The sequence below is a fragment of the Chiloscyllium plagiosum genome, unplaced genomic scaffold (genome assembly GCF_037043375.1).
Source record: "Chiloscyllium plagiosum isolate Xiang-an unplaced genomic scaffold, Cpla_swu_hap1 HiC_scaffold_17, whole genome shotgun sequence".
In the NCBI taxonomy this organism is placed as follows: Eukaryota; Metazoa; Chordata; class Chondrichthyes; order Orectolobiformes; family Hemiscylliidae; genus Chiloscyllium; species Chiloscyllium plagiosum.
The window spans coordinates 69,466,169-69,610,347 of NW_028270155.1; the positions used below are offsets into that span (position 1 = coordinate 69,466,169).

At 44.2% G+C, this 144,179-nt stretch overlaps 2 protein-coding genes across 4 annotated transcripts; one reads left to right on the forward strand and one right to left on the reverse strand.

Annotated features, from left to right (window-relative positions):
* The first annotated feature begins 4,501 nt into the window (after positions 1-4,501).
* LOC122558569 (endonuclease/exonuclease/phosphatase family domain-containing protein 1-like) lies at positions 4,502-68,922 on the forward strand. Of its 2 annotated transcripts, none has more exons than XM_043707314.2 (8): positions 4,502-4,658; positions 28,221-29,189; positions 39,368-39,419; positions 46,147-46,257; positions 52,120-52,254; positions 62,067-62,187; positions 63,968-64,162; positions 66,479-68,922. In XM_043707314.2, the coding sequence occupies exons 2-8, from the start codon at positions 28,348-28,350 to the stop codon at positions 66,622-66,624; spliced, it is 1,602 nt and encodes a 533-aa protein (XP_043563249.2). In that variant the 5' UTR covers positions 4,502-4,658; positions 28,221-28,347; the 3' UTR covers positions 66,625-68,922. The 2 variants fall into 2 exon arrangements, with proteins under 2 accessions (XP_043563249.2, XP_043563248.2); XM_043707313.2 differs by having other exon boundaries at positions 28,334-29,189.
* Positions 68,923-71,355: 2,433 nt separating this feature from the next.
* On the reverse strand, positions 71,356-110,767 carry LOC122558570 (microtubule-associated tyrosine carboxypeptidase 1-like). Of its 2 annotated transcripts, none has more exons than XM_043707318.2 (7): positions 110,480-110,767; positions 98,444-99,055; positions 93,544-93,687; positions 79,412-79,544; positions 77,969-78,274; positions 72,744-72,841; positions 71,356-72,180 (listed from the first exon to the last, which is right to left on the reverse strand). In XM_043707318.2, exons 2-7 carry the CDS (start codon positions 98,999-99,001, stop codon positions 72,016-72,018), a joined length of 1,404 nt encoding a protein of 467 aa, XP_043563253.1. In that variant the 5' UTR covers positions 99,002-99,055; positions 110,480-110,767; the 3' UTR covers positions 71,356-72,015. The 2 variants fall into 2 exon arrangements, with proteins under 2 accessions (XP_043563253.1, XP_043563252.1); XM_043707317.2 differs by lacking the exon at positions 110,480-110,767 and adding an exon at positions 110,046-110,380.
* Between the last annotated feature and the right edge of the window lie 33,412 nt (positions 110,768-144,179).

A 144,179-nucleotide genomic window follows, 5' to 3' on the forward strand; every position in this document is an offset into this window, starting at 1 on the left:
GCTAGGCCAGCATTTACTGCCCGTCCCTAATGGCCCAGAGGGCAGTTAAGAGTCAACTACATTGCTGTGGATCTTGAGTTACATGTAGGCCAAACCAGAGAAGGATGGCAGTTCCTTCCCTCAAGGACATTAGTGAACCAGATGGGTTTTGCCCAAAAATCAAATCATGCATCATTAGACCCTTAACCCCAGATTTTATTGAATTCAAATTCCACCACCTGCCAGAGCGAGATTCAAACCTGGGGCCCCAGAACTTTACCTGGGTCTTTGGATTAACAGTCCAGCAATAATATTACTCAGCTATCACCGCTTTCTTATCTGGCTTGGTGACTTCTTTCTTGAAATGAGTGGCAACATGATGCTGGGAAGTGGCAGAAAGTCAGGAAGTTGCTGGTCCAAGTTAAATGCAGGACTTAGAATTTGGGGCAGATAATTGTTCACAGCTGGGGTCAGGACTGCAGGATAGGACATAGGAAAGGCCCTTTCTTATGGGTACTGAAGGCTCACTCTTGATTGAACATAGCTGGAAAGGGCCTCTTCAGTCTTCTGACTTGGACGAGAGTCCATTGTGGGCAACAAGATCCTTCCCAGATGCAGAGGTGCATCCTAATTTACATCAGCATACACTGCCTCATACACTTAAGAGATGGAATCATAGAATCCCTACAGTGTGGAAACATGCCGTTTGACCCAAGTTCAAACCGATCTTCTGAAGAGTAACTCTCCCAGACCCATCCCCCTACCCTATTACTCAACATTTACCCCTGACTAATGCATCTAACCTAAACATCCCTGAACATTTTGGATGAATTAGCATGGTTAATTCACCGAACCTGCACATCTTTGGATTGTGGGAGGAAACCAGAGCACTGGAGGAAATACACACAGACACGGGGAGAATGTACAAACTCCACACAGACAGTCACCTGAGGGTGGAGTTCAAATTCCTCTCTTATTGCCTCAGCATCTATAGGAACAATAGGCAAGACAGCGAAGTGAAACAAGCAGAACCTGTAGGCCAACATGAATCAGTGTTTGCACAAAAGGCCTGGTATAATTGGAGGAGGTAATAACTGACACTTACTACAGAGCTTGTGAAATACTTTAACCTTGTTCCAGTATGGGTAGTGTTGATGTCAAAAATACAAGCCCATCATCACAATGGAATCCTTGATACCAGCATACCAATGGATGATAAACATGCTTTTCATTTTGTTGACATCCACCTTAAGTAAACAAGCATATTGAAATGTACCCAAAATGCACAATTCATTCTGTACTGTGCTGATTCAACACAACCACCCTTTCTCTAAATTTAAAAATCACACAACACCAGGTTATAATCCAACAGGTTTATTTGGAAGCACTAGCTTTCGGAGGGCTGCTCCTTCATCAGGTGATTGTCAACCACCTGATGAAGGAGAACCACTCCGATAGCTAGTGCTTCCAAATAAACTTGTTGGACTATAACCTGGTGTTGTGCGATTTTTTAACTTTGTACACCCCAGTCCAACACCGGTACCTCCAAATCATAACCCTTTCTATAACTTCCTCTGTTTGGTCAATTCTGGCTATCCTGTAAAATTACTCCGTCAATGCTAAAGCATGAGATTGAGTCATTCCACATAGAAACAGTGGTATTCAATTCAACCATTCCATGCTGACTATAATCCCAAAACCAGTCCCACCTGCCTGTGCCTGACCCATATCCCTCCAAACATTTCATTTAAACATTGTAACTGTACCTGCATCTTCCTCTGGAAGTTCATTTCACATGTGAACCACTGTGTGTAAAAGAGTTGCCCCTCACGTCCTTTTAAAATGTTTCCTCTCTCACCTTAAAAATGAACCCCCTGGTTTTGAAATCCCCCACCCTAGAGAAAAGACTCTTGCTATTCACCTTATGCATACCCCTCATGATTTTGAAGACCTCTATAAGGTCACCCCTAAATCTCAGCTGCTTCAGTGAAAAAGATTCCAGCCTATCCAGTCTCTCTCTATAACTTTAACTTTCCATTCCCAGCAAAGTACTGGTAAATCTCTTCTGAACCCTCTCCAGCTTAATATACCCTTCCCATAACAAGGAAAAGAGAAATGCACACAGTATTCCAGAACAGCCCTCACCAACATCCTTTACAACCTCAACATAACTTCCCAACTCCTGTACTGAAAGATCTGAGCAATGAAGGCAAATGTATTATACACCTTCTTAACCACATTGTCTATGTCTGACGCAAACTTCAAAAAATGATGGACCTGAACCTCAAGATCTCTCTGTTCTACAACACTCCAAGGCCCCACTTTTAATTGTATAAGTCCTGCCCTGGATGGTTTTGCCAAAATGTAATAAATTGCATTTATCCAAATTAAACTCCATCTGCCATGACCAGCAGTTGCCTTGAGAAACAACCTTTTTGAAAAGACTTTTTTGAAAAGATTAAACGTCTGCATGGGTGCTGCCACAGCCAAATCTGGCACATCCACAGAGTGGTCTGTGAGCTGTGAATTTGTTTGCTCATTTAGCAACCCCTCTTTTACTTTTCAAGTGTTCCAATTTGAAAATAACCACTGCACATCTTTTAGCTAAAAGGAGACAAAAGTTCATTTATTTCAAAACTACTTACATTGGTTGGTCATTCAATTAAAAGTGATAAAGTTGTTAGCAAACAAAATAAAGTTTAAAAGTAGGTACAAATACAACTAATTTATAAAAGACGAAATCAAGAAATGTTATCATGGCAGGCCGGGTATGATTGAATATTTCTCTTTTCGAGATGAAGGGATTGAAAATCTGAAGTCAGAATTCAGCGGCTGCAACAGCTTGTGTAGTCAATTTGAGGTTTTCCCCACAGTTGGGACAGAATAGAAAAGTTTCTGGGAAGGCCTGAAGGCTTGTTTATTTTTTTGTGCAGGTTCAGCACTGCAGCTCTTCATCTAGTTTTCCTTTACCTATCCCTCGGATGAGTTCTTTTTCTCTCTGTTGGGAGACTCAGAGTTCTACTCAAAATGGTGTCTTCAGTCTCATCACAATCAAAGCAAAATGGACACTGTGTCAACTGCAATGTAGCATTGCTCCTCAAAGCAAAGTGAATTATGCTGAAATTTCTTGCAGTATTCGTCCAGTTTCTGGTTCTCTTTGGATTCTTACATCTTGAGAAAGACAATTGAATTCTAAATTTCTGATTGATTCTGCGATAACACTCCAGCAAATTTGCAGATCAAAACAGCAGTCACATCTTGGAATCATGTGTGGAAATCGCCAGCTACATGGAGGCAGTCTTTCAATGACTCCCTAATGTCAAAATGGAGAGAGAGTGTCCCTTCCAGAGGCTCCATGTCCAAGGAGAGGCCCACTTGCCGTCAATGGCTGCGCCTGCAAACTTAGTGCCACCTAGTGTTCACCTTGTTATATGGGGGTGCCAGCAGTACAGCTCAAAAAGCTATATGCACTGCTGCTCTTAATGAATGTTGTTACCATCATCCTTTGTAAGTGGAAGAAACTGGAGGGCATGCTTGATGATAATTTGATGGTCTAACTAAAAGTTTCTTAGAGTAAACAAGTACATACGAGCAACTAGGTATGGCCTGCTTTCTAAAGTCAAGGGATTACAATCTTATGTGCTCCTGACTTAATACTTGAGGCCCCAGTGTCAATCTGTTGACATTGTAGCCTCTCTAATATTTCAGGAGGTGCTAAAGATGAATGTATTATTCTGGATAGGACTTTGGCCAACACAGCACTTGACATGATAGAAACATCAAGCAATGAATCACAGAATTATTACAAAGAGGCCATTCAGCCCATCATGCCTGCACCAGTCACTTACCCTCTGTATTCCCCATACCCTTCCACACCATTTTTACCCAAATAATCATCCAATGCCTTCTTGAATGCCTCAATTGAACCTCTCTCCATCACATTACAATGCATTTCATACCCCAAATATCAGCTGTGTGAAAATAGTTTACCTTTCTCAAGCCACCCATTTGGGGCAACACTGCTGCCTCACAGCTACAGGGATCCGGATTCGATTCCACCCTGGGCAACTATCTGTATGGAGTTTGCACATTCTCCCCGTACCTGCGTGGGTTTCCTCCGAGTGCTCCCCTTTCCTTCCACAGTCCAAAGATGTGCAGGTTAAGTGGATTGCCCATGCTAAATTGCCACATAGTATCCAGGGATGCGGGATATGTCTGGGTTGGATCTTCCTGGATGGTCGGTGAGCACTCAATGGGTCGAATGGCCTGTTTCCACACTGTAGGGATTCTATCCTCCTTTTGCACAACATTTTAACCCTACAATGATATGCCATTCAGCTCGAAACTATATTCTGACGCTGAATTCAAATTTCAATCCGACCATGAGGAGGACCGTGTGCCGTAAGGGGCGGTGTCCTCGAAAATTACATCAACTTGTTGTTTGCAAAACCACACCTTCTCCTGGTTCCCACCCCGGGAAGCTATGTGTGTGAGAGATTGAGAAACAAACAGGTAACCGGTCTGTACAGCTGCATTGTCAGCTTGGAGGCTAAATGTATTGCATTACAGATCCTTTCTGCAAGTAGCTGTAGCATTTCCAACATTCACTACAAGTAATTATCGCTCGATTAGTAGAGGGGAAATCTGGAAGCAGTCATTTTCCCACCAACACCGAACAGGTAACTCTTTCAGTTGATACACCGGACAACGTTTGGAGAGTTGGGGTAAAGTTACAAACACTGTGGCGGAGAAAGAGGTTTTGATTCTAACACAAGCTTGTGAAAGAGGCTATTTTAAATCTTCTTTATCGGAATTTAAGTGGATTTATTTTATTTCAAATTTTACGAACCCTCTGAGCTGAGAGTTGAGGTCTGGCAAGTTGCACCTTGGAGTTGTTCTTTAAACAATATGGGAATCTTCCTTTTCTTAAAAAACTTTTTTTTAATTTTAAAGAGACACGCAGAGTGCATCAGTTATAATGTTGAATACCATTCAAACGGACCGAGCCGCAGTTTCCTGGTGTTGCAGTGACTGGTTTATCTGAATGTCATGGGCGAGGGTGTGAATTAATCCTTACTTCATTCCGGGCTAATCTAGGCACATTCCTTGTTTTAAAAAAAAACAAAACTTCCATCAAGGTGCTCCGGGGACGTGGGACAACGACACTCACAGCGCACAGAGGCAAGTAGGAGCCAAATTCTCGCGAAATTCTAGTTTTGGGGACGGTTCCTCATGCCTGAAACGCTGAGTATTTCCCTAATGACGCTACCTGACTGACTGGGTGTTTACAGTCTTTATTATTCCGAGAATCTGACAGCCAGTTCCACGGAAGCGGCTGGGGGGATAGGTTTTGCCAGACATGCAATGCTCCGTCATTTTATCACTCCAAACAGGTGGGACGGGAATAATAGAGGTGGAAATGTGTCCTATAATTGTTGCCTCAGAGCATCAATTGCTTTATTATACCTCCCTTCCCCTCAGACTATATTTGGAGTATTGTGCGGAGTTTTGGGCCCTATCTCGGGAAGAATGCACTGGCCCTGGAGCAGGTTCAGAGGAGGTTCATGAGAATGGTCCCAGGAATGAAAAGCTTAACATATGAGATACGTTTGAGGACTCTGGGTCTTTATTCGATGGAGTTTAGAAGGATGAGGATGAATCTAATTGAACCTTACAGAATATTGAATGGCCTGGACAGAGTAGATGTTAGGAAGATGTTTCCATTGATAGGAGATACTAGGACCTGAGGGCACAGACTTAGAATAAAGGGAAGATGTTTTAGAATGGATATAAGGAGAGACTTCTTCAGCCAGAGAGTGGTGAATCTGTGGAATTCACTGCCACAGAAGGCTGTGGAAGCCAGGTCATTGAGTATATTTAAGACGGAGACAGATAGGTTCTTGATTGTCAAGGGGATCAAGGGTTACAAGGAGGAAGCAGGAGAATGGGGTTGAGAAACATATCAGCCATGAGTTGAATGGCAGAGCAGACTCGATGGGCTGAATGGCCTAATTTCTGCCCCTACGTCTTATGGCCTTATGTCGCCTGGATGCAAGTCTGTCAGATTAGGACAAGCCATGTTCTGGAGATCTACCTGTTTAAACACTGATCCCAGCTGATGGCAAGACTGGATAAGTCAAACTCCAGAATGAAACCTGGCTCCATAAACCGTAAGGCTTTTTTAAAATGCAATTTGATTACCATTTTGGTCAGTCACAGAACACATTCACTCTCCTGATTTGGAAATATATTTCTGTTCCTTCACTGTTACTGGGTTAAAATCCTGGAACTGCCTCCTTAATAACATCTCCAGCAATTTTTGCTTTACAACATCCACAATTCTTTCAGTTTTTATTCCCTAATAACACTGTTGGGTGTACCTATAGCAAATGGACTGCATCAGTTCAAAAAGGCAGCTCACCAGCACCTTCTCATGGCAACTAGGGATTGCCAATAAATACAGCTAGCCAATAAATCCCACACTCCATGAAGGAGTGAGAAAAGAGATTGCCAATGTACTTGAAACAAAATAATTTAAGTTTATTACACAAGACTAGGTAAATGCTACATAGACAAGTCAATTTGGAAACATGACAAACAACAAAAAGTAAGATTCAACCACTTTTCTTGTACAGAAACTCAACCACAGTGAAGAATCACTCCTGTCTTAACTCTTACTCAACTGAAGAAGTTGCAGGCATTTCCTTTCAGTGAATTTCTCCACTTTGACCAGAAGTGATTCTCACCACTACTGTCTCTCGTCAAGATTCACATAAATACATCGCTGGCCCTGTTACACTCAACCTTAAGACTATCTCAGGGCTTTTACAAGTCTTGTCAACTTGGACTGCTAAAGGAGATTAAAATTTCTTTCCAATTCTGATGGCCAGATCTGCCAAAAGATAACAGTTTTTAGATCAGAGTGGTGCTTGAAAAGCACAACAGGTCAGGTGGCATCCGAGGAGCAGGAAAATTGACGTTTCGGGCAAAAGCCCTTCATCAGGAATAGAGGCAGGAAGCCTCCAGGGTAGAGAGATTAGTGGGGTGGGGTGGGGATGGGGAGAAGATAGCAAAGAGTACAATAGATGAATGGGGGTGGGGATGGAGGTGATAGGTCCGAGGGGAGGGTGGAGCGGATAGATGGGAAGGGAGATTGGCAGGTAGGACAGGTCATGAGGACAGTGCTGAGCTGGAAGGTTGGAACTGGGATAAGGTGGGGGGGCAAGGGAAATGAGGAAACTGAAGTCCACATTGATGTCATGACTCAGCACTGTCCTCATGACCTGTCCTACCTGCCAATCTCCCTTCCCATCTATCCGCTCCACCCTCGCCTCTGACCTATCGCCTCCATCCCCACCCCATTCACCTATTGTACTCTTTGCTACCTTCTCCCCAGCACCCCCACCCCCATTTATCTTTCCACCCTGGAGGTTTCCTGCCTCTTTTCCTGATGAAACGCTTTTGCCCGAAACGTCGATTTTCTTGCTCTTCAGATGCTGCCTGACCTGCTGTGCTTTTCCAGCACCACACTGATCTAAACTCTGGTTTCCAGCATCTGCAGTCCTCACTTTTGCCCTGCCAAAAGATAACAGGCATTCTGCTGTTACAAACCACTTTTTCTGAACTCGACCTGCTTCTGGCCTCTAGCCTCTCCTTCTATACATTATAAAAGCTCAACTTGATAAATACTTCAGTCATTATATCACCATGTAGCTTATCTCGTAACTGAGCTTAAATTGTATAATTTCTTAGAAATGCTGTTTTGATCCACTGACGAAAAGAACATGGAGATTCTAATCCTTCAAAAGAACATTGGAACAGGAGTAGGTCTTTCAACACATTAAACCTGCTCCACTATTCAATACAATCATAAATTATTGAACATTCCAATGCCTTTTACCTACTCCATCCCATAACCCTTTTACGTCTCTGATATTCAGAAATGATTTGAAAGAAATTCTGGGATTTGCATATTAATCAATCGAAACTTGCTCTTTCATTTTAACTGATGAAAGATTTAAGAGCCACCTTAGGTGTGTTCAATTCGTTCACATGAGTTGTATCACTGTTTGATCTTTTCCATACAAATTCTGTGTCTAAGGTCTTCCTCTCTCACTACCACCTGATGAAGGAACAGCATTCCGAAACTATGTTTTCAAATAAACCCCTTGGACTATAACAGTGTGATTTTTGACCTTGTCCAATCCAGTCCAACACCAGCATCTCTACATCACATCTATCTTAAACATGTTTAAGGACTGAGCTTCCACATCTCTCAGTGGTAAAGAATTCCAAATGTTCACAACCCTTTGAGTAAAAATAATTCTTCTCATATCAGTCCTAAGTTTTAAATTGTGACTGTTTCTAGACTCCTTAACCAGGGTAAACATCTCACCTGCGTCTATCCTGTCTATCCATTTAGATAATTTGTCGGTTTCAATCACATTCTTCGAAACTCTAGAGAATACAACGATGGTTTGTCCAATTTCTCTTCATGAGACAGTCCCATCAATCCAGTAACAAGTGAACCTTCATGGCACTCCAAGTCCCAAACATCTCAGCCAAATTCTGCCTCCCATGTTCATAATTTCCCTTATCTGAATTTAACACCCCTGCTTCAGATTGAACTACCTCACTTTCAATCATAATGTAAAATTCTATCCCATTGTGATCACCCATCCTGAAGGTTTTTTTTTGGTGCATGTTTATTAATTAGCCCTTTATCATTACATAATAGGAGATCTAAAATAGTTTGTCCTCTAGTCAGCTGCTCGACATACTGCATTTGTAACAGAAACTCATCCAGCAGTTTGTCCTCTCGGCTTTAGTAGTCAGCTTGCTTACCCAGTCTGTAGGTAGATAAAATTCACCCATGATTATCACGTTTCCCATCTCCTGACTAATAGAATCCCCTACACTCCCACTCTTATTTGGTGCTCTATAAATGACTCTAATGTCTGTGCCCCTTGCTGTTTCTTAGTTTCACCCAGACTCCACACATTTTTGTTCTGATCTGAGCTGTTCCCTTACCAATCCCATCATTTATTATTAGTTCATTTCCACTGCCTTATCAATCAAATCTGTCCTTTCTAAATGTTAAATATTCAGTTCTGAGCCGCAGTCACCATGTTTATGCATTTGCAATTCCCTCATATGTATTTATCTTAATTTGTATCTTTAGAACATCTGCTTTGTTATGAATGGTGAACACATTCAAGTAGACAGCCCTTAACTTTCTCCTTTTGACATAATTCTACATTTGAAGCATACTTGATGTGAGGCATTGTTTGTCCTGTCATCCTGTTTATCAAGCAGCTTTTTGACTTTCTATTGCCAGCGTCACTTTCTTCCAATTCACATTACCCACGTGTTCCCAGTCCTCTGACTAGCTAGTTTAAACCCACCCCAACAGCACTAACGAATTGCGCTGTAAAGATATCTGTCCAAGTACTGTTAAGATGTAATCCTTCTAGTTTATACAGAGCTCATCTGTCCCAGAATTGGTCCAAATGATACATAAATCTGATTCCCTCCCTCCTACATCAGTTCTCCAACCAATCAATCCCGCGTGTTCTTATTTCTACCAATGTGTGGCACTGGGAGTATCATTTAAAAGAATCATTGAATCCCTACAGTGCAGAAAAAGGTCATTTTGCCCATTTAGTCTACACCAACCCTCTGAAGAGCATCGTATCCAGACCCAGTCCCCTATCCTATTCCTGTATTCACCTTGGCTAATCCACCTTGCCTGCACATCCCTGGACACTGTGGGCAATTTCCACTGGCCAATGCACCTATCCTGCACATCTTTGGACCATGGGAGGAAACCAGAGCACTGACAGAAACCCACGCAGATGCAGGGAGAATGTGCAAACTCCACACAGTCACTCAGGAGGAGAAAGTGAGGACTGCAGGTGCTGGAAAAGATTCCTGAAGAAGGGCTTATGCCTGAAACGTCGATTCTCCTGTTCCTTGGATACTATCTGACCTGCTGCGCTTTTCCAGCAACACATTTTCAGCACCACACAGTCACTCACCCAAGGTAAGGCAACAGTACAAGATGGAGGACAGGAAAATATTGTGGTTGTAAGAGCTGCTCCTTTTTTGAGGTATTTTAGATGTTGGAGGTGATTTCGTCAAATTTGAGGTACAGTAATTACTACTTTATAAACTGTTCAGTTGTTTTGGAAATTTGGGGAAATAAAATCTAAACAACGGCACTTTGAAAGAAAGTAAGAGAACAAAAGCAGCAACCACATGGTCAGTGTGAGAAAGAGAGAGAGAGAGAGAGACACAGAGAGAGAGAGAGAGAAAAATACCTAAACTGCTGTCTGACACAGGAGTGAATCTGCACAGTAGCTGCCTTTTCTGTTTGAGTTCAAGTATTTCTGGATATCAAGAGTGCATTTAAGAAAAATTAACAAAAAGTGAAATTCACAGCTGACTGGCTGTAAAGTAACCAGGGGTACATCAGGCTACAGACAATCAATTGTGATAGGGAACTCTTGAGTCAGAGGCACAGACAGACATTTCTGCAGCTGTCATTAAGAAATCAGAATGGTGTGTTGCTTCCCTGATGCCACGATCGGAGAGAGTGCAAAATATTCTTAAAGGGGAGTGGGACCAGCAGGATGCCGTTGTATACCTTGGAACTAACGACATGGGAAGGGGCAAGAATGAGATTCTGAAGGGACAATATAGGAAGTTAGGTAGGAATTTAAAAAGGAGGTCCTCGAGAGTAGTAATATCTGGATTACTCCCAGTGCTACAAAGGAGTGAGGATAGGAATAGGAGGATAGACCAGATTAATGTGTGGCTGAGGAGCTGGTGCAAGGAGAAGGGTTCACATTTTTGGAGCATTGGAATCTCTTCTGGGGTTGAAGTGACTTGTATAAGAAGGACGGACTGAACTTGAATTGGAAGCGAACTAATATAAAGGCAGGGAGATTTGCTAGAGTTGCTTGGGAGGATTTAACCTAGTAAGGGGGGGGGGGAGGGTGTGCCTCAGGGAGACAGTGAGTAAAGAGATCAGTCTGAGACTGGTACAGTTAGGGCAGGCAGGAACAAAGCAGAGAACGAAGTAGGACTGATAAATTAAACTGCATTTATTTCAATGCAAGAGGCCTCACAGGGAAAGAAGATGAACTCAAGGCATGGGTGGGAACATGGGACTGGGATATCATTGCAATTACAGAGACATTGAGTCATAGAGATGTACAGCACGGAAACAGACTCTTTGGTTTAACTCGTTCATGCCAACCAGACATCCCAACCCAATCTAGTCCCACCCGCCAGCACCCGCCCCATATCCATCCAAACCCTTCCTATTCAGGTACCCACCCAGATGCCTTTTAAACGTTGTAATAGTACTAGCATCTACCAATTCCTCTGGCAGCTCATTCCATACACGTACAATCCTCTGCATGGAAAAGTTGCCTTTTAGGTCTCTTTTATATCTTTCCCCTCTCACCCTAAACCTATGCCATCTAATTCTGGACTCCCCTACCACAGGGAAGAGACTTTGTCTATTTATCCTATCCATGCCTCTCATGATTTTATAAACCTCTATAAGGTCACCCCTCAGCCTCCAATGCTCCAGGGGAAACAGCCCTCGCCTATTCAGCCTCTCCTTATAACTCAAATCCTTCAACCCTAGCAACATTTTTGTAAATCTTTTCTGAACCCTTTCAAGTTTCACAACATCTTTCCAATAGGAAGGAGAACAGAATTGCACAGAATATTCCAAAAGTGGCCTAATCAATGTCCTGTATAGCTGCAACAAGACTTCCCAACTCCTGTACTCAATACTCTGACCAAAAAAGGAAAGCATTCCAAACACCTTCTTCACTATCCTACCTACCTGCGACTCCACTTTCAAGGAGCTATGAACCTGCACTCCAAGGTCTCTTTGTTCAGCAACATTCCCCAGGACCTTACCATTAAGTGTATAAGTCCTGCTAAGATTTGCTTTCCCAAAATGCAACACCTCGCATTCATCTAAATTAAACTCCATCTGCCACTTCTCAGCCCATTGGCTCATCTGATCAAGATCCCATTGTAATCTGAAATAACCTTCTTTGCAGTCCACTACATCTCCAATTTTAGTGTCATCTGCAAACTTACTAACTATACCTCTTATGCTTACATCCAAATCATTAATATAATTGACAAAAAATAGTGGACCATACTGGTCACAGGCCTCCAGACTGAAAAACAACCCTCCACCACCACCCTCTGTCTTCTACCCTCAAGACAGTTCTGTATCCAACTGGCTAGGTCTCCCTGTATTCCATGAGATCTAATCTTGCTAACCAGTTTCCCATAGGGAACCTTGTCGAACGCTTTACTGAAATTCATACAGATCACGTCCACTGCTCTGCCCTCATCAATACTCTTTATTATTTCTTCAAAAAACTCAATCAAGTTTGTTAGACATGATTTCCCATGCACAAACCCAATTTGACTATGCCCAATCAGTCCTTGCATTTCCAAATACATGGACATCCTGACCCCCAGGTTTCCCTCCAACTTTAGGCTCACCGGTCTATAGTTCCCTGGCTTGTCCTTGCCACCCTTCTTAAACAGTGGCATCACGTTAGCCAATCCAGTGTGAGTCTAGAGACAGTATAGTCCTCTTAGAATGAAAGGAAAGACTGGTAGGTGTAGGTGTAAATGACTAAAGAAATTGAGGGATAGTTAAAAAAAACAAGGGAAGCATAAGTCAGGTATATACAAGATAGATTGAATGAATCCTTAGAAGGGTATAAAGGCAGTAGGAATACACTTAAGAGAGAAATCAGGAGGGCATATAGGGGACATGAGATAGCTTTGGCAAATAGTGTTAAGGAGAATCCAAAGGGATTTTACAAATACATTAAGGACAAAAGGGTAACTAGGGAGAGAATAGGGCCCCTCAAAGATCAGTAAGGGGGCCTTTGTGTGAAGCCGCAGGAAATGGGGGAGATAATAAACGAGTATTTTGCATCAATGTTTACTGTGGAAAAGGAGATGGAAGACATAGAATGTAGAGAAATAAATGGTGACATCTTGAAAAATGTCCAAATTACAAAGGAGGAAGTGCTGGATGTCATGAAACACATAGAAGTGGATAAATCCCCAGGACCTGATCAGGTGTACCCCAGGACATTGTGGGACGCGATTGCTGGGCCCCTTGCCGAGATATTTGTATCATCGATCGTCACAGCGCAGAGATGGACAGGATTGGCGGTTTAATGTTCCAGGATACACACGCTGTAGGAAGGATAAAATGGGGGACAGCGGAGGGTGTGTGTGTGTGTGTTAACATTATGGCGTGCTTAGAAAGGATATTGATTGGAATATGTCCACTGAAGGTATTTGGGTGGAACTGAGAAATAAAGGGATGATCACCTTATTGGGATTATATTTTAGACCAAACCTCATAGTCAGTAGGAGATTGAGAAACAAATTTCTAAGGAGATCTCAGTTATTTGCAAGAATAATAGGTTGATAATGGTAAGGGTTTTAACTCGACAAACATCGACTGGGACTGCCATAGTGCTGAGGGTTTAGATGGCGAGGACATTGTTAAGTGTGTACAAGAAAATTTTCTGACTCAATATGTGGATGTATCTACAAGAGAAGCTGCAAAACTTTGCCTTCTCTTGGGAAATAAGGCAGGGCAAGTGACTGAGTGGGGGAGCACTTTGGGGCCAGTGACCATAATTCTATTAGTTTTAAAATAGTGATGGAAAACAATAGATAGGATCTAAAAGTTAAAGTTCTAACTGGGAGGAAGGCCAATTTTGACAGTATTAGGCAAGAACTTTCAAAAGTTGATTGGGTGTGGATGTTCTCAGGCAAAGGGATAGCTGGAACATGGGAAGCCTTCAAAAATGAGACAACGACAGTCCAACAGTATATTCCTGTTATGGTGAAAGGCAAGGCTGATCGATGTTGGGAGTGCTGGATCATGAGTGAAATTGAGGTTTTGGTCAAGCAAAAGTAGAAGTCAGAAGGTGGTGGTGGTGGGCTGCTTTTTAGACTGGAAGCCTGTGACCAGCGGATTGCCACAAGGTTCGATGCTGGGTGCAGTGCTTTTTGTTATTTATATAAATGATTTGGATGTGAACATAGGAGGTATAGTTAGTAAGTTTGCTGATGACACCAAAATTGGAGGTGTAGTGGACAGCAAAGAAGGTTACCTCAGATTACAATGGGATCATGATCAAATGGGCCAATGGGCTGAGAAATGGCAGATGGAGTTTTAGATAAATGTGTGGTCATAGAGATGTACAGCATGGAAACAGACCCTTCGGTCCAAAGTATCCATGCCGACCAGATGTCCCAACCCAATCTAGTCCCACCTGCCAAGGTGCTGCATTTTGGAAAAGCAAATCTTAGCAGAACTCATACATTTATTGGTAAGGACTTAGGGAGTATTGTTGAACAAACAGACATTGGAGTGCAGGTTCACAGCTCCTTGAAAGTGGAGTCGCAGGTAGATAGGATAGTGAAGAAGGTGTTTGGTATGCTTTCCTTTAATGGTCAGAGTATTCTGTATCAGAGTTGGGAGGTCTTGTTGCAGTTGTATAGGACATTGGTTAGGCCACTTTTGAATATTGCATGTAATTCTAGTCTCCTCCCTATCAGAAGGATGTTGTGAAACTTGAAAGGGTTCAGAAAAGATTTACAACCATGTTGCCAGGGCTGGAGGATTTGAGCTACAGGGAGTGGCTGAATAGGCTGGGGCTGTTTTCCCTGGAGCGTCGGATGCTGAGGGGTCACCTTATTGAGGTTTATAAACCACAAGAGGCATGGATAGCATAAATAGACAAAGTCTTTTCCCTGGAGTGGAGGAGTCCAGACTAGAGGGCATAGATTTAGGGTGAGAGGGGAAAGATATAAAAGGGACTAAAGGGGCAACTATTTTATGCAGAGGGTTGTGAGTGTACGGAATGAGCTGCCAGAGGAAGTAGTGGAGGCTGGTACAATTGCAGTATTTAAAAGGCATCTGGATGGGTTTTTGAAAGGTAGGGTTTAGAGAGTTTTGGGCCAAGTGCTGGTGGGTGGGACTAGATTAGATTAGGATATCTGGTCAGCTTGGACGAGTTGAACTGAAAGATCTGTTTCCATACTGTACATCTCTATGATTCTGTGACTCTATGAAGCACATGTCAGGTATGGACAGCAGAGATCAAGTGAACTTTTAGAAACATATAAAGGCAATAGGATTATACTTAAGAGGGAAATCAGGCGGGCATATAGAGGACATGAGATAGCTTTGGCAAATAAGGTGAAGGAGAAACTAAAGGGATTGTATGAACACATTAAGGACAATAGGGTAACTAGGGAAAGAATAGGACTCCTCAAAGATCAACAAGGCAGCCTTTGTGTGGAACCATAGGAAATGGAGGAGATACTAAACGAGTACTTTGCGTCATTGTTTATTGTGGAGATGGACATGGAAGATACAGAATGTGGGGAAATAGATGGTGACATCTTGAGAAATAGCCATATTACAGAGGATGTCTAACAGTGCTAGATGTCTTAAAATGCAGAAAGGTGAAGAAATGCCTAGGACATGATCAGGTGTACCCTAGAACTCTGTGGGAAGCTAAGGAAGTTGTTGCTTTGCCCTTTGCTGGGAAATTTGTATCATCAGTAGTCACAGGTGAGGTGCCAGAAGACGGGAGATTCACTAATGTGATGCCACTATTTAAGAAAGCTGGTAAGAAAAGCCAGCGAACCATACACTGGTGACCCTGACATCGGTGATGGGCAAGTTGTTGGAGGGACTCCTGAGGGACAGGATGTACATTTATTTGGAAAGACAAGGACTTATTAGGGATAGTCAACATGGCTTTGTGCGTGGAAATCATGTCTCACAAACTTGATTGAGTTTTTTTAAAGTAGTAGCGAAGAGGATTGTTGAGGGCAGAGCAGTAGATGTGATCTATATGGACTTCAGTAAGACATTCGACAAGGCTAATAGTAGACTGGTTTGCAAAATTAGATCACATGGAACAAAGGAGAGCTAGCCATTTGGATACAGAATTGGCTGTAAAGTAGAAAACAGAGGGTGGTGGTGGAGGAGAGTTGCTTTTCAGACTGGAGGCCTGTGACCAGTGGAGTGTCACAAGGATTGGTGCTGGGTGCACTGCATTTCGTCATTTTAAATAAATGATTTGGATGTGAACAGAGGAGGTATAGTTAGTAAGATTGCAGATGACACCAAAATTGGAAGTGTAGTGGACAGCGAAGAAGGTTACCTCAAAATATAACAGGAGCTTGATCAGATGGGCCAATGGGCCGAGGACTGACTGATGGCGTTTAATATGAGGTGCTGCATTTTGGTAAGGTGAATCAGGACAGGATCAACACATTTAATGATAAGGTCCTGGGGAGTGTTGCTGAACAAAGAGACCTTGGGGTGCAGATTCATAATTCCGTGAAAGTGGAGTTGCAGGTAGATAGGATAATGAAGCAGGCATTTGGTATATTTGGTATGTTTGTCTTTATGGGTCACTGACTTGAGTATAAGAGGTGGGAGGTTATGTGCGGCTGTACAGGACATTGGTTAGGCCACTTTTGAAATATTGTGTGCAAATATTTCCTCCTATAAGAAAGATGTTGTGAAACTTGAAAGGGTTCAGAAAAGATTTACAAAGACGTTGCCAGGATTGGAAGGTTTGAGCTCTTTAGAGAGGCTGAATAGGCTGGGGCTGTTTTCCCTGGAGTGTCAGAGGCTGAGGGGTGACCTTATAAAGGTTTATAAAATCGTGAGGTACATGGATCAGATAAATAGACAAGGTCTTTTCCCTAGGTTGGGCGAGTCCAGAACTAGAGGGCATAGGTTTAAGGTGAGGGGAACAATTTAAGAGAGACCTAAGGGGCTGCTTTTTCACACAGAGGGTAGTGTGTGTATGGGGAATGAGCTGTCAGAGGAAGTGGTTGAGGCTGGTACATTACAACATTTAAAAGACATCTGGATGTGTATATGAATAGGAAAGGTTTAGAGAGCTATGGGTCAAGTGTTGGCCAATGGGACTAGATCTGGTTGGTATGGACGAGTTTGACTGAAGAGTCTGTTTCCGTGCTGTACATCTCTATGACTCTATGACACTGAGCCCACCATGCTGTCCGATGTAATCCTGAGGTTACTGTTCTTAAAATCCTGCTTCTTAGATTTGAAGTAATTGAGAAATAAATTGGTTTAAGGACATCGTCCCTTTTTCCTGCCTATTTTGTTGGTACGAGTGTGAACTACACTTCTGGCTAATTCCGCTCTCTTCCCCCCCCCACGGAGGCAACTCACAATCCTGCATTACTTTTGATGATAGAGAAACGTCTGACTATCCCCTGACTCTAGAAATTCCTGTTATTCTTCTTCCTCTCCCATCCAGTTGAGACGTTCATGGTACCACAGACTTGGCTCTTGATGCACACTCCCAAGGAACCATCCATCTTAGCAGTTTCCAAAACAGAATAACAATTAGTAAGTACAATAGGCTCTGGGGACACCTGTTCTGCTGCCTGTTATACTTTCACAGAATTGAAGGAACTTAAGGCAAAATCTATCCCATTAAAAAGCAAGAACACACCTAGTCAGTGAGAACACACCAGGATAGAAATAAGATGAAACTAAAGTAAAATGTATGAACTGAGTACAAAAAGAGGAAAATTAAAAGGGAATATGATTAGGTTCGGAAAGCAAAACATAATTAGCAGAGCGAAAAAGGAATTACAAAATCAAGTTATCGTGGAATTTTAAATAGTGAAGTACTCCTATTAATACAAAAATTACAAAACAGAAAATAGGATAGGTTAGGACTTCTAAGAACTATGTACGATAAACTCCCGGAACTGCTGGCAGGAGTTTCCTCCGATGGTGATGGCTAGCACGAGGGGAGCTTTAAATTGAGGGGTGATAGATATAGGACAGATGTCAGAAGTAATTTCTTTACCCAGAGAGTAGTAGGAGCATGGAACGCACCTCCTGCAACAGTTGTAGACTCACCAACTTTAAGGGCATTTAAGTGATCATTAGATTAACATATGGATGAAAATGGAATAGTGTAGGATAGATGGGCTTCAGGTTGGTTCCACACGTTGACACAACATCAAGGGCTGAAGGGCCTGTAATGGGCTATAATGTTCTATGCTCTATGAGTACTAAATAATTACTTTGCCCAGAGACTTATCAGGGAAACTACCATGGTTGACTGAACATTAGAAAAAGAGATCTAAAAGGATATAAAAACACAGATAGGAAGTGTGGAAAGAATTGATAAATTAATTAGAGAAGATAAAACCCTACTGTAGACAGATTGTCTCCATGTATATTAGAGAAAATTAGGGAGGAGATGGCAGAGGCACTAGAGTCATAGAATCTTACTGTACAGAAGGAAGTAATTTGGCCCATTATGTCTGTAGCCGCTCCTGACAGAGTTAGTCTATCTCTGTAAACTTCCTATCCAGCCCTAATTCTATAAACTTCTAAATTCATCACTTTCAAATATATATTCAGTGCTCTTTTGAAAATATAATACCTTTGTAAAACTTAAACAGTAATTAGAAAAGGAAGAGTGTCTGAGGACTGGTGGACAGGAGATGTCATCCCTATATATATAAAACAAGATATGGTCATGATGTCAGATAAAGAGCGAAGAGAGGAACACCAACCTAAACCTGTTGTGCTGATGGGCCTGTTTCTGTTCAGTAACTAGATTGTAATCCCAAGAAAGGGTTGCAGCTTGTGGGTAAACTCACCACAAATCATGTTTAATTCGGCTACTTATTAAGAAATCTCACAGACAATCAAGTGCTGAAACAATGACTTGAAGTTTATTGCATGTAGCAACCAAAATAAGACCCCTCAAGTAAGCCTCAGAACTTGGCTCTTACCCAAATTAACGATGGAATCTGGCCATGATTTCACCCATGGGAAGTGAAATGGAAGTGTTAAGGGTTCAATATTTGTACAGTGTTGTTGTTCAAAGTTCTGTTACTAACTTGTTCTAGTGTTTGATTTTTATGCAATTTTCTCTCTTTCACATTTATGGTGTGACATTATTGATATTAAAGTAGATTCTTTCCTCCCCAGCATAGGTTATTCTTTCGCAGACCTCAAGTGTGTAACTTGCCTTCAGTATCAGAAGTAGCTCTCCTGTTCTTTGATTCAATCAGGATTAGCTATTTGTTTAAATTACAGCTTTGCCTACAATTAGCTCCTTAAATTCTTCTGCAGGCAATCCTTGTGCTTTGTGGCAAAAAAGTATCCAATTTATAAGGCAGGTGTTGAAGCAGTTGTTATCTCCTTTCTGCCAGGAAGCAGATTGTTGGTTCATCTTGCTTCTTACAGGGGATGGTTAATTCACATGTTGCTTTCAGTCTCTGTGTAACAGCTTGTCTTTCTCCCTTGCATCTCAAGAAACAGTTTATTCCAGATAGAATTATTGTTGATTCTTTCAAGTATCACAGTTTATCTTTGATCGATCCATGAACTTACTAAAGTTTACAAGCTGATGGAGGTTGCCAGTTGTGCTCCTACTGCTGCATTTTTGCTTTTGTATCATGTGTGTTGCTGCTTCTTGTAGCAAGAGCTTAACATAGATGATCACACTCCCCAAAGGGTATCATCCTCCCCAAAGGGTAAAGGGTATCATCCTCACAGTTCTCTGTAACTGCTCTTGAAACCGAAAATAAACCTTTCAAAATGCATCACTTAAAGTTGTCCGAATTAAATTTCTATCTGCTATTTCTCCACTCACGTCTCCTGCCTATCCATATTCTGCTGTATCCCCCGGCAATTCTCCTCACTCTCTGCAGCTCCCCCAATCTTTGTGTCATCCACAAATGTACTAATCAGACCACCTATATTTTCCTCCAAATCATTTATATTACAAACAACAGCATTCCCAACATTAATTCCTGTGGCACATCACTGTTCACAGATCCTCATACAGAAAAAACACCCTTCTATTGGTACTCTGCGTCTTCTATGACCAAGTCAGTTTTGTAACCATTTTAGCAACTGACTACACATCACATGTGACTTCACCTTCTGTATCAGTCTGCCATGAGGCTGTTGTCCGAGTTTTACTGCACTATATCTATATTCCAATGCCTTTAATATGTGGTTATAGTAGCTGAGTTAATAAAGCAGCACTCAAACACATGCAGATTTGTGTGATAATGCAATGTTCACAGACTCTCACATTTTAGACAAAACAAATAATGTATGATAAAATCCTGGGTTGTAATTGCAATGTGCATACTCTTATCATGAGGACATCTAGTACTCCATTCCCCAAGTGAACATATAATGCATTTTAAACATTCTCAGTTGGTGAGCTCCTGCTCCATTACTGAGACTCAAGCAAAATCTATGCAGGACTGAGGGATGGTTGTATTGTTGAAAGTGATGTATTTTTAAACCAAATGGATTAATGTAAAAGATCCCACATTACAACATGAAGAAGTGGACAGTTCGCCCCAGTGCCCTGGCCAGGATTTATCCCTCAATCAGCAACTTAAATAATGAGCTTGTTCATTTATTTAATTAGGCGAAGGTGAGGACTGCAGATGCTGGAGATTAGAGTTGAGTGTGTGGTGCTGGAAAAGCACAGCAGGTCAGGCAGCATCCGAGGAGCAGGAGAATCTATGTTTCAGGCAAAAGCCCTTCATCAGTCATTCCTGATGATGAACTTTTGCTGGAAACTTCAATTCTCCTGCTCCTCAGATGCTGCCTGACCTGCTGCACTTTTCCAGCACCACACTCATGACTCATTTAATTCATTGTCATCTGTGAGTATTTGATAAGTACAAATTCATTAAAGTGACTCCCCACATCATGGCACTTAGAGTCATAAAGTCATAAAGATGTACAGCACAGAAATCCTTCAGCATAACTCGTCCATGCCAACCAGATATCCTAAATTAATCTTGTCCCATTTGCCAGCATTTGGCCCATGTCCCTCTATCCAGATGTGTTGTAAATGCTGTAATTGTACCATCCTTCACCAGTTCTCCTAGAAGCTCATTCTGTACAGGCACCATACTCTGTGGAAAAAGTTACCCTTTAGGTCACTTTTAAATCCTTTGCTCTTGCCTTAAACCTTTGCCCTCTAGTTTGAACTGCCCCACCCCAGGGAAAAGACCTTGTCTATTTACCATATTCATGCCCCTCTTGATTTTATAAACCTCTATAAGGTCACCCCTCAGCCTCCGATGCTCCAGGGAAAACAACCCCAGCCTGCTTAGCCTCCAACCCTGGCAACATCATTGTAAATCTTTTCTGAACCCTTTCAACTCTAATAGCATCTTCCTATAAGAGGAAAACTAGAACAACATGCAAGAGCCCTAACCAATGTCCTGCACAGCTGCAACATGCCCTTCCATCCTCATATTTAATGCACTGACCAATAAAGACAAACATATCAAACACCTTATTCATTGTCCTATCTACCTGAAACTCCACTTCCAAGGAATTATGAATCTGCACCCTAAGGTCTCTTTGTTCAGCAACACTCCCCAGGACCTTACCATTAAGTGTATTGGTCTTGCCCTGATTTGCCTTTCCAAAATGCAGCACCTCACATTTGTCTAAATTAAACACTCCTCAGCCCATTGGCCCATCTGATCAAGATTCTGTTGTAATCTAAGGTAACTACCTTTGCTGTCCATTACGCCTCCAATTTTGGTGTCATCTGCAAACTTATCTATCCCTCCTATATTCCCATCTAAATCATGTATATAAATGACAAAAAGCTGTGGACCGAGTACCGATCCTTGTGGTACACCACTGGTCGCAAGTCTCCAGTCTGAAAAGCAACCCTCCTCATTTATTTCATTGTCATCCGTGAGTGTTTGATATGTAAAAATTCTCTGAAATGACTCCCTACATTAGAGCACTTGTAAACCATTTCATCAGGTATCCAACAGACATGGTCAGCATTGTCTAAAGGTGTCTCCTATCTCATCATTCAAAGGAACCAATTCACTATGTGTGAGAGTTCAGCAACTGAGTGAATACATTGCCCATAGAACCCATTGGCTTTACGAGCCTTCCATAGGACTGTCTATCCAAACCCAAAACATGACCAAAGCCAGCGACAGCAACTGGCTTGGATTTATATTGGGCCTTTTGGTTATAGCCATTAAAATGGTAGTTCTAGTTTCTGGATATTCTGGCAAGATCCCATTGATGGTGTTCCCCTATTTGTCCTGGCAAGATATTGGTGCTGGCATAATTCTCTCTAGTTTATTTTGAAGTGCATTGACAATTTACTTAAGTGTGTGGTCCCTTTAAATCTTTTAGTGCAGCAACACAAGATATCTTAAAGGGATGGCCTGTGTTGACAGCTTCAGGTTGCTGTGCCATTTACATGATGGGATTTTACTGATGGGCTTTCAGCTTGAGCTGCTACTGTCCTCGTGGTGATAGTGCTTCCACAACAGAGACAGGGAAAGAATTCCAGCCTGTTCTCCCCGCTATCTGGTTAACATTTGAGTTACAGCCATCTAATGTAGGGCCACAAGTTGGAGCCAAAACAATAACTGGGAAGATCTAATTATACTTTAACAGCAGCACAGCAGAACTCTACCGGAACTGTTGTGATGTCGTGAAACTCCCAAGCTCAAGTCCCATATCCCAAGACTTAGTCCCCATGGAAGGGGTGTTCATGACCTGGTTAATTGGGTTGATTATAAGGATAATCCTTCACTACCTCCCCAACTACTCCCCAAAACAGAAAAGAAGATGTTACATGTGCCTAACTAAAAATCTGCAGAGGAGCCCTCTAACCTTCTGCTCTCTGAATGATCAATGCTCAGTAATGAATTCAGTTTTCCCTTTACTGTCCCCAACCTCAATGCATTTCACGCACAAGATGATGTTAAACTCTCTTTCCATCCTCTTTGCCTCTGTGCCCATTTCTTTCAACAGGAGCCCTCTCCAATAGGTTCCCACTTCCCTGGACCTTTATGCTTGATCTCTGTCAAGGGGAATTGTCAACGTGACATATTTTCTTGCTCCCCTTACACACTCTAACCTGCCTTTGTCTGATCATGGTTCAATTCTCTCAGTTCTAACCTTGATGTTGTGATTAAACCTACTGATAGGAATAGTGCTATTGTCATCTGGCACACTGCCCCCGCCCCCCCCCCCCCCCCCCCCTCCCCCCCTCACCTTGCAAATGCTGAGAGCCAACACGCAGCCATTTCCTCTTATGTCCCCCTGTGGATCATGACCCCGCTACTGAATGTCAAGGTGTTGTTTCCAGGGCTGTCATGGACTTATCTTCTCCCCACCTTCCAGAAACCCACTTCTACCTCCTTCCCAAAATCCATAAACAGCACTGCCCTGGTAGACACATTGGTTCTTGAAAACATAGAAACATAGAAGATAGGAGCAAAAGGAGACCATTCAGCCCTTTGGGTATGCTCCACCATTCACCATGGTCATATCGGATCATCCAATTCAATAGCCTAATCCTACTTTCTCCCCATAACCTTTGATCCCATTCGTCCCAAGTGCTATATCTAGCTGCCTTTTGAATATATTCAATGTTTTGACATCAAATACTTCCTGTGGTAATGAATTCCACAGGCTCATCGCTCTTTGGGTGAAGAAATGTCTCCTCATCTCCATCCTAAACGGTCCACCCCAAATCCTCAGACCGTGACACCTGGTTCTGGGCACACCCATCAGCAGGAACATCCTCCCTGCATCTACCCTTTTTATATGTCTCTGAGATTCCCTCCTCATTCATCTGGACTCCAGCAAAAACAATCCTAACCTAGTCAATTTCTCCTCATACATCAGTCCCGCCATCCCCGGAATCAGCCTCGTAAACCTTTGCTGCACTCCCTCGAGAGCAAAAGCATCCTTCCTCAGAAAAGGAAACCAAAATTGCACACAATATTCTAGGTGTGGCTTCACCAAGGCCCTGTATATAACTGCTCCTGTGCTCAATCTCTTGCAATGAAGGCCAACATACCATTTGCCTTCTTTATCGCCTGCTGCACCTGCATACTTACCTTCAGCAACTGATGCACAAGGACACCCAGGCCCTGCTGCACTCTTCCAATTTACAGCTATTTAAGTAGTAATCTGCCTTCTTGTTTTAGTCTGCCCCACTGAACTTCACCATCCATCTGGATGGTTTGAAGGCTCTCTGCCTTCCTTGATAGAAGGTTTACACAGTCTCCATCCATTATCTCCTTTAATGCCTGAGCCTGTTCTCAGTTTGAACAGTTTCTTCTTTAACTCATCTCACTCCCTCACAGACAAATGTGTAGCTACAGCTACCCGTGTGTCCCAGTTTTACCTGTCTCTTTGTGGAGCTAATGGAAAGTTCGTCGTTCCAATCCTACTCGTGCCCGCACCTACAACTCTATCTTGAGTATGCCTATGACATTATCGGTGCTGCACCCTTGTCTGGAAATTGAATAAATTGAGAGTTTTGCTTCAAATTCCCACCCTGTCACCTTCACCTGGTCCATCTCTGATTCTTTTGTTCCGTTTCCACTTCTGGGGATAGGATGGCCAATGATATCCGTTACAAAGTCACCGATTCCCATACTTACTCTAGTTGTACATCTGCACCTACTGCTTCCAACAAGGACTCCATTCTATTCTCCTAGTATCTCCACTTCAGTCACATCTGTTCCAAAAGATTCCACTTCCAACAGATGCACCACCATGTCCTCCGTCATCTTCAACTGAAGACAAAGGGCTGCATAACTCTTGAGCCATTTATAATACTTTGGCACTGGCACCTTCCCAGAACAATGATAGGGATCAATTTGTCCTCACTTTCTCCCTCATGTTCTCCATTTTCAAAAGATGGTTCTCCACCATTTCCGCCAAAACCAACAGCTTGCCACCCCCAAGTACATCTTCCCTTCCCCTCCCTTAACAGCATTTCACAGGGACCATTCCCTCTATGACACCCAGGTGTACCCCTCGATCACTCCTAGTCCTGCCCCTCCCCAGCTCTATGGCACCTTCCCATGCAATTGCAGAAGGTGTAACACTTGCCTTTTACCTCTTCTCTCTTTAGTGTCCAAGACCCCGAACATATCTTCCAAGTGAAATAGCAATTTATTTATACTTATTTCAATCTAATCTGTGACATTTATTGCTCATACTGCGGTCTCCTTTACCTTCATGAGACCAAATGCAGACTGGATGACTGTTTTGCCAAACACCTGTGCTCTGTTTGTAAAAATGACCCCAACTTTCCATTTCAATGGAACGTGTTGCTCTTGTGCTATGATTTCTGCCTCAGTGTTTCAGTGTAGCCCAATACAAGCCAGAGGAATGATACCTTCTTTTCTGTTTAGGCACTTTGGAAATCAACAACTTGTGACCATGAACACTGTCCTCCATTTAGATTACATCTACCCCTCCCCACCATTTCGTTTGCACGGTTTGTTCTCAGCAAAGCCAACCTATTTTTGACTATTGATAGCTATTATTAACACCTATTTTGCATTGACATCACTCCTTTCCTATCATTGGCACTCACATCTTTCTTTTGCTCTGGATACCTTCACCCATTGTTCCATATACCACTCCTCCCCTTTGCCAACAACAACATTAAAAAAATCATTTAGCCCCATTCAATTCTGAAGAAGTTGTTGAATTCAAACCATTCACTCTGTTTCTCTCTCCAAAGATGCTGCCGGACTTACTGAGTTTCTCCAGTACTTTCCGTTTTTATTTCAGACCTCCAGCATCCTCAACATTTTGCTTTTATTTGGTGGGGAGTGTTTGGTATATAAAAAACAATTTTAAATTAAGTGGAAAAAAAAATCAAGAGGTAGGCCTTTACCAAACTAAAGATTTGACTCGAAATGGAGTAAACCTTCATTTAATTTGATCTATCTTTTTTCGGTTCCTGTGATTGGTTGCCTGGATTGGATTGATGTGGAAACGTTAACTAATGCATGGGCTTATGAATAAATCACTTGTAACTGTTGCAACAAAATATTATTGTTAATGTGGGATGTAAGCTTACTACTTTGCAGTTTCTTACTGTGAATTTATATTTGAATGCATCAGAGGAGTGGCAGGTGATTGAGAAAGTATGGAAGGCTCCCAATTCTTCTCTGTAATAGGGCGCCAAGATTATTAATTCAATTGTGAGTGCATCCAACTGGAGGGAAACCATACCCCTGAGACCAAATACAGTTTTAATTGCAAACTGCCTATCATAAAGGGCTTGTCTTCTCGAGGTTTAACCTGCAAACTGTTCAGCTGGGAGTGGTAGGGCAGGGGAGGTAACAGGAGAGCTCCAATTACAGAGTTGATTTGTTTAGATTCTCATCTCTAATTGTAGCTAAAGGCCTTTTCGGCTCTACAGTTGCTTTTTGTTTTAATTTGCTCCCTGTTCAGCTCTAATCTTTGTAGACCTGCATTGTTGGACACTCCGCCCTATGCCCTTGCTCAATCCTAGTGTTTACTGCAGTACCAAATGTGAAAAATCAATGCAATCAGTGGTTTCTGTCATTGCTAGCCAAAATTTCAAGTTGTACTAGTTTTCTATTCAAGTGGCATGTTGGACATAAACACCAGAGGGGGCAACGATGTGACTGTATCAATGTTACTGTTCTGGCAATCTATAGCCTGAATTATTACTTCACAGTGAGTTCAAATCTCACTATGACTGATGGGGAAATTAAAAATTCAATTAATTAAATATGTCTGGACTAAAATACTAGTCTGCTTAATAATCATGACACTAATTGATTTATTAACTCTTCAGACTCATTGAGTTCATAGTGTCATAAAGTTATACCTCGGAAACAATTCTTCCATGCAGACCAGGTATCCTAAACCAATCTAGTCCCATTTGCCAGACTTTAGATTAGATTAGATTACATTAGATTACATTACAGTGTGGAAACAGGCCCTTCGGCCCAACAAGTCCACACCGACCCGCCGAAGCACAACCCACCCATACCCCTACATTTACCCCTTACCTAACACTACGGGCAATTTAGCATGGCCAATTCACCTGACCTGCACATCTTTGGACTGTGGGAGGAAACCGGAGCACCCGGAGGAAACCCACGCAGACACGGGGAGAACGTGCAAACTCCACACAGTCAGTCGCCTGAGGCGGGAATTGAACCCGGGTCTCTGGCGCTGTGAGGCAGCAGTGCTAACCACTGGGCCACCGTGCCGCCCATATCCCTTTAGTCCATATCCCTCTAACTCTTCCTATTCATGTACCCATACAGATCTCTTTTAAATGTTGTAATTGTATCCACCTCCATCACCGCCTGTGGCAGCTCATTCCATACACACCACCCCCTCTGTGGAAAAGTTGCCCCTCAGGTCCCTTTTAAATCTTTCCTCTGTCACCTTAAATCTATTCCCTCTAGTTTTGGATTCCCCTACCCCTGAAAAACATCTTGGCTATTCACCCTCTCCATGCCCCTCATGATTTTATAAACCTCTATAAGATCACCCCTTAGCCTCTGACACTCCAGGAAAAATAACCCATCCATTCACCATCTTCCTGTTGCTCAAACTCTCCACTTCTGGCAGTATCCTTGTTAATCTTTTCTGCACCCTTTCAAATTAAACAATATCTTTCCTGTAGCAGGGAGACCAGAACTGAGGCCAGTATTCCAAAAGTGCAACATGATATCCCATCTCCAATACCCAGTACACGTACGACCAATGAAGGTATATGTACCAAATGCCTTCTTTAAGCATCCTGTCTATTTGTGAGTCCACTTTCAAGGAACTATAAACTTGCACCCCGAGGTCTTTTGGTTCAGCAACATTAACTGTAATAAATGCTAGCCTAGATAGCATCCCATGCATGAATAATTTTTAAAAAGGAGGCACTATCAAATCTTTCTGGGCAGTTAAGAGTCAACGACATTGCTGCGGGTGTGGACTCCAGACCAGATAAGGATGGCAGTTTCCTTCCCTAAAGGACATTAGGGAATCAGGTTGTTTTTTGTTGACAAAATCAGTCAACGAATTCACGGTCACCATTAGGCTCTTACTTCCAGATTTTCCTCACTTTCAAATTCCACTATCTGCCACGGCGGAATTCGAACCTGTGTCCCCAGAACATGTCCCCAGAACATTACCCGGGTCTCTGGACTGACAATGTGGAGATGGATTAGTCACTTTTCACTGCTCTGGAGAACTCGTGCCTTGTATCAGTGCTTTTAACTGGAAGGGGCGTGTGGGTAATTTGTGCACTGGTTTATTGCCAATTCTTTGTTTCCAGGTCCAGCAATTGCTTAGGATATAACCAAAGTTGCTTTTAGAATTGGCCAATTGAGTGGGTTCTGTGCCTGCTGTTGGTGAGTGTAAAGGAATGACGGTGCCTTTCTCCTACAGGAAGACCAAGTGAAATGGGCTACCACTTGAGCCGTCACCAGCCGCTACATTACGAGCCGAGACCTTCGCACCTGAAGGGCCGAAAGCGGAACCAAGGGCCTTACCTCAGCGGGACGTGGAGCTTTGCGGACGCTTCCTACAACCGGGTTAACATCAACACGGCCACCGAGGAGGAGCTGATGACCCTGCAGGGCATCAACCGGACCCTGGCGCACAACGTCGTAGTTTACCGCCACAAGATCGGCGGCTTCCGCAAAGTCGAGGACATGGCTTTGGCGCCGGGGGTAGGGGCTGCGAGGCTCCAACAGATCCGGCCGGAGATCTGCGTGAGCAGCCGCGGCTCCTCGCAGCCGGCGGGCAGCCTGTCGAGCTTCGACCTGCTGTCTTCCACCCGAGTGGACGTCAACGTCGCCTCGGAGCAGCAGCTCGTGGCGTCGCTGGGCATCGCACAGGATCTCGCGCAGCGGATCGTCCGTTACCGCGCCCTGCACGGGCCTTTCAAGCACGTGGACGGCCTGCTTCAGGTGGACGGCCTGGACGGGCCTTTGCTGAGCGCGATCAGACCCAAACTCAGCGTCTCCTTTCCCAGGCTGGCTCCCTCCCATTCGTGTGCCCGGCTGGGCGACAGGCCCAAACCAATGTCCTCTTACTACAGCCTGCAGGACCTCAGCCTGAGCCACGGCACTTGCGATCGGTTCACTCCGGTTTGGAACCCGGCTGAGGAGGCCTTCACAGGGATTTTTGACGGGAGGAAGGTAGTCCGTATTGGCACTTGGAACCTGCACAGCCTCACGTTGGACAAGATCAATAATCCGGGAGTGAGGGAAGTCATCTGCTTGACACTGCTGGAAAATGGGTTCGTCACAACTTCACTCACTTGCAGAATTACATTAGTTCTGACTATTTGGTCCAGTTGCCACTTAGAGTCATACAGAACGAAAACAGAGCCTTCGGTCCAACTCGTCCATGCTGACCAGGTTTCCTAAACTGAACTAGTATTATTTGCCAGCATTTGGCCTTTATCTCTCTAAATCTTTTTCCTATCCATGTACCCACCCATCCACATGCCTTTTAAATTTTACAATTATACCAGCCACCACCGCATCCTCTTTCAGCTCATTCCATACACACAGCACCCTCTGGGGAAAAAAAAAGTTGCCTTCAGGTGCCTTTTAAATCTTTCCCCTCTCACCTTAAAAGTATGCCCTCTAGTTTTGGACTCCCCTACCATGGGGAAAAGACCTTGACTTATCTAGACCCTCATGATTTTGTAAACCACTATAAGATCATCCCTCTGCCTCTGGCGCTCCAGGGAAAAATATTCCAGCCTATCCAGCCCCTCCTTATAACTCAAACCATCCAGACTTGAACCTCCTGCACCCCCCTTCCCACTCTTCTCACCCCATCAGCCTAACCTTCCAAATAATTCTTCTCCATGAGGAGTATGTCTATATTCCCCTTGAATGCATCAATTCCCTCAGAACAGGAACCTGGAATTTCCAGAAGGTTTCTCCTGAATGGACTTAGAGTACTGCCCGTAGTTGCTTAACTTGGAGAACCAGAATGGGCAGTGTGGAATTGAGTTCAGTCTGAGGGAGAATCTGGAAGAATAACTCTGGCTCAGGAAATGGGATTGTGTAGCTGGCAGGAGGTCGTGATTCCCTAAATTGTTCACAGGATTCCTTTCACAAAACAGGCCTGCTGGTCAAATCTGGTCTGGTCTCACCTCCTCCACATTTTATATGGCTGGCTCTGAGCTGCTTTCTGAGGTGACCCAGTATGTCTTTTGAGGAGAAATTGAGTAGATTGAGACTAAACTGATTGGAATTTAGAAGAATGAGGGGTGAATCTTATATAAACAAGTAAAATTATGAAGGCAATAGATAAGAAAGAAGCAGGGGTGTTATTTCCACTGGCAGGTGAAACTAGAACTAGGGGGCATTGCTTCAAAATAAAATGGAGCACATTTAGGACTGAGTTGAGAAGGAACGTCTTCACCCCAAAGGGTTGTGAATCTGTGGAATTCCCTGTCCACTGAAGCAGTTGAGGCTATCTCGTTGAATGTTTTTAAGGCAAAGATGGATGGATCTTTGAACAGTAAAGGAATTAAGGGTTTTGGTGAGCAGATGGATAACTGGAGCTGAGTCCACGGAAAGATCAGCTATGATCTTGCTGGATGGCGGAGCAGGCTCAAGGGGCCAGATGGTATACTCCTGCTCCTATTTCTTTCTTAAATTCCTAAGTCATTTGGATGAGATTGGCAGTAAATCCCAGGTTGATGCCCACATCCCAAATAAAAAAAATCTTCCACACAATTTTAGTAGAAACCCTGTTGAAGTAAGGTGATAAGCACCTTTATCATCAACAGATAATAAGAAATGAATAGAAAGATCACCCAAGCTGCTCTCTATTACAGCAGCTGATCTACTCTCACCCTCTCCGCGCTGCCACAGAAGTTAAATATCATCCACACCATCCCCATTAGTTTCATCATAGCCTTAACATCAGTTATGAACAGATTTTTTCGATTTTTGTTTTCAGCTAATTTCCCAGAATGACTTTCCACCCAGTCAGTGAAAGACACCTTGGGAATTATATTATTGTTTCAAAACTGAATACAGATAGAAGTTGGTGATTGAGTTTGGAAAGAACCAATCAAGGTGAAAAACAGAAGGACATAATTTTAAAATGCCCCAAATGTGAATGATTTTTCTAAATAAAAGCTCTCTGGAAAGAAAAGGGTAAATAAATATTTGGTTACCTAACACCTTATCATGCGATCAAAATGTCTAAATCAAACTAATTTCCTATAATTGTTGAGGTGTAAACCAATGTAACAGTCATACCACACGAACCAACATCTGTCGAGAATGTGGTGCTGGAAAAGCACAGCAGGCCAGGTAGCATCCAAGGAGTAGGCGAACCAACGTTTTAGACATAAGCCCTTCATCTGGAATGAGGCTTGTGGGACGTGGTGCTGAGAGATAAATGGGAGGGGGGTGGGGTAGCTGAGAATGAGATAGGTAGATCAAGGTGGGGGAGAAGGTGATCATTTGGAGAGGAAGGTGGAGCAGATAGATGGGAAAGGTGATGGACAGGTCAAGAGGGCGGTGCCGAGTTGGAGGCTTGGGACTGGGATAATGTGGAGGGAGGGGAAATGAGGAAACTGGTGAAATCCACATTCATCCCGAGTGGTTGCAGGGTCCCAAGATGGAAGATGAGGCGTTCTTCCTCCAGACATCAGGTTGTAAGGGTTTGGCGACGGAGGACGCCCAGGACCTGCATGTCCTTGGTAGAGTGAGAGGGGGAGTTGAAGTATTCAGTGGGGTGGGGTTGGTTGGTGCAGGTGTCTGATAGATGGTGTCTGAGAGATGTTCTCTGAAACTGGCATCCTATCTCCCTGATGTCGAAGAGACCACATTGGGTGCAACGGATACAGTAGATGACATTGGTGTAGTACCGGTAAATTTCTGTCGAATGTGGAAGGACCTGAATCTCCACCAATATCATCTACCGTACTCATTGCACCCAATGTGGTCTCCTCTACATCAGGCAGACAGGGCGCCAACTTGCGGATCGTTTCAGAGAATATCTCTGGGACACCCGCACGAATGAACCCCACCGCCACGTGGCTGAACATTTCAACTCTGGTCCCACTCAGCCAAGAACATGCAGATCCTGGGCCGCCTCCATCGCCAAACTCTTAACCATCCGATGCCTGGAGGAAGAACACCTTGTATTCCCCCACACGGGATCAATGTGGATTTCACCAGTTTCGTCATTTCTCTTCCCCCCCCCCCACATTACCCAAGTCCCAAGCCACCAACGCGACACCACCCTCTTGACCTGTCCCATCTATCTGCTCCACCCTCCTCTCTGACCTATCATCTTCTCTTCTGTAGGGAGAACTAGCCATTTGGATACAGAACTAGCTCAAAGGTAGAAGACAGAGGGTTGTTTTTCAGATTGGAGGCCTGTGACCAGTGGAGTGCCACAAGGATCGGTGCTGGGTCCACTACTTTTCGTCATTTATATTAATGATTTGGATGTGAGCTTAAAAGGTATAGTTAGTAATTTTGCAGATGACAGCAAAATTGGAGGTGTAGTGGACAGTGAAGAACGTTACCTTGGATTACAAAAGGATCTTGATCAGATGAGCCAAGGGCTGAGGAGTGGCAGATGGAGTTTAATTTAGATAAATGCGAGGCGCTGCATTTTGGGAAAGCAAACTTTAGCAGGACTTATACACATAATGGTAAGATCCTGGGGAGTGTTGCTGAACAAAGAGACCTTGGAGTGCAGGTTCATAGCATCTTGAAAGGAGATTTACAGGTAGATAAGATAGTGAAGAAATACTTTCCTTTATTGGTCAGAGTATTGAGTACAGGAGTTGAGAGGTCATGTTGCGGTTGTACAGAACATGGGTTAAGCCATTTTTGGAATATTGCGTGCAGTTCTGGTCTCCTTTCTATCGGAAGGATGTTGTGAAACTTGAAAGAGTTCAGAAAAGATTTACAAGGAAGTTGCCAAGGTTGGAGGATTTGTGCTATAGGGAGAGGCTGAATAGGCTAGGGCTGTTTTCCTTGGAACATCGGAGGCTGAGGGGTGACCTTATAGAGGTTTATAAAATCATAAGGGGCACGGATAGGATAAATAGACAGTCTTTTCCCTGGGGTAGGGGAGTCCAGAACTAGAGAACATAGGTTTAGGGTGAGAGGGGAAAGATATAAAAGAGACCTAAGGGGCAACATTTTCACGCAGAGGGTGATGCGTGTTTGGAACGGGCTGCCAGAGGAAGAGATGGAGGCTAGTACAATTACACCATTTAAAAGGCATCTGAATGGGTATATGAGTAGGAAGCGTTTGGAAGGATACAGGCCAGGTGCTGGCAGGTGGGACTGGATTGGCTTGGGATATCTGGTCGGCATGGCTGAGTTGGACCGGAGGATCTGTCTCTTTGCTGTACATCTCTATGATTTTGTTCTCCCTATCACATTCTCAGCTATCCCCAACCCCACCTCCCTCCTATTTATCTCTCAGCATCCACCCCCCACCCCACCCAACCGGCCCACAAGTCTCATTGCTGAGGAAGGGCTTTTGCCTGAAACATTGCAACTCCTGCTCCTTGGATTCTGCCTGACCGGCCGTGCTTTTCCAGCAGCACACTCTCAAGTCTGATATCCCGCACCAGCAGTCCTCACCTTCTCCTAACCAACATATGTAACAGCATTAAGACATATAACCAGTTCATCTATGTCAAGGTGTTTCCAGTACAAAGCAATCAGTCCACACTGATGTGTTGTAACCGTGCAACGAATTGCAATTACATATTGCTAGCCATGCTCGTGGCTGTTTCGATCAATACAACATAAAGCAATCACAATTGACCCATTACAGAAAGGTGAATTAACATTATTGAGTCAACACAACACATTGAATTTCCTCTTAAAATCTGCATAAGTAAAAGCAATTCTGCTTTTACGACGATGCTGTACTGAATAACTGAAGGCTCTATCCAGCATTTGAGAGACCAGTTTGAGTTCAGTATTTGCCCTAGGGTGGATATCCTAATAAACAGGTCAAAATTCTTTATTCCACCCATCCACCAAACTTGGTCAGATCTTGGGACTACCTTCACCATATTCAAGAAAGCAAATCTGGTGAAGTGGAAGGAAATCAAATTAAAAGTTCTGTCATTTTCTGAAGAAGAGTCATTTTGTGCTCAAGCATTAACTCTGTGTCCTTCTCCACTGATGCTACCAGACCTACTGCATTTCTTCAGCAGTTTATTATTTCTCAAAATATTTATCAGCAATGCTCTTTTATCCTCCCACCCGTCCCTGTGGTCAGTCAGCTGACCAATTTTCCAACATTAGGGCTATCAGCATAGTGTAGCCAGTCTCCTGGCAACTATATGATTGCTCTTTGATTTGAGGATCAAAGAGCAGCAATGTTTTAACTTCTAAAGCTCCTCAAAACTGTTGTCTTTCAAAGTTTGTGAACCTAACTTTCCTCAAGGTTCACAACATAATCTAACTGAAATTCAACATCCCTGCTGATTCCACAGGCTAAAAACTAGTTGGATCAGGTTCCATTGACACTGGAGGTCCCCATAAACGTTATGAGTGGCAGAATCGTCACACTCCTCTTACATGGTCATGATCCCAAGAAGGGAGAGCTGAGTCAGGTACTTCCTACTTCAGGAATTCCACTCTTCCCATGGCTCATTCATGACTTTGTGTCCTACTGAAGAGCTTTAGTCTCGGATACAATAGAGGTTAGTCCTTATTAAATAACCAGACTTCGTTGCTACTGTAATAAACCCTATGGTCTAATTGGTCACAGCATTGTCCTGAGAAATGAACCAGTGGTTAGCTGTCACTTGAGTTGAAACAAGTACATTGAATGTACATGTTCTTTCTGTTAGCAAAGATCAGGGCAAATACATGTGTGAATATACATCATTTCCAGTGCATGCAAATGTACAAGAGTGCAATCTGAAATTGGTTGTCATTTCACACACTCAGGATTATCCAGCAAATGTTGTCAATTGCAGAATCACATCTAATGATGGATGCTATAGTGGTTTTTGCAAACACGGGCTTGTTGTGTATGGTCAGTACCTTGCTTGGTGCAAACAGTCGAAGGAACGTGCTTTCGCAATATGATCAGCCAGTCTTTGGGCTGTACAGTCTACATACTAGGTCACACTAGCACTACAATTCTTATGCCATATTACTATTTGTGTGATTGGCAGTGTGTCTTTTTGGTTTGACAGCATCCAGTTAGGGTGAACACAATTCATGTCGCAAGAGCATGAAACAGTGAGCTTCACCTGTTGTTCCGATACCTCCCCTTTCCTTATTGGTGATCTTGTGATTAGTCCTTTTGAGTGCAAATGAAACGTTTCAATAAGAAGGGCTTGTTTTCAGCAATACTCCAGTTCTGTATTACCCAATGACGATTTGATCAGCCATTCTTTGTGTTTCTTCTCCCTTAATTATTGACTTCTGTCTGTACATACTTGCCTGAATAAAATTTAGTTTTGCTCCCCAAATTATCTCTGGATATGGTTAAAGTAAGAGGAGATCAAATTAATGTTGATGCATTTAAGCAGAAGCTGAATGAGTAAATGAGAGCGAAAGGAACAGACATTTTTGTTGATCAGATTAACCATATGAATGTAGGGCAGAAGTAGATGTTTTTGCCTCTTGAGCCTGCTCCACTATTCAGTAAAGTTATGGCTGATCTGATTAGTCCACGTTCCCACCTTCTCCAATATCCTTTGTCCCACTTGCTAATCCAAAATCTATCCACCTCTGCTTAAAGATGTACAAAGATTCTGCTTGCTTTGCCTTTCAGGGAAGATCGTTCCAATTGCATTTGAGGAAAAAAAATTGTTCTTGATTGCTGTCTTAAATGGGTGAACATTTACTTTGTTAAGTGAGGATATACTCCCACATGAGGGAACATCCTTCCCAGTCAAGACCCCCAAGGATCTTTTCTTTCAACAAAGTCACCTTTTTCTCTTCTAAATTCCAACAGATACAAACTTAGCCTATCTAACTTTTGTCCATAAAACAACTTGCCCATTCCATGTTAGCATAGTAAATCTTCTCTGAACTATATCCAATATGTTTGCATCCTTCTTTAAATAAGGAAATGCATTCTGTAAACACAATACTCCAGATATGGCCCTGTCATTGTCATGTATAATTGAAACATTACCTCCCTCCTCATGCATTCAATTTCTCTCTCAATAAACAATAACATTCTATTAGCTCTCCTAATTTATTGCTATACAAACATGCTAATCTTCTGCAAGTTATGCAATAGGATACCAGACCCTTGTCCAACTTGGAGCTCCGTAACCTTTCCATGCTTTTGATTCTGCTTGCCACAATGGTCAATTTCATGTTTTCCTACAATATATTCTATTTGGCTGGTCTTTGCTCACTTACTAACTGTAGCCTTATGTATTCATTCATGGCTGCCTTATGTTCGCTTCACATTAGAGAGGCATGGTGGTTCAGTGGTTAGCACTGGTGCCTCACAGCACCAGGGACCCAGGATCGATTCCACCCTTAAATGATTGTCTGTGTGGCGTTTGCACATTCACCCCACATCTCCCGCGGGTTTCCTCCGGGTGCTCTAGTTTCCTCCCACAGTCCAAAGCTTAAACAGATATGGGACTAAATTAGGCTAGAACCTTGGTCGGCATGGACGAGTTGGACCGAAGGGTCTGTTTCCATGCTGTACACCTCTGACTCGCTGTGCAGGTTAGGTAGATTAGCATGGGAAATGCAGGGTTACAGGGATGGGATGAGTCTGGGTGGGATGCAGAGGGTTACTGTGGACTCAAATGGCTGAATGGCCTGCTTCCACATTGTAGGGATTCTATGATGTATTTTAGGAATGCCTTCAGGTCCAAGTTATTAATGTTAAATAAACTTGAATGAGAGGAGACTCATATATAGCATGACAACTGGCATTCACCAAATGAGATGGAAATGTGTTGCTGGAAAAGCGCAGCAGGTCAGGCAGCATCTAGGGAACAGGAGAATCGACGTTTCGGGCATTAGCCCTTCTTCAGGAATGAGGAAAGTTGGTCCAGCAGGCTAAGATAAAAGATAGGGAGGAGGGACTTGGGGGAGGGGCGTCGGAAATGTGATAGGTGGAAAGAGGTCAAGGTGAGGGTGATAGGTCAGACTGGGGTGGGGGCGGAGAGGTCGGGAAGAAGATTGCAGGTTAGGAAGGCGGTGCTGAATTTGATGGATTTGACTGAGACAGGCTGGGGGGAGGGGAAATGAGGAAACTGGTGAAATCCGAGTTCATCCCTTGTGGTTGGAGGGTTCCTAGCCGGAAGATGAGGCGTTCTTCCTCCAACCGTCGTTTCGCTGTGGTATGACGATGGAGGAGTCCAAAGACCTCTTCGTAGGACGCATGGGCCCCAGCTATGCCTGCCTCTTCGTAGGACGCATGGGCCCCTGCTATGCCTGCCTCTTCGTAGGACGCATGGGCCCCAGCTATGCCTACCTCTTCGTAGGACGCATGGGCCCCAGCTATGCCTGCCTCTTCGTAGGATCTCTTTCCAATCCTCCCACTTCCTCCAAACGAAAGGAATAGCCATGGGCACCCGCATGGGCCCCAGCTATGCCTGCCTCTTCGTAGGATATGTGGAACAATCCATCTTCCGCAACTACACTGGCCCCACCCCCCACCTTTTCCTCCACTACATCGATGACTGTATCGGCGCCGCCTCGTGCTCCCACGAGGAGGTTGAACAGTTCATCCACTTCACCAACACCTTCCACCCCGACCTCAAATTCACCTGGACAGTCTCAGATTCCTCCCTCCCCTTCCTCGACCTTTCTATTTCTATCTCAGGCGACCGAATCAACACGGACATCTACTACAAACCAACCGACTCCCACAGCTACCTGGACTACACCTCCTCCCATCCTGCCCCCTGTAAAAACGCCATCCCATTCTCCCAATTCCTTCGACTCCGCCGCATCTGCTCCCAGGAGGACCAGTTCCAAAAACGCACATCCCAGATGGCCTCCTTCTTCAAGGACCGCAATTTCCCCCCCCGACGTGGTCGACGATGCCCTCCACCGCATCTCTTCCACTTCCCGATCCTCCGCCCTTGAACCCCGCCCCTCCAACCGCCACCAGGACAGAACCCCACTGGTCCTCACCTACCACCCCACTAACCTCCATGTACAGCGCATCATCCGCCGCCATTTCCGCCACCTCCAAACGGACCCCACCACCAAGGATATATTTCCCTCCCCTCCCCTATCAGCATTCCGTAAAGACCACTCCCTCCGTGACTCCCTCGTTAGATCCACACCCCCCACCAACCCAACCTCCACTCCCGGCACCTTCCCCTGCAACCGCAGGAGATGCAAGACTTGCGCCCACACCTCCCCCCTCACCTCCCTCCAAGGCCCCAAAGGAAACTTCCATATCTGCCACAGATTCACCTGTACCTCCACACATATCATCTATTGCATCCTTTGCACCCGATGTGGCCTCCTCTATATTGGGGAGACAGGCCGCCTACTTGCGGAGCGTTTCAGAGAACACCTCTGGGACACCCGGACCAACCAACCCAACCACCCTGTAGCTCAACATTTCAATTCCCCCTCCCACTCCACCAAGGATATGCAGGTCTTTGGACTCCTCCATCGTCAGACCACAGCGAAACGACGGTTGGAGGAAGAACGCCTCATCTTCCGGCTAGGAACCCTCCAACCACAAGGGATGAACTCGGATTTCACCAGTTTCCTCATTTCCCCTCCCCCCAGCCTGTCTCAGTCAAATCCATCAAATTCAGCACCGCCTTCCTAACCTGCAATCTTCTTCCCGACCTCTCCGCCCCCACCCCAGTCTGACCTATCACCCTCACCTTGACCTCTTTCCACCTATCACATTTCCGACGCCCCTCCCCCAAGTCCGTCCTACCTATCTTTTATCTTAGCCTGCTGGACCAACTTTCCTCATTCCTGAAGAAGGGCTAATGCCCGAAACGTCGATTCTCCTGTTCCCTAGATGCTGCCTGACCTGCTGCGCTTTTCCAGCAACACATTTCCATCTCTGATCTCCAGCATCTGCAGACCTCACTTTCTCCTCAAAGATTCACCAAATGAGCCAAGTTGCCCTTTCTGTATGTAATCCCATTGATGTTTCCTTGTCAAGTGATTTAGTTGGGGCTGGGTTTTCCAAATCGGGTCCAGGATCATGAGAGTGGCTTTAGTTCCCATGTTGGGAACACCAGAAAATGGCCGAGTGGGGTATACCAAATTAGCTAGGCATCCTTGGTGGGTAACTGGTGCCAGTCAGACTCTGTCTTCGGCGAAATCTTGGACACAGGCACCTTGCAGAGTTGAGGTTCTCTGTCCCACAACTCTGCATTCTCCAACAAAGTAAGATTCTGTAGTTCTGATCTCAGTCCTGCCTCCCTGGGAATGAGCAACATTCACTTGGCCTCTCGGTAAAATGACTGATGTCAGGTTGTGTCTTTGGCAGGATTAAATTATTGGCGGTACAGGAAATACTGGATGAAGATGCTTTGGAAAAGGTAAGTCCCTGCTGGTTTTTATATTTAACTGTGTTTTATTTATGAAAAACATAAATATATAATGTATAGTATATAATTGCAAGCTGAAAGAGGCCATTCTTTTTAAGATAATCCAGTCCCTTCCCTTGACAGAACCTGTATCTGGAACATGATGTAAATATTTAGTCATCTCCGTGCATTCCAGTGCTTAACCACTGCTTTGAGGAAAAGCTTTTTCTCATGTTTCCAATTTTGCTTTTGCCAATTACCTTGAAACAAATGTCCTTTTTTTTGCAGCAGTAGAACCACCAATGGAAGCAGTTTTTCCCTGTCCAATCTGTCTATCACATCTCCCATTAACCTTCTCTTCCTCAGGAAAAAAAACTGTCCCATCCTCTCCAATCTATCTACATGCCTGAAGTTCCTCATCCCTGGAATCTCATGTGTGTAAATACTCCCAACATCTTACTCACTTTAAAGGGGAATTTTCCACAGTGTAATGTTTGCCTTGACTGGGCTGTTACCTCCTGTGGTTTCTGCCATTTCCACAAGATAACATCGCGTAGTGGGACATTTTCCATTCAAGGCATTTCCGTATCAGTGGCAGGGTGTGACTGAGGCTCCAGCACATGACAGTCCAGTCAAGTATTCCTGTTATTTTGAGGTTAGCAAGTCACAGTCATGAGTTGCACTATGAACTTTGACCTCCTGAATATTTCCAGCATTTTCCATTTGTGGTCGACAATCAACCTCTGGAGAAACTGTGGCAGAGATAACACGTGACAACTCCCAGTTGGGACTTGGGAGACAGGCAGTTCACTCACCCCATGCACACTGAGAATTTTGCGCACAGAGTGTGTTTAGTCGAGTTTCAGAGCTATCAAAATTATTACTCCTATAAATCAAACAAAAAAATAACAGGGAATTCAAGAGATCCAAGATGTTGGTCAATATCAGCTCAGGAGGCCCAAACCTTAGATTTTAGGCTTTGTTTGAATTGGAGTGCTGACTGCAGTACGACTGTTGTGGGAGGTTCTGGATCAATGGTGCTGGAAGAGCACAGCAATTCAGGCAGCATAGAGGAATTGTGGGAGGTTGACTGTCGGAAAACTTTTGTCCAATAGAGACCACACAAACTAGATCGGGTAATATTGACATGCTGTTTATTACAAGCGATATCGCTGGAAGAGAAGCTGACTCGGCTGACACAGAACTGACAGTCTGTACAGGTAGGTCAGAATTTCTCTTCCCAGAGCTGAGGATGAGACCAGTTTTTATAATAATGCTGTATAATAAGGCTAATTAGAAATGGTGAAAATACAATGCATCTGAAAATGGAGTAATCTAGTTACAATGATGCTAATTGGAAAATAGTTATCGGAGGAATGTCATGACTCTCTACATAAAGCAACATTCTGACAGTATCGCTGGTTCTGGAGGTAGGTGTTAATGTCTCCTCTGAAGTGGTGAGGTGCTTCCATTGTCTTGGCCTGGGAGCAATGCTCTTGCTGGTACCTTTCTGTCTGACCAGTTCTTTGTGTGGCTTTGGTATTGCCTAGAAACGCAGATCAGGAACCTTCCACCTACCATCTTCCCTGGCAGTCTCATGGTTAGGATTTGGCGCTATCCTGCCACAATCGGGTTTCAATTCCTGTTTAGTGAACGAGACTTTATGTATTCTGCTAATTGATTGGGTGGATTGGTGGCGCAGTGGTTAGTACTGCTGCCTCACAGTGTCATGGACTCCGGTTTGATTCCAGCCTTGGGCGACTGACTGTGTGGTATGTGTTTCCTCTGGGTGCTCCAGTTTTCTCCCACAGTGCAAAGATGTGCAAGTTAGATGGTTTGGCCGTGCTAAATTGCCTATAGTATTCGGGGTTGTGCAGGCTAGATGAATTAGTCATGGGAAGTGGGGGATTGCAGGGGTGGGTCAGGTTGAATGCTCTTTGGAGGATTAAGGTGAACTCAATGGGCCAAATGGCCTGCTTCCATACTGTAGGGATTCACTGAGGAAGTTCTGTAATCTTGGTCTGTAATTTTTTAAATCTCCAACAACAATGCAAAACCATCCTGATCTGTGCTCCAAATATGCCTCTGAAGCAGTAAAGCAACCTTCATTGTGTATCTCCGTTGATTGCACTTTCAACTGCTTAGAAGGGAAATACTGTTCCCCGGGCAAGCCAACGGACAGCGGACTGTACCCAAGTGGACTGCTTGTTTTAACACCGAACCATCCGTTGCCATTGTGGGGAGTTACATCCGTGGTATTCTGTGTCTACATATACTCAGCAGGATTTTGGCAAGTGACTAGGAGCTCTCCCGAGCTCGGGAAAATCCCAGTCAGTCTCAGCGAGCTATAGCCAAGGTGCCTGGAATCCACAAACTCCACACAAACCACAAATCAAAGCCAGAGGCACCCTGGTCTAAATGATTCACACAACATGGGGACTTCTGCTTCCAAACTGAGGCACAAAGGATGCCAGAGAGTGTAACCAATAAACACTGGAGCTTGCCGGTGGTTAAAGACCAAAGACAATGAGTAATGCACAGAAACCTGGAGAGGTCCTTCCTGTGCAGTCATCGGGAGCCATTACTGTCAAGTACTTCCCTGATCTAATGCCAGATCTTCTTGCAGTTCCTTTTTCAGCATCTCCTAAATTAATGAGGTGCTCCACACAACTCCAGCCCAGCAAGCTGCCTGGGATTGAGTGGCATGCTGAGGGAGGTAGATGAGGGAAATCCCTTCTGTCAGCTTATTCCAAAGACAGGCATCAGTTCACCGGACATTTTGAGGGCCTGCTGTGACTACGTCTGGGTTTCTTTGGAAGTCCTTTATTTCTAAACAACTTTAGACATTTAAATATTTACAACAACTGTACACAAAGAGGATACTGACCGAGGTGTCTGTTGTGTAGAATTGAAGGCTTGTGAAAGTACTCACAAGTAAAATAAATTACAACAGGAAAAACAAGTTTAAGGGAGTGATTTTAAAATGGGTGTAGAAGAGGAGAGAACAGAGTCCACCAAATCAATGAATCCCTTAAAGCACCATGACACGAATCATTTGGACACATGGAGAGAAACAGTTCTCAGTGGTGGGAGAATTGAAAAGCAGAAGGCAATGATTTAAGCTTGTCGGCAAAAGAGCCAGAGGCAACAGGAGGATAAACAGTGTTGCGCAGTGAGTGGTGAGTATCTGGAATGCAGTACCTGACAATGTGCTGGAGGCAGAGTCAGCCATTTGCCTTCTGACAGATGTTGGATAGTTATCTAAACAGCAGGACTACAGGGAAAAGACAGGCTTGGCAGCTTTTACAGAGAGCCAGGTCTGACCTGACAAGATGAATGGCCTGCTTGTATGCAGATTTCATTCCATGATTCTCTGACATGATGCTGCAATATAGTGGTGCCTGAACCTCGGAGTGACATTTTTATTTTACCATATGGTGGGTGGAAACCTGGCTACCACTCATGAAACCCAGGTATGTCCACCATGAAGCAGTAGGAATGATCAGGCTTAAACCATTTGTTGAGCATTTCCAGTGAGTTGACCCTTAACCATTGTGACTGGTTACAACACATGAATGGTTAGAGTTTGTTTCAAGCCACATTTCTGTGAGTTGGAGGAAGGGGATGAAGAGAAAATAATCTCACCCACTGCAACAACAACAATTATCAGGAGTAAGAAAGAACTACACGCAGTTCTTCTATAACACAACGATTGCGTTCTTGTGCAACCCCGCATTATAGAAAAATTGCATTTTAGAAGCGGCGCTTGACGTGTTGGTGATGTAATCACATTACAGCCAACATGTTTTAAAAGTTTGCATTTTAGAAACAGGTCCCCAATTCATCTATCACATTTCAGAATTAACAGAATGCACATTATAGCAGAATGACCTGGATGTGGATCTGTCCCACTCCTGGATGAAAAGTCAAAGCAAGAATTCACATGACCTGATTTGAGCCTAAATTCTCCGGGAATCAGCCAACACTCCTCAAATCAGAAAAGTCAGAGTTGTCCATTCCACTCCTTTGGGAACTTGCAATGTGGAAAGTGATAGTTATGTTTGACTATTAAGACAGTGACTGAACCTGAAATGGATCTGAAATAATTCCACAGAGGCTGGTATCCCGTCATCAAGTTACACTTTATTGTATTTACATGTACACTGAGCCAGCTCCCTCAGAGCTACCTCTGAGTGAACGGAACTTCTGACACTCCTTTATTTTATTAAACAGTACAAAATGCAGTTAACAATAAAGAGAAAGAAGCAGTTCACAAAAAAATCACTATATATAGGGGAAAAGGCTGCAAAGCCAAACACCAAACCCCACTGTTCAACCAGTTTTCAGGGAGATGAGGACAATCCTCAAATCCCACTTCCAGTCAAGGGTAATGGTAACAAGCACAGACAAGACCGTGCAATCAAATAAGAAACAGTCCTTAGAACACAGACCCACTATAGCTATAAAAAAAGGCACCTGACACTAGTCCACACCTCATACTGATCAGACAGTTCTTGGCTAGCCTTCCTGCAGGACAGTCATCGGCCTTCCAGTCTCTGGCCGCCCTGCATACGAACTGACCCTCCCTAGGCTCGCTTTTCTCCAGACTGGCCATCAACCACTCATCTCCCAGTCGCCCTGCGTTCCGACTAGACTACCCTGGACGGCATTCCAAGAGCTCGCTGTTGGCCTTTCGGTCTCAGGTCACCCTGCGTACTGACTGACCCTCCCCGGCCTACTTTCCTCTTGCACAATTGTTGGCCAACAGCTCCCGGTCACCCTGTATACTAACCAGCCACCTCCGACCTGCTTTCCTACAGTCGGGCTGTCAGCCTTCCAGCACACAGTCACCCCACGTCCTGACTGACCCTTTCCCATGGCCAGCGTTCCCTCGGACCGGCCATCGGCTGTTCAATTCCCAGCCTCCCTGCATACTGACCAGTCCTCCCCCGGTCGGCCTTCCTACCACCTGGATCAGCCTTCCCACATAGTAACTGGCCTGCCTTATACCAGACTTCATGCAAGGACACGATCAGTTGCCTGGCCCTGCCTGCCCCATGTACTGACAGGCCCCTCCTGCTTTTCTCCGGGCCGGTCTCAACCCTCTGGCTCCTAGTCAGCTCGCGTACCGGCTGCTCCTCCCCTATCCAGCTTTCCCATGGCCACGTTTTCAGCTGCCTATTCCCCAGCCACTCTGCATTCTAACAGACACCCCCAGGCCGATCATCGACCCTCCAACTCCCATCCGCCCCATGTACTGACTAGCTGACTCTGGCCCACACTCAAATGCAATTAATTACATAACCCACATACATTAACAGAATTCACAAAATCCTCACAATACAGTTTCCAGTACCAAGGCAGAGTCCATACCCCAAGGCAGAAAATGCACATCCCGCAGCACACATATAGGTGTTCAGTCTCTTTAGAGGCCTGGCCCGTATATCGAGAACCAGGCCCACTCACAGGAACACAGTACATTGTGAAGCTGCAGTTAACTCATGGGGGTTTGGTCCACTCCCGAAAAAGAGTCCACAGCACACATGCAGGTGTTCAGGCTCCACAGAGGCCTGGTCCATCCAAAGGATGGATAGGTATACAAATTGGAGGGATATGGGCCGGGTGCTGGCAGGTGCGACTAGTTTGGGTTGGGATATATGGTCGGCATGGACAGGTTGTACAGAAGGGTCTATTTCCATGCTGTACATCTCTATGACTCTATAATCCTTTTCTCAAAGTACAACAGAAAAGAGTAACACACAGGCTATAACCAGCCAGTCAAACAACAGTTCCCTAATGAGCACTAAAACACATTGACTGTGAAGTTTAAGCAGTTTGGAAAAAAGGAATACCTCACACAGCATTGCCCTATGATGAGAAGGGCACTGCTTGTCACTGGACACTCAGATGTTTCCTTTCTTCCTGGTGGTGGAAAAAGAATAAAGATTTATACACCCGTTGTCTTTCAGTGTGTTGCGCACAAACACACACATATCGTGGGTACTAGGGAAAATATAAGCACTACAAATGTTAAGCGGTAGTAGGAGGGTGGGAGGGAGATATAACCAGGAGATTTAGAATCTCCTCAGTTTAGAGGACTGACTGTGCTGGCTCGGCTACAGTCAGTGTGTTCCTGCTGCCCATCTGTGTTTTGGAGGAGGAGAGTTTCTTTTCCTTCCCCGCTCCCTCCCTCCCTTCCCCCCCCCCCCCCCCCCCCCCCCCCAACCCTTCGCCAGAGAAGATATTTGTTCTTTTTTGATTTTCTTTATTTTTTTTTGTGTGTTTGTTTTTCCTGAAGGAAAACAAAAACAAGGGATACCAGTTAACAAAACCGGCTTTGCAAACCAGCCAGTTTCACAATCAGATTCTCCAAAACAAAGCAGAAACCAACAGCAGCAGTGACACACTGACTGTGGTCCAGCCAGCACAGAGCTAGTCCCCTCCATGACACAAATTGGAGAGTCCTTGACACTGATTCAGCTCCCTCAGACCTAGATCTCAGAGTGAATGGAAGCTCTGACACTCCTGTTTATATCTGTCAGTGAGGGCTCCCTGATTGGACCGGGTTAACAGCCCCAATCAGGGATCTCCTATTCTCTGACCTAGTAGCGCCGCAAATATAGCTCTTCCATCTCCAATCACCAGGCAGACTGTTGTGCCTTCCAACATCTCCACTGATAGAGGGCACCAGCTCAGCACCTTCACATTATTAACCTTCTCCAATGTTTCATTTCCTCAGATATGCCTGGAGCTTGAAAAACCCACCGTTGCTACAGTACAAGAATGGAAAGGAGACCGTGGCAAGTGGAAATATGTTGCATTAGATACCTCACTAGGACAGGAAAAACAGGTATACTCATAAGCAAACATATTTAATAAATTATCCAATCTGTCTGTAATGGAGCTAAGCATTGCAAGGTGTCTCTCATGAGTATTAGCCAAAAGAGTTTCACACCAAGCCACTCAAAAAGATATGTAACAAAAAACCTATTTAAGAAGTAAGTTGTAAGGAGAACCTTAAGAAGAAAAGTTTACAGAGGGAATTTCAGTGCCTAAGGTTCTGGCAATTGAAGGTATATCACAGTGACTAGAGTCACTGCAGTGTCAGTCACTGTGGCACTACAGTGACACATTGCTGTGCATAAGAGGTGGAATTGATCTGTAGAGTTCGTTAGCGGATTGTGGACCAGAGGGGTTTGCAGAAGTAAGATGGGGCAAAGTAAGACGTCTGATTCAACAGCAGTAGTAGAAATGAAGACTTAGTTTGAAATACAAAGACAGAAGAGATGGTACTAAGCAGGTGCAAACGTTTAGTTTAGGTGAACTTGGAATAATAGGAGAAAAATTCTTCTGAGTTCTCTTGATCTCCTACTATATCTTCAGTGGCAGATCAGCAGAAATCCCTGAACATCAAGTGAAACAATTGCTCCCTAAAGGTCCAGTAATCTTCAGCCAAAGCTGGGAGAACCTCTCTGTAAAATACTTTTTAATGCAAGAAGTTGGGATAGAAAGAAAAACTGCAATTGTTATTTTTGGAAGGGAAGTTGATAAATTATTTGGAAAAATAAAAATTTCAAAGTGCATGGGTAAAGGGTATGACAGTGGACCCAAATTGATTTCACTTTTGAGAGTAAAATGGGAGAGTTGGGCTAAAGAGGCTCTTTGTGTACAGTGAGATTCCGTGAATATGTTAACAATTCAATACTTTTAGGGACTGTGTGGAAACATCTCACTCTGTATGTGTTTACTTGAGAAGTACAAATCAGGTATAAAGTTCCAAATATGAAAACAAAGGGATATACTATATTTTGTCCTCCAGCAAAGGAGGCTATGACGAGGAGTTATCGATTGTTATCTATGATGAGGAGAAACGTGTGCATTCCTTTTTGTGCATTGCCTTCCTCCTGCCCACCACACAACAACTTTGGAGTGGGACCATTCGGCGCAGCCATTTTGGCGCGAGCGATTTGGCGCGGCCTGTTTGGTGCAGCCCATTTTGCTGCAGACCCATTTAGGCACAGAACTATTTCGGCGCAGCTCATATTTATTCCTTTTCAGGCTGAGTTAAAAGCATTAATGAAAGCAATAAAAATTAAAGTAATGTTTATTCTCTTTAGTAAAAATGTTTTAAAAAAAAGAAATAAGTTAATTACCAAACATCTAAAATATGATGTTTATTCAAAATTATGGGCAATCCCTCGTAAATACTCAACATCATTTCTCTCACTAAATCTTCTTACGAATGTTTGTATTCCAGCGTCTGCTTCCCTGAATTTCTTTAATTTCAACGGAATATTGTGCCCTGCTATGAGACGCTCATAGTAAATGTCCCTTCCTCTCTGAACTTTTCGTAAACTGTCAATAAATTTCCAAATAACTGGATGTTCCACTCCAAGTTCGCATTGTAATCTCCTGTGGGCAGCTTCTGCATGATTGTTTGTTCTGTCCTCATTGTTTAAAGTTCTTTCATATAAATTCCACATTCCAACTGGAAAAAGCGGTGGATGCCTACCATTTCCTCTGCGTAATCTTCTACCTACATAGTTATCCTTGAACCAGTCCAGCAGAGGATGCAGTTCATCTGGAAGCGCATCAGCCAAATGTTAATAACTTCATCAATGTTTTCAGTCGGAATAAATGAAAGACCAATTATCATTTTAGCTCTCGAAGAAAACTCCAAGTCAATGTTATACTTACTCAAGTGTCCCAAACTGGCAAGATGTTTTCTCATATTTTGAGCCAGGTGAAAAAAAATCCCTGGATTTCTGCAGAAGGAAAACTTTTGAAATTTGCAAGTTCAAAGTCACAGTTGATAATGTCAGGGCGGCATGTAGGCTGTATTTCCAGAACCATTTCAAATAATTTCAAATCATATGTTGTTCGTAACTTATTTGGGAGTTAAGCATACAACAGTGGGAACACACCTTTTATGTATTTCCCCTAAAATAACATAAACATGTGAAAATAGAGGTGGGGAAATTTTGAATGTTCCATCAACATATAACTTTTTTGAATGTTTTAGAAACTCTGCATTCCTTTTTCTTCCAAATATAAGAATTCTGCAGATGGTGCAACCGCTGTCGGCTAGTAAAAATTGTTCATTATATTCATTAACAGAATATGTTTTAAAGCTATCTGGAATTGCAATTTGGAGATGCCGGTGTTGGACTGGGGTGTACAAAGTTAAAAATCACACAACACCAGGTTGTAGTCCAACAGGTTTAATTGGAAGCACGCTAGCTTTCGGAGCATCGCTCCTTCATCAGGTGATAGTGGAGGGCTCAATCCTAACACACAGAATTTATAGCAAAAAATTTACTGTGTGATGTAACTGAAATTATACATTGAAAAATTGATTGTCTGTTAAGCCTTTCATCTGTTTGAATACCATGATAGTTTCACTTCTTTCATGTGTAAATCACAAACCTTTTTTAAAAAGTTACATTCTCAGGTTAGCTGTTAACAATGGTGATAGCTAGACAATATGTTGAAGCTGTTAGCCCCCGTGTTGTCTGTCTATGCCATGATGTTTAGATTGATTCTAATCTAAAAAGTGAGATAACGGAGTTTTACATGAATTCATGCAGTTTTTTGAGCTCAGAGTTCGACATGAATGCATGCAGTTTTTAAGCAAAGTACAATGTAACCCTGCAAGTACAAATTCACCCCACAAAATATATGTGTGCATGTGGGTCTTTGTCTGTGTGTGTGTGTCTGACTGTCTGGGTTGGGGGTTGTGAGTGTGAGAAAGTGTGTATGTGTGTAGTGAGTGTAAAATGTCTTAAGTCTGTGAGGGGGTGCTTGTGTGAGTGTGGGAGTATGTGTCTGTAAGGGTGTGTGTAGGTGTCTGTGTGCGCGTCTGTGTATATGTGTCTCCGTGTATATAGGAGTGCCTGTGTGTGGGAGTGTGTGTGTGTATAGTGCAATGGTGGTCACCTGTAATGTGACGTAAACCCAAGGTCCTGGTTGAGGCCCTCCCTATAGGTACCGAACGTAGCTATCAGCCTCTGCTCGGCCACTTTTCGCTGCTGCCTGTCTCGAAGTCTGCCTTGGAGGATCCCACACACACAGACACTACTATACACACATATACACAGACACGCACACAGACACCCACACACACCCTTACAGACACACACACTCCCACACCCACACATGCACCCCCTCACAGACTGAAGACACTCTACACTCACTACGCGCACACATACACTTTCTCGCACTCACAACCCCCAACACAGACAGACAGACACACGCACACACACACACACACACACAAAGACCCACATGCGCGCACATATTTTGTGGGGTGAATTTGTACTTGCAGGGTTACATTGTACTTTGCTCAAAAACTGCATGCATTCATGTCGAACTCTGAGCTCAGAAACTGCATGAATTCATGTAAAACTCCGTTATCTCACTTGTTAGATTAGAATCAATCTAAACCTCATGGCATAGACAGAGAACACAGGGGGCTAACACCTTCAACATATTGTCTAGCTATCACCATTGTAAACAGCTAACCTGAGATGCAACTTTTTAAAAAAAGGTTTTCTGATTTACACATGAAAGAAGTGAAACTATCATGGTACTCAGACAGATGAAAGACTTAACAGACAATAAATTTTTCAATGTATAATTTCAGTTACATCACACTGTAAATTTTTGTTATAAATTCTGTGTGTTAGGATTGAGCCCTCCACTATCACCTGATGAAGGAGCGACGCTCCGAAAGCTAGTGTGCTTCCAATTAAACCTGTTGGACTATAACCTGGTGTAGTGTGATTTTTAACTTTGGAATTACAAGTTCTTCTAAATTTCTTGGATTTACTGGGTAGGCAGCAATTTCTTTCCTTGTCCTATGAACCATTTTCTTCAGTGCTCTGTTGTTAGGCAGCATTACTTGGCAAGCTTCCAACAAATTTTCTCGGCACTCATTAATCACTTGTAATCTTCCCTCTACAGTTTCAGCAGCTTGTACTTTTATCTTTGAAATGACAGTGTCTCTTTCCACCTTAGATGCCGAAACTGCATGCGAATGTTCATTAATTTGTTTGACTAGGTCACCATTTATAACATGAATTCGAGCTTTGCAAATGTCCTTCCTCTCACATCTCCAAAACTTTATTATCTTATCAGCAGCATATCTATCAAATACGTACATATAGCCATCGTATGAGCACTTTTCCTTTCCACGTTTTGACAAAATTGTTGATGGCATTTTAATGGGTTATATTTTCTTTGTTTTTAGAAATTTTGAGAAACCACGGTTGATGACTAGTTATTTTAATAATAACTACAAACTACTGGAAACTACCCATTTAATAATTCTACTATTATGTTGATTTTCATTGATGATCCAACAGTTCTGTGCCTAAATGGGTCTGCGGCAAAATGGGCTGCGCCAAACAGGCCGCGCCAAATCGCTCACACCAAAATGGCTGCGCCGAATGCTCCTAAACCCCAACAATTTAGCTCTGTTGGTTTGTGAGCTGATGTAGCCTGGAATGCTTTGAGGAATCATTGAGGCATAGACTAGTGTATCATTTCAGGAAAGATTATGCGCTCATGTGAAGCAGAGAAAGATATATTTCTACAGAGGGAGAATGGAGCAATAAGAATAGTTTTTGATTACCCTACAAATAATTGGCAGAGTTTGAATGACTGAATGAAAGGAAGAACATTTATTTAGCCTATTTCCATGGTTCTAATCACCATTTCCTCACAAAGGCTTGACCCCACCATGGCCCCATGATGCCTACTCCCGCTCTTGCTGCCTCAGGCTATCTGCTTACAAGGTCTCACCTTCCCATGTTGATTTAGTTTGAGGTAACTGATTTTGTTACCTGTACGCAGGCAATAGGCATTCACTTTGCAGCCCTATAAGTAGGAACTGCCTGAAAATGTAGTTGTCAGGTTAGGAGATCCATGTTTGCCATGTGATTCTCTTCAAGTAAATACTTATAAAGATCATATGCAGGTCTATCCTGCATTGCCTGACCATCCAACTTTTAAACTTACTGAATTGTACTCCAGACCTGACCACAAAGAAATTAGTGTGGAACTGAGGGAGTGTTGCTCTGTCAGAACTTCCATCTTTCAGATGAAGTCTCCCGTCAATGCCCTCTCATTTGGTCATGAAATGCTCGTGGCAGTACTTGGAAGAAGAACAGGGATTTTCTCCAGAGTCTGGTTAATATTTATCCCTCAAACAATATCACAAAAACAGTTTATCTGATTATCAGATTGTTGTTGCTTGTGGGAGCTTGCTGTGGGCAATTTGACTGCTAAGTTTCCTCCATGATAACAGTGCCTTAACTTCAGGAGTGCTCCATTAGCCAGAAAGTACTTTGGCATGTTCTGTCATTATTTAAGGTGCTACACAAATGCAAATTTTTTTTTCTTTTAATATTTTTGGATAAGGCCTTTCATTACTGGCATCTTTCTTTGCTGCCGACGCAGCTTCATCTTTTTCTCGTATGAAGGAAGCATGGATTTCATTCTGGAAAAGCTCAACGTAGAATGCACGTAAAAGCAAGTCCTCAAGTCCGTAAAATAATTCAGAGGTAGCATGCACTTCAGTAATTGAATGGCAATTACTACTTGCACCACTTCTCACTTTGTGCAGTGTCACCTGACCATGATTCATTTTGATATTTTTCTTTTCTAAGTGGAAACTCACAGGTTTCAACTTTTACTCCCACACCTACCACAGAATGTCGAACGGGTGGCCTTCCTTTGGGACACTACCTCAGGCCTTGAGTTGGACCGGGCCATCAGCCTGGAGAAGCTGCTGGAGCAGTACAATGGACACCAGCCATACAGCCAACTTTTGCTCGGCTTGTTTAAGGTAAAAATACAGTTGAAAAGGCTTTGCTGTGACTTGTGGCTATCTGCATTAAATCGTGCATCAAAGAACGGCAAAGGGCAAGATTCTACATAGAATCCCTACTGTGTAGAAGCAGGCCATTCAGCCCATCGCGTCTTCGCCACCCCCTCCAACGAGCAGCCCACACAGACCCACACTACCTACCCTAACCCCATAATCCTGCATTCTAACAGCTAATCCACCATCACGTCCGTGGGCACTATGAGCAATTTAGCATGGCCAATCCACCTAACTTGCACATCATTGGACTGTGGGAGGAAACTGGAGCACCAAGAAAACCCACGCAGACATGACAAGAACATGCAAACTCCACATAGACAGTCACCTGAGGGTGGAATCAAACCTGGGTCCTTGGTACTGTGAGGCAGCAGGGCTGTGCCACCCCATGGAATGTCACTGAGTAGTCACACTGCCTTGTCCACCCTGCATCATCAGAACACCACAGATGGGGGCTGGGGCAGAAAATCTAGGCTTACAATTTGAAATGTTATGTGGGTTCTGTTTGTCTCATTCATTCCTCGAAGCTTATCCCTTCCGAGTTTCCTTCCTCCAGACAGGCTTAGTATAACTGAGCTAATTTTACCCCTCCCCAGATCGCAGACTCAAGCCTGACACAAATTGCAATACCGATTGAGTGATGCACAAAGGTTGTGCTCCTTTGTTGGCGCCTGCACTCTCTGCAGTGCATCTTGTAGACAGTACACATTGCTGCAACTGAGTGTCAGGAGTGGAGGGAATGGATGCTTCTGGATGTGTTGCCAATCAAATGGGATGCTTTGTCTTGGATGGTGTCGAGTTTCTCAAGTGTTGCTGCTCATCCAAGCAAGAGAGGAGTATTCCATCAAACATGTGCTTTGTAGATAGTGAACGGGCTTTTGGGGGAGGGGGAGGGGGGGGCGCGGCGGTCGGTCAGGAAGTTATTCACCACGGCATTCTTTGCCTCTTCTCCATTATCTTGTCCATGATCAAGCTTTATCTTAACAACATATTTTTTGTATACTGATTTAAACCTAGTTGAAATTTAGTTGCATTGACTGAAGTTCAAAATGAAAATTTTTCTTTTCTCACCTCATATCTTCAAGTCCATTGCTACAACTTCATTAAAGTCTGTTACTAATGGGAGACTCCTTTGACATGTGATCATGTCCTCCTCTATGTTTTTTATATTATTGATACCTTCTGTAAATTTACTGAACTAGTTTTCCCTTACTCTTGCATCCTTTAATTGGGGTTTGAATCTATGAGGAGATAGATGGGCAAGCTGCTGATGTTATTTTGAAATAGTTAGCTTTTTTTTTACTTTTTAGCTCCTATTCCCTAATGCTACTAATACTTATTTAATAATTTGATTTGAGAAACGGGGTCTCCTTAAGAGGATACAATAATGTCTATGATTGTGTAAACTTTAAAATTGAATGACTTCCCCAAAACAATTACCTCATTTTCCATATGCAGTTTTATTTGAGCCTTTTGCATAGCTGACTCGCTCGGTACCAACCTCATACACAGTTGTGTTAATAATGTGCCTTATCCCGGTTATTTTACATGGAATGATCAGTCTTTTTATTCTTTCATTCACCAAGGTGCCTGTATCATCACTCCATTTGAGTATGATCCATCTTTCAAATTGATGCTTGTATTCCAATTTAGGACAACCCCAAAATGCCACTACCATTGAATCCTCCATTTCCAATGTTACTATTGAATGTCTCATTTGTGTCAAGAAAGCTGCAGGAAACTAATATTATCTTAGGGCCTTCTTTTGTTAAAGGTTTCTGACATTTGTTCCAAAGGTGTGTTTTATCTGAAAGTCTAACTCTTTTTTAATGTTTTCAATCCAACAAGGTAAAGACAAGCACTGAATTGGGATTCTCGAAGAAAAATGTTTGCAATCTTGCATATGTTGTTCTGTCGACTATCCAACCAGTTTTTAAAATTTATCAAAATCTGACAATGCCTCATATCTATTTAATGTCAAGTTTCTCATAAATTTGGTCCATAAATTTTGATAGAATTTCCAAATCTTCCTCATGTCCAATTATTAAGCCTCTCGCTCTGAAGATAATTTATCTGATTTTGCTTCTCATAGTAAATGATTGTGCCAAGTTCATACTTAACTTTTTCCTCCACAGGTGCACTTCATGTTACCATTAATTTTAAGAAGGTAATTCACAAGAAATCAGTGGAAAATCACACACTGATATTTCACACTTGGTTTCAGTCATTTTTCTCGAAAAAAAACTCCAGTAACAACCTTCTGCCTGAAAGACATCTTTCTTCCTGATAGTGTTATAGAGATGTACAGCAAGGAAAAAGATCCTTCTGTGCAACTCATCCATGCCGACCAGATATCCCAACCCAATCTAGTCCCACCTGCCAGCACCCGGCCCATATCCCTCCAACCCTGCCTATTCATATACCCATTCAGGTGCCTTTTAAATGTTGCAATTGTACCAGCCTCCACCACTTCCTCTGGCAGCTCATTCCACACACGTACCACCCTCTGCGTGAAAAGGTTGCTCCTTAGGTCTCTTTTATATCTTTCCCTTCTCACCCGAAACCTATGCCCTCTAGTTCTGGACTCCCCCCACCCCAAGGTGGTCTATTTATTCTATCCATGCCCCTTGTGATTTTATAAACGTCCATAAGGTCACTCCTCAGCCTCCGACGCTCCAGGGAAAACAGCCCAGCCTATTCAACTTCTCCCTATAGCTCAAATCCTCCAACCCTGACAACATCCTTGTAGATCTTTTCTGAACCCTTTCAAGTTTGACAACACCTTTCCCATAGGAAAGAGACCAGAAATGCATGCAATATTCCAACAGTGGCCTAACCAATATCCTGTATAGCTGCAACATGACCTCCCAACTCCTGTACTCAATACTCTGACCAATAAAGGAAAGCATACCAAACGCCTACTTCACTATCCTATCTACCTGCAACTCCACTTTCAAGGTGCTATAAACCTGCACTTCAAGGTCTCTTTGTTCAGTAACACTCCCTCGGACCTTACCATTAAGTGTATAAGTCCTGCTAAGATTTGCTTTCCCAAAATGCAGCACTTCACATTTATCTAAATTAAACTCTATCTGCCACTTCTCAGCCCATTGGCCCATCTGAGCAAGATCCTGTTGTAATCTGAGATAACCTTCTTCGCTGTCCACTACGCCTCCAATTTTGGTGCCGTCTGCAAACTTACTAACTGTACCTCTTATGCTCCCATATCATTTATATAAATCATTTATATAAATGACGAAAAGTAATGCACCCAGCACCGATCCTTGTAGCACTCCACTGGTCACAGGCCTCCAGTCTGAAAAACAACCCTCCACCACCATCCTCTGTCTTCTACCTTTGAGCCATTTCTGTATTCAAATGACGAGTTCTCCCTGTATTCCACGAGATTTAACCTTACTCACCAGTCTCCCATGGGGAACCTTGCCGAATGCCTTACTGGAGTCCATATAGATCATATCTACCGCTCTGCCCTCATCAATCCTCTTTGTTACTTCTTCAAAAAACTCAATCAAGTTTGTGAGACATGATTTCCCACGCATAAAGCCATGTTGACCATCCCTAATCAGTGCTTGCCTTTCCAAATACATGTACATCCTGTCCCTCAGGATTCTCTCCAACAACCTGCCCACCAGGCTCACTGGTCTATAGTTCCCTGGCTTGTCCTTACCACCCTTCTGAAACAGTCACACCACGTTAGCCAACCTCCAGTCTTCCGGCTCCTCACCTGTAACTATCGATGATACAAATATCTCAGCAAGAGGCCCAGCAATCACTTGCCTAGCTTCCCACAGAGTTCTAGGATGCACCTGATCAGCTCCTGGGGATTTATCCACTTTCATGTGTTTCAAGACATTTGGCACTTCCTCCTCTGTAATATGGACTTTTTTCAAGATGTCATCATCTATTTCCCTACAGTCTATATCGTCCATGTCCTTTTCCACAGTAAACACTGATGCAAAATACTTGTTTAGAATCTGCCCCATCTTCTGCGGGTCCACACAATGGCTGCCTTGCTGATCTTTGAGGGGCCCTATTATCTCCCTAGTTACCCTTTTGTCCTTAATGTATTTGTAAAAGCCCTTTGGATTCTCCTAAACTTCATTTGCCAAAGCTATCTCATATCCCCTTTTTGCCCTCCTGATTTCTCTCTTAAGTATACTTCTACTGCCTTTATACTCTTCTAAGGATTTTCTTGATCTATCCTGCCGCGTGGGTGGCACAGTGGTTATCACTGCTGCCTCACAGCGCCATAGACCCGGGTTCAACTCCCGCCTCAGGCGACTGACTGTGTGAAGTTTGCACGTTCTCCCCGTGTCTGCGTGGGTTTCCTCCCACAGTCCAAAGATGTGCAGGTCAGGTGAGTTGGCCATGCTAAATTGCCCGAAGTATTAGGTAAAGGGTAAATGTATGGGTGGGTTGTGCTTCGGCGGGTCGGTGTGGACTTGTTGGGCCGAAGGGCCTGTTTCCACACTGTAATCTAATCTAATGTAATCTAATCTACCGTACATATGCTTCCTTCTTTTTCTTAACCAAACCCTCAATTTCTTTAGTCATCCAGCATTCCCTTCACCTACCAGCCTTTCCTTTCACCCTAACAGGAATATACTTTCTCTGGACTCTCATTATCTCAGTTCTGAAGGCTTCCCATTTTCCAGCTATCCCTTTACCTGGGAACATCTGCACCCAATCAGCTTTTGAAAGTTCTTGCCTAGCACTGTCAAAATTGGCCTTCCTCCAATTCAGAACTTCAACTTTTAGATCTGGTCTATCCTTTTCTATCACTATTGTAAATCTAATAGAATTATGGTTGCTGGCCCCAAAGTGCTCCCCCACTGACACCTCAGTCACCTGCCCAGCCTTATTTCCCAAGAGTAGGTCAAGTTTTGATCTTCTGTAGTAGGTACATCCACATACTGAATCAGAAAATTTTCTTGTATACACTTAACAAATTCCTTTCCATCTAAACCCCGACCCCTATGGCAGTCCCAGTCTATGTTTGGAAAGTTAAAATCCCCTACCATAACCACCCTATTATTCTCACAGATAACTCAGATCTCCTTACAAATTTGTTTCTCAATTTCCCTCTGACTATAAGGGGGTCTATATTACCATCCCAATAGGGTGACCATCCTTTTCCTATTTCTCAGTTCCACCTAAATAACTTCCCTGGATGTATTTCCATGAATATCTTCCCTCAGTACAGCTGTAATGCTATCCCTTATCAAAAACGCCACTCCCCCTCCTCTCTTGCCTCCCTTTCTGTCCTTCCTATAACATTTGTATCCTGGAACATTAAGCTGCCAGTGTCGATCCCTGAGCCACATTTCTGTAATTGCTATGATATCCCAGTCCCATGCTTCTAACCATGCCCTGAGTTTACCTGCCTTTCCTGTTAGGCCTCTTGCTTTGAAATAAATGCAGTTTAATTTATCAGTCCCACCTTGTTCTTTGCTTTGTCCCTGCCTGCCCTGACTGTTTGACTCACTTATTTTTCAACTGTACCAGTCTCAAATTGATCTCATTCCTCACTATCTCCCTGGGTCCCACCCCTCCCCCCACCTTACCAGTTTAAATTCTTTTGAGCAGCTCTAGCAAATCTCCCTGCCAGTATATTAGTCCCCTTCCAATTCAGGTGCAATCCGTCCTTCTTATACAGGTCACATCCACCCCAAAACAGCTTCCAATGATCCAAAAATGTGAATCCTTCTCCCAGACACCAGTTCCTCAGCCATGCATTCATCTGCTTTGTCCTCCTATTCCTGCCCTCGCTAGCTCGTAGCACCGGGAGTCATCCAGATATTACTACTCTCGAGGACCTCCTTTTTAAGTTCCTGCCTAACTCTCTGTAATCTCCCTTCAGAATCTTGACCTTTTCCCTTCCTATGTCGTTGGTTCCATGACCTCGTATCATGACCTCGTGCTGATCTCTCTCCCCCTTGAGAATATTCTGCACCCTCTCTAAGACATCCTTGAACCTGGCACCAGGGAAGCAAGGCACCATTCTGATTTTTCGCTGCTGGCCACAGAAACGTCTGACTGTACCTCGGACTAGAGAGTCCCCTAACACAATCAATCGCTTGGAACCTGATGTACCTCTCATTACATTAGAGCCAGTCTCAGTACCAGAAACTTGGCTATTCGCGCTACATTCCCCTGAGAATCCATCACCCTGTACATTTTCCAAAACAGCATGCTTGTTTGAAATGGGGATAGCCACAGAAGACCCCTGCACTACCTGCCTACCCCTCTTACCTTACCTGGAGTTAGCCCCATCTATGTGACTGTATCTGAGACTTTCCCCCCCTTCCTATAACTGCCGTCCATCACATCCCCTTGCTCTTGTAAATTCCTCATTGCCTCTAACTGCCTCTCCAACCGATTCATTCAATCTGATAGGATTCACAACCAACAGCATTTATTGCAGATCTAGTCCTCAATAACATGTAAACTCTCCCTAAGCTCCCACATCTGACAAGTAGAGCATATCACTCAACTAAGGGTCAACTGCAGACCCAGAAAATAGCACTGTCTTATTTCTCTACAAAACACCTCTCCAGGTTAAATTAATACTTATGGCTTATATTTAAAGTTTAATCAAGACACATTGCTCAATAAAACATATAATCAAGAAAGAACCTGCTCTACTCAATACTGCAGACTTATTTGAAGGCCACGCTTAAAATCTACTTATCTACTTCTGTGCCATGACCGCGCCCAAACAGGTTCACCCAAGATCAGTTGTGAAGTTCACTGTTTTTAATTTTCCCAGACGCACTCCGATGTCCAGTGATACATGAATTCAACAGCAAAGGCAGTAACTGCTAACTGTCAGTTAGCAATGTGGGTTTCTTTCTCTCTTTTTCTCTCTCTCTATCTCTCTCTCTCTCTTGCACTGACGTCGCCATGTGCTTCCTTTGTCTGATCTTCTCCCTTTTAGAAGTGCTGAAGTTTTGACTTTTTATTCTCCAAAGTTCCAAAACAATGCAACAGCATATAAAACATTCATTGCTGCTCCTGGAATTCGAGGAAATCACCTCCAACACCTAAAATACCTCAAAAAAGGAGTAGCTGTTACAGCCAGAAATTTATCCCATCCTCCATCTTGGATAACTCAGAATCCTCTGCTCCACATTAAGCAATCTTCCCCTTCTGTCATAGAATCCCAACAGTGCAGAGAGGCTATTTGGGGTATTGAACCTGCACTGATCCTCCCACCCCTGTCCCCATCCGTGTAACCCCACAATTCCCATGGTTTATCTACCTAGCCCATGCATCCCTGGTCACTATGGGCACTTTATTGGGTCATAGAGTCATGGAACTGTACAGAATGAAAACAGACTCTTCGGTCTAATATGTCCAAGCCGGCCAGATATCCTAAATTAATCTAGTCCCTTTTGCCAGCATTAGCCCATATCCCTCTAAACCCTTCCTATTTATGTACCCATGAAGTTGCCTTTTAAAACTTGTTATTGTACTAGCCTCCACCACTTCCTCTGGCAGCTCATTCCATACACGTATCAATCTCTGGATGAAAAGGTTGTCCACATCCCTTTTAAATCTTTCCACTCTCACCTTAAACCTGTGCTCTGTTGTTTTGGACTTCCCTACCCTGGGGAAAATACCTTGGCTAGTTACCCCATCCATGCCCCTCATGATTTTATAACCTTTATAAGGTCACCCCTCAGTCTCTGATGCTTCAGGAAAAATAGCCCCAGTCTATTCAACCTTGCGTAGCTAATCCACCTAACCTGTGTAACTTTGGACTGTGGGAGGATACACATGGAGAATGTGCAAACTCCACACAGACAGTTGCCCGAAGTTCAAATTGAACTCAGGTCCCTGAACCACTGAGTTACTGTGCTATGCTGTGGTATCACAGTTAACAGATCTCAAGCCAGTAGGTGAGATTGAAATCAAGATACGTGTGGTTGCTTTTTGAGGGGAGAGTTTATTGACTTCCTCAGTCTTACCCCTCTCTTTCCATACTCTGTGTCACATCTGCTCCCTATGTCTATGTGCTTTCGACAACGAATAGACATTGCCTGTTTCTCTTTACCTTGAATAAAGACCTTGAAAGTGTGATAAACCAGATATTAACAGGCTGGCTGGTGATAAACTCATCTGAGCATTCAGGGAATATAATTAGCATAAACTTTGTTATCTTTAATATACACAGTTACTGCCTTGCAATCATACCCTGCCATCTATCTCCAGAAAAGTGTTCAATGTCATGTAGTGTCCATTCAATCAAATTGCAAGAAAGTGCATTTATCTCACTTCCAGCTGATCAAAGTGTACACTTGACCAAGATGAGGGGCAAACCGTGGTGGCCAGAAATGCATTGTGTTCTGCCAAATTCCCATCGTAACTTCGAGAGAAACTCTGTCAGAAAATTGGCTACACTGTTACTCTGTTTGCTCCTGACCATAACATGGTGGCTCAGTGGTTAGCACTATTAGCTCACAGCGCCAGGGAGCCAGGATCGATTCTAGCCTCGGGCGACTGTCTGTGTGAAGTTTTGCGCGTTCTCCCTGTGTCTGTGTGGGTTTCCTTCAGGTGCTCCAGTTTCCTCCCACAGTCCAAAGATGTGCAGTTTAGGTGGATCAGCCATGCTAAATTGCCCATAGTGTGCAGAATAGGTGGATTCGCCATGGGAAGTGCAGGGTTGCAGGGATAGGGTACTATACAGGGATGGGACTGGGTGGGATGTCCTTTGGATGGGCCATGTGGAGTTGATGGGCCAAATAGCCTGCTTTCACACTGTAGGGTTTGTATGATTTCCCACCTCCATTCGGGTTATTGGCCCTCCCATATATGAGACACACACACACACACACACACACACACACAAAAGGTTGGAGAGGCTGTTTTCCCTGGAGGGTCAGAGGCTGAGGGGTGACCTTATACAGGTTTATCAAATCATGAGGGGAATGGATAGGGTGAATAGCCAAGGTCTTTTCACCAGGATAGGGAAATCCAAAACTAGAGGGCATAGATTTAAGGTGCGAGGAGAAAGATTTAAAAGGGACCTGAGGGGCTACTTTTTCATGCAGAGGGTGGTGCATGTATGGAATAGGCTGCCAGAGGAAGTGTTGGAGGCTGGTGCAACTACAATATTTAAAGGGCATCTGGATGGCTATATGAATAGGAAGGGTTTAGAGGGATATGGATCACATGCTGGCAAATGGGATGAGATTAATTTAGGACATCTGGTCAGCATGGATGAGTTGGACCGAAGGGTCTGTTTTTGTGCTGTACATCTCTATGACTCTGGTATGCCAAGAAAGATGAAACAACTACCCACATGAGGCTCATGGGTGAGCATTGTGCCTCATAAGTGATCTGGATCTCAAAAGCGGGTGAGAATTTCTTCCTGGATCGGAACTTCTCTTGTAGGGCCAATCTGGCTTTGGAAAGGGTAGGTGAGTTCCTGGCCACATAATCGCTGCTCTACCGTGGGCAAGCTAGTGAGTGAATTTTTGTGGGCTTGGGGCAGGTCGTCTCCAAATAATCCTGCCAAAGTGGGCACTTGTGCCAACCTGTCAGCCCCCCTCCCCCATGATACGAAGGTGCCCTGCCACTGACCCTTATCTGCACAGTCTTCAATAGGCCAACCTGTCGGGACAATTGTGTGGGATTGATGGGTCCTTGCTGCTATCTTTAGGGTAAAGTTGCATCACGGGTTTGCCAAAGTTATGGATCTGAAAGTTTGACCAGCTTTTTTGCTGACTTTGTCCCACGTCTGACTCGCGCAGGTAGGAATGTTCCCGCTCAATATCATCAATGTTCATCTTCAGTCCAAATCAGACCCTGGAGTCGGGGCAGGCACGCCACAAAACACCCTGCCAGTGGACATGCTCCGAGCGCATCTTGCAGGTATTTCCATTATTTTCATTTGACTTAATTTGATTTATTATTGTCACAAGAAAAGGTTTGCTTCAAGTGCAGTACAGGCAGATCTGACCGTACCAAGTGCATGAGGGCAATAAGAACAGAGTAAGGAGTACAATGTTACTGCTGCAAAGAAAGCACACAAAGAGTGAGATAGAGTTTAAAATTTGAGAGGTCCATTCATGAGTCTAATTGCAGCGGTGAAGAAGCTGTTCTTGGATCTGTTGGTAGGTATGTTTAAGCTTGTATATCTGCTGTCGGTCAGAAGAGGTTGGCAGAGAGTATAACTGGGGTGCGAGGAGCCTTTGATTGCTTTCTCAAGGCAGTGGGAAGTATAGATGGAGTCAGTGGATGGGAGTTTGGCTTGGGGTTGCAAGAAAAGGCATGTTGAGATGATTTTAAAGAAAGAAACGTAGAAATGGGAGGAGTAGGCTGTTGAACCTGTTTTACATTTGGTATGGGAAAGCACAGCATCCGAGGAGCACGAGAATCGACATTTCAAGCATAAGCTCTTCATCAGGAATGAGGGGGTGGCTCAAGGGGGCTGAGAGATAAATGGGAGGAGGGTGGGGCTGGGTGGAAGGTAGTTGAGAATGCGATAGGTAGATGAAATTGGGAGGGAAGGTGATAGGTCAGAGAGGAGAGTGGAATAGATAGGTGGGAAGGAAGAAGGACAGGTAGGTCAGGTCAAGAGGGCGGTGCCGAGTTGGAAGGTTGGATTTGGAATAAGGTGGGGGGGGTGGGAGGGGAAATGAGGAAACTGGTGAAATTCACATTGACCCCATGTGGTTGGAGGGTTCCAAGTTGGAAGATGAGGCATTCGTCAGGTGGTAAGGTTTGGCGGTGGAGGAGGCTCAGGACCTGCATGTCCTTGGTGGAGTGGAAGGATGAGTTAGAGTGTTCAGCCATAGGACAGTGGGGTTATTTCGTGTGTGTCCTGGAGATGTCTGTTGGGGAATGGCTATCAATAGTCTGTCAATACTCTTAGGAGGTATAGATCATAGAATCTCTACAGCAGGCCATTCAACCCATCGAGTCCACACCGACCCTCTGAAGAGCGGTGCACCCAGACCCACTAATCCTGCATTTCTCCTGGCTAATCCACCTGGCATTCATATCCTTGTATGGCAATTTAGCATGGCCACTCCACCTGACTGGCACATCTTTGGACTGTGGGAAGAAACTGGAGCACCCAGAGGAAACCCACGCAGATATGGGGAGAATGTGCAAACTCCACACAAACAGTCACCCGAGGGGGGAATTGAACCCAGGTCCCTGGCGATGTGAGGCAATAGTGCTAAACGCTGAGGCACCATGCACCCAGTTGTGGATGCATTGGCTGCTTAGGGGAATTCAATGCATTTGCTGAATCTGGGAAACTAACCTTGATTTCCCTGCTCCAGGGGCGATCAGATGGCATACCTTTTTTATAAAGTTCACAAGTTAAGACAATTGATAACCAGTGAGGAGGAAATATCGGCAGAATTTCATTATTAACCAGTAAGTTCTGGAATAGGGGAAGCAGATCCACCAGCAACTCGTAAAAAGGAACCTTGAGAAATAATTGAAAGGGGAATGTGTTCAGACTGGGGTAGTGAGTGATGGCAACTATTGGACAGCTCTTTCAATGAGCATAGACAAATGGGCTGAATGGCCTCATTTGGCACTTCAGGAAGCTACCAGAGGTTTAAACAGAGGAAAAAAGAAATTAAGTTCTGACTGATTTAAGTTGCTGAGCTGAAGGAAATTCTTTTGCTCTTTCCAGAACAGAAGCAGCTCATCATTTTGGGGCATTTTGGTTTGCAACCCGATGCCATTGAGTTCAATATACTGAGAGAGAACCACTTCCAACACTGCGTTCCCTGTGACGTAAACACCAACATCAGCAGCAAGGACAAGGATAGTGACTTCACCCAGGGCAACATCTGGTGGAACCAAGAAGTTGCAAATGCTTACACAGGTAAGACAAATATTGCTACCCCACCCCTTCCTGTTAAGAAGCAAATCATTATCATTCACCAGATAGTCTCTTCTGAAAGCAATTGAATCACGTTCAACAGCAAATGAAGAACATGCATTGAGTCACTTCATTCTGCGAATAAATAATTTTGAGAGTAACTTGGTTCCAAAACTCCCAGTCATTTCCCTTGTCTCATCCCTGCTTGACATGCAAAAATAATTTGATGGACTGGCTGCTCCCTAGCATAATGTGACAGCTATCCCCTCTCTGAATGAGAAGGAGCAGGTTTTGAACCCTGCTTCGGATAGTCTAGGCAAGGGGAGACCAGAGGCCAGATGTTGAACCCAGGCTTGGGAATTGGAATGGGTGCTAGTAATGGCTCTCAATCATACACAATGGTGCTTTAGGAATGTGCACTGTAATGTTCAGTTCTCCAAACAAAAGACTGGAATTGAGCTTGTATTCTGACTGTAAAGATGCGAGCTGCTGCTGTGAACATGGAAGAGTATTGAGCGATCAGACGTAATTTTTGTTTTTACTTTTTAAAACAGCCACACCGTCATTGACTGTGGCACAAAGAGACAGTGGGAAGGTAATGTCCTAGTGGTATTATCAGTGGACTGTTAATGCAGAGACTCAGATAATGTTCTGAGGACCCAGGTTTGAATCCTGCCAAGTCAGATGGTGGAATTTCAATTCTGTTTTTTAAAATAATCTAGAATTGAGAATCTAATAATGACCATGAATCCATTGTCGATTGTCAGAAAAACCCATCTGGTTCACTAATGTCCTTTAGGGAAGGAAACTGCCGTCTTTACCTGGTCTGGCCTACATGTGACTCCAGGTGCATACCCCAATGCGGTTGACTCTTAACAATTAGGAATGGGTAAATAAATGCTGGCCTAGCCAGTGATGCCCTCATCCTATGATTAAGTTTGTTTTAAATGTGTTGGCAGCAATTATGGGTCCCTACTGGAGGGGAGGAGATCTCTTGTGCCTTCTCCCTCACTTTCTGCCCTGAGCACCTATGTGCAGGCTCACCAACACACTGTGCTTTCGCTGCCAACTGGAAATGCAAGGCAGTTCAGAAACAGGGCCTTTAACAGACCCCTGAAATTACAGTCCTAAACAGGCTGCCTCCTACTTCTTGTCTTGGAGACCAAGTGGCACACCCAATTGCTTTTGGCCCCTTTATAAAGCCAGCCCCAGCTCAGAGAGCATGCATTCAGTCGGAGGTTGACGTCTTACAGATGTGGATTCCCTTTGTCATCCTGTTGTCCATGCCAACACCATTCCATCAGAACTCCCCCTTCAGCCTGAGCACTGAAACCCCTGGCATTTTTAAAAATTTAATTCATGAGATGTGGGCATCACTAGCTGGCCTGGCATCTATTGCCCATTGCCTAATTGTCAACCATGTTGCCATGGGTCTGGAGTCACGTGTAAGCCAGATCGAGTGAAGACAACAGATTGCCTTCCCTGAAGGACATTAGTGAATTGGACGAAACTTTTATGACAATGGTTATATGGTCGCCATTAGGCTAGCTTTTTAATTCCTGTACTGATATAGACCCTTCGGTTCAAGCAGCCCATGATGACCATATCCCAAACTAAACTAGTTCCACATGCCTGCCGTTGACCCATATCCCTCCAAACATCACTTCTTCATGTACTGTACTTATCGAAATGATACTTGAACCTTGTAGTTGTCCCCACATTCACCACTTCACTGGAAGTTCGTTCCACACATGAACCGTTGTGTAAAAGATTTCGCCTTTTGTCTTCTTGAAGTCTTTCCCCTCTCACCTAATGCCCCTGAATCTTTGTTTTCAAATTGAATTCCAATTTCACCATTTGCCATTGTGGAATTCAGACCCATGTCCTCATAGTACTAGCCTGGAGTTCTGATTACTAACCTAGTGACATTAGTCCTATTGATGGTCATATATGGTAGTCATGCTATCAGCTGTTATAAAGATGGTTACAGGCTTGGAAAGAACATTCACATAACATATTGTCAGACTGTTAATCAATCTGCAAATCCTTCTGCTATTTCACATTATTCCCAAGCAAAGAGTACAACAACAGCTGTTACTCCATTTGGGTCCAGAAAGTTCAGCCGATGATTTTAATATCCTATGTGCTTCAGTGCACGAAGGCCGAGACCGTTGTTAAGCCAAGCTCTCTTCACGAGAGCTTGTTAAATGGAAAAAAACAGCTCTTGTTGCGAACTTGTCCGTGAAAGTCTGAGATTGTTCTTGAATGTTGTCTCAGCCTAGCAGAAACCCGTGTCTCATTTCTTTCTGTCTTTCCCAGGGAGATGGGGTGTGATTCGACAGGGCCTCAACAGCCCCTGGATTCCAGACGGTTGGAAATGGGGAGGAGCCGTTTCCCAGCATTGCCCAGTTTGGATGGAGATCTTCACTGGTGAGAAACAAACTGTGAAAATCAATTTACACTGAAACAGCTGTCAAGAGTGATGGAGAGAATGGGTTAGCAGGACGACTTCAAACAGTTAGTTGTTTGGTTTCCAATCCAACAAGATAATTCAGCCATGATGCAGGCTGTTTCACTGACCAGATAGAATTCAGATACCAGCAGACAATCTTGGTTTCCTGTAAATCTCTATCACTACGCAGACTACAGGGTGCCCACAGGAGACTCTTGACATGGAAAATATTGATTTTGACGACTGTATGGTCGTCTGGTTAAAATCTTTTTAGACGGTGTCTGAAACTTCTCAGAAGACCCTCAAGTTGGATCAGAGTTGGATTTTAATTATTGCCTTTGGACTTCTGGGTAGCAGAGTGATCCAACACTGTCTTAGAAAGCCTTCGATACCAATCGATTGAAAACGGAGAGGAATCTCAATACTGGCTCTTCTTATCTTGGAGATCATCATAACAACTGACCTTAATGGACGTCAGTAGATTTTCAGATTCTGGCCTGCATTCCACAGGATGCACCTTCCAGGTTAGTTTAATTCTATTGTCCATTCCTTTTTTGGGGGAAAATGCCAACAATTGCTCATCAAAACTGGAGCCAGCATTATAGCTCAGAGTATATCCAGTGATATGGCCACTCTCCGTGTTTCCCGCAAGTGATGTTGAACACCATCCTCCAGGAGTCATTTCTATGCCTGTTTTTCTGCAGCCTGACTTGCTGTACATTTCTCCATTTTCTGGTTTTTTTTTATATAGATTTCTAGCATTTACTTTTTGTGTTTGACACAATCTTCAGGTTTCTCTTCCTCTCTCTCCTCAATATAAAGCCCATCTTTAATTATTTGTATAAATGGAAGGGTTTTTTCCCCTAGACATTGGCAGCTCTCTCATTCCAGCATCAAATGGTCATTCTCTATCTGTGAGCCTGACTATGAAGAATGAATGGGATTTTGGAGCCATAAAGGTGTCAGTATACCTTCACAGTTTGTTTCTCAGCAGAGACTGCTAGAAAATGAAGAAAATCAGGAAACTTAATCTAGTAACACAACTTTTTCACAAATCTTTTAAAACTATGCAATGAGTATTCCACTTTCCCACAGACAATAGGACTAAACTCTTACTCTGTTAAACCACAAACTGACTTAATGTAACTTGTTTGCACCTGATGCACTTTTGTTCAGTCATTCAAAGCTATGCACTTTATGTTTACAATTATGTTTGTTGTTTGACAGTTTGCTTCACTTTTAGTGACTGTTGTCATTTCTTTTGCCTGTGTTAGAATTAATATTACCACAAGGTTTAATGGCAGGGGGCTTCCTAAATTATTGTGTTCTGATCATTCTTTATTTCCACTTTTATTTAGATGATTGTTTGTTATTCTTGTGTGTAATCAACTGAATCACTGAGCTCTTCCTTACTGATCTTCCTCTTCCCCCATTTCATGGGATCCCTACTGTGTGGAAGCAGGCCACTCATCCAACTGAGTCCACACCAACCCTCCGAAGACCCACCTCATTACCCTGTAGCCCTCCATATCCTGTGGCTAATTCACCTAGTTTGCACATCCCTGGACACCATGGATAATTTAGCATGGCCAATCCACCCAAACTTGCACATCTTCAAGCTGTGGAAGGAAGCCCACACAGCCACGGGGAGAATGTGCAGTCTCCACACAGACAGTCGCCTGAGGCTGGAATTGAACCCAAGTCCCTGGCACTATGAGGCAGCGGTATTAACCGCTGAGCCACCATGCCGCCCAAATTCTTCGACGGTCTTAGGAACAAGTTAAGTTGCACAAGTTGGGTAGAAGAGCACTGCTGAAAAATCACAGCAGTAACCAGGACTTTTACTCCTTGAAAATGGGAATTTAAAATTTTTTTAAATGCGTATTTTATTTTCTGTTCTGTCTTTTGCACTCATCTGGTGTCGATGTGAAACACAACCAGGAGTAACATAGAACATGAGTAAACCAAGCCCCGTCTCCCCCTCACACAGGTCTTAACTGTTACTGCTGAGTAATACCCGCTTAGTTCTGCAGTGTAGTATTTCTCACAGCTATCTTTGCAGCCCTCCTGAGAACGGACTAACAGTTTACAGACAATGCAGTACCATTTACTCATGCTTGGTAACGGAGTGGGTACTAACTGATTTTAATGGAAGGAAACCTTCAGCCTATTTACCTGGGCAGCATTCGGATCCACGTCATGGATGTGAAAGAGCAGTCCGCTATTTCACTGAAGTCGAGTGCCAGAAATTTCATACAATTTGTGCAATGTACAATTTGAAAATGTATAATAAATATCTTGTTATATTATAAAGTTATGTCACTGGGACTCTCGATCATTTCAAGTTTATTGTACACAACACGATACAGAACTCCAGACATGATGTATAAAAGATTCAGTCATTTGCACTGGTTTTCAATGTTGTAGGGAAAAGTTAACTTCAAAACTTGGAGAATATTCCTCCATTCTGACATTAAGTTTTGCTCTCCCATTGTATTCAGTATCTGTGCTGCCAGGAAATGAAGGAAGCATGACCTCTGAACCCAGGGTAACGAACTCCGGTTGAATGTACTGCTGGGTGTTCCATCACAAAGGTGATTTCCCAACTCCAGCCACCCTGCCTAGTTAAACAGCCTTACCCTAATTTTCCATTACCTCTATAATCACCTAGTACATGAAATTGATCAAAAGGAAATGAAAAGAAAATAACAATTCTTTTAATGACAGTGAGTTTCTCCTGGAGTATCCTCCATCTTTAATTCCTGGACGCTGTCAGACTTTAACCTCCCTATTAATGAGGTTTCCAAACGAGTCATAGAATATTGGCATGTTATCCAACATCCATTATAAGCAAGGGCAGTATTTGGACCAGAGAGAGAATGTACACTCTGGCACAACCAGCTGATTGGGTGCTGGTCAGTCTGGACAGGCTCAATCCTCTGATCTGGATCTGGTCTGTGTCAGGGAGCTCAGGGCTCATGTTTAGGAAAGAGCCCCAGTACATAACATCTGTAAAGGGGAGTTTGCGTCATTTCTTTACAGATGTTTTCGGCATCAGGGACTTGCCACGTTTCTAGTTCTGACCTCAACCCTCATATATCCAGAGATGTATAATCAAAGGTAGGCCACAAAAAATACATTTTTTTAAAAAAGAAACAGCTGTTTTTACCCCTAGATGCTTCTCCACTTTCTGATATGGTAGTCATCATTACAAGGCTACTAAAAATATTTTGGGGTTTCACTGTCTTCAACCAACCTTCAGAAGTCCAACTGTGATCCTAGCCTGACCCTGCCCCAGTTTTAGACTTTCCAAATAAATCACAAAACAATATGGCACAGAGACCATTCAACCCATTGTGCCCAATCTGGTGAGCTACTCAATAAATCTCACTCCCTTGCTCTTTCTCCATAGTTCCAGACACATTCCCTGAAAGAATTCATACAATTAGCATTTGAATGGTATTATTAAATCTACTCCCATCCTCAGTGATATCTAGATCGCAACAACTTTGACGGTCATCTTGCCTTCGGTCCTTTTGCAAAATGTTCTCTGATTCTCTCCTTACTTAGTCCCAACAAAACCCCTTCATTATTTTGAACACCTCTTATCAGACCTCCACTTAACCATCTTTGCTCAATGGAGACAACCCCACCAGCTTCACTAACTGAGTCAGATGAGGTACCATTCTTGTAAAGCCATTCTTCTTCATTTCTAAGTGATTAGTATCCTTCCGAAAGTGTGGTGCAGGGAATTGAAACTAGTATTCTGAGACCTAACCAGTATTTGATCAGGCACACACATATAAATCTGTGGGGTGAATTTGCATTTGCAGATTCGTATTTGCAGATACATTCTATTTTGTTTAAAAGCGCACAATCTGCAGACAGTCAATCAATATGGCATTTCATAAACTTCTACTTTGGAAATAAAACCAGTCTAACTCCAGGTTAAGACACAGACAGACTCCAAAAAGGACCTCTATGCCTAAAATACATTGACCAGAAGTGTCACCTCCTTTATATTGATAACACCTTAAGTAATCTCGGGGCAGTGACTTGAAAAGAATTTTGGGATCTGCATATTAATCAATCAAAACCTTCACTGATTAAAGATTTAAGAGCCATCTTAGCTGTGTTCAATTTATTTGCATGATTGTATAACCCTTTGATCTTTTCCTTATAAATTCTGTGTCTAAGGTCTTCCTCTCTCACTAACACCTGATAAAGGAGTCGTGCTCTGAAAGCTGGTGTTGTCAAATCTGTTGGACTATAACCTGGTGTCATGTGATTTTGACCTTGATCAGGGTCAGTATAACGTCCTTGCTTTTGCACTCTATTAATAAAGCCAAGGATCCCACAAGCTTTTTAACTGTCTTCCCAACTGTTACACATTGAACATTTGAATTAGGAGTGGGGACTGTCTGGCCTCTCTGGCCTGCTCCTCCATTCAATAAGATCATGACTGATCTGATTTGGCCTCAATTCTTCTTTCCTGCTCCCTCCTGATACTGTTTGACTCCCTTATTAACCAGCTTATCCTGTGACCTTCAGAAATTCATGTGCAGATATCCCTAAGTCTCTGTGACATCTAAAATGGCAATACTTGGATAATAATGCCTTTTGCCACTTTTTCCAGCTGAAGCTGTTACTTCACACTTCTCTGGGTTAAATTGCATCTTCCAATTGTTTGCCTGTTTCATCGCGGTATCTCTGTCCTGCTAATATTCACCACATCATTTGTGACATTTCCAGCATTTTTTTTCTGTCTTTATTTTTTAAATTTCATTTGAGCCTAAAGTTTTCATTAAGACACAGGTGCAGATACTGGCTCAAAGATACAACGGCTCTGACAGAAGGCTGGCTTGTTCCAGAGGGGCTGGAATGAATTTGATAGGACAAGTGACTTCTTTCTGTTTGTAATGACTCTGTAATTTAACCAACATCATGACTTTACTCAGCCTGAGCAAAGCCCTATCACAACCACAGATAGAATGCACATGGACAATATTGGAAGAAAAATCTGTATTTTTTTCACCCCCCGCGCCCCCCAGCCCCAAACCAACCTTTCTAGCTTAAAATATCTTTTTTTAAAAAAGCAGCACCTTTGCAAACAATAAATACAAGTTTAAATAGGAAATGCATGGCACACAAAGGTCAGAGGGTGAAGCTGCAGCTCCAGGCTTTAGCTTCCAATAGAAACAGTTCCACAATTTTTCATACAAACGTCCACCGATGCTCAAATGCATCGCCAAAAAAATTTAAGGCCACTGTGCCTTTGGGTTCATTGTGTGTGTGTGTGTGTGTGTGCACTACAATAAAGCAGCGCGTTGAAAAGCAGACTGGATGGAAAGCCCGTTGAGAGGCTCCATCCTCCATCCCCATACACTTCCGTCACCAGTGCCATCTACTTGGGAATAAGCCGCAGCAACTCTTCGTCTGTCAGTCCATTGACCGCGGTGATGTGGTGTAGCTGATCCAGGTAGCGGGCCTGATCCCTCATGAAGTGCGGGATGCGCGTGTTTTGGAGGATCGCGCATTTCTTCAGATGCTCCACGTCTTCGAAGGAGACCTGGTTAACATTATTGAGCACTATTATTAAACAGAGAGACTGACAAGTGGATAGTAAGATCACTGGCACTGATATCATGTGTCAATGTAATGTAATGCCCCCAGTGCTGCCCAGAGGAGTCATCAGAAAATAATCTGGCGCCACACACTGGTAGAGGAGAGAAGCAGAGAGGTTTCAGTAGGGAATTCAAGGGCTGTTTATCCCAGCCTTAGATATTTAACAATGGAGATTCCGCAACCCTACTTTTGTAGAAAATTTGAAAGATTCACAACCCTTTCAGTTAAAAATAAATCATCGTCTCAGATCTCAGATGATAGACCTCTTATCCTGAAACTGTGTTCTAGATTCCCCAGACAATGGAAACAACCTGTTAGTACGTACCCCGTCAAATGCCTGCAGCATCGAGGTACCTTTCAATTAAATCACCTCTCAGTCTTCCGGACTGCAGGGAATTAAAGACCCAATTTATTTGGCCTCTTACTATCGGCCAACCATTCATCCCATGAACGAAACTATGCTCTACGACTTCTCTCCTCAGAAAAGAAAGGTTAAGTGACAATTACCTTGCCCAGTGCTGCCAGCATCTTGAAATCAATGGTCTTTCTGTATCGAAGCAGGAGCAACACACCATCCAAGTACACCTGGTCTTTACTGAAACATCCTGCAAGGAAACAGCAGTCAGGCACAGCCAAGAGCACATGGAGAACAGTAATCACTGACTTTGTTCCCTCCCAGCCCCCAAATCACCTGAAGGAATTATTGACATGACTCCCTATTCAATGTGAAGGCTAATTTTGGGAGACGGCTAAGTTAGTTAGCGTTAATGCATTCAATTAACAATTAGGTAAGATTTATTTGGGCTGCAGTATATGAGTCACACAGCATGGAAACCTTTGGTCCAACTATGTTCCCAAACTAAACTAGTCTCACTTGCCTACTCCTGGCCTATAATTCATCCAAACCTTTCCTATTCGTGAATTTATCCAAATGTCATTTAAACATTGTCAGTGTACTTGCATCCACCAATCTCTCTGGCAGTTCATTCCACACATGAACCACTCTCCGCTAAAAAAAGTTGCCCCTCATGCCTTTCTCCATTCACTTTAAAAATATGCCCCCCTCGTCTTGAATTTCCCCACCTCAGGGGAAAAGACCCTTGTTATTCACCTTATCTTATCCATGCCATGTCATGAGTGCAGCAAAGCTAGGCAAGAGCAGATGACTTTGCACCGATGATTTTAAACTCTCTTCGTCACTGGGTTCCCCTTTGAACAGACAGCAGCGTGATACTAATGCCACGTTTCTTTATTAGTTATCCAGAGGCCGAGACCTAATGCTCAAATCTTGCCTTTACTGTTATATCTCAGCTAGTTGCAACAGCCCTCAGTAAAAGTGAGGTGTATTAACCGAATTTAAGGCATTTTATTTGATGCTATATTAGAAACTAATTCTTAGACTTGACACAAGAACCATGACAATGTTTGGAGTTTAAATTCAATTAATAAATTTGATTTCATGAAACTTCACATTAATCATTGCTTGTTGAAAAAATCCATGTTCACTAATGTCCAAATTTACCCTCTTTACTTGGTATGGTCTAAATCACTCCAGATCCACAGTAATGTGGTTGACTCTTAACTACTGTGGACTAGAAAGCATTAATTTGAGGGCAGTTAAGATGTCCAACATCTATAAGGCACAAGTCAGGAGTGTGATGGAATACTCTTCACTTGCCTAGATAGGTGCAGCCCCAACACCAGTCAAGAAGCTTGACACCATCCAGGACAAAGCAGCCTGCTTGATTGGCACAACATCCACAAGTATCCACTGCCCCCATCACCAATGCTCAGTAGCAGCAGTGTGTGCTACCTACAAGAGGCACTGCAGAAATTCACCAAAGATCCTCAGACAGCACCTTCCAAATGCACAACCACTTCCATCTAGAAGGACAAGGGCAGGAGATACATGGGAACACCACCCCCCAAAAGTTTCCCTTCCAGCTACTCACCATCCTGACTTGGATATGTATCGACATTCCTTTACTTTTGCTGGGTCAAAATCCTAGACTTCCCTCCCTAATTGCATTGTGGGTCAACCTACAGCATGTGTACTGCAGTGGCTCACCACTACCTTCTCATAGGCAACTAGGGACAGGCAATAAATGCTGGCCCAACCACCGACACCCATGTCCCACACAAACAAATAAAGAAAAAAACATTAGGGACAGGCAAGGAATATTGGCCTTGCCAGTGTCTCACATGTCCCATGAAATTCTTTTGAAACTAGACTGGTTCTCATTGACGGAGATTGATTGGCTGACTGCTCTCAGCAGACAGGATCTCCATCAGCATCCTTAGTCATGGGGGAATCTCCAATGGTGGCCACTTAGGTGCCTGAAAAGCGCTTGATTCTGTCAAATCCACTGGTGGGAGTATAGCTGGGGAACCGCTGCCTGGGCAAAGTGTCACTGAGTCACGGTGTTTTTTGAGGGGAGTCTGAGATCCAAAGGACTTAACAGAATCTAGTATTTTTCAGGCATTTAAGTGGCCATTTAAGTGGTCTATGTTCAGGGCCTTGTTTTCCACTGGACAGCTGTAGCTATAATGTTGTTCAAATCTTCAAGGGATTTAGTAGGGAGTTTCCAGAGTATACTTGTTCCTATTAGATCTTGGGAATTTTCCTTCCTTTTTTGCAAGTCCCTGAAGATTTATGGTGCAGTGTGAGGTGAGGGGTGGGTGGAACTAAATGTTTAATCACATGCATTTCATTGTGGGGTAAGCTCAAGGGCCCAGCTGGTCTTTTCCTTTCCTTTAACTTTATACATTGCTGTAAGTCATGGACCTGAGACATCTAAAGCTTTAAAAGTCTACAGTACAAAGAAAAACCCTTCAGTCCATCGAGTGTGCAGCTTAGAGTCACAGAGTCACACAGATCCTTCGGGCTAACCAGTCCATGCCAACCATAATCTAAGCTAAAGTAGTTCTACCTGCCTGTGTTTGGCCCATATCCCTTCAAACACTTCTTATTCATGTACTTATCCAATTGTCTTTTGAATGTTGTAACAGTATCCACCAATTCCTCAGAAAGTTCACTCTGCACACAAACCACTCTCTGTGTAAAAAAGTTGCCCCTCATGTCTTTTTTATATCTTTGTCCTCTCACCTTAAAAATATGCCCCCAGTCTTGAAATCTCCCACTGTAGGGAAAAGACACCTACCATTCACTTCATTTTATAAACCTCGATAAGGTCACCCTCAACCTCCTATACTCCAATGAAAAAAATGTCCCAGCCTATCCTTTTAATTCAAACCCTCCAGTCCTGGCAATGTCCTGTTAAATCTTTTCGAAACGCTCTCCAGCTTAATATCCTTCCTAAAGTGCATGTTTAAGTAATGTGTTAAAGGAGTGGCAAATGAAGCAGGTAAAAAATCACTCTTAATTCAGCAGCTGTTTAAGATGTGCCCACAGTCACAATATCTCTGGATGTTGAGCTGAGAAACAAATTGAAAACTGAAAGAAAGATCAATTGCATAAGTGACGTGATAAGAAGACATGATTTTGGAGAGTTCCAAAGAACTGGGATAGAGGATGAAAAATCATACATTCGTGAAGTAAAAAAGTGTTGAGAGCACATCAATCCCCAGAACAGGAGGCGTGAAGGATAACAGACAGCAAGGGCAACGTCAAGAATTTTCAAATCAATACTTCGGAGATCAAGGAAGTCGGCATAGCCTGGGGTGGTGCTGGAGAACGGGAACATACTTTGGATCACAGACATTTAGATAAGGAACAATGGGAGGTTACTCTGAATGGTAAGGAAATGGATTAGCTTTTTTTTTGCGGAAAGGTAAGATGGAAGGAACAATATTCCCAAAGTAAAAGAATATCAAGTTTACCATCTGGGCTAGAAAGGTCAGCTCAGGGGCAACCAAATCGTGAGAGGCTTGGGCAAATGGAGATTGAATTGTTTCCGACTTACTTGGGCCTTGATCTTGAAAGTGCACTAAAATAGATTTACTGTAGTACTGTATTCGGATTAATGGTGGGGACAACCAATAGAAGTGGCGATCATCAGTTTGCATGAGGAATACAGTCCACATTGTATATAAGGGATGACCATGAGGGGGACACTGCTGATTCAGTAGGGAGTGCTGCTGTGAGGGTGGGGCAGTGAAACAGTGAATGGGCTGCAGTAGAGGGAGCTTCACTCTGCACACTCGTTCTGCTAGAGCTCATCCGGGCACATCCTAAACATGGAAACAATCATCTGTGGTACTATCCAACCTTCACTTTACAAAGTGTGTAAATATTCATTACTTTCAAATTTTCATCCACTATCGCTGTCATAGAGTCATACAGCATGGAAACAGACCCTTCGGTCCAACCAGCCCACACCAACCATGCTCTCAAACTAAATTAGTCCCACTTGTCTGCATTTGGCCCATATCCCTTCAAACCTTTCCTATTCATGTACTTATCCAAATGTCTTTTAAATATTGTAACTGTACCTGCATTCACCACTTTCTTTGGCAGTTCATTCCACACACGAACCACTCTCTGTGGAAAAAAGCTAACCATCACCTGTTTAAATTTTTCTCCTCTCACCCTAAACCTAGTTTTGAACTCCCCCATCCTATTGTAAAGACCCTTGTCATTCACCTTATCTATGCCTCTCATGATTCTATAAACCTCTATAAGGTCAACTTCTCAACCTCCTACGCTCCAGTGAAACAAGTCTCAGCCTTACCAGTTTATTTTTATATCCCAAACCCTCCATTCCCCAGCAACATCTGGTAAATCTTTTCTGAATTCTCTCCAGTTTAATATTACACTTCTTTGGCAGGGCGGCCAGAACTGCACACAGTATTCCTGAAGACGCATCACCAACGTCCTGTACAACGTCAACATAACGTCCCAACTCCTATGCTCAAAAGGTCTCAGCAAATGAAGGCAAGCATGCTGAATGCCTTCTTAACCATACTGTCTATGTGTGACACAAACTTCAAAGAATTGTGTCATTTACCACCAATCCCTAACTGCCCTTGAGAAAGTGGTTATGAGCCACCCAAGCCACTTGCTTGGCCATTTCAGTGGGGAAGTAAAAGAAAATCAACCATATTGCTGAGGATCTGGAGTGGATCAGGGTGGATCAGGACAACCAATTTCCTTTTCTCATCATATTGAGCTTTCTTCCAGCAGTGATTACCTGGGCCCCATTACCAATTTTTTATCCCACATTTTATTTTAATTAACAGGAAGTAAACTTCCTAGCGATTGTAGAAAGATTTTACCTCCAGTTTCTGGATCAGGTTCGACTACAGCCTCGGGTGACTGTCTGTATGGGTTTTGCACATTCTCCCTTTGTCTGGGTGGGTTTCCTCCAGGTGCTCTGGTTTCCTCCCATAATCCAAAGATGTGCAGGTTTGGTGGATTGGCCATGCTAAATTGCCCCATGGTGTTCAGGGATGTATAGGTTAGATACATTAGTCAGGGGAAAATGTAGAGTTGGGGAATGGGTAGAATAGGGTAGGGGAATGGGTCTGGGTGGGTTACTCTTCGAAGGGTCAGTGTGGACTTGTTGGGCCAAATGGCCTGTTTCCCCACTGTAGAGATTCTATGATCTTTTTAAATGGCAAAGCAGGCTTGAGGGGCCAAATGGTCTTCTTCTGCTCCTAACTCATGTGTTCTTCTCAGTTTAGAATGCTGGATTATTAGGCCAGTATAAATAAAACAACAACGCATCACTCCAGCTTCGGCTTAAAAGATGTTAGTTGAAAATACGTCTGACCTGGTTGAGAAGTGTCCATTTGACCTCTCTTGGCTCTCACGCAATACTCCCATCGAGTGTTTGGATCCTCTACAAACTTGGCAATGTCTTCAAAGAGCTGACAGAAGGGCATGCGGCTAGCCTGGAAGACGGTATAGTAGAGCAGGGCAGCCCGCCACAGGAAAGGGTACTTGCGGTAGAGGACACTGTTCAGGCTGGCGAGGCCTTCCTCAGTCGGGTTGGCTGGCTTCAAACCATACAGCTTCCTGCCCGCTGCACTGTGCCAGGGCTGGTGGCTGTTGTTAACACCTCGAATGTAGTGTGTCCCTGATGCCAGACAATACTTTTTAAAAGCAGCAAGGGCAAAAAGAAAGTATCACCACATCACAGAGCGAGTTTCTGTCCCAGAATCAGTCACAGGATGCTATTTCAGTCAATAATTAGCAGGACATTGTACAGATCAGGGTGGTACCGGTTGTTTGAGAGCAGCCAGTTCCATCATGGGCAGGAATCAAGAGCAGACCTTGGACTGAGGGTAACTAAAAGGGAGGGGGAACCTCTCAGCTCACTATACAGCGACAGCAGGAAAAGCATTAGTGTTCACCTAGTGATGGTAGGGTTGGGCACGATTTACATCATAGTGTTTTACATGAAAAATATTTTGTCCCACACTTGATTATGAAGACAGGAGTTCTCTAAATGCTCTCCCTTAGGGCTTGCATAGTGATCAGACAGAGTGACTGATTTTGTAAACTGAAGTGAATATCAGTCAATGAATTGCAACCAGTAAACTGCAGTGAATTTCAGTCAGTGAACTACAATAAATTTCAGTGAATTACAGTAAATTTCAACCAGTGAACTACAATGAACTTCAGTCAGTGAACGACATAGTGAATTTCAGTCAATGAACTGCAGTGAATTTCAGCCAGTGAATTACAGTAAGTTTCAGTCAGTAAACTACAATAAATTTCAATCAGTGAACTACAGTGAATTTCAGTCAGTGGAATGACAATGAATTTCAACTGGCCAATGAGGGAATGCTCTACAGAATGGCTCAGTGCACTGGCTGAGCATGCAACAGAGCCAAACAGGGCAGGATGCACAAACGTGATCTGCAAGAGAGCCACTGCAATTGCCTGAACACCCTTAGACTCTGGCGAAGAATTGGTAGAACACATCTGGTGCTCCTGCTCCTTGCTTGGTTACATACAGTGACTCTGGCGCAGGTGCCTGTACAGAAGTTTCACCCGGGCCAGCCCAGACTCGGCTGTGATACTGCTCTCAGTGGAACAAACACCCAGTCTCACACGGAGAGTTCAAAAAGCAAAGGACAGATAGGAGCTGATAGGGCCCGGTATATCGTTAGGATTCTTCAAGAGAAAGGGCAGAAAGATAAACTGTGTGGGGGAGACAGTAAAATTCAAAATTCGCTTTCAATCCTACTGAGTCACTTGTAAAACTGACCTATCTCATGGCGTAACATTCCCTCCAGCCAGTACTGACGAGCCCCTGCAAGGTTAATCGTCAGTGTGGGCCGGCAGTTCTCCACCATCATCACCGCCTGAGACAGAAGGTCCTCACTGAGCCGCACCACAACCTGCAGAGAGAGAGAGAGTTCCAGTCAGGCAACTGTTTCATACAGAGGAGCTCATCAACATGCTCAGAAAGAGTGTCCCTTTTAACCATGCCTGCATGCTTTTCACTACATCCCTCAATCCCTTCTTCTGGGACCTGCCTTTGCCATCTGCTTCAATGAAAGAAAGAACTGCATTCCCCGTCACCACCTCAGGCAGGATGCACTAAGGTCACAGCCGGTGAAGTATTTGTGACTTCTTGTCACCCACAGGAATGTAGGAAGCTCTCACAAACAACAAGGAGACAGCTAACCCAATCATCTGCGTTAGATATTGGGTAACAGCAAACAAAAGTGCGACTTACATAATAAAGTAATAAAATTTCCTATATACAGAGGCATTACAAAACAAACACTAAGCTGCATAAAGCTGTTATATGGCTTGTTCAAACAGGTAGGTTTTAAAAGGCATTGTAAAGGAGGAAGGTATGGTAGGGTTGTGGAAAAAATTCATACGGGAATTACAACCCAGCCTTGTTTGAGTGCACTCACAGCCAGAGTGATTCCAGCAATGATTCCTTTTCCTGCCTTTGTAGTATTACATCTTAAATCCTTCAAGAATTTATCTTCGGTTCCCTCTTCATCCTTACCTACATGCTTTGCCTCAAAGGCGTCCTCCATAGATATGAGATCAGCGTCCATGCTCCCCTTTTCATAGTATTTGTTGGAGGATTGTTCATCCAACATCTGGTCCTTGCTGAAGAAACAGTTTCTCCACAGATCTCCATTGCTAAAACAGTGACCATTAATTCTGGTACGTCCAGCTCCCTCGCCAGTAATTCCATCCCTATCATTGGCCATTATCTCAGGCTGAATGAGACGCAATCTCCAACCGCTACTTGACACTGAGATGACTTTCAGGCCCCACGTCCTCTCCATTGCAAAGACCATCCACTGTTAATTCTATAATGATGCTCAGATCTGCTCTTGCAGATTTCAAAGGGACTAAGGGGTAACTTTTTCACACAGAGGGTGGTGCATGGACGGAATGAGCTGCCAGAGAAAATGGTAGAAGCTGGTACGATTACAACATTTAAAAGGCATCTGGGTGGATACATGAATAGGAAGGGTTTAAAGGGATCTGGGCCAAATGCTGGCAAGTGGGATTAGAATAGTTTAGATATCTGGTCAGCAGGGATGAGTTGGACCGAAGGGCCTGTTTCCATGCTGTACAACTCTATAACTCTATCTGCTGCTTTTTCCATGTCTTTCCATCGTCTGCAGCCATGACTATTCCAACTCTTTACAGGTCCCATATTACATTCTCTATAAATTTCAGTTCATCCAAAAGACTCATTCTGAGAAGTGCTCAGTTTCTGCTTATTCATCACCTCTTGTGATGAATAAGCTTGTTAAATTTCGACCAAGATCGCAAGAGAGCTCAATCCTTTGTAAATAGTACGATTGGATCTTTCACAAAGGGAAAAATATGAGGGAATATTTATTCAAATATGTGAGTAAATTAATCATATTTATTCAGAACAATTCTACCATCAACCTCCTTTTTCTGGTGCCCAGGAAGCGGTTAATTCTTTATAGCTGAGAACAGGCAGAGAGTGAGCACTCAGTACTCAGTTCCGCAAGAAAGATCTGCTTCAGATCGATTAAGATTTGGAAACAATTAATGGATCAGCACAGACTGGCCAAGGAGAACTGGCAGGGATAGGGCACAGAAATGCAGCCAAATGCTGAGGTACACTTTTCTATCGAGGCAGGCAGGGGTCTTCTAAAGGCACATGGATGGGGGCAGCGACATTCAAATGCAATTGAAGAAAAGGAGTGAAACTTCAGGATCGTCAGCGTCCCAAGATTCTGGAACTATTCCATCGCCAATAATTGATTCTGAAACAATGATTTTACTGGCTTGTCAGGTCAGCTGACTACTAACTTAAAACAGGAGAGTTTAATCACTCATGTCAATTATTGTACAGAATTACTGATCATCAGTAACATCTATTCTTAGAGCAACTCTCCAGGGATAAATTTAAAATATCTAATTCCGTAAGCTTTGCGATCCGCTGGCTATGTCCTTCTGGAAGGTTGGTTTGACCTTTGCTTAGAATGTGATCTTTGATTCTGAATTCTCAACTGGACAATACAAATGTCACAAAAATGGAGGAAGATCAGATGAAGGCTTTTGCTGTCACTGCCTTGACCCTTAAATTGCTTCTTCTGTATCCATTCTGCCTCTCATTTCCTGATCTCACCCATAACAATCTCTATGGTCGCCTCATTATAGGAAGGATGTTGATGCTTTAGAGAGGGTGTAGGGGAGATTTACCAGGATGCTGCCTGGAATGGAAGTGTAGGATTATGAAGAGAGGTTGAGTGAGTTAGGACTTTTCACACTGGAGGGAAGAAGAAAGAGAGGTGACTTGATAGAAATATACAAGACAACGAAAGACATAGAGTGGATAGCCAGACACTTTTCCCCAGAGCAGAAATGGCTATCATGAGGGGTCATAATTTTAAGGTTTATTGGAGGAAGATATAGGGGAGATGTCAAAGGTTGGTTCTTTACGCAGAGAGTGTGGGTGCGTGGAATGCACTGCCAGCTGTGGTGGTAGATTCAGAGACATTAGGGACATTTAAGTAACTGCTGGACAAGCACACGGATGGCAGAAAACTGGGGTGTGTAGGTAAGGTTGATCTTAGATTAAGATAAATGCTCGGCACAACATTGTGGTCCAAAGGGCCTGTACTGTGCTATATTGTCCTATGTTCTATCTCCTTCCCAGCCTACACCCAGTGAGATCCTTCTCTCTTCATCAGGAAGAGATAGTGAATGGTGTACACTCGGGATCTCTATCAGGAAGTCCTCATGAGTTGTCAGCATTTATGGGGTTCTCTGGGAGTGTGTCTGTATTTCTAATGTAACAAGGGGTGACGATGGGACCCTCCAAAGAGCATCCCACTCAGACCCATTTCCCCCACCCTATTACTTACATTTACCCTGACTAATGCACCTAACCTATACATCCCTGAACACTATGGGGCAATTTAGCATGGCCAATTCACCTAATCTGCACATCTGTGGATTGTGGGAGGAAACCTATGCACCCACAAGAAACCCACAGCCACAGGGAAACTGTGTAAACTCCACACAGTCACCTGAGGCTGGAATCGAACATGGGTCCCTGGCGCTGTGAGGCAGCAGGGCTAACCATTGAACCACCGTGTCACCCATCTTCCTTTTGTACACACTGAATTTCCAGAAGTTTTCACACCATCATACTGTCAACTAGTGAGCATTGATAGTAAATTTGAATTCATCTACATTTGATAGGGTATAGTGAGCTTGTGTTGGTTTGAGTAAGTCTCTGAAGATAGTTGCAGCATATACTGTTAATAGCCAGGTCTTACCAAAGGCAAAGGGTTTTCTTGTTTCTATGGTGTTGTACATCAGTACATTACCTTGATATTGATGTACATAAAAAAAAATTCTGCAGATGGATGGAAAACAATTAGAGGGAATATTGATCTCTGGAAGTGGGACAGTATTTACAAGAGGTCTTGAGGAATGTGCCACTTTTAACAGGGAGACCCCAGAAATGTATTAGCTTTTAAAGGGAATCCCTGCAAGGTGTGTCACCTCTTAACAGAGGATTTGAGGAGTAGGCCAGTATTGATAGGGGTCTCTGGATGTGTGTCAGGAGTTAAAAAGGGCTGATGTCTCATTATTTGTAGAGGTCCCCACAATTCCTGGGGCAAAATCCTGATGCAACTCTAAAGAGTGAAATTTTTCTAGGGATCTCCTGTAAATACTGACACACTTGCGGGAGAACCCCTTTCAATGCTGTCACACTCTTGAGGATCTCCTGCAAATGCTAGCACACTCCCGCTCCTCTGGCACTGCCGGAAACCCTCTGTAAATTCTCTCACACACCCAAATCCCCTGGAAATGCTGATGCACTCCCAGGAATGTCGCACATCAGTTTTTATGAGGATGTCAGTGTTTACAGAGGAGCCCTCCCTCAGGGCATTGAGGGTCTACTTACAGCACATGGACTCAGTAGTTCACGAAGGCAGCTTGCCAAGAGACTGGCAATAAATTCTGGCCCAGTCGGTGACAATCATGTCACACAATTGAATTAAAAAAGTGATCACTCCTTATATACCTGGCCCGAGACAAACAGCAGAACAACATTCCATCATCAGTAGTGTTACTGACTATGGATCCTGAAACTACTAACTTCCAGCTACTGTCTTCATGATATAACTAATCGCAGCAAACTTCTGTTCCTGTATTTAGGCCTGTCTTTGCCCTCAACAGCACCAAACCAAATCAGCTGGTCATTACCTCATTGCTATTTTGGGATCTTGCTACACAAAAATTGGCTGCCACCTTTCCTATAATTGCAACAATGACGGCACTTCCTCAGATTAAAGAAAGAGACACCAAGAAATCCAATACTGAAGCAACTTCTTCACACAAAGAGTGGAAGTGGATACTTTGGGAGTGACTGACGCAAATCATATTAAAGGGAAGCTGGATTAAAGTGAAGGGAAGGGAATATTTATAATATGTTAATATTATTTGGAAACGTGAATAAGACACCAGTCAGCTGGGACCTGACAAACATGCTTGGGACATCCCTTCCCTGGACAAGGAGCGTTAGGGGGTGGGTGGATGCTCTCTCGGTTGCTTTTTTTCTCTTCTTACCCCCACACTACCATCTAACTGCGGAAATGCTTATTGTTCCCCAGGACCCATGTCGTGTGTGTGTGCAGGTGTAGGACACAGTGAAGAACAACAGGTGTTTAAATCTTTATTTGTATGCCACCACCAGGAAGAAAGGAAAGACCCGGGTGACAACCCAATGACAAGCGATGCCCTTCTCATCAAAAAGCAATGCCGCATGATCAAAAAAGTGAAGGGGAAGGCAGGGGTTAAATCAAAATAGAGTTGGAGGGGGAAATAAGACACTCCACTTCCTGTGGTGCCCACCTCTCCCTGTACAGCTCGAGTGAGTTGGTAGACACCGCATGCTCCTTCTCCAGAGACACCCGGGCTCAGACATAGCCGCAGCAAGAGGGGCAGGCAATTGGCCATAACGACCCCCTCCACAGCCCGCTGCCTGGACCTGTTTATGGCCAGTCCCAGGAACTGACCCACGTGGAGATCCTCTGACCTCCCCTCCACCCTCTGCACTGGGTGCCCAAAGTTCAGGAGCGTGGGACTGAAGTGCAGCCAAAAGCAGAGGAGAAGGTTCTCTACAAAACTGAAAAGGGAGTGCAAACACCCAGACCCCGTACATACATGGTCCACGGACTCCACAGCACCACAGAACAAAAAGTTGGGCTGGGAGTCTGTGAACCACTGCAATCTGCAGTTGTAGGGGGCTGCTGCGTGCAGCACCCTCCACCCCAGATCCCCGAGAGAGAGGGGGAGGACTCCCTCGTAGACAGCCCTTCTCTGGGGATCCCCACTACCCGGTAGCAAAGGGCACGCCAAGGTGTGTCCGGCGGTGTATGAGGGAAAAGATGGTGTGCAGCAGCAGTCTGTACAGGGCTCACTGTGATACATCCCTGAAGGAACAAAACTAAAATTCTGGAGGCGGCTCAGGTTGTGGGGCACAGGCTCCCACAAGAAGTACGGGACCTTGGGGCCAATGTGAAATTCTGTCTGGACAGGGGTGAGCACATACGGGATTCCACCGCATCCTCCAACTGGTGCACTATGTCGGGTCCGAGCCCCGCCGTTTTAAGGCGTCCAATGGCAGTGGCCACGAATCGGACATCTACTGCTGCTCTGCTGTCTCTCGGTTTCATTGCACACCTCTTGTTAATGCAGTATAGTGAGCAGTCAGGAACTGGCTGTTCACTCTGCTAATGAATGTCGTGTGGGATGTGATGCATTGACCGATTCTGCCAAAGCCTAAATCTTTGGGTGCAAACTCTTCCATCCAACACTAAAATGTGCATCTCTGTGTTTTGTGGCTTATTCAGACACTCTCACTATTTTGTGTGCAGTAGCCCCTTGTATCTGATCTCAGTTCATTTCTGCAGGTTGAAGTTCGTTAACTTTCACTGTCCATCATCCAAAAATGTGCAGGTTAGGCGATTTGGCCATGCTAAACCGCCCATAGTGATTTGGGATCTGTCAGTTAAGTGCATGAGTCAGGGCCAAATGTAGAGTAATGGGGGAATGGGTCCGGGTGGGATACTCTTTGGAGGGTTTGTGTGGACTTGTTGAGCTGAAGGGTCAGTTTCCACACTGTAGGGATTCTACGATTCTACAAAAATGCATGAAAAACAGATTGTAATTCATTAGTTCTCAGAAAATCCTAATTTTCTTTAATGTTCAAATTGACTTTCTGACCTTGAGTTAAATACAGCATAGAAACTAGGAGCAGGAGTAGGCCATTCAACCCATTGAGCCTCCTGTGCCATTCAAAATGATCATGGCTGTCTCTCTCTATTTCAGTCCCATATTCACATTGTCTCTCCATATACCTCGACACCTTTAAGATCTACCTCTTTCTTAAAAATATTCAGTGGCCTGGCCCCTCCAGTCTTCCGTGGTGCAGAATTCCACAGGTTCGCTATCCTCAGGGTGAAGGAAGTTTTCCTCACCTCAGTCTGAAATGGTCTAACCCATATCCTGAGACTCTGTCCCTGGCTCTGAACTTCCCATCCGGGAGAAACCACCTCCCTGCATCTAGTCCGTCCAGCCGATTAGAATTTATACACTTCAATCAGATCCGCCTCATCCTTCACAGGCCTGTCAAGCCAAATCTCTTAGAAGAAGTTATGTGATTTCAGCTAAATGGTCAGTATGTTACATGTGAAGATAATTGCTATAAGATCATTGCTGACTTCAGTTTTACAATCACTACAGAGACACGGGGGGTGGGAGAGGAAGAATGTGTGTGTGTGTGAGCGCGAGAGAGTTAGAGGGAGAAAGGCCAAAAGCAGATCAATTTAGAAAGAAATTCATAACAACAGAAGTATTAATTATTAGCAATCTCCAAACAGCCCAGGCCAGGAAGAAGTCCCGAGTTGATCAGAAATCAGTGGACAAAAACAAACTACAGAAGCAGATGGCTGGAGACGTTTCAAGAAGGAGGACATTATAAAGATATGAGTTTAGGGAACCCATGTTAAGCAATATGTGAACTGAGTTAGCAGTTTGTTTTAAGGATCCTGGGGGAGACATTAATTGAAGAAAATAGCATTGTATGAATTCACAGAAGAAATCTGCCAAAAGGCAAGTGATTAATAGGTATGCCAACTGTGAAAGAAGCTTTAGAATGGAGATGGGGCGACTCTTCATGGAGGTTTAAGTGTCTGTGAGATTATTGTTGGGGTAACAGGATTGAACCTTTCTTTCTGACCTTTGCAAAAAGATTCCTCAAACAGGTCCTCAAACACGGGAAAAACCCGAAAGAGAGGGGAGAGGTAATGAAGGAATTTGCAAACAGTTATGAGAATTTTGAAATCTACTCATTGGTTGACTAGGTGAACATATGCTAGTGAGAGCAAGGGTGGTGAGTAAATGGGTAAAATTTAGGAAGAGACAGCACAATTTTAGAGGATAGTCAGTTTAGAGGATTGGAGATGTATTGGAAGAGACAAGTCTAGAGATTACAAAAAAGAAATGAATGAGAGTTTCCATTATTGTTGAGTTGAAGAGAGTGTGAAATCGTGCAATACTACGGAAGTAGGAATAGACAGCAATAAAAATGCCTCAATATGTGTTCAGAAGCTCATCTCTGGGGCAAGTGTGGCACAAAGGTTGTAAACAATCTGATTGAGCCTCAGGCATTTGCCAGGGAGAGGCTTGCAACATGCTGCTATGCAGAGGGACCTGGGTGATTTTGTGCATGAAGCACACAAGGTTGGTCTGCAGGTACAACAAGTATTTAGGAAGGCAAATGGAATTTTGTCCTTCATTGCTAAACAGATCGAGTTTAAAAGCAGGGACGTTATGTTGCGGCCGTATAGGGTGCTGCTGATACCACATCTGGAGTATTACATGCAGTTTTGGTCTCCTTACTTGAGAAAGGATGTACTGGCACTGGAGGGGGTGCAGAGGAGGTTCACTGGGCTGATTCCAGAGTTGAGGGGGTTGGCTTATGAGGAGAGACTGAGTAGCGTGAGATTATATTCATTGGAATTCAGACGAATGAAGAGGATTGTTATGGAAACATATATAATTATGATGGGAATAGATAGGATAAAAGTAGAGAGTATGTTTCCACAAGGAAACTAGAACAAGAGGGCATAGCCTCAAAATTAGACGGAGCAGACTGAACTGAGAAGGAATTTCTTCACCAAGAGGGTTGTAAATCTATGGAATTCCTTGTCCAGGGAAGTAGTTGATACTATTTCAGTAAATAAGAGAGAATTTTTTTAGAAACATAAAGGAATTCAGGATATGGTGAGAGTGCAGGTAAGTGGAGCTATTGTTAGTAAGTTTGCAGATGACACCAAACATTGGAGGTGGAGTGGACAATGAAGGAGGTTACCTCAGATTACAACATTACCTTGACCAGATGGGCCAATGGACTGAAGAGTGGCAGATGGAGTTTAATTCAGATAAATGTGAGGTGCTGCATTTTGGAAAAGCAAATCAGAGCAGGTCCTGATTTAAAGGTAAGGTCCTGGGGAGTGTTGCTGAACAAAGAGACCTTGGAGTGCAGGTTCATAGTTCCTGGAAAGTGGAGTCACAGGTGGATAGGATAGTGAAGAAGGCATTTGGTATGCTTTCCTTTATTGGTTAGACCAGTGAGTATAGGAGTTGGGATGTCATGTTGTGGCTGTACATGACATTGGTTAGGTCACTTTTGGAATATTGCGTGCAATTCTGGTCTCCTTCCTATCGGAAAGATGTTGTAAAACTTGAAAGGGTTCAGAGAATATTTACAAGGACATTGCCAGGGTTGGTGGGTTTGAGCTATAGGGAGAGGCTATATAGGCTGAGGCTGTTTTCCCTGGTGCATTAGAGGCTGAGGGGTGATCTTATACAGGTTTATAAAATTGTGAGGGGCATGTATAGGATAAATAGACAAGGTCTTTTCCCTGGGATGGCAGAGTCCAGAACTAAAGGAGAAAGTGAGGTCTGCAGATGCTGGAGATCAGAGCTGAAAATGTGTTGCTGGAAAAGCGCAGCAGGTCAGGCAGCATCCAGGGAACAGGAGAATCGACGTTTCGGGCATAAGCCCTTCTTTCGGGCTTATGCCCGAAATGTCGATTCTCCTGTTCCCTGGATGCTGCCTGACCTGCTGCGCTTTTCCAGCAACACATTTTCAGCTCCAGAACTAAAGGGCATAGGTTTCAGGTGAGGAGTGAAGATATAAAAGGGACCTAAGGGGCAACTTTTTCTCTCAGAGGGTGGTATGAGGATGGAATGAGCTGCCAGAGGACGTGGTGGAAGCTGGTACAATTACAGCATTTAAAAGCATCTGCATGGGTATATGAATAGGAAGCGTTAAGAGAGATAAGGGCCATGTGCTGGCAAATAGGACTAGATTAAGTTAGGATATCTGGTCGGCATGGACGCATTGGAACAAAGGGTCTGTTTCCATTCTGTACATCTCTATGACTCTATGACTGTAAGTAGAGCTGAGTCCACAAAAAGCTCAGCCATGATCTTATTGAATAGCGGAGGAGGCTTAGAGGGCCAGATGGCCTACGCTTGCTCCTTGTTCTTATGAGGTTCGTCACTAAGGATTGGAGTTGGTGGCAGAGTCCAGGAGCAATGGTATTGGTCTTCCCAATATTTAAGCGGAGAAGATTTCTGCTCATCCAAATCGACGATGGCAGGCTGAAAGCTGGCTGAAAATTTGTAGACAATGGAGGAGTAAGCAAGGGTAAAAGTGAGATGGAGCTGGGTGTTGTCAGTGTGCAGGGCCTGGTGCTAGGCTTCAAAATGGTGTCCGTCCCAGCACCTTCACCTACCAACGCAGGAATTGCAAAACCTGTGCCCATGCCCTCCCCCTCACCTTCGTCCATGGCCCCAAAGAGCCTTCCACATCCATCAAAGTTTCACCTGCACTTCCACACATCATTTACTGCATCCATTGCTCCCAATGTACTCTCCTCTACATTGGGGAGACAGGACGCCTACACACAGTGTACTTCAGAGAATATCGCTGGGACACCCGCATCAACCAACCAACCCCACTGTCCCGTGACCAAACACTTTAACTCCCCCTCCACTCCAACAAGGACATGCAGGTCCTGGACCTCCTCCATCACTACTCCCCTACCATCCGATGCCTGGAGGAAGAATGCCTCATCTTCTGCCTCAGAACTCTCCAACCCAAGGCATCAATGTAGATTTCACCAATTTCCTCATTTCCCCTCCTCCCACCTTATCCCAGTTACAACCTTCCAGCTCAGCAACGCCCTCTTAACCTGTCCCATCTGTCCATCTTCCTTCCCACCTATTTGCACTACCCTCCTCTCTGACCTATCACCATTACCCCCACCTCCATCCACCTATTGCGCTCTCAACTATCTTCCTCCAGCCCCATCCCTTCCCATTTATCTCTCCAACCCCAAGGCTCCCAGCCTCATTCCTGATGAAGGGCTTTTGCCCGAAACGTCGATTTTGCTGCACCTCTGATGTTGCCTGACCTGCTGTGCTTTTCCAGCACCACACTCTTGATTCAAAATGGTGTTACCTAAAGACAGTATGTAGATGAAAATGTGGATGGATGGCTTGGGGGAACTAATAGTAATGGTGTAGGAATGGGAAGAGACGTGTTTGCAATCGATGCTTTATAGAATCAGTCTTACAGTGCAGAAAGAGGCCATGTAGTCCATCATGTTTGTACCGAATACCAAAGAGCGTCTCACCCAGACCCAGACTCCTACCCAATCTCTGTAAGCCTGCATTTCTCATGGCTAATACTTCTAGCCTGCACATCTTTGGGCTCTACAGACAAGTTAGCATGGCCAATCCACCAAACTTGCACATCTTTGGACTGTGGGAGGAGACTGAAGAACCTTGAGGAAATCCACATTGATGCAGGGAGAGCGTGCAAACTCCAAACAGTCACCCAATGGTGAATCAACCCCAGGTGCCTGGTGGTGTGAGGCAGTAGTGCTAACCACTGAGCCACCATGCCCAATTGGATCAGACTGGAAGAGCAGTGCCATCCTGTTGCATGACAGTGGGAAGGTGTTGGAGGAGAGTAGTGTGATCAGCCATATCGAAGGCTGCAGACAGGTCAAGAAGGACTTGTGCCATAGTCACACATTGGCGTTTTGGCCAGATATTTCAGTGATGAACAGAAAGTTGACTGGAGGGTTTTCAACATGGAATTCCAGGAAATACAAGGGAAGTTAACAACATGAAGAGGACTGGAAGAGGAAATGGGACACTAGATTACAAAGAGAGTAGAACAAGCTGTTTGAAATGGGTGGTTGCAGCATATTTGAGAGGGCAGAGGGACAACGTTGTTCATGCCAGGTAACCTTTGTTGTTGGGACAGAAAACTGGTTGATCATTAAGTTAGTGAATATAGGGTCAAGAGAGGTGGTGTTGAGTCTCACTCATAGAATCTCTAACAGAGTATGTTATCTGATTGCAAACTGAACAGGTTACAATTCAAGGAAAGAAACTATGTTAGATCACAGTCAATGCAGAAACTGAATACACGAACCTTTGATTGAGGACCCAACAGTAGCGAAAAGATTGGCACTACAAAGATAAGTTATAGATACATGGAGTTTCCAGTATCCCTATCAGTCAATTAGACGCATTCAGTTCACTCCGCATTATGAACATAGCAAAAAGATTTTCTCTCCTGGCTAGAACAGGTTTACCAGGATTAGCGGTGAGAGGGAAACTCGCTATTTAATTTCATGGTTCAGATAGAGTTCAGTGAGACAACAGCAGTTCATTAAAACACAGAGCAGTTCCACACACAGACTGCCTTAGACTGAGCACAAGTTCAACTCAGTCAAAATAGCCTAAAAAATCAGACATGGGCAGAGATCCAGGTGGATGAAAGTTGAATATAGCTGTCTGCTTCTGTCTACTCTCTGGTGGATACTCCCTGGCACTCGGTCAAAGTTGCAGAGAAGCAGAGCTACCGACCACCTTGGCAAGAGACCAATGACAGAAAAGCTGTAGTGCACAATCTGTACATAATGGTTAATAAGTCTCAGCAACAATGATACAAAGAAAGGCAGGCACAGAGTGACTGAGTTCAGATGTGCACATTCTTTTGCAGGCAGTATGCTCCTGACTAACTGATCTTGAAAGGAGATTGAGCAGATTTTGTTGCCACCAGAATGATGGAAAACTGCAGCATTTAGGCTTGACGTCAGATTCCCAGTTTTATTGTCAGAACTGCAGCAACAAGACACATTGACATTTACTTGTGATGCTGGATGGGGCGGTCACATCTGTGACACCGCCCCCCCCCCCCCCCCCCCGCACTTCAGTAACTCAACAATAGCAGACAGTAACTTATACAGCAAAGAATCTGCATAGCGCTCAGGGAAGCTTTGTCTGGGGCTCCCGGATTCAACTTTAAATCGACAATGCCTTATTCAGCTGAGGCAGTAGAGAAATATTGCAATGCAGGAAGGCAAGAATGGAGCAAGGAGATGGAAAAGGAGGTAAGAACTGAGAGTTAAGGTAGAACAGGACGGAAGGAAAGGAAAAACTAAAAGGAATGGGGAAAGCTCAAATGAGTAAAAGCAACAAAGGGAATGAGTTGAAAAGGAAATTTGAGAGTATAAAAGGAGAAAGTAGGGAGAAAGGGAACAGGGAGATATAAAAAGAGATCAGAGTGCAATAGAAAACATTGTTAATAGAAAAAAAAATTTAGATAGCCCAAAAGCAGAACAGAGGAAAAGAAAATGTGAAAGAAACTCAGATTTTTTTTAAACTTATGTTTATATAACACTTTTCACAGCCTCGTGTCTTCATAAACCTGCTTTACAACCAATTAACTTTTGAAGTGTAGTCACTGCTGTGATATGAAAGGACGCAGACAATCTATACATGGAAAGGTTCACACCAAAGAGCAGGAAAGCGAGAGAAAGGGAACAGGGATATATAAAATTACGATCAGAGTACCAAAGAGTAATGTGATAGTGGTGATCACTTCATCTTTTCAACATATCATTTCAGTTGCATGACACTGTGACCTTTTTCTATAAATTCTATTTCTTATTATCCTACTCCACAGCTACCTGATGCAGCAGCAGCACTCTGAAAGCTAGTACTTCCAAATAAACCTGTTGAATTACAACCTAGTGTTGTGCGATTTTTTACTTTCTCACATCTTGACTGAGGGCTAAATGTTGATGGTGATTCTAAGGGAGACTCCCTCGATTTTCTTCAAAACAGAGACCTGTTGCATCCATTTGAGAAAGTCACCAAAGCGAAGCCCTACTGAATGAATGGTACACTTCTGGAGATACTGCCTTTTAAGTGAGATGATAGACAGAGGGTCCTTTGGATCTATCTTTCATAAAGATCCAATACCAATCCTTTAAAATAGTAAAGGGGTTCAGACCAATACTTATCCCTCAATTGAGATTATTTGAAAGATTAAATAAAAAATGATCAGATTATCAGGTCATTACCCTTAGTGGGGCCTTGCAACGTGCTGCATTTCTAATAGTACAACACTTCAAAACAACTTCATTCATTGTAAAGTGCTTTGGCAGATCTCAGGTTCCTTAATGGCACTATATAAACTCAGGAGTTTCTCAAGGGCCATGAAGGATGGGCAACCCAGTGATGAATACAAGCCAGGAAATGATTTTAAAATTCTTTAAATGATGAAATACCATAGCCAAGGATGAACGAATCACATTGAAGAGAAACACCAGCAACAAAGTATGAATCACACTAACTGGTGTTTGGAAAAGCAAACATGCATGCGCAGACACACAAACACACACACACACACACAAGAAACAGTCAGATATTTGTGCGCAGGCATGCACATTTCATGATGACTCAGACATATCGACATATCATCTCCCTCACCTCTCCAGAGCATCCCTCTTTCCTCATGTAACTTCTGATACAGGTCCATATTTTACTCTTTGACAGCATTGCGCCCCCGGTGGCCACCTCAAAGTTCTCATAGCTGCCATACATCTTCACCACGCTCTTCATGATCCGAACGGCCTGGAAGAAAGATGAGGGAATGGAGTTTTGGTTACTTCACAGCATCTTCTGCAGACTCTTCCACAGTTAGTAGCGTCCCGTCTAGTCTTACACAGGTTTCTAATGATCTGATGGAGCACTCCTTACTTCTTACTCGACTCTTCCAAGGATCGAGGTCTAACAAGGAGTCAGTAAACTGGTAAATAGTTTTCCTTGGTTACCTACAACTCAGTGAATATGCACAAGGGAAGCTGCAGTGCTGAGCACTGCCAACTAACAGATATCAGTGTCATGCAGAGGCAGGTGAAATCAATTTGAGTTGGAGGGCAGGGGAGAAACCTTAATGGCATCCTCAAGCTCAGAGGATAAGAAAATCAGCCAAGATTTCCACTGCTTGATTTCTGCCCGGCACCACTGTTGGACAGAATGAACATGTGCAATGGTGTCAAGATCAGTTCATCCAGAATCCCAGTCTAATATTCAGGGGATGTGGGTTCAAATCCCGCTCTGACGCATGAGATTTGAATGATAGCACTGAATTCAATAAATCTGGGAAAAGTTGGCTCAAAGTTGGCCCAAATTGCTGCCGATCATCATAAATCTAATGTCTTGTTGGATAGGAAATCTGTCAACCATGCCTGGTCTGGCCTACATGTGACTTCAGACTGACAGCAATGTGGTTGACTCCTAACTGCCCAGTTAGGGATAGGAACAAAGGGAGACAATAAATGCTGGGCCTAGCCAGTAATATACAATTCCTGTGAACAAATTAAGAATTTTTTAAAAATGCAATGGTGGGATGCCATACTGTTCAGGCTGACAGGACAGCTTTTGGACCATTCGTCAAGCCGAGGCCCATTCCCCCAGTTGGCGGCACGGTGGCACAGTGGTGTGGGCGGCACGGTGGCACAGTGGTTAGCACTGCTGCCTCACAGTGCCAGAGACCCGGGTTCAATTCCCGCCTCAGACGACTGACTGTGTGGAGTTTGCACGTTCTCCCAGTGCCTGCGTGGGTTTCCTCTGGGTGCTCCGGTTTCCTCCCACAGTCCAAAGATGTGCAGGTCAGGTGAATTGGCCATGCTAAATTGCCCGTAGTGTTAGGTAAGGGGTAAATGTAGGGGCATGGGTGGGTTGCGCTTTGGCGGGTCGGTGTGGACTTGTTGGGCCGAAGGGCCTGTTTCCACACTGTAATGTAATCTAATCTAATCTAATAATTCTCAAATACACAGGAAACAAAAGGGACAAACATTCTGGAGAAATTACAATATTTGCACGCCTTATACCAATAGTAGGCAAATGGCAAACTGGAAATCTGTAGCAGAAGAAAAGAAGATTGAGCATTTATAGATCAGCCATGATCTCACTGAATACATCAATTAATGCATGTAAAACCGAATTAAATGTAAGACCTGTGCCTTCACTTCAATGCAATAGTTTACCTTTGGTAATATTATTTTGTTAAAAAACAAACCTTTCTTAATCTATGCTCTTTGACTCTGCTGTTTATTTGTTGTTTTTAATGGACTATATGTGGTAAACCAAAGGGCAATGATATCACGTGTAACAAAGTCCTGGCTTGTATTCATCACTGGATTGCCCACCCTTAATAGTCCTTGAGTAACTCTTGAATTTATATAGTGCCATTTAGGAACCTGAGGTATGCCCAAGCACTTTCCAACAAATGAAGTTGTTTTGAAGTGTTATAATATTGGAAATGCAGTATATTGCAATGAGGTAATGTGCAAACCCGATGGGCTGAATGGCCTACGTCTCCTCCTACAGCTTATGGCTTTATGGTCTTTTAGTTAAACAGAGATTGTGACAGAGAAAGCGAAGTTGGATTGGGGTGAAGGGTGTTGTTGGGGAAGCGGGAGAGCAAGGAATAAACGAAAAAATTTGAGAGGGAAAAATGGAGATGGATAATGGTAGTAAAAGATACAAGCAGAAATAAAATACATAAAGGCATATGCATGTAAAATTGAATTAAATATAAGACCTGTATCATCACTTCAATGCAATAACTTACCTTGGTAATATTGTTTTGTTAAAAAAATATTTCTGAATCTGCCCTTTGACTCTACTATTTAATTGTTATTTTTAAATGGACTGTACGTGGCAAACCAAAGGACAATAATATCACTTGTAGTTGCGCCACCGATAACCCGGTCATGTGCTTTGAACAGGGCAAAGATCAAGGACTAAATTTGGCTTTATTCAGCAACAGGGTGAACCTCAATCTTTCCATGACTCAGCCTTCAGAGCAGCACAAAGAAAATTAAAGTTGATAAACTAAACCCATTAAACCCAACCTATGAACAGCGATAGGCAGCAAATCTAATTGTCCTGGCAGTACAAAATTTTCTACAGACTGCAGTTTGGAATTAATTGTCCAATAGAATCATATGCGAAACTGCAGACTGACAGGTCCAAATGAGCCACAAAATATCGGATAGATGGTGCTAATGTAAACCGAGGTAGAAACTGCAGACAACTGCAGCCCAATTGTAAACACCATCTCAGAACCTCATTCCCTCGACCCATCACCCAGCAGGGCGTATAGCCAAACAGTACAGAACCTGCTATCTTCTTGACCTGCGGAAACTAGTACCATACCAGACGATGCCATATGCCCAATTTGCCATCAGAATTTTTTACATTGACTTTGTTTTCCTGAGGCATTCACACAGTTCTTACACAGCTGATGGCAAGCACACTACTAAAACAGCAACATAAATTAATATAGTGCCTGTACTGTAATCTCTATCACAATGAAAGCTCATTTTGAATATGCTTGAGGTAGGAATTGATAGATTTCTGACTACCAGTGTACAGGGATGGGGTGGGCAAAAGGCATTGCTGTGCTCTGTCCGCCATGATTGTATTGAATGGCAGAATGGGCTTGAGTGGCCTAACTCTGTTTATATATAGTAAACATTTCCAAGGTCTTTCACCAGATCAGCAAATAAGATTACACACAAAAAAACATCTGGAAGGAAACAGAAATAGCTGGAGAAACTCAGCAGGTCTGGCAGGACTTGTGGAGAAAGAAAGCAGAGTGAACATTATAGGTCCAGTGACTCATCACCAGAATGATACATAAAAGTCTATGAGGACAGGTGATAAAACAAAATAGGTAAGTTGGAAGAAAAGTCTTAAAATGGGGAGAGGACAATGTAAAAAATTCAGCTCAGTCTGAAAGGTGGAGCATTGGTATTTAGAGGCACACAGAAGCCCAGAATCAGGGAAATTCAAAGATCAGTAAAAATTGTTGAACTGGAGGAGGGTAGAGAGAATTGGAGCATTGAAGTCACAGGCCAACATTGTAGTGAAGAAGGCATTTGGTACACTTCAATGCATTGAGTTGGGATGTCATGTTGCAGCTGTACAGGACATTGGTAAGACCACTTTTGGAATACTGTGTTCAATTCTGGTCGCCCTGCTACAGAAAATGATGTTGTTAAACTTGAAAGGGTTCAGAAAAGATTTACAAGGATGTTGCCAGGATTGGAAGGTTTGAGCTAAAGGGAGAGGCTGAATAGGCTGCGGCTACTTTCTTTGGAGCTTCAGAGGTCAAGAAATGACCTTATTGAAATTTATAAAATTATAAGGGGCATGGAAAGGATGAATAGCCAAGGTATTTTTCCCAAGGCAAGGGAGTCCAAAACTAGAAGGTGCAGTTTAAGGTGAGGGGGAAAGATTTAAAAGGGAACTAAGGGGTAACTTTTTCCACACAGAGGATGGTGCGTGTACGGAATGAGCTGCCAGAGGAAGTGGTGGAGGCTATAACAAATATAACATTTAAAAGTCACCTGCATGGGTATATAATTCGGAAGGGTTTATAGGGATATGGGCCAAATGCTAGTGATTGGGACTAGATTAATTTAGAATATGTGGTCGACATGGACGGGTTGGGCCAAAGGTGCTGTTTCCATGCCCTACATCTCTATGACTCAATGAACGTTGTGGAGGGATTGAGCGCAAGAAGGAGAATTTGAAAGTTATGGTGTTGACAGACCTGGAGCCAATGTGGGTCAGTGAGAGCAAGGTCGAAGGCTGAACGGGACATGGTGTAAGTTAGGAAGTGGGCAGCAAGATTCATCAATGAGCTGAAATGCATAGAAAGCATCAGAGGCTGAGGGGTAACCTTACAGAGGTTTATAAAATCATGAAGTGCTTGGACAGGATAAATCATTAAGGTCTTTTCCCCCAGGGTAGGGGAGTACAAAACTAGAGAGCATGGGTTGGGCCGAGAGAGTTTTTGGACAGTCAAGTCTAGAGCTGGCCAAAGTGTGGAAGTAATGGAGTTTAGCTATAGGGAGAGGCTGAACAGGCTGGGGCTTTTTTCCTTGGAGCGTCGGAGGTTGAGGGGTGACCTTATGGAGGTTTACAAAATTATGAGGGGCATGGATAGGATAAATAGGCAAAGTCTTTTCCCTGGGGTGGGGGAGTCCAGAACTAGAGGGCATAAGTTTAGGGTGAGAGGGGAAAGATATAAAAGAGACCTAAGGGGCAACTTTTTCACGCAGAGGGTTGTACGTGTATGGAATGAGCTGCCAGAGGATGTGGTGGAGGCTGGTACAATTGCAACATTTAAGAGGCATTTGGATGGGAATATGAATAGGAAGGGTTTGGAGGGATATGGGCCGGGTGCTGGCAGGTGGGACTAGATTGGGTTGGGATAGTTGATCGGCATGGACAGGTTGGACCGAAGGGTCTGTTTCCATGCTGTACATCTCTATGACTCAATGACTCTAGTGACTTGAGAAGAAGTTCATACCTGTTCAATGAAGCGATCAGAGGCCACGCTGTACTTGCTCATGATGCTGCTGCTGAGGGGCTCGCAGTACTCAAACTGAGGATTGTAGGTGTAGTTAGACTGGAAGAACAGCTCTTTCTCTTTGTCGACATTTATTGGTCGCAGCGCCACCAAGAGGCAGGGGCTTTTAACGGGTGGTGGCTCTCGGGCACTGTACCTAGCTATGTGCGGGAGAGACGTGGCGTTCCTGATCCTGGTCCTGGGGCAATCAGAGCCCATGCTGTTAACGCTGTACGAGCTCTCGCTTCGCCTCATCCAGCTGCAGTGTCCATTACCGACAAGGCTCGATCCTGCTCCGAGGGCCCGGTTGACCTTTAGGCTGCAAGTGAGCGACCCCGTAGTCTGTGACGCAGTCCTTAAAGGCCCCTCCGCCTGTGGAGCAGCAGGGCTGCTCTGCGAGCAGACCCCGTTCTTCTCGCTGCTCTTTCTCTCGGCTGCTTTCTTCAGCACTTTGGCCGGACCCGCCCTCTTGTTCTTCTGAGGCCCAGCCAAGGCCTGAGCCGTTGGGTCAAGCACCATCGCCGAGGCCAGGAGGCAGTATTTTGGGATGTGGAACTTTAACGATCTACCCCTCTGCACAAATGGAAGAAATGAAATGAAATCACGTCCTCTGTGAAACTGAGTCAACATCCACTTTAACTTGACACCTCACTTCCTGCCCAAGGAAGTGGAATTGGCCATCTTAAAATGAGCTGGAAACTATGACCTCGGTCCATGATTAAAGTTAAAAATACACCAAAGCTTCCTCCAATACCCCAGAAAGCCAGATATCCTTGTGCTGGATTACACATTGGTTTTATTAAAGTCTGTGGACATTATAACTAGGTTTTATGGCCTTCCAACACAAGCCTTCCTCCAGAAAGTCACTGAGCCACGCTGAATCAGAGGCTTTGCTCGTCAATATTTTGCAAGAAGGCTGTAGGAAGGCTACATGATTGGAATCTTTAGCACTGTTTTAGAGACTGAAATTGACCATCTGGCAAAGTGGCTCAGTGTCAGTTTCAGAAATCACTCCCGATCACTTAGCAATAATGAGACAACTGACTGTCTTTCACAAAAGCAAAATTTCGCAGGTACTGGTAACATGAAATAAAAACAGGAAGCGCTGGAAATACCCAGCAGGTATTTGCGGAGAGCGGAAAACAGTTAACGCTTCTCTGACCTTACTGTGGTAGTTGCAGGTTCCATTCTGTAACTGGACAGCAAAATGAGAACTCCAAAGCAAATAGACTTCAGAGTCTTAAAAGGGAAGCACACAGCAGACCCTGGAAATCCTCCGGGTGTGGCTAACTTCCTATGGCACTGAGACAAAGGGTTCAAATTGGGCCTCCATGCTGTCTCCCAGCAAGGGCTCACAAAAGTTACAGTGCATGAGAAGGAAGTCCCCATGTCGAATCATGGCCATCTCTGTCTCACCAGCAGGATAATGCATTGTGGATTGTGGTCTAATCCGCTTGACTTTATGCAACATCCTATTCTCAAATACTTGTAAAGTGTATTTCAAATACTGGCAGGTCAACATGTACATACGTAGATTATCGAAAGGTAATTCCTTTGCCTCGCTGGGTCTTGCTGTGTTGTATTTTACAACAACAATTAACACAGCACCTCTGATGCAGCAGAACAGCTCAAGGCCCTTCAAGGGAGCATTTTCATTTTCTTTATTCTTTCATGGGATGTGGGGCATCAACAGCAAGGTCAAGCCTTAATTGTCCTTGAATTGAGCAACTTGCAAGTCTATTTCAGAGGGCATTTAAATTTCAATCGCATTGGAAACTTGGACTCACATGGAGGCCTAACCAGGTTAGGATGGTAGATTTTCTTGTCTAAAGTGAATCAGTGAAGCAGATGGGTTTTTTTGGAACCACCAATGGTAGTATCATGGTCACCATCACTGAGAAATCATGAGGAGCATGGATAGGATAAATAGGCAAAGTCTTTTCCCTGGGGTCGGGGAGTCCAGAGCTAGAGGGCATAGGTTTAGGGTGAGAGGGGAAAGATATAAAAGAGACCTAAGGGGCAACTTTTTCACACAGAAGGTGGTACGTGTATGGAATGAGCTGCCAGAGGAAGTGGTGGAGGCTGGTACAATTGCAACATTTAAGAGGCATTTGGATGGGTATATGAATAGGAAGGGTTTGGAGGGATATGGACCGGGTGCTGGCAGGTGGGACTAGATTGGGTTGGGATATCTGGTCGGCATGGACGAGTTGGACCGAAGGGTCTGTTTCCACGCTGTACATCTCTATGACTCTATGACTCACTTTTAATTCCAGATTTATTCATTAATTGAACTTAAATCCCATGGTAGGGTTTGAACCTGTATTTCCAGAGCAGACGTCTAGGTATTAGTCAAGTGACATTGTCACCGCACCCCTGTCTCCACCAAAGAGAACACTTCAGTCCTGCAGAAACACTAGAATGGACTGGTTGGGTCAAATGGCTGGTTTCTGTGCATTATATCCGATATAAAAGTTCGACACTAAATTTGACATTATTACGTCAAAAGCGTGGGCCAAAAATGAATGTCTTGAAAGAGGAGATATCTACAGTGGCATAAACAGTATGCAGTTATTCAACCAGTTAAGAAAAACACATGTTTCAATAAGAGGTGTGCTGATTTACATTTGACTGCAGTCCAAGTGATCTAAATTTAAAATCTGCTTCTGTCCTGACAAGTCTACATTTGGAGGAGGCTGCTTGCTGCTGGCTTTAGCACTGCACCAGCTGTTAGGAGCTTTATTTCCGGTCACTTCCCAAATTCTCACTATTGAACTAACGCAGCTTTGATACTTCAACAATGAGGGGGACCCAGAGTCCCAGTCAAAACTGTGTGACTGTCTGAGGACCATGATTTGGCCTTCAGTCAATTCTGTTAGGAAGTAACAAAGCTGTATTTCCATTTGGAAGTCAAAGTAAGAACCAAATACCTGGTGCTGAATTGGCTGAAAATTAATTAAACAAAATTATGATGGGATCGTATCCACTTCCAGCACCATTAACAATAAACAAAAACATTGAGATGCAAAAAGTATTCAGATAATTCAACCCTAAGGTTTCCCACTATATGTGTTGTGCTGTTTTTATTCATTCATGGGATGTGGATTTCGCTGGCTCGGCCAGGTTTTATTGCCTATCACGAATTGCCCAGGGGGCAGTTAAAAGTCAACCACATTGCTGTGGGTTTGGAGGCCAGACCAGGTAAGGATGGCAGTTTCCCTCCCTAAAGGACATTAGAGAAGCAGCTGGGATTTTCCTAATGATTGGAAACGGTTGTCACGATCATTAGATTCTTCATTCCAGATTTATTATTAAATTCAAACGTCGCCATCTGCCACAATGGGATTTGAGCACATATTCCCAGAATGTTAGCTGGGTCTCTGGATTAATGGTCCAGCAATAATATCGCTTAGTCATCACCTCCCCTTTTATTGTTGGGATGTGAATGACCTCAATTTTTTTTATTTCATTGAATTTTGAAATGATGCAGAACAAACAGGATCTTGATCAGGTGGGCCAAGTGGCCAAGGAGTGGCAGATGGAGTTTAGTTTAAATAAATGTGAGGTGCTGCATTTTAGAAAGGCAAATCAAAACGGATTTATACACTTAATGGTAAGGAGTGGGGAGTGTTGCTGAACAAAGAGACCTTGAGTGCAGGTTCACAGTTCCTTGAAAGTGGAGTCACAGATCGAGAAGATAGTGAAGAAGAGGTTTGGTATCTTTTCCTTTATTGGTCAGACCAGCGAGTATAGAAGTTGGGAGGTCATGTTGTGGCTATACATGACATTGGTTAGGCCACTTTTGGAATATTTCGTGCAATTCTGGTCTCCCTCCTATAGGAATGATTTTGTGAAACTTGAAAGGGTTCAGAAAAGATTTACAAAGATGTTGCCAGGGTTGGAGGGTTTGAGCTAGAGGGAGAGGCTAAATAGGCTGGGGCTGTTTTCACTGAAGCATCAGAGGCTGAGGGGTGACCTAATAGAAATTTATAAAATTGTGAAGGGCATGGATAGGGTAAATAGACAAGGTCTTTTCCACGGGGTGGGGGAGTCCAGAGGGCATGGGTTTAAGGTGAAAGGGGAAAGATTTAAAAGGGACCTGAGGGGCAACTTTTTCACGCAGAGGGTGGTACATGTATGGAATGAGCTGCCAAAGGAAGTGGTGGAGGCTGGTACAATTACAACATTTAAAAGGCATCTGGATAGGAAAGGTTTAGAGGGACATGGGCCAAGTGCTGGCAAATGGGACTAGATTTATTTAGAATATTTGGTCTGCATGGACAAGTTGGATCGAAGAGTCTGTGTCTGTGCTGTACATCTCTATAACTCTAAAAGGCAACCAAATTGGCCTATCATGCCCATTCCCACACTGTGAATAAACTATCCAATTTTGTTTCCAAATCACAACAAAGAACTTCTTTATATTTATTGCTCTTTCCTGTCACATTGGGTTCATTAGTCAACCTGAATTCTGTATCCTCTGGATAGTACCACTAGAAATTGCTTCACCTTATTTACTCTATCTGCACACAACTGAAGATCCTCATCCCCTGATAGCATGTCAGTAATTGTTCTCCGTACCCACTTTAAAGCTTTGACATCTTTCCCAAAGTCCTGTTCCCACAACTTCATCCTCTTTAAAGACCTCCCATTGCTCATTTACTGTCGAACTTGATCATTTTCAATTCCAATCCAGATCCCTTTTCAACTCAGTAAAATTCACCCTGCTCCCATCTGAATACTTCCACATTTGAATTTCTTTGTACTTTCCTTGGCTACTCTATCTAGGAAGGATAACATCAAGCTGGAGAGATTTTTCAGGATGTTGCTGGGTACAGAGGGTTTGTGTCATAAAGAGAGGCTGGGTAGGCTGGGACTTTCTTCACTGGACTGTAGGAGGTTGAGAGCCTACCTGATACAAATTTATAAAATAGTGAGAGGTATAGCTGGAGTGAATGGTAATTTTCCTTTTCCTAAGATGGGGGGGGGGGGGGGGGGGGGTTCAAGGCTAGGGGGCACATTTTTTTAAGGTGAGATTCGCGTGTGGAATGAACATCCTGAGGAAGTGGTGGATGTGGGTACAATTGCAACTTTTAAGAAACATTTGGATAAGTACATGGAGGGATATGGGCCAGGAGCAAGTAGGTGGGAATAGTTTAGTTTGGGATTATGTTCAGTATGGACTGGTTGGACCGAAGGGTCTGTTTCTGTGCTGTAACAGTTTGACCACTGTGTCCAAAACACACTCCAAAGAAATATATGCCATTCGTCTCATGTAATTTCCCAAACCGGGTCTATCACTCATTCTTTCCTCATTGGGCTGAAAGTACACTGATGAAAACTATTATTGTGCACATTTAAGGAGTTCCTGCTCCTTTCGCTCATTATAGACAGGCAGGAGACTGGAAGAACACAGCAAGCCAGGCAGCATCAGGAGGTGAGAAGTCAACGTTTCAGGTGTAGCCCTTCTTCAGGCCTGCCTATTTTGGATTTCAGCATTTGCAGTTTTTTTTTGTCTCCAACCCTTTGCTTATTACACAGTTACTTCCCCAACCGATAAGTAAAGTTCTCGCTGCAATTCGCTCCTGATCTCTTTACTGCTCCTTGATGAGCTATAGTATAGACCATGGACGTGGACAGATATAGGTTTCTCACAGTACATTGTGCTATAGACTCTTTAATGAAGACAATGTACAGCAGAATGTATGCCTATCAGGCCTTCAAGTCAAACTGCTGTTAAGGAAATACTGGGTGAGATGAGAGTTTAAGTTAGTCTTTAAGCCACACACTGGACATTGGAGAATTTTATTTTCCAACTACAACATAAAAAATATGGGGAGAAATCTCTTATCAAAAGCTGTCAACTAATTACATCAAAAAAAAAATCCTGGACTAGGAGAGAGATAACAGATCTGAATCCATAGTTAGTAGAACACAAAGTTGCTGAGTTCATTTGTGAAATGTGACTGGCTCTCTGTGATTAACAGAGGCAGGAGAAAGGGCTCATAATTATTTTTGATGCAGATAGCTAATGATGACTGGTATTCAGTCCACAAATGCTCTGTTCCCTCAAACTATCAGACATTTGTTTGGCTACTAATAATATCTTGCTCTTCATTGTATATAATGGGCTGGAAATGGCTATGATGTATTAATGAAAATCAATGGCTCCACATGCTGCAATTATGTCGGTAACACGTTGCCAGCAGAGGTGATAGAAGCGGGCATGATAGCATCATTTAAGATGTATCGAGGCAGATACATGAATGGGCAGGGAGCAGAGAGATACAAACTCTTAGAAATTAGGTGACAGGTTTAGGTAGAGGATCTGGATCGGCGCAGGCTTGGAGGGCCAAAGGGCCTGTTCCTGTGCTGTAATTTTCTTTGTTCTTTGTTCTGCAAAAAGCTCTGATTCAGAAAGATCAAGTCTGATGTGCTTTTCAAAATTCCTTTTAAAGCTGATCTCTCTGATAATGGAAGCCTTCCTTGGGGCAGCTACCATGAATAACCTTCCACTTTTCTAGTGCCTTGTCATCATAGCAAACACAATACATCATTTTCAACCTTCATAAAGAAGGTTTTGTTATCACTTAGGCTCCATTACATTTGATCTTGTCCTCGTGGCTCTACTGAATTCCACACAGCCCTCGTACTTGGAGGCGATGGCCTAATGGTATTATCAATGGGCTATTAATCCAGAGACTCAACTAATGTTCTGGGGACCAGGGTTCAAATCCTGCCATGGCAGATGATTCCATGTGATGAATTCAACAATAAAATAAGTCTGGAGTTAAGCATCTACTGATGACTATGAAACCAATGCCAATTGTTGGAAAACGCCATCTTGTTCACTACTATCCTCACTTGGTTTGGCCTACATGTGACTCTAGACCCGCAGCAATGTGGTTGATTTTCAACTGCCCTCTGAAATGGCCTACCACGCCACCCAGTTCAAGGACAGCTATGGATGGACAATAAATGCTGGATAGCCAGCATGCCCCCCCCAAATGAATAAAAAGAAGAAGGGTCTCAATTTCTAATGTGCTTTAGGTATCTGTTGAGGGATGAATATAGACCAGGGCAACTGAGAACTCTCCTGGTCTTCTTTGAATAGCACCACAGTATCTTTTGCACCCAACACAGAGGTCAGGCAGAATTCTGATTTCACCTTTCATCCAAAAGTTAGCAACTCTGATGGTGCAGTGCCCTATGTTGAAAAAGTGTAGTGCTGGAAAAAGCACAGCAGGTCAGGCGGCATCTGAGAAGCAAGAGAGTGAACGTTTCGGGCATGACCCTTCTTCAGGACTGGGGAGGGGGAAGGGGGCTGAGAAATAAATGGGTTTAGGGGAAAGGTAGGTGGGATGGCAATAGGTGGTGAAGGTAGGAGGTAATGGTGATAGGTCGGTGGAAAGTGTGGAGGAGATAGGTGGATAGGAAGATGGACAGGTAGGACTCACGGAATGGTTCAGAAAACAACTCTGGTCTGTATGCACCAACCATCCCCACCTTCCAGTGGCCATCCATTTCAACTCCCCATCCCACTCCCCCTCATGACATTCTGGGCCTCCTTTACCACCTAAACAAGGCCACCTGAAAACTCGAGGAGGAACACCTCCTCTTCCACCTCAGGAGCCTACAATCACACGGCCTCAATATCGAATTTGCCAGTTTCCAAATCTCCCCTCCCCACACCCCATCCCAGATCTAACCCTCCGACTCGGCTCTGCCCTCTTGGTCTGACTTACCTGTCCATCTTCCATCCCACCTATCTGCTCCACACTTCTCACTGACCCATCACAATCACTTCCTACCTTTCCCTTAGCCCCACCCCCCCCCCTTTTATTTCTCAGCCACCGTTCCCCTCCCCAGTTCTGATTAAGTGTTATGCCTGGAAAATTGACTCTCTTGCTGCTCAGATGCTGCCTGACCTTCTGTGCTTTATACAGCACTACACTTTATCGACTCTGACTCTCCAGCATCTGCAGTCCTCACTATCTCCTAGTTGGTGCAGTGTTCTCTCAAGTGACACACAGGGTTAGGTACTCAAGTTGGAGAGTTGGATTTAACCCCAGAAACCTCTAGCTCATGAGCCAAGAACACTGCCACTGAACCATATTTGACACAGGGAATCTGAGAGTTTCACTTGCTTAACATTGTATCACATTTTATTATATTTTGGTACATGTTTGCTCTTAAAAGTGATAAACATTTAGAAACGTGAGGGAACTGCAGTATAAGTGACTTTGTTTTGTGGAAAAATACTACAAACGTTAACTTAGCAGCCATTTTGCTTTGGTTGTGATAAAGCTAAGCTATGTGAGACATCATTTCATCAGAACTCCAAGAAGAATTCTGAGGAACAAAATCAGAGAGAAAGAGTTTTGGACGGGAAGATGGAAAATCACAAACCAGCTAAGATCTGTCTTATTGAAATAGTCTATCAATCTGGATGCCTCAGAAGCAAAATAAAAGGAGCATTCTCTTCCACGCAGTACCTCTGACAATAAACCTCCAACTATTCAAATACAGAAGGCATTGTGGCGGCTGAATTCTGACCTCAAATTTGCAACCCTTTCACGTTGGAAAGAAAAACCTTCAATCAACCCAGGCTTGCAATGATAATAGGCTGATCTTATTTCCATCCTTATAAGTGTCACTTATCTAGACCTATTTTTAATCTTTGTACCTGTTTGGGGGTGAATAAATTGAACACTTTTTACTCAATACCATTCAACAATAGTTGTGCAATAAAATAACCTTTTATCATTTTTAAGACTAAAACTTTGCTGTTGGTTATTTTTAAATTTGAACTCTTGAAAAACCAGAAGGGGGCTAAATGAGCAACAAAACCTCATAGATTATGACCACATTTGGTACAGTGGACAATATTAATGACTTATCCAAAGAAACAGAGAGCAAGATATTGACTGATGCTACAAGTATGGTTCCCACCTATCCACTCTACCCTCCCCTCTGACCTACTACCTTTACCCCCACCTCCAACCACCTATTGCACTCTCAGCTACCTTCCCCCCCCAGCCCCACCCCTCTCCCATTTATCTCTCCACCCCCTTACTCTCCCAGCCTCATTCCTGATGAAGGACCTTTGCCTGAAACTTTGATTTTCCTGCTCCTCGGATGCTGCCTGACCTGCTGTGCTTTTCCAGCACCACACTCTCAACTCTAATCTCCAGCATCTGCAGTCCCCACTTTCACCTTGACAATTGCATGTATGTTAAGCATGTGGACAAGATGACAGATTGAGTATAATTATGTTAAGAGAGGAGGGTATTCATTTTGGTTTTACGAATAGAAAGGCAGGTTTTTTTTCCCCCAAAAGCATGAAAATTGTAACAGTTGACATCTAGATAGACCTGTGTGCACTTGTTCCTGCAGTGTAAAAAACATCAGAATGCAGGTACAACAAGCCATTTGGAAGACAAATCACATGTTGGTTTTTAATCACAGCCAGATTGGAAGAGAAGCTGTACAACATCTTTCTATCTGGACTATCTGGAAAGTGGTGTGCAGTTTTGGTCTCCATATTTAAGGGACGATAATACTTGGATTGCAGGCATCACCTAATATATTTCGAACTGAGATAAACAGATCATTGGACTTCCAAGGAATGGGCAGCATGGTGGCTCAGTGGTTGGAACTGCTGTCTTATGTTCGATTCTAGCTTTGGGTTACTGTCTGTATGGAGTTTGCACGTTCTCCATGTTTCTATGTGGGTTTCCTCCACACTCATAACGATGTGTGGCTTAGGTTGATTGGCCTGTAGTGTCCATGGAGGTGCAGCCTAGGTTGAAATGCAGAGTCACAGGGATGGCTTGGGTCTGATTGGGATGCCTTTCAGAGGGTGGGGGTGGGTTGAATGGCCTGTTTCCAGGTTCTAACTCAGTCAGGATAGAAAGAGCAGGCTGGAAAGTGGAGCCAAGTACAAAACAGACACTCGGGCCTTGATTGTAATCTCAAAACTCTATCTACTCAAAGACTCAAGTTGCTAGCACCTTTTCAGAAAGATAGTACCAGAGGCTCACCAGAGAGAATAGAAACTTTGCTCAGTCTCTGTTTTCAGGGAGTGGTTTGGATGCCAGACAGTGGGATGGGAGCAGTTTTGCACCGCAAGAACAAATCTTCTATCCCCATCAAACTCTACATACGGCCAACCTTCTTCCGTTATATCCTGCATTTACACAGCGCCAGCATTCAAATAGCACCAATCCCCATGCGAAACTCTTAGATCATTCTCCCACCCCAGCTTCTATTATAGCCCAGGCGCTTTCCCGTGCGAGTGACAGGAACTGCACTATCTGCTTGCCTACCGTGACTTTCTCCAATCTATAATATGGCAGAGCCTGCAGAGTGTGATCTCCTTTGCTTTGCACACAAATTCGGAGATTGTTGGGATGAGCACATCTTCTGCCCTCAAGCCCGGATCAAATCTCTCTCGCTCTTACCATTTCGACTGTTCTATCAATCTTGCACTGTTCTCATATTCTGTGCCTCCTCCAGCTGTTCAGTCCCTCATTCCTTCGCCCGTCCTTGTAACGTAACCCCCTCCGAACCGCTACTGAAGCATTTCTTGGGAAATTCCATTTTCCTCTTGTGTCCGCACTAGCGCTGTCTCCCACGCCCCCTCCCCATTTCCTTTGTTCTGCTCTTTGTTTTAATAAGCTGTTCTCTATCCTTCAGTTCAGCACTCCAGACGGACTGTGGGCTTTTGAAGATCCGAAATTCCAGAAATGTTGAGCATTATTCATGAAATTTTTAAATAAAAAAAATCAACCGTTTTGTACACATTCAGATTGCAACCTACTGACTCTTCTGAATTTTTAAATAAATTCTTTTTTTTTCCAAAAATTTGTATATTGTATGTTCTGAATTTTTAAATAAAATCTTGATTTTTTAAAAATGCACGTACTGCATGCTCTGTTTTTTTTTTTGAATTTTTAAAAAGGTTTTATACATATTCAGATTGCATATATTGTATGTTCTGGATTTTTAAATAAATTCTTGCACTTTAAAAAACATTTTGTACATATTCAGATTGCACATACCATACTTCTGGATGTAAATGCCCTGGTAGAGAGGATTGAATCCCGAGTACCAGTATTTGTGTATCTTTAATTGTAGACTCAACTACATAAATCTTTTGAAAATCTTTCTCTCTCTCTTTCAAAATCACGAACCCGAACTTGCCACTCTACGACCCGTAGTTTAGGCATTGCTGAGATCTGTCAGTCGACATCATATAGAATAGAATAGTACTTTTTTGCTGAAACAATGTGGAAATAGAGAGCTTTTTGAACCCTTTCAAAGCTGGGCAGACAATAACATTGGGCGTTGATTTTGCCCTGACTCCGGATTCCACAAACATACATTAGTCTGTCGGAGCCCTGGTCATCGCCTTTGCTTGCAACTTGACAACTGCTCCTCAATTCCGGCCACCGAGTCAATCTCAGACACTGGGTGGGTCAGGAACAAACAATAGAAGCAGGGATGGTGAAGGGATGGGGAGCAGGTAAACAAAGCACAGACAAGCAAAACATAAACTTACACTGCTCCGCTTGCCAGATCATTTCAGCATCTGCACCGCTCCTTGGTAAACAAAGGACGGCGGACAATCAGAATCAGAGTGAACTCTGTGGCAAAAGTGTGTGAAGGCGGGTCTGACAATGGGCCCGCCTGCTGACTGTCCAATTAACAGACTGTTAGACAATGCCGTTCATACAGTACAGAGCGGGAATCATTCCCCACAATAAACAGTCCCTTTCTCTCTCACACACTGAACGATCGATGCTGGCTCTCCCTCAGCCGATTTTAGCACTCTTTGTAATCCCACCTGCCGCAGAATTCTCCCCCACAAACTGCCCCAGACATATCTGAAAATATCACTTTTCTTAAGAAGAGCGACAGTGCCTGGACAAAAATGTCCGATCTGGGACTTTTTATTTGGAGGTGGGAAAGAGGATATAAAATCGTCCCACTTACATGTCAGCCGTTATAAAAGCGTGCTCCCTCCAAAAATACATATACAGATAAAGCCTCTCGCGGTGGAGGGAGTCTTGGCTTAAGAACCTTCCATTTGCAGGATTTATCTTCTGTGCAGAGGAAGCAGGAGGCGCTATTCTAAGACAGAGTAGGGGAAGGATGTGAAGGGAAGCAGCTGACAACGCTTGCTATTATTAACTCAAGACATGGAGCAGACGATCACAGGATATTCGACTTGCCCCGTTCCCACAGGAATGAGATTCAGAGGGATTCATAGTGCGGCCCACCTTCACCTTCCCCATATACACACACACACACACACAGCAGCCGCAGCTCTGAGCCGAGAGGGCGGGGATTACTGCGGCTGCCGCGGACGAATGAATTGAAAAAAAAACGCCAGAGTCTGAGATTCAGCCCTCCTCTGCCAGCTCGCCTCTTTTACCGATCCTGGCGGGTCACACTTGGCTTGTGGCACTGTCAGATGTTTGCAATGGTACGGAGTGCAGCAAGCCCACGGGTTAAACCGACCACCGTCGTCTCTCTTTAATGACAGATGGTCCTCTGGGACTGTGGCGACTTTATCTTTTACCAGCCGAATTTCCTTGCAAGTTTTGTAATATTGGAATGGATTTTTTTTTTGGTACAAATTTTATGAATAAAGTATTTTGGGGAGGGGGAGGGGAACAGATAGAAACTGTTTCCTCAACCATGATCGTGTTGAGATGAGGAGCAGGCCCAGAAGGCTAATTGGCCTACTCTGGTTTTGTTTTCTCTCTTTTCCTATATTCAGTGGTAACAAACAGTCCAACAAGTTGGAGTGTTACAGAGAGTGAGGTCCCCATTTTCCACCTCACTGTTTTGTTAGCCTTGCCGAAGCTGACATTTTGTCCACTAAGTAGCCAGATATCTGTTGTGACAGAGAGATCATAAATATCAGTAAAACAAAGGAACAGAAATGAATGAGTGAAATGCCTCATGGTAAGCATTGTGCATTGGTTATTTTCCCGCACATTTGAGTTAGAGTCAGTATTCAAAGGTTTTTTTTTAACTGTCATCACCCGCCTGAATTTGCACACACTTTCAGCGTTCAGGCCTAGTGCCTGTAAATAAAGTCAGAAGTCACACTGCGCCAGGTTATGGTCCAACAGGTTTATTTGAAATCACAAGTTTTCAGAGCACTGCTCCTTCATCAGTCACTTCACCTGACAAAGGAGCATTGCCCTGAAAGCTCGTGATTTCAAATAAACCTGTTGCATGAGAACCTGATGTGTGTGTTCTGACGTTGTCTGCCCAAGTCCAACACTGGTACCTTCACATCATGCCTCGAAAGAAGAGGAAGGCCCGACAATGGCTGGTGTATCAGATACTGCGAGGGCTCTGGGCTTATGGGTGAGTCTTTCCCACATTTACCAAGCTACACTCAATAACACAAGGACAGAGGTGAAACCTTTGACATTGAAACAGCCAGATCTTTATTCAAGATCAGGGAGTTGAGCTCTATCTTCACCCTTGACTGCAAACTATCAGCCCATTGACCTCGATCTCATAGTGACACCAGAGGCATTTGTTCAGGTGCTGTTGTAAATCAGTGTGTGAGGAAGGTGTGACCTGAACAATGGGCAAAATTACACTGACAAGGGGCTTCAAAGAATGTCCCAGACCCTGATCTTGGGCATGGTGGCTCAGTGGTTAGCACTGCTGCCTCACAGTACCAGGGATCAGGGTTCAATCCAGCCTTTGGGTGACTGTGTGGAGTTTGCACAGTCTCCCCATGTCTGTTGGGTTCCCCTGGGTGCGGTGGTTTATTCACACAATCCAAAGATGTATTGGCCATGCTAAATTGCCCCATAGAGTCCAGGGATGTGCAGGTTAGGTGAATTAGCCATGGGAGATGTGGGGTTGCAGGGATAGGATGGGGGGAGGGGTGGGGAACTGGGTCCAAATGGGATGCTGTTTGGAGAATTGGTGCAGACATGATGGGCCGAATTACCTCTTTCCACATTGTAGGGATCCTCAGTGGTAGAGATCTGGGCTTTATGCTTATACCTACCTGGATATTTATCCTGGGACTGTCCTGCTGTTAATCTGAGGTGAAGGACAGTGGTCAACAGCAGGAGCTGCTCATGAAGACCTAGCAACCCACCCACCCTCTAACTGACCTCCCACATTCTCAGCAATGCCCACCCCAAACAATATTCACACCTCGCATCTCTCCTGACATGGCTCACCTCCACAATACCTTCCATTATGCTTAGATCCCGATCTCCTCTTAACAATGCTCTTCCCCCTTATCCATGTCAATGCTCATCTTGCTCCATGCCCTAATTAACATTCACAATGTTGACCACCTCCTCATTTTCCCAATACACTGCTTCCTTCCCTCCAAATAATGCTTAACCCAGCAATACTATCCTCACACACCCATGAAACTGCATGCACTGACAACATTGGTCCCCCTCAATTGCGTCCTCCCCACAAAGCTCACTCCTCTTTCCCTGCAACTGCAACAGTGTTCATTGCTATCACTCCTCTTTCCAATACCACTTCTCCCTCACCTCACCACCATCAGTCAGTACCCCCACCACACTCATAATGACCAGAAACTTCAAACATCAAGGTTTAACAGTTACTTGTGTTAACTTTAATAGGTACAGAAAATGTTAAGAGCTTTTGCAAATATCATAAATCTATGGCATGCAGCCCTTAAAGGGAGTTACTTAAATTGGGGACAAGTAGAAGTAGTCCTTCCTTCCCATTCTCGGCCCTCTTTTGTTCCCTTGTGACAATTTCTTACTCTGAGAATGAAGTCCTGGCTACAAAAATAAAAGAAGGAAAGGGTGCACTTTTAACTGTGACTAGTGACAGCATTAGTTTGGCCACAAATTGTTGAAAAGTCGAACTGATAACAACCCCCCCAAGTAAGGTCAACCTGAACATTAAATCCAATGATCCATCTATAAAGTGAATTAAAATTAAGGATCGAGAAGGGAACAAAGCAGTAGTGGGGACTAGGATGAATTACAGTCAAATTAGATATAGAACAACAAATAAAGTAATGGAAAGAAAATGATTCAGAAAAAAAACGCTTATGAACATCTTACTGCCTGCTGAAGTGAGACTCGACAGTTTTAATTACTTGCCATTTCAGGACTGTAAGTTTGAGCTTCATTCTGAGGACTTAAATCATGGAATTGACAGGATCTTTGCAACATGAAGTATCAGTCTTCAATGTTTGCAGTGAGATACATTCATGTTTATGGCACAAAGCTAACTGTTTTCTGATGCTCATGGGGATGCAGGCAGTGAGCCCATGTTTGGCAAAGCGAACGGCAGAGCAATGTACATTACAGCACAATAATTTTGATTTTATTTCTTTGCGGGATGTGAATATCATTGACAAAGCAGCATTTGTTGTCCATCCCTAATTGTCCCTGTGCAAGTAGCTGAGCTGCTTTTGTGAATGCTGCGGTTGTGGCATTTGAAGGGAATTGATCCAGTTACAGTGAACAGTGAACTTGTTCCAAATCAGAATGGTATGATGGAAGGAACCTGTACAGGGTGATGCTCCCATGCGTCTGATGCCCTTGTCCTTCTCGGTGGTAAATGGCACGGGTTTGGAAGGTACAGTCTAAGAAACCTGGTTCTTAATGTATAGCACATGCTGACAAACTGTATCAGGCAGAATGTTAAGGTGATGGATGGGTTACCAATTGAGGGGCCTGCTTTGTCTTGGATGATATCAAAACTCCTGAGTTGATTTGGTTTATTATTATCACATGTACCGAAATATTGTGAAAAGTGTTGTTCTGCATGCTGTGCAGACAGATTGTACCACACAAGGTGCATCAGGGTGACAGAACAGAGTGTGGAATACAGTGTTACAGCCGCAGAGAAGGTACACAGCTGGAGAGATGAGTATTACCATGTGAGAAGTGCGTTCAAAGTCTGATAACAGTGGGGAAGAGGCTGTTCTTGAATCTATTCATATGTGTATTCAAACTTCTTTATCTTCTGCCCACTAGAAGAAGGTGGAAAAGTGTACTATAGTTGTGGGAGGGATCTTTGGTGATGTTGGTTGCTTTTCTGAGGCAGTGAAAAGATGGAGCCAATAGATGGAAGGCTGGGAGCTGTTCAGGGAGAGGAGGGCACAGCAGGGAGTGGAGAGTTTCATTTCCCCCTCCAACTCTATGTTGATTTAATCCCTGCCTTCCCCTTCACGTTTTTGATCATGCAGCTTTGCCCTTTGATGAAAAGGGCATTGCTTGTCACTGGCCACTCCAGTGTTTCCTTTCTTCCTGGTGATGGAACTTGACTAACGATTTGTATCACTGTTGTCTTTCACTGTGTTTCACAAAAAAAAGATGGAAGGCTGGTTGCGTAATGGACTGGGCTGTGACAAAAAGACACACTGGGTCGCTGCATAGGTCCTGAGTCTCCCTATTGAAGAGGGTGGTCAGTCGCTGGTGTGCGTTCATACCCTGGCGGGGACTTTCCACCTTCAGACTTTGCAGCGATACCTTTACGTAGCGCCTCCTCCTAGGTGGTGCACCCTGGCGACGTTTTTTTTTCTGTCAGGTGCGTAACCTCAACAACGACACGCAGCTCCTGTTCATCAGCCGTGACGGTTTGAAGGTCGCTCTCAGGATGTTGCCTGTCTTTTACCAGGACCTGATCACTATCTGGAACGTGGGTGAATCACAGGATTAGCGGCTGTCGTCAGGGAGCCGTTACTCAGGAATCCGTTCTCGCAGGTTCGTGGCTGTCAGAGGGGAGGGCTGGGGCAGTGAGGGTGAACAGGGTCGGAGATGTGCTGTGTGGCAGGGGTCTGGGCTCTATGCTGCCGCAGGATATAGCGAGCAGGGCAGCAGTAGACATACGGTTCGTGGCCACTGCCATTCGACGCCTTAAGATGGCGGGGCTCGGACCCGACATAGTGCACTAGTTTGGAGGATGCTCAGCTGCGCGGTGGAATCCCGTCTGCACTCACCCCAGCCCGGACGGAATTTCACATTGGCCCCAAGGTCCCGTACTTCTCGCGGGAGCCAGTGCCCCACACCTGAGCCACATCTGGAATTTTAATTTTTCCCCTTCAGGGACATAACACAGTGAGCCCTGTACAGACTGCTGCTGCACACCATCTTTTCCCTCATACAACGCCAGACACACCTTGGCATGCCCATTTGCCACCGGGCATTGGGGATTCCCAGTGAAGGGCTCTCTACGAGGGAGTCCTCCCCCTTTCTCTCGGGGATCTGGGGTAGAGGGTGCTGCATGCAGCAGTCCCCTACAACTGCAGATTGCGGTGGTTCACAGACTCCCAGCCCAACTGCTTGTTCTGTGGTGCTGTGGAGTCCGTGGACCATGTATGTACGGGGTCTGGGTGTTTGCACTCCCTTTTCAGTTTTGTAGAGAACCTTCTCCTCTGCTTTTGACTGCACTTCAGTCCCACGCTCCTGAACTTTGGGCACCCAGTGCGGAGGGTGGAGGGGAGGTCAGAGGATCTCCTCGTGGGTCTACTCCTGGGCCTGGCCAAACTGGCCATAAACAGGTCCAGGCAGCGGGCCGTGGAGCAAGTCATTAGGGCCGACTGCCTGCCCCTCTTCTCCGACCCCGGGTGTCTCTGGAGAAGGAGCATGTGGTGTATACCAACCCACTTGAGCTGTTCAGGGAGAGGTGGGCACCACAGGGAGTGTTTTATTTCCCCCTCCAACTCTATTTTGATTTAATCCCTGCCCTCCCCTTCACTTTTTTGACACACAGCATTGCCTTTGTTAAGAAGGGCATCGCTTGTCACTGGGTTGTCACTTGGGTGTTTCCTTTCTTCCTGGTGGAAATTGAATAAAGATTTGTACAGCTGTTGTCTTTCACTGTGTCTCACACCTGCACACACACATGGGTGCTGGGGAAAATATAAGCAATACTGCAGTTAGGCAGTAGTGGGCGTAAAATAAAAAAAAAATGTAATCAGGGATCCTCTGTTTAGGGAACTGACTCTGTGCTGTCTGGGTCACAGTGGGCAGCACGGTGGCACAGTGGTTAGCACTGCTGCCTCACAGTGCCAGAGACCCGGGTTCAATTCCCGCCTCAGGCGACTGACTGTGTAGAGTTTGCACGTTAGACAATAGACAGGCAAGATTACATTACAGCGTGGAAACAGGCCCTTCGGCCCAACAAGTCCACACCGATCCGCCGAAGCGCAACCCACCCATGCCCCTACATTTACCCCTTACCTAACACTACGGGCAATTTAGCATGGCCAATTCACCTGACCTGCACATCTTTGGACTGTGGGAGGAAACTGGAGTACCCGGAGGAAACCCACGCAGACACGGGGAGAACGTGCAAACTCCACACAGTCAGTCGCCTGAGGCGGGAATTGAACCCGGGTCTCAGGCGCTGTGAGGCAGCAGTGCTAACCACTGTGCCACCGTGCCATTCTCTCCGTGTCTGCGTGGGTTTCCTCCCACAGTCCAAAGATGTGCAGGTCAGGTGAATTGGCCATGCTAAATTGCCCGTAGTGTTAGGTATAGGGGTAAACGTAGGGGTATGGGTGGGTTGCGCTTTGGTGGGTCGGTGTGGACTTGTTGGGCCGAAGGGCCTGTTTCCACACTGTAATGTAATCTAATCTATGTTTTGGAGGAGGAGAGTTTTCTTTTTCTTTCCCCTTGAATAACAAAAAAAAATGGACCAGGCTGTGTTCACAAATCTCTGTAGTTTCTTGCGGTCTTGAGTAGAGCAGTTGCCAGTTCACGCTGTGATGCATCCAGATAGGATGCATCTCTAAAAATTGCTAAGAGTCCTTGTGGGCATGCTGAATTTCCTTAGCCTCCTGAGGAAATAAAGGCTTTGTTATGCTTTCTTGACCATTGTGCCCACATGGGTGGACCAGTGCAGTTTGTTAATGATCGTCACTCCCAGGAACTTGACATTGCAACCATCACCACCTCAGCACCATTGATGCAGACCGGGATGTGCCCTCTGTTTCACTTCCTGAAGTTAATGACCAGCTCCTTCATTTTGCTAATGTCGATGGAGAGATTGTTGTCTTTACACCATGGCGACAAGTACTCCATCTCCTTACTGTACTCCATCTCGCCACTGTTTGAGATCCGACCTACAATCATGGTGTTGTCAGCAAACTTGTAAATGGATTTGGCACGGACTGGCGTGCGTGTATAAGGAATATAGTAAAGGGGCTGAGTACGCAGCCTTGTGGGGCACCAGTGTTGAGGGCTATGGTGGAGGAGATGTTGTTGCCTATTCTTACTGATTGCAGTCTATGGGACAGGAAGTTGGGGATCCAGTTACAGAGGAGGGAGCTGAGACCTAAGTCTCAGAGCTTGGAGATGAGCTTGTTTGGAATTATGGCATTGAAGGTGGAATTTTAGTCAATAAGTAAGAACCTGATATAGGTATCCTTACTATCCAGATGCTCCCAGGGATGTGTGTAGGGCCAGGAGATGGCATTTGCCATGAACTTGTTGTACCGGTCGGTGAATTGCAGGGGATCAACACAATCTGGGAGACTGGAGTTGATGTGAGCTATGACTAACCTCTTGAAGCACTTCATAATTGTGGAGCTCAGAGCACTGGACAGTAGTCATTGAGGCATGTTGCATGATATTGCTTTGTCACCAGGATCATGGTGGTGTTCTTAGGTGGGGACTTCATATTGAATAAGTGGAGGTTAAAGATGTCTGCAAATACTCTGCCAGCTGGCCTGCACAGGATCTGAGTCCACACCAGAGGCCCCCATCTGGGTCAGTCGCTTTCCATGGATTCACTCTCAAGAAGGCCAGTCTGACGTCTGCGGTGGTGGCCAAGGGTGCAGATACAGCTGAGGCTGTTGGGATAGGTGATATCGTTATACTGACCTTCTGTTCAAAGCAAGAATAGAATGCATTCAGCTCATCAAGAGTCATTGGAACTGCACTCACCCGGGCATGTACAGAATGTTGTTGCAAATATATTATTCATGGTTCATGTATTTCAGTATATCATTTTTAGTTTTAGAAATTAAAGTTTAATCATAGAAAATGGATTGAATGCTCTTGAAGGTCTTTGAGGTCATGCTGCTTTAAGAGATTGATCTTTAGAGAGGTAACATATTTAAAATATTGGGTTTGGTGATTACCAGATCTCTTAAAATGGTTGGCAATTCAGAAGGATACCTATCTGAGTTTAATGGAATGAGAATTGAAGACAGGGAACTCAATTAACTCCACAGAAACTAGTCACCAAGTCACCCAAAATGTACACGTAGAGAATCCTTGACACTTATCCAGCTCCCTCAGAGCCAGCTCTCAGAGTGAACAGAACCTCTGATATTCTGGTTTATCTCTGTTAGCCAGGGCTCCCTGATTGGACCAGGTTAAGAACCCCAATCAGGGAACTCATATTGTATGAGGGTTCATCTTGCTGACCTTGTTACAATTGCTACATCTCTCACCATCCTGGAGTCTGAGGACATAGCTGTTTTTGTAGGCCTTCCTGAGGTGTTTTAGCACAGGGTCAGGTTCCTCCAACTTTGTCTCAGATACAGGCAGCGTGTAGCTTACCTCTTGTGCCCGGACTGTCTCAGAAGAAGTTCATTCTTCTGCTGAGGCGGCAGCATCCATCATGTCCATCTCAGAATCCAAGTTGATGGAGAGGGAGAACATATGGATTCTAAAACAGTTGGAAAGACAGTCGAGAGGCCAGGCACATTTTGCTTCCACACCGTTTGCGAGTTTTCAACTTTCATATGGTCCACGTGCTTGCTCAGGACCATTGCACCTACCTGAACTTTATAAGTCACTAGACCTGACCTTACGTTGGCCATGCCCTTATCCAAGCAGAGCCATTGCCGTGGTTCCTACACCAATCTTCGTGCCCTGAAGTAAATTGCCTCTCTCGCTTAGTGGAATCTTACATCTGCCATTGGCATTCTGATGCGTTTAATCCTCCCCCCAGGTCCAGGAAGATCAGAATTAACCTGGTGTAGCATCTTCTACCGATTAGCAACTCTGCTGGAGCTATCCCTAATGATGCCTGATGGGTGGTCCTTTACTCAAATAGGAATTGGGACAATTTGGTGCCTAGTGAAGCTGTAGGCTGTTTCTAACAACCTGCCTTCAACATTTGAACTGCTCACTGGACTGCTAAACTATTGGATGATTGATGGCAGAGAGCTGTCCTTACATGATGACTACCAAGCACCTTCAAGAAATACTCAAAATCCCAACTGGTAAATGATGGCCTGTTATCTCTGACCAACACTTCCAGAAGTCTGCGTGTTGCAAAAGATGCAGACAAGTTTTCCATCGTGTTTGACAAACGAACTCTATGCACGTCCAGCCACTTTGAGTGGGCGTCCACAATGACTAAGAACATTGAGCCCACGAAAGGACCTGGATAGTCAACGTGTAACTGAGTCCAGTATTTACCTGGCCATTCCAATGTATGTTGGGGACCTGACGGTAATTCTTGTTGTTGCTGGCACTCTGGGCACTGTCCCACCAATGCAGTTATGTCAGCATCCAATCCTGGCCACCAGACATAAGTTCTCACCAACATCTTCATCTTGGAAACGCCTGGATGATCCTGGTGAAGTGATTGCTTGGATAATCATTCTTGCTTCCCATAATAATATGCCAGCCTCCACTGTGATCTGGACTCTCTGGTCCAGAAAGGCTTCTATATCTGGTGCATCAGGGAAAGTTGGGTTCTCCCTAACCTGCACAATCTGGACACTTGAGCATGACCAATCCATCTCACCTGCACATCTTTGGACTGTAGGAGGAGACCCGTGTAGACATGGGGAGAACATGCAAACTCGACACAGACCACTGCCCAAGGCTGGAATCGAGCCTGGGCTCCTGGCACTGTGAGGCAGCAGTGCTGACCACTGAACCACTGTGTTGCCCCTCTATAAAATCTGTAGCTGACTTACTTAAGTGAAGACATGGCTTTACAAAGACTGCAGTAATGAAGGTTCAAAGAAATTGTTTTGGAGTTCGAGCTAAACGAGATTAAAAACCATTTCACGAACACTGAAGCCTGTAAAAGCACAGTCATTCAGAACGGATATATCATCCCAAGGATGGGTGGAGCCTAAAGACATTCTTTGGTTTCAATTTATCTGTGAGTTCGCTGGGATGAAACTGGGAGAGTGATTAAGCAAAAAACAGGAGCAGTCCTTGGCAGTCACTAATAGTTCAGTATAGCCGAGAATGTAGTGAAGAAAGCTCACAATCAGTATTTACTTATTGCATCTGAGAAAGATTATAGCTTCGCTAAATTCAGTCACATCTCTGTGAAACTAACTGCTTTCCAAAAGCTTAATTTCTGCTGGCAGATAGGTGCTCAAAGGAGGCCACATAGAATCTCTACAGTGTGGAAACAGGCCCTTTGGCCCAACAAGTCCATACAGACTCTCCGCAGAGTGACCCACCCAGACCCATTCCCCTACCACGCTACATTTCTCATGACTAATGAACCTAAGCTACACATCCCTGAACATTATGGGCAATTTAGCATGGCCAATTTGCCTAACCCGCACATCTTTGGATTGTGAGAGGAAACCAGAGTACCCAGAGGAAACACATACAGACACAGGGAGAATGTGCAAACTCCACACAGACACTCACCCAAGGCTGGAATCGACCCTGGATCTCTGGCACTGTGAGTCAGCAATGCTAACTACTGAGCCACCATGCCACCTGTGCAACTTAGCCTTGGAAGAAAAGATTGAAATATCAAGATATGGGCAGTTTGAAGCAGATAAGGTGGGAGGGGGTTCTGAAGCCAGATCTTGATGTGAAGAATTCAAATCCCTTGTAAAAGTGACAAAGTCTTAATGAAATTTGGTGACCCACAGGGTCTGTCTTGACTGCACTAGCCAGTAAAGTGCAGTCTGTGGCGTGTTTAACCACCATTTGTTTATTAACATATTGTTACCCCAAGTTAATGCTGGATGTTAATTGTTTTATTGTTCTAACATTGTGTGGTAAAATTAGTTTTGTTTGTTCAGACCAGTGGAATCTTGTGAGTTTTATCCTCTAAGCATGTCCAACTTAGTAACTTCATATGAAATTAAAGTTATTGGCCCAGAGACAAACTCTAACATAAATTGGGTGATCACCTCAGAGGTTCTAAGAATATTCCATTGCAGTCGTAACTTGTGCTTATAGACAGTAAGCAGGCTTTTATTACTTAGGAGGTGAGCTATTTTCTGCCGAGTTTCCACCCTCTGGCCTGTTCTTATTCTCATAGTTTTTGGGTGAAGCCAATGTTTTCTTTCTAATGAAGCATAGCAAATCTCTCAAGGAAAGCCTGTTGGATTATCATTCAGTAATCAAAGGAAACCACAATTACCTTGTTCACAAAGATGTGGCTTCAAGTCTGGCTTGTGGTAAACATACCAAAGAAAGCAAACCAAATGCCTTCTTCACTATCCTATCTCTCTGCAACTCCACGTTCAATGAACAATGAATCTGCACTCCAAGGTCTCTTTGTTCAGCAGCACTCCCCAGGACCTTACCATTAAGTGTATAAGTCCTGCCCTCATTTGCCTTTCAGAAATGCTGCATCTCATGTTTAGCCAAATTAGCATGACTTAACTCTCACATCAGAAACACACTGACGTGACATGGTCCACTTCCCACAGTCATCACCTGTTCACCTGCGTGAGGTAACCCATTTGCAACAACTAGTTCTGTATTAAGGGCCATGTTGTATCTTATGTCAACAAGCCCAAAGAACCATTCTCTCTGACTATTCATGGTATTCCATACAGAAGCCTGAAAACTAGCATGGGCTTTCACTTCTCAGGCTGGGATTCAAACCCAGTTTATAGGAAAATTGGAGGTTCGTATGCATGTAGAGTGAGACAAATAGATGGAGAAATCTTTAATGCTATCAGTCCATATTTAACCCAAAACTAGCATTGTAAAGTAAAATGGGTATCAAAGCCTACCAGAGAGCAAGCTGTCTGCTGGTTGGAAGCATACCTGACACATAGGAAAGTCATTGTGGTTGTTGGAGGTCAGTCCAGGACATCTTTTCAGGAGTTCCTCACGATAATGTCCTCAACCCAATCACCTTCAGCTGCCTAATCAATGACTTTCCCTTCTTCACAAGCTCAGAAGTGGGAATGTTTGCTGATGATTGTCCAATGTTCACCACCATTCACAATTCCTCAAATACTGAAGCAGTCTGTGTTCAAATACAACAAGATCTCAGCAATATCCAGGCTTGGGCTGATAACATTTGTGCTACATAAATGCCAGGCAATGACCATTACCAATAAAAGACAATCTAACCACCATCCCCTTTGACATTCAGTGGTGTTACCATCACTGAATCCCCCACTATCAACATCCTTGGAGTTACCATTGACCAGAAACTCAACTGCACTCACCATATAAACACAGTGGCTTACAAGAGCAGGTCAGAGGCTAGGAATACTGCAATGAGTAACTCACTCCAAGAGCAAGTCCACCATCTACAAGGCACAAATCAGGGGTGTGATGGAATATTCCAACTTGTCTGGATGGGTGCAACTCCAATGACACTCAAGAAGCTTGACATCATCCAGGATAATGCAGCTCACTTGATTGGCAGCCCCTCCTTCCACCACCAATGCTCAGTAGCAGCAGTGTATACTATCTTCAAGAGACACTGCAGAAATTCACATAAGAACCTTAGACAGCACCTTCCAAACCTGCAAACACTTCCATCTAGAAAAACAAGGACAGCAGATATGTAGGAACACCATCACAGGCAAGTTCCCCTGCAACTCATTCCCATCCTGACTTGGAAAAATATTCAGAAGTCACACGACACCAGGTTATAGTCCAACAAGTTTATTTGGAATTACAAGCTTTTGGAGTGCTGCTCCTTTATCAGGTGAAGTCTGACCAAACAGCAGTGCTCTGAAAGCTTGAAAAATGTTGCCGGTCCTTCCATAATGCCAAGTCAAAATCTTGGAATTCACTCCATAATTGTGGAGCTACCTATAGCACATAGACCAAGGTGGTTCAAGATGACACAACCACCTTCTCAAAGACAAGAGGAAGGGGCAATGAATGCTGGCCAGCCAGCAATGCCCATGTCCCACAAGTGAATTGAAAAAAAGTTAGTTAGAAAGCTCATTGTACCATCCAATCCAACTGTGAACTTTGATGTAGAACGGACCATCAGTCTGGAGAAGTTACCCATCTAGATTGGCTATCTGCTGAATTGCATTAACCCCTTTTGATAGCCACCCACAACAATCTCCTTTCAGTGCTGATGTACAGTAGCAGCAGTGAGTATCATTGACGTTGTAGCAACTCACCAAGGCACTTTCAACAGCACTTCCAAAGCCTAGAAATCCAAGGGCATGGGAATACTAACTCTTGCAAATTCCCCGACCTGACTTGGAGGTGTTGCACAATTTATTCACTATTTATTCAAATTCCTGAGACTCACTTTTCAACAGCACCATGGATGTACCTAAGCATAAAGACTGCAGTAATTTAAGAAGACAGGATCATCTTCAGGGCAATTAGGGCTGGACTAGAAAGACTGGCCCAGTCTGTGAAACCTACATCTCATGAACAACAAAAAGAAAATTACATTTCACTGCGTCCTCCAAATATTTTTCAATCATTCTATTTTGGATAATAGCAGCTTGAAAATCAGGCAAATTGATTCCTGTGCCTATGCTGTATTGATACTCTGCCTTGTGACTTGTGAGTTGACACTGGGTTTGTGTGCTCGATTATAAGAAAATACTTGTTACAGAATTAAATGGTGCGAAGTGTAACATAACAGCAATTGGTAATGTTTATGACAGGCTGTTGACTAGTTGCTTCCCAGTGAAGTACACCAATCTTTCAGGGAAAACCAGATGGTTGACACTCAGCAAAAAGCATAACAATCCTTTTGCAAAGTTGTGGGTTCAAGTCTGACTTCAGGAACTTCTGCACACAATCTATTTTTTTTCGAGGAGATGTTAAACGATTGTGTGATCAACTCAGCATGAGACTTCCAACCCCATCTGAGAGAAGAGGACCTAGCTCCTAAATTTTCCAGCTCTCCCCATTCTCAATGGCGTCACCTGGAGAGGTGGTCACTTCTGAGATGGCGACCCCCTGAAGTGGGGTGGTGGGGGCATTGTTTCACTGCAGTCAGTCTGGCACTCCCCTGTGAGGAAAGAGACAGGATGGTACGATAGGAGGGGCAGAGAGGGGAAACAAGGCAGTGAGAGTAGCCTCTGTTTGACACAGGATGCCAGCCCAGGGCTCACTTTGGCATTGCCACCCTGCCATCCCTACTGTTGGAAAATGCAAGGAGTGGGAGGAGGTGGTACACCAATGACCATTAAATAGCCACAGGAGGGCTTTGACTGATCCAAGAGCAGGCAGGCTCCAACGTCACTGATAACTGTAACCACTGCACCACTGCAGAGGAAGGCAGGCAACTGGTGTGGTACCCCTAACTTGCTGCCCAATTCTATGCCTGCCACTCAATGCCTGCTAGCCCCCTGCTCCTGGGAACAGAGCAAAACAAAATTCTCAACTGGACTTCGAAAAGCAAAAGCAAAACAAATTTCCCAGAAAGTAATTGGTAGCAAATTTCCCAGAATTGTTGGTCGAACAAGATGCGACCTACACTGTTGTGAAGCTTTATTGAATATAAAATAATGAATAAAAAATATTAATAAAAAGTATAACTATATACAGTGTCTGGTTGGAGAGGGCATCAGATCCGGGCCTGAACAGACGCAGGCTCCAGCTCCAGTTCCTTTCACACCTGTTTATTATCCAGTTATGATTCCCTGTACTCTATTCCCTATGTTCTACTTATACTCCCTCCTCCCTATACAGTTAGAAGGGCAAGCCTACAGATAAGATCAAGTAAAATAGCATTTGTGCAAATGCCTGTAAATTTCCCAAGAAACAAATTCCTTCAGAATGAATACTCTGGCAACACTCACTATATCATAATGAGGGGTGGCCATTTAATGAATAAAGCCAAATATTCCTCTTACACAAAGAAGAAACAGAGAAGAATAAAGAGGCAAGAAACAACAGAGAGGTGGCACCAAGTGAAGGAGCCCTAGCCAGACAGGAATCAATGGGATTCACAGGTCAAACTCTCCACTAGCCCATATTGCACCAAGCCGCAGCATTGTGTGGTATGGTGGCTTAGTGGTTAGCACTGCTGTCTCACAGTGCCAGCGGCTTGGGTTTGATTCCATCCTTGGGCAACTGTCTGTATGGAATTTGTACATTCCTCCTATGTCTGCATGGATTTCCTCTGGGTGTAGTGGCTTCTCCCCATAGTCTAAAGATATTCAGGTTAGATGGATTGGCCATGCTAAATTGCCCGTAGTGTCCAGGGATGTGCAGGCTGGGTGGGTTAGCCTTGGGAATACAAGGAAGGGGGTGGATCTAGGTGGGATGCTCTTAGGAGGGCTAGTGTGGACTTGATGAGCTGAGTGGCCTGCTTCCATGCTGAAGATATTCTATGATTCTAGAACTTGCTTGTGAGTAGTTAGAATTCACAGCAACTGAGGATGTAAATGCTTATTACTTTCTATGGTTAAGACTGAGATGAATGAATTTTGGGACATTTACAGAATTAACAGGTATGGGAACAGGGTGAGAAAGTGGAGGTGTTGTAAAACACCAGGCGTAATCTTGTTGATTGACAGGACCTATACAGTCCCTACCTACTCTTACGAGAAGGATAACGGAAAATAAACAGAAGGAAGAACAACAGTGAGATTAATACCACAGGGCAGCGATTGATCAAGGTTGCATTGGAGGTACTGTCGTTCTCAAAGATTTCCTCTCACACAGAAAATTAACAGCATGACAAACAGCACAAGTTTTCCTACATTGCTCAGGAGACCAAAAATAAATTCAGAAAATATTCCAGCACCAAAAATACACTCCAAAAATAACCAGTTTGTCATAGAGTGGCAATCTATATTAGAAATCCAATATTTCAGGAAGGAACTGAAACTGAGAAAGCATCACTGTTGATTCTGATTAGTAGAAGCAAAAGCAACTCTTAGCGATAACACACACTTATATTTCTCTAGTAAACATTCCACTGTCAATCATGAGCTACATCATACCCAGTCAACCTGCCCTTTGCAGGCACTCCCTGGTATAACAGCCATTGGTTGTAAGTTTGCTCGCTGAGCTGGCAGGTTTGTTTACAGACATTTCATCACCATAATAGGTAACATCATCAGTGAGCCTCCAGTGAAGCGCTGGTGGTCTGTCTCATTTTCAATTTATGTGCCTTGGTCTCTTAAGTTGGGTGATGTCATTTCTGCTTCTTTTTCTCAGAGAATGGTAGATGGGGTCCAAATCGATGTGTTTATTGATGGAGTTCCGGTTAGAATCCCAGGCTCTAGCTGCATCATTCAAAGGGCCACAACACGCTGCAGCACCCAGGAACTGCAACCAGCAGAAGAAAAATACCTACACGGCATATTCAAGAAGAATGGGTACCCAATAAACACAGACTGCCGATTTTCTCAACAACAAACCCAAACAATGCCACGTTACCATTCATCAAAGCCACCTCTGAAATGACTTCCAGATTACTCAGACCCTTTGGCATCATGGTAACCCACAAACCTCTCAACACACTTAAATAGCTACTGATGAACCTAAAAGACCCCATACAAGCAACCAGCAAAACAGATGCCATTTACAAAATATCATGCAAGGACTGTAACAAACACCACATTGGACAGACAGGCAGGAAACTAGCCACCAGGACAGATGGACACCAACTAGTCACAAAAAGGCATGACCCACTATCACTAGTATCTTTATATACAGATGAAGAAGGTCACCACTTCGACTGGGCCAACACATCCATCCTAGGACAAGCTAAACAGAGACATGCATGGGAATTCCTAGAGGCTGGGTATTCTAATCAGAACCAGATTCGATATTGCCCACCTTAAGAGACCAAGACACATAAATAGAAAATTGGACATAACACCAGTGCTTCACCGGAGGCTCACTGATGATGTTACCTTGCATGGTGACGAAACATCCCAGGGATTATCCCAGTTGTTGATGGCATCACCACCATGAATGTGCACAGTATCTGAGACTATGTGGCAAGTTTGTCACCCCAGCAAGGAGTGACCTTCCTAGCAGAAGGATGTTGTGAAACTTGAAACGGCCACCATGACCCAGTGACCCTCCATCAAAGTCAAATTTTGAGGGACCGGACAACAGAAAGGGTGGGGGGGGGTGCAGGTGGTGTGCATTGAGAACTAACCCCTGCCCTTGCCTCACAACAGCTATTCTGTGAACAACCCTCCCAATGACTTTCCATTGAACAGCCAAGTCCTGTGCCTCTCATTCCATCAGCAGCCACAGCCTTCCCAGTGGCACTGCTGAGCAGCCAAGCAGCCAGTCCAATTCGCCAACATCTCTCAATAGGCAAGACCTTTAGCCTAGGGATAAACTCAGTAGGAGCATCACCACTGCCTGGTTGGACTACACTGTAAAGATCAAATTCGATTCCCTACAGTTTGAAAACAGGCTCTTCGGCCCAACAAGTCCACACCGACCCTCCAAAGAGTAACCCACCTAGATCCATTCCCCTACCCGATATTTACCCCTGATTAATGCACTTAACACTATGGGCAATTTAGCGTGGCCAATTCATCTGACCTGCACATCTTTGGATTGGACTGTGGGAGGAAACCGAAGCACCCAGAGGAAACCCACGCAGACACAGGGAGAATGTGCAAACTCCACACAGTCGCCCGAGGTGGGAATCAAACCCGGGTCCCTGGCACTGTGAGGCAGCAGTGCTAACCACTGAGCCACCATGCCACCCATTTGTGTTCAAAAACATGAAGGTTTATTTTGATGATTGGACTGTCCTGTAATGAGGCAGTGAGTGTTGTATGTCTCACCAACTCTCTGGTTAGCAGATGAGACCCCAAAATAGAATCCCTACACTGCGGAAGCTGGCCATTTGGCCCATTGAGTCCACGCTGAATCTCCAAAGAGCAGCCCACCCAGAAACCCCTCCCCGTTCCCCACCATCCTATCCCTGCATTTCCCATGTCTAATCTATCTAGCCTGCACATCTTTGGACTGTGAGAGGAAACCAGAGCAGTTGGAGGAAACCTACGCAGACAAAAAGGAGAACGTGCAAACTCTGCATAGGCCTCCAAAGCTGGAATTGAATTTGAGTCCACAGCACTATGAGGCAGTAGTCCCTCTTACTCCCCCATCCATGTTACTAGGCCGCATTAATACCACAACAAACTTCCACCCAGCTAAGCCTAAACCCCTCAATGTATCTGATGAAATAAGCAAATTGCAAAATATTTGCTGAATTACAGACATTTAGAGGGAAAACCAACAAGCTATAATTGGTAATGCCTAACGACTGATAACTAAATGACAATTGAATTACCAGGAAGGGAGAGATAACTGGGAGACGAAGCTCTTCATTTTTATACATGTTCTGGCACAGTCAGCAAGGTGTCCAGCGATGGGTCGGAAAGTCTCAGATTTTCCTGCAAACAAAATATACCCAGCGATCATCACAACCAAGCACCTGTTTTTAGCAGTAATTTAATAGAACTTATAAACGGGATGAGTTAGGAGAAAAAGCAACTTGTCTGAGGGTGGTTGGTTATTCAGTGTGGAAGGATGTTACCTGATTGTGGAAATGAGGCAGGAGTGTACCGTTCTATTGAAAGAATTTTGAAAGCAGTTTGAGAAGAGATTTACTCAAAAGCAGCGATGCCCAGACTGACAGATTTAAAACTTGGATCCTGCCAAATTTAACAGCAGGTGGAGAGATGTCTGACTTTAGGTTAGGTAGGGCTTCGAAACCACACCCCAGTCAGGGAGTGGAGAAAAGAGGCAGAGTGATCAAAGACTGGCTGGGATGTATGGAGGGGATGAGGTGGGAAGGTCAATTGTTGGAAGCATAAGGCATTCATGACACCTCCATTGGGGTAGAGGGAGCATGTTTTGGAGGCCATGATGGATTGATAGGGCAGGGTGTTCAGACAAGCAGTGCTATGAGATCAGGTGATACCTTGGGTTACAAGTATAAGATAAGAGACTGCAGGCGTCAAAATGCAAACTTACAAAATGACATCTCGGTTAGGAATGAAAGATTACTGACCTGAAACATTAACTCTCTTTCTGTCTCCACAGAAGCTGCCAGACCTACTGATTTCCAGCAAGTTATTTCCAACCTTCACATTATTTCCCTTTTTTGCTGATAGATTTTTGTCAGGCAAGGGCATTCAGGGTCAGGGAAATAAGGCGGGTTTGTGGATTTAAGTGGCAGGCCAACTGAATAGCAGAATCAGATCAAAACTAAAACGATTACGGGAATCTGTCAATGGAAACACGAATGATTTTTTTTTGTGTGTATATCCACCTTCAGGATGTTGTGGGATTTTAGCCTCAATCTTCTGTTGTTTTTAACAGCATTACCAGTTTCTACATATACACTGCATTCCTTCTAGAATCTCACGGAAAGTTCAAACATTCAACTTCAAGTGTGTTTCATGTTTTAAAATGGTCATTTGTAAGCCCTGCAATATTAGCAGACATTTCTGAAAATGTCTTAAACAACCTCTTATCACTTGGGAAAGTGCTGGGGACGATTGTGTGGTGGTGAACAAATTGATAAAAAGAAGTCTAGAGTTTACTTTACATAAAAAAAACTGAGGTTTTTGAGACTTTGGTGTTGATACATGATGTTTTAGAGTTCTAACACAAAAAGAAAATCTGGTTTTATTTTCCATTCATTGGGTGTGGGCATCACTGGCTAGGCCATCCCTAATTGCCCAGGAGCAGGAGATAGCGAGGTGCTTTTTGAAACTGCTGGGATGCAGTGACACAGTCCTTTTCAAGAGGTGGTTCTAAGTGTTTGACACAGTGACAGTGAAGGAGCAGTGATATAGTTCCAAATCACCTCATAGTTACCTCATATTGCTTGATGGCTTTACCATTCAGGACATATTGAGGTGTCGGCTGTGGCTCTGTGGATAGCGCTGACAGTGTGTCAGACCCGTTCTAGGGTTTAAGCGCAGAATCTAAGCTTATGCTCCAGTGCAATACTGAACAAGGCTTCATTTGACCTCTCATATGTTAAAGATCTCACAGCACTATTCACAATGCAAATGGAAACCCAGCGGTAACGTAGATTAGTGGATAAACTTTGAATGGTTATGGAAGGTGAAAGATGGGATGGGAGAGCATTAGTGTAATTGAGGTTGGAGTAACAAAGACAGATTGCAATGTGCTTTAGAAAAAGAGCATTTGTGTGGAAGAAAGGATTTTAAAAAGTGAGATCGAGAAAAGAAAGCTATTTAGTAAAGTGGGATGAAATATAGTTTGAAATGATTAAATTGAGTAAAGACATGGATAGGGACTGAATGAGAAAAAAGGGAGAAAGCAAAAGGAAGGAGGTAAAATTCTCCTTTGAATTTGTTAATTGAGCCTTTATTTTGTGTTAATATTATATGGGTGTTTATGCCTCAGTGTGACCATAGAAACTGGCTTCCCCAGGAAGACAGTCAGTGCCCTATGACCTTGGGCAGTTGAAGGGTTGCAGTCGTTGCCTGCTGTAATTCAGCATGAGGCCTTTCCACCTCAGAAAGGCAACAGCCGGTGTTGCACATGCAGCTGGGTGCAGCACAGCAGCTGGTGCAGACTGGGGGCCGCGTGTGAATGTGGGACCGGGAGTATTGACAGAATGTTTCATCAGCTGTCATTGTAAGGCTTTGCCATGCGAGCTGAATCATGTAAACAGCTGCAGGAAACTTCAGAAAGAAACAAAGAATACATTCAATACCAAGCCCCTGTGCAATGGAGGAATGCATCATTCGGAATACTTATAGCACTACAGTGGTGCAGACACGTTTTCTCTAAAGGAGTATAGCTACCAATGCACCCAGAAAAATTGAAATACTTGTGGAACTGATGCTTTCTTCTTGAGATTTCATTCAGTAAAATCTTTATTCCTTATTACTCTCCATAGCTGTGGTGGCTCTGTTCTAGCTGCAAGTCCCTGGGTTTGGCAGTATCTCCATACTCTCCGTAATGGTGGTTATTGGAAGCTCAGAAGGGAAATGTCACAAGGCTGTTTTACCATGAAAATTCTCTGGGAAGATAGGGAGGAGATGGCCAAGCCTTTGGCCTTGATCTTTGAGTCGTCATTGTCTAGAGGTTTAGTACCAGTGAACTGGAGGGTTGCAACTGTTGTGCCCTTTTTCAAGAAGGGAGGTAGAGGTGACTCAGGTAATTATAGACCAGTGAGCCTTACATCTGTTGTAGGAAAAGTTTTGGAAAGGATTATAAGAGGTAGAATTTATAATCATCTGGCGAGCAGCAATTTGATTGGAAATAGTCATCATGGAATCGTCAAGGGCAGGTCGTGTCCCACAAACCTCATTGAGTTTTTGAGAAAGTGACCAAGCATGTAGATGAGGGTAGGGCAGTTGACGTGGTATACATGGACTTCAGAAAGTTCCACATGGTAGGCTGTTGGAGAAAATGCAGAGGCATAGGATTGAGGATGATTTCGCAGTTTGGATTCGAAACTGGTTTTCTGCAAGAAGGCAGCAAGTGGTGACTGATGGAATATATTCAGCCTGGAGTCCAGTTACTGGTGGTGTGCCACAAGGATCTGTTTTGGGACCACTGCTGTTTGTCATTTTTATAAATGACTCAGACGCAGGCATAGATGGATGGGTCAGTAAGTTTGCAGATGATACTAAAGTCGGTGGAGTGGTGGACATTGTGGAAGAATGTTGCAGATTGCAGGTGGACTTGGATAAACTGCAGAATTGGGCTAACAGGTGGCAAATGGAGTTTAATGCAGCTAAATGTGAGGTGATTCACTTTGGGAAAAATATCAGGAAGGCAGAATACTGGGTCAATGGAAAGATTCTTGGTAGTGTGGATATGCAGAGGGATCTTGGAGTCCATGTACATAGATCCCTGAAAGTTGCCACCAAGGTTGATAGTGCTGTTAAGAAGCCATACCGTGTATTAGGTTTTATTGATAGAGAGATTGAGTTCTGGAACTGTGATGTCAAGTTGCAACTACACAAAATGCTAGTGCAGCCTCACCTGGAATATTGTGTGCAATTCTGGTCATCCTATTACAGCAAGGATGTGGAAGCATTGGAAAAGGTGCAGAGGAAATTTACCTGGATGTTGCCTGGTCTGGAGTGAAGGTCTTATGAGGAAAGGCTGAGGGACTTGGGTCTGTTCTCATTGGACAGAAAAAGGCTAAGAGTGGATTTAATAGAGACATACAAGATGATCAGATAAGATAAACAGTGGAAGTCTTTTTCGTAGGATGATGATATCTGCTTGTATGAAGGGTGATAGCGTTAAGATAGATGTCAGAAGCAGGTTCTTTGCTCAGAGAGTGGTAAGGGTGTGGAATGCCTTGCCTGCCAATGTAGTTACCTCAGCCATATTAGGAGCATTTGAACAGTCCTTGGGTAAGCATATGGATGAAGATGGGATAGTGTAGGGTGATGAGCTTAGATTAGTTCACAGGTCGGCGCAACATCGAGAGTTGAAGGGCCTGTTCTGCATTGTACAGAACAATGTTCTATGTTCTATGAGAGCCATCAGAGCTCAGTCTAGTCCTTCCTTCAGCTGCCAATAGCAGGGGCATGGCCTAGTGATCTAGATGACAGATCCCACCTGGTATTACCCTGTACCACCCTGGGATTCTGGAGTCAATTGTACAGGCCTCATGCCCAATACAGATGAGGCCATCAAGTTCAGGACTATCCTGGTTTACTGATACCATTCACTATCAGTCACGGTGTATCCATCTCAGTGGTTACAGCTTCCAGTCCCAGCCCAGAGACTATAGCCCACATGTTCAGCAGAGACACCTGTGCAGTAATGAAGGAGGGCCGCACTGTTGGAGGAAATGAGAGGCCCTGTCTACTTTCCCAGCTGAGCACGAAAGATCCCACAGTGCCAAACCAAACAGGACAGGTATGTTTTCCCTGGTGTCTTAGCCAAAACATAACCCTCATCCAGCATCGCTAACATAGAGGTCGTAATGGGACCTCGCCGTGGGTAAATTGCCAGTGATAGTTTCTACTAAGCAACAGTGTTGATACCTCAGCAAATGACTTCATTGATGGTGAAGTATTTCCAGGCATTCAGTTGTGAAAGATGCTTGTTTTGTTTCACATTTACCCAAATCCAGAATTCGAGAGCATAGGTTTAAAGTGAGAGGAGAAGCATTTAAAAGAGACCTCAGGGCAACTTTTTCACACAGAGAGTGGTGTGTGTATGGAATGAGCTGCCAGAGGAAGTGGTGGAGGCTGGTACAATTACAACATTTAAAAGGCATCTGAATGGGTTTATGAATAGGAAGGGTTTGAAGGGATATAGGCCAAGTGCTGCCAAATGGGACCAGATTAATTTAGGATATCTAGTCAGCATGGACGAGTTAGATCAAAGGGTCTGTTTCCATGCTGTACAACTCTATGACTCTAATAATAAACTGGTGAAGCCTGTTACTAAAATCTTTAATCTAAAGTTCTGCTAGACATGGTATGTAGAGAGTTACAAATTGAAAACAGGTTCACAAGCCACATTGCTGCTTATTTCCTGTATGAGCCATTGGCCTAATCCAGTGGATTATTACATCCTAGTACCTCCTTTTTATTCCGAATTGTTGATCTGAGAGAGGAAGCATTTCTCCATGGCTAGCACAGTGGCATTGGAACGGCACAGAAATTGTGAAGGTATAGCTAGGGAAACCATTGCCAACATGTCTGTGCCTTTAACTCCACCAACACACATAGCTGCAAGTCCTCTCCATTCCCAGCCTCATAGGGGCAACACAATGGCTTAGTGGTTAACACTGCTGCCTCACAGCGCCAGGGACCAGGGTTCAATTCCAACCTTGGGTGATTGTCTGTGTGGAGTTTGTACATTCTCCCCGTGTCTGCATGGGTTTCCTCCTGGTGCCCCAGTTTCCTCCCACAATCCATAGATGTGCAAGTTAATTGGCCAGGCTAAACTGCTTAGGTTAGGTGCGTTAGTTAGGGGTAAATGTAGGGGAATGGGTCTGGTTGGGTTACTCTTCAGAACGTCAGTGTGGATGTATTGGGCCAAAGGGTCTGCTTCCACACTGTAGGGATTCTATACTAGGATCATTCGCTGCTGGGTTGCTGATCCTCGCTTGACCTCAGCACTCAGACATGATCCCATGGAGAAGAAATTCCATTTGGGAAATGTAACACCAGTTTTAAAGAGACACAGCTGCAACAGATTCAGCAGCAAACACAGAAGTGTCTGGGAACTGCATCCAGATCCTACGTATGTATGTTCCATAAAATAACTGCTTTCACTGTGTCTGGGCAGCTTACTGAAAGGCTGAATTAATTAATTCTATTCCTTGGCCTTTTGCTTTGCATAGTCCCAAAACATTGTTCATTTAAATTACTCATACGGTCCCTTCTGAAAGCTCTTATTCAGATTACTTCCTACAGATTCCAGATCAAATCAACATGTCTCATAAAATTACTTTGGTTTCTCTCTCATTCTTTCGCCAATTCTACTAAATCAGTCTCATCTGGCTCCTGAATCCATCGAGGAGAAAGTGAGGTCTGGAGATGCTGGAGATCAAAGTTGAAACTTTATTGCTGGAACAGCACAGCAGGTCAGGCAGCATCCAGGGAACAGGAGATTCGACGTTTCGGGCACAGGCCCTTCTTCAGGAAAGATTCCTGAAGAAGGGCCTGTGCCCGAAACGTCGAATCTCCTGTTCCCTGGATGCTGCCTGACCTGCTGTGCTGTTCCAGCAATAAAGTTTCAACTCCTGAATCCATCACCAAGTGAAAAAGTTACTCTATCAAGATGCCCTGCCCCAAAGAAATCTTGAATACCTCCTTTAAATCTCGCCTAAAGATCGTCGCTCCGGGGAGAAAAACACAATCCCTGTGTGGAAGCAGGCCATTCAGCCCGTCGAGGTCACACTGCCCCTCTGAAGAGCATCCAACACTGACCCCCTACCCCATACTTGTAACTCTGCATTTTCCCATGGCTAATCTACCCAGCCTACCCATCCCTGAACACGATGGGGCAATTTAGTAAGGCCAATTCACCTAACATCTTTGGACTGTGGGAGGAAACCGGAGCACCTGGAGGAAACCCACGTAGACACGGGGAGAATGTGCAAACTCCACACAGGCAGTCGCTCGAGGCTGGAATCAAACCTGGGTCCCTGGTGCTGTGAGGCAGTAGTGCTAACCACTGAGCCACCATAATAATCTGAATAGTTTGAATAATCTGGCGTAGGTGTGGAATGTTTTGAAATCTGTCCATTAATTTGCTTCCCCATCATGACCCATCCCTGTGTCCTCTCTGGCTGACATCTGAGGGCTATTGTGACAGGAAATGTCAGTTAGCTCCTCATGCATAAGACGAAAGACAGAATCTACTTGAATTTATAAATCTACTTTCACAACCGCGGAACATCTCAAAACACTTGTTTTAAGTGTACAACACAGCAGTGTGTTCAACACAAGGGCTATATTGACAAGAAGCTGAAGATGTCTTTCCAAAGGGTGTGTGCCTCATGGTCGAGATCACATGACTAGAGGATCATGTGACTAGAGGAGGACAGGGTTGGGAGGCTAGAGGTAGGAAAACGGAGAGATCGTTGGGGAGTTTGAATGTAAGAATGAGAATTTTAAGGTTGGAAGTGGCTGACATGGTCTTGATGTAGTGCTAGTGTGATGAGTGAATGGGTCTGGTTGCCAGTTGTATGGGGAACAGAGGAGGGTTTGAAGGGGTGAAGGTGGATTTTGTCCTGCTGCCCTCCGGGCATAGATGGCATTTGAATGTCCATGATCCTGTCTGACTGCAATAAAAGGAATGGTAAGGCATACAGGGAGAAGTTAAATAGCCAAGAAATGTTTTGGCCTTACCTCCTTGTCTCCACCTGCTGAGAGATTTTCAATGCTTATGCCAGTGGGTATGAAAATAAACGTACCCAAGACTCCTACTTATGTCACACTCTCTAGAGGCTAGTGGTCTTTTTTAAAGAGGCAACAATGATGTAAATCACCTCAAGGAACTTCTAGGTCAGGTCCCTGCTTCAATCATTTATCCACCTTACAGCCTGTGATTAAAAGATATTTCATTTCTCTGTCCTATTGATCAACTTTATGCCCAATGTCCCAGAGCCCTCAATCATTGGAAATGACTTGTTTTCAACTACTTCCAAGATACAAACAGTCCTTATCAAGTCATCACGCAATCTCCTCCAGCCCTCGCTGGCACTTAGGATTCTGGGACAATTGAGCAACCTGCATTTTCCCCTGAAAGGAGACTTTTACCATGTAACTCTCGCATTGTTGCAGCCCAGTGACCTCATGAATAGATCATGGCAAGCTGAATTACACATCCCATTCATGACATCATTGCCTTATGAGGGAATGTTCTCTGTAAAACCTGTAAACTATCTACTTCCAAACTGACCATTGCCAGGAACACAGCGTGATTAAAATGGATGACTGCAAAATCCCAGTAAGTGCATAAGCATCAGATGAAATGTTGAGAAAAGTCACCTGCCATTTATGCTCGACAAAATAAATGCCAAGTGCATCTGGTTGACCTTCTGACAGCTAACAATGCAATGATGATAAAACTGAAAGCTGATTCTAACATCATTCTCCAACACTTAGCCCTGGTGCTGACCAGTATCCATTGATCAATTAATCATCCAATGAGGGAAAGAAATCAGGATTTTGGTGTGATAGATCCCTTAGTTGAACAGCTCAATGTTGTAAAGTGTGATGCTGGAAAAGCATGGCAGGTCAGGCTGCATCTGAGGAGCAGGAGAGTCGACATTTCGGGAATAAGACCTTCATCAGGAATGTTGAGGGGGAAGGGGGCTGAGAGCTAACTAGGGGGTGGTCGAGGTGGGGCTGAGGGGAAGGTAGCTGGGAAGGCAATAGGCATATGCAGGTGGGAGGTGATTGTGATAGGTCGGTGGAGAGGGTGGTACAGATAGATGGACAGGTAGGACAGGTTAAGAGTGCGGTGTCGCGTTGGAGGGTTGGATCTGGGATGAGGTGGAGGGAGGGGAGATTTGGAAACTAGTGAAGTTGATGTCGCTGCTGTGTAGTTGAAGGGTCCTAAGCGGAAGATGAGGCGTGCTTTCTCCAGGCATCAGGTGACTTGGATTTGGCAGTGGAGGAGGCCCAGGACTTGCATGTTCTTGGCAGAGTGGGAGGGGGAGTTGACCATGGGGTTGTGGGATTGTTTGATGCGTGTGTCCCAGAAATGTTCTCTGGAAAACTCTGTGAGTTGGCATCCTGTCTCCACGATGTAGAGGAGACCACATCGAGAGCAACGGACACAGTAGAAGAGGTGGATGGATGTGCAGGAAAATCTCTGCCGGATGTGGAAGCATCCTTTGGGGCACTGGATGGAGGTGAGGGGGGACGTGTAGGCGGCGGTTTTAGACCTCATGTGGTGGCAAGGGATGGTGCCGGGAGTGGAGGGTGGGTTGGTGGTGAGGCGTGGAACTCACAAGAGAGTCATGGAGGAAATAGTCTCTGCAGAATGCTGATAGGGGTGGGGTGGGAAATATATCTCTGGTGGCGGAAATGGCAGACAATGATGCGTTGTATCTGGAGATTGATGGGGTGGAAGGTGAGGATGAGAGTGCTCTATCCTTGTTGCGGTTGGAGGGGTTGGGTTCAAGGGCGGAGGTGTAGGAACTGGAGGTGATGTGCTGTAGGACATTGTTGATCACATGGGAGGGAGAATTGTGGTCCTGGAAATAGGAGGCCACCTGGGATGTCCTGGAGTGGAATTGCTCCTCCTGGGAGCAGAAATACCAGAAGTGGAAGAATTGGGAGTAAGGGAACATGTTTTTACAGGAGGGTTGGGGGGAGAAGGTGTAGTCCAGGTAGCTGTGGGAGTCGATGGGTTTGAAGTTTGTGTCAATGTGGAGTTGGTCACTGGAAATGGAGACGGAGAGGTCCAGGAAGGGGAGGGGAGGTGTCCGAGGTGGTCCATGTGATCTTAAGGTCAGGGTGGAAGATATGGGTGAAGTTGATGAACTGTTCAATCTCCTAGTGGGAGCACGAGGCGGCACCGATGCAGTCATCAATGTAGCGGAGGAAAAGATGGGGTATGGTACTGGTGTAAACTGCAGAAGATAGACTGTTCCATGTACCTGACGAAGAGCAGGCATAGCCGGGGCCCATGCGGGTGCCCATGGCTACCCCTTTGGTCTGAATGACCCATGTAGACAATAGACAATAGACAATAGGTGCAGGAGTAGGCCATTCAGCCCTTCAAGCCTGCACCGCCATTCAATATGATTGTGGCTGATCATTCCTAATCAGTATCCTCTTCCTGCCTTATCTCCATAACCTTTGATTCCACTATCTTTGAGACCTCTATCCAACTCTTTTTTAAATGAATCCAGAGACTGGGCCTCCACTGCCCTCTGGGGCAGAGCATTCCACACAGCCACCACTCTCTGGGTGAAGAAGTTTCTCCTCATCTTTGTCCTAAATGGTCTACTCCATATTTTTAAGCTGTGTCCTCTGGTTCGGCACTCACCCATCAGCAGAAACATGTTTCCTGCTGCCAGAGTGTCCAATCCTTTCATAATCTTATATGTCTCAATCGGATCCCCTCTCAGTCTTCTAAACTCAAGGGCATACAAGCCCAGTTGCTCCAGTCTTTCAGTGTAAGGTAATCCCGCCATTCCAGGAATTGACCTCGTGAAACTAAGCTGCACTCCCTCAATAGCCAGAATGTCTTTCCTCAAATTTGGAGACCAGAACTGCACACAGTACTCCAGGTGTGGTCTCACCAAGGCCCTGTACAGCTGCAGAAGCACGTCTTTGCTTCTATACTCAATTCCTCTTGTTGTGAAGGCCAGCTTGCTATTAGCCTTCTTCACTACCTGCTGTACCTGCATGCTTGCCTTCATTAACTGGTGTACAAGAACACCCAGATCTCCCTGTACTGCCCCTTTACCTAAATTGATTCAATTGAGGTAGTAATCTGCCTTCCTGTTCTTGTCACCAAAGTGGATAACCATACATTTATCCACATTAAACTGCATCTGCCATGCATCTGTCCACTCACCTAACTTGTCCAGGTCACCCTGTAATCTCCTAACATCCTCATCACATTTCACTCTGCCACCCAGCTTTGTATCATCAGCAAATTTGCTAATGTTATTGCTGGTACCATCTTCTATATCATTAACATATATTGTAAGAAGCTGCGGTCCCAGCACGGATCCCTGCGGTACCCCACTGGTCACTGCCTGCCATTCCGAAATGGAGCTGTTTATCACTACCCTTTGTTTCCTATCAGCCAACCAATTTTCAATCCAATCTAGTACTTTGCCCCCAATACCATGCGCCCTAATTTTACTCACTAACCTCCTGTGTGGGACTTTGTCAAAAGCTTCCTGAAAGTCTAGATACACTACATCTACTGGATCTCCCTCGTCCATCTTCAGAGTTACATCCTCAAAATATTCCAGAAGATTAGTCAAGCATGATTTCCCCTTCATAAATCCATGCTGACTCTGTCCTACCCTGTTACTACTATCCAGATGTGCCGTAATTTCATCCTTTATAATAGACTCCAGCATCTTTCCCACCACTGAGGTCAGACTAACTGGTCTATAATTTCCTGCTTTCTCTCTCCCACCTTTCTTAAAAAGTGGTATAACATTAGCTACCCTCCAATCCTCAGGAACCGACCCCGAATCTATCGAACTCTGGAAAATAATCACCAACGCATCCACGATTTCCCGAGACACCTCCTTCAGTACCCTGGGATGTAGACCATCAGGCCCCAGAGACTTATCAATCTTCAGACCTAACAGTCTCTCCAATACCAAATCCTGGCAAATATAAATTCCCTTAAGTTCAGGTCCTTCAGCCACTGTTACCTCAGGGAGATTGTTCAGGGAGATGTAGAAAGGATCAGTGATATAGAAAAGGGTGGCCCAGTGCAGGGCCAGTATTTTAGCAGGGCCCAGGAACTCAGAGAGTTCAGAAGAATTCTATTATGATTTTTGTTCTGTTATGAATATACTGTATTTTAGAAGAAACAAATTCAGGAGGTCATGTTACGGCTATACAGGATATTGGTTAGGCCACTGTTGGAATATTGTGTGCAATTCTGGTCTCCTTCCTATCGGAAAGATGTTGTGAAACTTGAAAGGGTTCAGAAAAGATTAACAAGGATGTTGCCAGGGTTGGAGGACCTGAGCTACAGGGAGAGGCTGACCAGGCTGGGGCTGTTTTCCCTGGAGAGTCAGAGGCTGAGGGGTGACCTTATAGAGGTTTACAAAATTATGAGGAACATGGATAGGATAAATAGGCAAAGTCTTTTCCCTGGGGTCGGGGAGTCCAGAACTAGAGGGCATAGGTTTAGAGTGAGAGGGGAAAGATATAAAAGAGACCTAAGGGGCAACATTTTTACACAGAGGGTGGTACGTGTGTGGAATGAGCTACCAGAGGATGTGGTGGAGGCTGGTACAATTGCAACATTAAAGAGGCATTTGGATGGGTATATGAATAGGAAGGGTTTGGAGGGATATGGGCCGGGTGCTGGCAGATGGGACTAGATTGGGTTGGGATATCTGGTCGGCATGGACAGGTTGGACTGAAGGGTCTGTTTCCATGCTGTACATCTGTATGACTCTATTCGGGGCTACGTTAAGAATGTAAGAGGTTTTAGGAACAAACACATTTCACTTTAATGAATTACCTCTAGCTCCCCATTTCTCACTGTGTATTAAGCCTTTTCCTTTCCACAGTTTCTCTGTTCCCCTGAAGCTGCAGTTGACCTGGTTTCTCTGCCCCCATTGGCATTTGTGAATACCAGTGAGGAGGTGGGCACTGATTCCCCTCCTTACTGCCAGCCATCTCCAGGAAAGATTGGCTCGTCCCCTCCTCTCCCTCCGGAGGTCTCCCCACTGTTGACCTGTTTGGGCTTCAGTTTGGACCTTCAACAAGGAGAACGCAGGGTGCCATCGCTGAATGCCAATGTCGCACATTGCTATCAGGGTGAAAGGAGCAAGGTCTGCCTTTATATAGTGCCTGTCATGATCAGGGACACAAAACTGCTTTGTAACTAACAGAGCGTTTTCGCAGTCTTATTATTGTGAGCACTGAGTTAGCTGTTCCTTTTAACTAGTTAATGTCACTTCCCAGAGCTTACCATCAATCTCCAAGGGGTGGACCCTCAAACAAGTACAGAATGTTAGAGCAACGGACGTCTATCAGGCCTGTGTTGTCTCCTCCACCAACAGAAGGGTACAAAAGCATTGTTGAGAATTGAGTAGGCTCTCAATTCTAGGCAGTCTAGGCATTCAAATCTGGAAATACCGATTGTTTGGGATTGGTTTTGAGCACTCCCACAGTAGTCCAAGGTGTGAGTTGGTGGCCATTCTAATGGTCCTGCTCCGACAATGGTGAAGAGTAACAGTCCTCGGCTCATTTGGGCCTAAGGGTGGCCAAAGTGGAAGACCAGCCCATCTCACGCACAACCCCATGGCCCACTGGGAAGGCCAGTCAAATTTATTGACAAACATCCCACAAGACTTGGCAGGGGTTGGGGGTGGGGGGCATGTTTTTAAGGAGAAAGATTTTAAAAAGACACAAGGGTCATTGTTTTACACCGAGGGTGGTTTGCATGTGGAATGAATTTCCTGAGGAAGTCATGAATGTGAGAACAGTTACAATGTTTAAAAGACACTTCGGTAAGTACATTAATAGGAAAGGTTTGAAGGGATATGGGCTAGAGGCAGGTAGGTGGGACTAGTTTAGTTTGGGATTATGTTCAGCAAGGACTGGTTGGACCAAAGAGTCTGTTTCTGTGCTATATAACTCCATGGTTTAGATTAGATTAGATTACATACAGTGTGGAAACAGGCCCTTCGGCCCAACAAGTCCACACCGCCCCGCCGAAGCGCAACCCACACATTTACCCCTTACCTAACACTATGGGCAATTTAGCATGGCCAATTCACCTGACCTGCACATCTTTGGACTGTGGGAGGAAACCGGAGCACCCGGAGGAAACCCACGCAGACACGGGGAGAACGTGCAAACTCCACACAGTCAGTCGCCTGAGGCGGGAATTGAACCCGGGTCTCTGGCGCTGTGAGGCAGCAGTGCTAACCACTGTGCCACCGTGCCGCCCACGGTTCTATAAGCTTGGTCTCTGTCAGGATGGCCAATATGCCAGCAGAGGGCAGAGACTGCTATTTGGCCATTTAAGGGTTCCAATTGGTCTGCAAACAGGTGGGTCTTGTGCCATTTTTCCCATTAATGGCAAGATGGCATGGCTGCAGGAACACATTGGTTGAAGACACCCCCTCCAGCCTGACAACATACGTTTCACACATTTCCCTATCTCCTAACCTGTCCCCAAAAGGCTGGTAAACTTCTGCTATTTGTGGCTACTAGAGGCACCAAGAGACTGTAATTCTAGAGTTTAATCTCCACACAGCTGAAGACCCGCCATTCACAGACCAAAGGAAGTCGAGACAAGAGGCCGGTGTTGGTGGAACACAGAGGGTCATCCGAGTACCTAATGGGTGGACTGTGTTTTGGAATGCTAGACTGTTGCATTAACCTTAGCAAAAGCACAAAAGATTGCACCAATAACAACAAGTTATATTTTACAGCACCTCTAATGTAGTAAATGTCCAAAGCTCCTGCTCAGAAATGATACAAAGCAAAGTGTAACACACCAAGACCCATTGGACAATATTAGGACAAATGACCAAAACAAGATAGGGCCTTTAGGGGGGTAGCGGAACAGAGGAACCTTGGGGTTCAGGTGCACGGTTCTCTGAACGTGGAATCACAGATAGACAGGGCAGGGAAGAAGGATTTGGGCACACAGGCCTTCATCAGTCAGGACATTGAGTATAGAAGTTGGGAAGTTATGTTGCAGTTGTACAGGATGTACACTTGGAGTATTGTGTTCAGTTTTTTTCATCTTGCTACAGGAAGGATGTTATTAAACTGGAAAGAGTGCAAAAGAAATTTACAAGGATGTTACCTGGGCTCAATAGTCTGAGTTATAGGGAGAGGTTGGACAAGTTAGGACTTTTTTGTTTGGAGCTTAGAAGACTGAGGGGTGACCTTATAGAAGGGTATAAGATCATGAGAGGCATGGATAGGGTGAATGTACTCAGTTTTTTTCCCAGGATTGGGGAATCAAGGATGAGGGGGCATCAGTTTAAGGTTAATGGGGAAAGAATAAAAGGGAACCTGAGGGGCAACATTTTTTACACAGAGAGTGGTACACATATGGAACAAACTACCAGTAGAAGTATTTGAGGCCTGTATATTATCAACATTTACAAGGAATTTGGATAAATACATGGATAGGAAAGGATTAGAAGGATATAGGTCAAGTGCAGGGAAGTGGTGCTAGCGTGGACGGACTTTTTGGTCGGCATATACCAGTTTGGTCAAAGGACTTGTCTCTGTGCTGTAGGACTCTATGACTCAGATCAGTAAGCTTTGAAGCATTAATTCTTGGCAGAGGTCAAGAATCTGAGAGTTGTAGAGAGGGAGATCCAAGGCTAATTGCCAGATAGGAGGAAATGCGACATGGTGGAGTGAATTAAATTGGGGATATTCAAGAGGCCAGAATTG

Coding starts and splice junctions, on each gene's coding strand:
- LOC122558569 (XM_043707314.2), top strand. CDS start 28,348: ATGGGCTACCACTTGAGCCGTCACCAGCCGCTACATTACGAGCCGAGA. Junction 29,190..39,367: donor TTGACACTGCTGGAAAATGG/GTTCGTCACAAC, acceptor TGTCTTTGGCAG/GATTAAATTATTGGCGGTAC. Junction 52,255..62,066: donor TTTTGCTCGGCTTGTTTAAG/GTAAAAATACAG, acceptor TGACTCGCGCAG/GTAGGAATGTTCCCGCTCAA.
- LOC122558570 (XM_043707318.2), bottom strand. CDS start 99,001: ATGGTGCTTGACCCAACGGCTCAGGCCTTGGCTGGGCCTCAGAAGAAC. Junction 93,688..98,443: donor CTGATCGCTTCATTGAACAG/GTATGAACTTCT, acceptor TCTTTCTTCCAG/GCCGTTCGGATCATGAAGAG. Junction 72,181..72,743: donor TGCTGGCAGCACTGGGCAAG/GTAATTGTCACT, acceptor AATGTTAACCAG/GTCTCCTTCGAAGACGTGGA.